The sequence below is a fragment of the Lycium barbarum genome, chromosome 7, assembly GCF_019175385.1.
Source record: "Lycium barbarum isolate Lr01 chromosome 7, ASM1917538v2, whole genome shotgun sequence".
Classification (NCBI taxonomy): Eukaryota; Viridiplantae; Streptophyta; class Magnoliopsida; order Solanales; family Solanaceae; genus Lycium; species Lycium barbarum.
The window spans coordinates 2,512,321-2,656,499 of NC_083343.1; the positions used below are offsets into that span (position 1 = coordinate 2,512,321).

General features: G+C 34.6%; 4 protein-coding genes, 1 long non-coding RNA gene and 1 pseudogene across 5 annotated transcripts; 4 read left to right on the forward strand and 2 right to left on the reverse strand.

Annotated features, from left to right (window-relative positions):
- Positions 1–7,453: 7,453 nt before the first annotated feature.
- On the reverse strand, positions 7,454–14,924 carry LOC132602899 (probable LRR receptor-like serine/threonine-protein kinase At4g30520). Its single transcript, XM_060315704.1, has 11 exons — positions 14,089–14,924; positions 13,849–13,981; positions 13,378–13,449; positions 13,131–13,274; positions 12,325–12,396; positions 11,558–11,617; positions 11,364–11,461; positions 11,141–11,275; positions 10,247–10,591; positions 9,089–9,468; positions 7,454–8,465 (listed from the first exon to the last, which is right to left on the reverse strand). The coding sequence occupies exons 1-11, from the start codon at positions 14,171–14,173 to the stop codon at positions 8,082–8,084; spliced, it is 1,908 nt and encodes a 635-aa protein (XP_060171687.1). The 5' UTR covers positions 14,174–14,924; the 3' UTR covers positions 7,454–8,081.
- A 25,099-nt stretch (positions 14,925–40,023) lies between these two features.
- Positions 40,024–42,921, forward strand: LOC132602900 (S-adenosylmethionine decarboxylase proenzyme-like). Its single transcript, XM_060315705.1, has 3 exons — positions 40,024–40,178; positions 40,952–41,106; positions 41,337–42,921. Exon 3 carries the CDS (start codon positions 41,467–41,469, stop codon positions 42,640–42,642), a length of 1,176 nt encoding a protein of 391 aa, XP_060171688.1. The 5' UTR covers positions 40,024–40,178; positions 40,952–41,106; positions 41,337–41,466; the 3' UTR covers positions 42,643–42,921.
- Positions 42,922–46,068: 3,147 nt separating this feature from the next.
- LOC132602756 (F-box protein CPR1-like) lies at positions 46,069–46,728 on the forward strand (annotated as a pseudogene).
- A 6,869-nt stretch (positions 46,729–53,597) lies between these two features.
- On the forward strand, positions 53,598–65,785 carry LOC132602757 (oxysterol-binding protein-related protein 1B-like; the record flags this gene model as incomplete). Its single annotated transcript, XM_060315531.1, has 10 exons — positions 53,598–54,092; positions 55,996–56,352; positions 58,322–58,421; positions 60,580–61,016; positions 61,647–61,802; positions 63,146–63,313; positions 63,391–63,531; positions 64,267–64,497; positions 64,624–64,737; positions 65,293–65,785. Coding segments are annotated over 10 exons (2,358 nt in total), but the record flags the coding sequence as incomplete, so codon positions are not given.
- Positions 65,786–68,180: 2,395 nt separating this feature from the next.
- On the reverse strand, positions 68,181–71,458 carry LOC132602901 (gamma-glutamyl peptidase 3-like). Its single transcript, XM_060315706.1, has 4 exons — positions 70,879–71,458; positions 69,910–70,074; positions 68,805–68,972; positions 68,181–68,435 (listed from the first exon to the last, which is right to left on the reverse strand). Exons 1-4 carry the CDS (start codon positions 71,203–71,205, stop codon positions 68,313–68,315), a joined length of 783 nt encoding a protein of 260 aa, XP_060171689.1. The 5' UTR covers positions 71,206–71,458; the 3' UTR covers positions 68,181–68,312.
- Positions 71,459–124,092: 52,634 nt separating this feature from the next.
- LOC132602902 (uncharacterized) lies at positions 124,093–130,890 on the forward strand. The gene is made up of 2 exons (XR_009567893.1): positions 124,093–124,421; positions 130,452–130,890. It is a non-coding gene; the product is annotated as an uncharacterized LOC132602902 (long non-coding RNA).
- Positions 130,891–144,179: the final 13,289 nt, after the last annotated feature.

Below are 144,179 nucleotides of genomic sequence, written 5' to 3' on the forward strand. Positions count from 1 at the left end.
AATTTTTTTATCTATAAAATCACTTAACTTTCACAGATTTTTGTAAAAAGACATTTTAGTCATCTTCAGGTGAAAATTGATCGAAAAGTTCTCATTTTAATTTTAAAAGATTATTTTAGAACTTAAAAAAGCTCCGACTCAAATAAACTACACATGACCCTAGCGATCAACCTTTTAATCTCAAAGTTATTCTCAATAGATGGATAAAAGCTACTCCCTCTGTTTCTAAATAAATGATGTTTTAGGCTTTTTATTTTGTTTCAAAATAAGTGGTGCTTTAGAATTTTAAGAAGAAATTAATCTTAATCTTCCAAAAATTACCCTTATTTACATAATCAAGAAACATTAAATAGCTTTTCTTTTTCTATGCATTTAATTAGGGGTAAGTGAGTAAAAACACTCTTAATTTTCTAGGAGTGAACACTTTTTTAAAGGGGTGTGAATAAGCTAAAAAATCACTTATTATGAAACGGAGGGAGTACATAATTACTGGTGATAAGACTGGCCAAGCTTAGTGAGGATTAAGGAAAAGGAAATTTTGGGGGATTTCTAAAATACGGTTTAATTAGTTGATGTCACAAAAGGAAAAGATGTGTGGGCCAAAATTAGTATCATGTGCCATCATTTTAATAGTAAATCTTATTAGCACCCTGTGTTTATGTAGATCAATGAGGTTAAAATATGTGTTTTGCATATAAATGTTTATTGGTAAGTGTAAATTAGTTGGTTGGGTATCAATATCTGATGTAGATAAGCATAATGAGTTGTAGAAAATTATCATGATGTAGATAAGTATGTGTTGTAGAAAATTATCTCTTTTTAGATGTCTAATATTCAAAATCTAATAATTCAACTAATCTGGATTAATACCTTGCAATTGTAGTATAAAATTAACATATATTCACCGATAGTATAACAAAGAGTAATATTAAATCTTTTTCAATAGCAGAGTGACAAATATGACCATTTTCCCTATTTTAAGTAATACTTCATAAAGGCGAATCCCTTCTTGCCAACAATATGGGAATATTTAATTATGTGAAACATGCATTTATAATTGTATTCTTCAACTTTGCAGCTTACCATTGAACTTATCAAATACACATTACATCACAAGACTTGGAGAGAGAATTGATACATTTATGACCATATTTCTTCATTATACTCGTTTTTGTTATTCGAAAGTTCACACTTTGATTGAATAACTGCATATAAAAAATAAAAATGAAAAGGAAATGCAATTTAACTCGCTTAAACTTTAAATGATTTTTGATATTTTCAAGATGAATATATACAGAAAAGAAATCAAATGGACAAATAATCCAATGAGAACTGAAACTGCATTGTATTATAGTCAATACAATAACGCCATCTTTTGGCTACAAGAAAATAGGCATCATATCAGGACCTAATTGAAACTTAGACCTAATTGAGTAGGAGCCCGTTTGGATTGGCTTATAAGTTGCTTATAAGCTGTTTTCAGCTTTTTTGAGTGTTTGACTGGCTAGCTTAAAGTCATTTTGTGCTTAAAATATGCTCAAAAAAATAATTGATCCCATTTGACTTAGCTTATCTAAAGCAGCTTATAAGTTGTTATCTAAAGTAGCTTATAAGCTGAAAACAGCTTATAAGCCAAAAAAAATAAGTTGGACTACCCAACTTATTTTTTTTAGCTTATAAGTTGTTTGCAGCTTATAGGCATAAGCCCATCCAAACATGCTCTAGGACTACAAGTCCATTTATTCCAAAACAGGAGGGTCTGATGAAACTAAAATGAATATATTACACAAACTGCTATGACAACATGCCTCTCATTAGTCCCTAACCATAACTGACAAATTTGGTCGGGTTGTGTTATGACCCAAGCCTATTGTTGAACCCGCCATGCTAGTACGTGACTAGGTCGGTGACTATATATGTTGAACAGAACCAACACATTAGAAGGCTGCCACCACTCCGCCCATCTCCGCCTCCTCCTCCGCCAATTCCTTCCAGCAATGCACCGTCTTCTTAGGGTCGGAATTGGCCACAGTGGGGACCATGCGCCCTTTCTCCACAGTGGTGAAGCATAGGTAGACTATGTACCTGCCACCTGGAAAATCCTGCTTCACCCCATTACGACAGGTGTACCCTTCCACGTCAGCACGTACGTCCTCATGGGACCCACCAAGGCACGTGATGGCAACGCTGAACTCAGCCTACTCAAAACAAATCAGCACCCTCTTGACCAATGGCTCGAGCCCAACGGACCCAAGGTCTAACCCTATGGCTTCATAGTCAGCGTAACTAAACCCATCCTCTAGGGTCATGTGCACTGTAGAGTACGCTCCATCATTGATCCCATTCATAGAATATCCACAAGGCTCAAACTCGAAATTACATATAACATGACTCGGAATAATATCACATATCCCGGACATTTTTGTCATTTGACACCCCTCTGAATAATCGCCTTCAGGTTTTTTGAAAAACACGGCCGCTTTTTACCTGTTCAATCCCGTCATGCACATCTCCAAAGTAACCTCAGCCGTCGAATTATTCAACTTGCATGGGCCCACATGTGCCACATAGACGTGTTAGTTCGTACTCGGCGATTTCAGATCGCCGAGTACATAAGCATTCTGATTCTTAAAGAGGGGGAGGATGATATGATCCTAGATAGCACAAAGGGCACAAAGATGCTTGGAATGACATCAGACGTTTGGATGATGGCTTGGGAAGAGATTGTGGCGACTTCTACACCAAGTGGCTAAAAGCGCAAAGGGTTAAAAGTGCAAATTATGGCTATACGATGCAAATCAAGATAAATTGGGATATAATTGCAAGACAATTGGTGTTTGGAAGATGAAGATTTCCACATGAGGGCTATTTTCGAAATTCCCGAAGAAGACTATCAACTAAACAAGGGTCTTGCCTTATTAATGACATTTTTGTGATAACTTAGTCTTCTTTTAATCTAAGAGTATAAATACTAGACTTAGTTCATTTCATTAGTGAGATTGGATGAATTATGTATTGAGAATACTCTTCGGAGTGAGAGTTTGTTTAGCTAGGTAGCTATAGATAGTTATAGTTCATCATAGGTGGATTCCTTTGTTGGCTATGAATCATTTTCCATTGATTTCATGGAGGGTTGTTCATTTGTGAATTTCAATTGAATTTCCCTTGCCTTGATTTCAAATAGTATAGGTTCTTTGAATTAAATAAAACTGAAAGGGTCTAGATTTTATATATCTATTGTTGCTCATAGGTTCATTATTCATTAGGTCTTGCTTTTATCCTCTTTCCTTGTCTTGATTTCTTGTTTATCATTAACTTCCGCGTTTTTGGAATTTATTTGGTTCTTCCCCAAATCGATTCCTTATAAGGAATGGGACTATGGCCGAGGACAAGTCAACATGGCGGTAACTCTACCTAGAGGACTGGAGGTCCCAAGATCTAGGTTCAAAGAGATCAAACAAAGTTATGATTGACAGTTCATCATTGTCAAACAAATTCTTGGTCCATTCTCATGATGAAGACAATGTTCAGGACCAAGGATAAAGCATTAAGGCTTTTTAATAGTTTCTATGTTTGATACAAGGTATATCAAATAGTGTTTCTAAAGGATTACACGTTTAGGAATCACATATGTAAGTGTGAAGTGTAAGCCACTTCAAGGAAAATTCTGTAAGGCCAATTCTCTACGCACTTACGAAATCGGGCACGGTTCATGGTTGAAACGAACACAACAATGAGAACCAAAGACTGTTAAAGGGTTAATTATGTAACATGTGGTTGTCTAGGTATACACTAAAGTTCGACGGTTCAAAGATATCAAATCTACCAATTGATCGAGTATATCCGACATGTGTTCACTATGAAAAGTTCAAAGGGAAACCTACTTATCCAGATGCGATTAATCCTTGCTTGCAAATTACACAAGCTTTTTCGTGCATGTTTTCATGATATAGCCATTCCCCATTCATGTGGGGATTGTTGGGATTTAAAGTCATTAAGTAGTGAGCTTTAAAGATGAAGTGTGAATTAGAAATGGAGGAAACAAAATTGGAGGGAAGTTGGGGAAAACAAAATTGGAGGGAAGTTGGGGGAAACAAAATTGGAGGGAAGTTGAAATTTGGAAATGAAACTTTTTCAAATGAGCATTCTGATTGTGGAAACTGATATGCATGTGCTTATATATAGAAACACTTCTTCTACCTCTTAAAGAGTTAAGAAGAGAGACTCCCTCGTGCCATCGTCGTGGCTCGGATTCGGCTTCGGATTGGGATTTGATCAAATGATCTGATTGATTGATAATCTTTTTGGACCAAATTTATTTTCTAAATGTCATTATTTATTTTCCTAAATTCTGATATTTTTCGTGATAATTTAAATTTAAAAAAAATGCGGAATTTATTTTTTCTCCCAAACTGTAATATTACCGACACTACCGAACAGACACTACCATTTACGAACAGGCATGTCTTCCCAAATCTGTGGCTATAAATTCCGAGGCTCAGCCTCCATTTTCTTCACTGAATTTTTTTTTTTACAACAACAATTTTGTGTTTTTACTCCCTTCTCTCTTCTGCATAATTTTCCAAACCAAAACCGTAAGTGTCCAGTGTGATTTGCTACCGCCATTTGAGTTCGCTGAAGTTCTGCAATTTGCGTTGGCACTATTGCAGAATAGTTTTCCGTTCTATCCTGGGAGGAATTAATTCATTAGCCTTGGCAACTGTGAAGAGATTAGATTTCTTAAGGACACACAAGAAACTTGTGGGCTCGAAAATTTCTGTTTCATGTACATTATGTTATTAACATTGTTTCTGATTTTTTTTTTGTTTAAACAGAAACTAGTTTTACTAAAATACTGGTTTGAACACTTAAAGATAACAGTGCATACTTTGGTATATATCGAATTATCTTATTAAAATTAGCCGAAAAATTATTCAGATATCGAACACCCAATGAAAAATTAAAAAAACGAACCATACTTATAAATTAAGTGTGGTAGGGATCAATTAGAAGTGCGAAAAAGGAAGGTAGAAAATTTTAGATGAAAATACTCATAGTAAAAGTTTTCTTGCGCCCGATGTTTACATCAATTTCTAATACTCCAAAATAGGCTTGAGAGTGAATTCTAAATTACCTTAAAGGTTTAAAGGCTTGAGAGTTTGATCTTGAACTTGGTAAACTTTGAATGTGATTGAATAGTTTAATCTCGGACGACTTGTTATGTGTCATGAACAATTTAATGATCATAACAAACCAAGATTTGAGACTCAATCTGTTACAAACTGAAGATTTCAAATCTGGCACTTGGAATCTTGGCTTGCACTTCGACTTAGGGATGGCAATGGGGCGGGTGCGGTGCGGGTTTAGCCTTAACCTTCAAAATTGAAACCCGCCCAGCCCCGCCCCGCATAAACCCGCACCCGCCCCGCCCCGCACTGTTTTCTTTTTTAAAATCTAGAAAAGCTAAATCAAAATTTTATACAAAAATTATTTTTGCATTAAAAAATAAACTAAGAATATAGTTTAATAAATCCATCTTTCATTTTCTCTTGCCCCAGGTATACAGAACCAAACCAATAGATTAAGATATTTTTTTTTTATAAGAACTAAATGGAGGTTACAGTAACAAACGAGAATCACTAAATTTTTGAAACCCGCAACCCGCCCCGCCCCGCATTGAATTTTTGGAAAAAATATTCGCCCCGCCCCGTTGCCATCCCTGTCTGTGACTTCGTGGTCAGACTTGATCACGAAAGAAGATCATGAATGTAGAGCATTACTTTTAACTGGTTCATATCTTATGCCATATAGGATAATGGTTCATATCTTATGCCATATAGGATAAAAACCATTTTAATTATGTTAATCCAATGGTGGGGTGGTAAATTTCTTTTCATTATTAATCAAAGGTTTCGGATTAAAGTCATGAGTATTAAAAGTCACCCTCGGCGGGGGGGCTTTAACGCCAAAGTAGGACTCTTGGGCACAATTTTATTCCTTAATCTTTGTGTCCAGTCAAACTAAGACACTAACTTGAGACGGATGGAATACAAAAACCAAGGAATTACACCCAATAACTTTTAAAATGGTAATCTTGAACTTTTGACCTCCGTTTATCCTATTAACGGACCTTTAAGGTCTCAAGTCAAAACTTGTTGATAATTTGATGAACTAATGACAATTTAAGAAATTAACTCTAAATACATATCTCTTTGTAATGACCATCTTTTATAACTACATTTTATTAGAATCAGATCAAATTTTATTTGATTTGTTCGTTTGAGTTATGAACCAATTTCATTTATTTACGCTTGGCGTACATGAATTGATCAATTTACTTGATTTACCATTCCACGTCGTTCGACATATTGCAGGATTCTATTTGCCACTTCATTTTAATTGGCGTCATATAATTTGGCATTGACTTTAATTTGGGCAAGGATGAACTAATAAGTAATAACCATTTGGACTTTGGGGCTAGTGAAATTAAAATTGGTTTTTAATTTGAATCGATGTTGGACTTACAATTAACCTTTATTTGAGTTTAGTATTTCCTTTCTTAAATTCAGGAATTTATTCAAATTTAAATAAGAACTTTAATCTCATAAATTCGTACATCTACAACATTATCTGCAAGAAAAAGATGACTCTTGCATCAAAATGAGACAAAAAGACCAAAGAAACAAAGCAATAAAGTGAGTGAAGAACAGCTAGAACTGTACATTGCCACACTTTTAGTCAAAACTGTCAAAATCTCATTTTTATTTTTACTTTACCCCAAAACCCTTCAAACCCACCCCCCAGCTCCCCGAACTCCCCAAACACACCCTAAAACAAGGATACTATAATATATATACTATGGTAAAAAAAATTACATATCAGTATACTGTAATATGTGACAGCAGATTAGTTACAACCATATTTTTACCAGATCCTTAATTATTTATCAAGAAATAATGTGTACTAAATGACCTGCTTGTTTAAATATTTTTACATCAATCATTGTATAAAACTTAAACTCAAAAGGATAAAAGGTTAAACCATGATCACTTTGTATAGCTGTTGATGTATTAGCACATGTCCCTTTCCTATACAGTAATTTTTCATTCTATCTTACATTCAAAATAAAAAAACTTGAAACATAAAAAAAGATATTATCAAAGAAGTAAAAAAATAAAAAGTACAAATGATAAATTATTTTTTGAAAATTAAATTCTAGAGTTAAATTAACCTTAAGAAACTTCTATAACAGTTAAATTAATAAATAAAACTCATAGGATGCTTGCAGGTATATATTCCTTCCTCCACTCCAATTTTTTATTTTTTTTCAATAAAAATAAAAAAGCCACTTTGCAGAGTAACTATTCCTTGTTCTTTTCCACCTTCTTTTTCACTTTTTACCCATGAATCAAAAGAAAGGAAAAGAATCCACGCAACCAAGCAAAAAAACAAATAAAGATAAAGAATCCACTCAACGCAAAACATGTACACATAAAGATAACCAATTGTTTCAAATGAAACACTTCAATCACATTCCGAGCTTTGCTCTAGTGGTAAGAGTACATCAACATTCCGAGCTTTGCTCTAGTGGTAAGAGTACATCACGAGATATATAGGCACAAGCCACAGGATTTAACCTTGCAACATAGAAAAAACCTAATATATATATTAGGAGAGAAGGTGAAGGGACAGATCCATTATCCACCGAGTTATAAACAGTGCGCCACTAACCATTAAAAAAAAAAAAAAATCTCAAATACAGAAAAATGCAAGCAACATCAGAAAGTTAATAGTCATATAGTGGCAAAAGACTATTTACTCAAAAAGATGGATACTTTTGATGAAGGATATGATATTTACATTAAATTCAAAAACTCCTAAAAGTGTACCTTATCAAACAAGGCAAATCTACAACCTAAAGGGAATACAAGGGAGGGAAAAGTAAAACCCATAAAATAAAAACAACTTTCTTTTTCTTCACCAACATGCTTTAGATATAGTTGAGGGAACTAACTTAAAAATTGAAAAGAATTAAGTACCTATATTTGTTCTATTTTTTTTCCTTTTTGGATATATTGCTATTATCTTGGACCTGAAAGCTCCATGGCATGTGTGTCATAGTCATCATCCATCATCCCAAACATGGTCAAATGATCATGATCATTGTCATCATATCCAGGAGGGACCATAGAGTGTCTAGTCTGAGTTGTGTTACTGTTTTGGTTAAGAGAAAAGTTTGTGGCTGATCCATCATAGTAGTTATGAGAGGCAGCCCATTTTTCAGCAAGCCCGTCGCCTTCAAGCATACGGACCACCTCCGACATTTTGGGCCGGTGGGCCGGTAGGTATTGAGTACAGAGTATAGCCACTTGTAGCATCTCTCCTACATCAATCGTGTCGTAGTTGCTCCCGAGCTCTCTGTCAATGAGAGCTTCGACGTTCTTCTCCTGCTGCATTTTCTTAACCTACAATTAAGTAGTATTTCATGAGAAAATATAAACAAGACCTTGTTAAAACCTACATTGCTCAAACTCTCCAAAAATGTTAAAGGGTAATATACGAAAGGACAAAAAGGCACACATTTAAACTGAAGGCTAATGTGCTTGACCAAAAATCACAAGGATCAAAATCAGAAATCATACATAACTAACGGACCAAAAGTGGAATTATCCCTTTATTTGATTTGTTAGAAGAATGCTTTCCTTGAAAAAACAACTAACAATGTTAATATGACTTCCAAGTACTTAAAACATCAAAAGGCTTCGTCTTATAGTTTACTAAGCTGCAGGTAAAAAAACAACTAACAATGTTAGTATGACTTCCAAGTTACTTCACAAATTTAACGATTTATTATGTTTTAAATCATCTAAATACCGATGTGTTATGTTAAAATTTGTATCATTATTCTATATTTGAGGGTAATGTAGTTCTAAAAAGCCTAAATATCGCATATTACACATTTTAGTTAACTGAAGGTTAAATGTGCTTGGCCAAAATTACAAGGACCAATATCTGAATTTACCAGTAACTAAGGGACCAAAGAACTCAGCACAAGTTTAATAACTGATGGATGAAAAAAGAAACATACCCATTCAAGTACTGCTCCTTTCTGGTTTACTGTTTTTCCCAATTCAAATGCTCTCATCCCAGTTATAAGCTCTAACAAAAGGATACCAAATCCAAACACATCCGTTTTCTCAGACGATTGACCAGTGGAAAGGTACTCGGGAGCAATGTGGCCGACCGTTCCACGAACAGCTGTGGTAACATGAGAGTCAGCGTGATCGAGGAGCTTTGCAAGGCCAAAATCCCCGACAACAGCTTCACAGTAGTCATCTAATAAGACGTTTGCTGCCTTCACATCTCTGTGGATTATCTTCGGATCACATTGTTCGTGGAGATAAAGAAGACCTCTAGCAGCTCCGATTGCAATCCTCTTCCTAGTATTCCAATCCAGTGCCGGTTTTCCTGTCATCGAAAAAAATTAAGAATGCATATAGTCCTTTTTTTTTTTTAGTTTAAGATTGTAAGATTGAATTTGGAAACACCTTTTGTATATAGCGATGATAATAGCATTAAAAACTCTTCACCTTCAATCACGCAGATACCACATGGAACCAAAATCATCGACTTGAAATACTCAAGGGCAGCCCCATGCACTAAGCTCCCGCTATGCGCGGGGTCCGGGGAAGGACCGGACCACAAGGGTCTATTGTACGCAGTCTTAGTATCGACTTGAAATACTAAAAACTATTTTTCATTCTTTGAAAAAAAGTTTTCTTCCTAGTGGAGGTGGTCAAATGGCGATCCTAGTGCTATACACAAGTTTGAGATAACTTTAACAATTTTGGTCAAAATAGTTCCGTCAAATCTAACAGACAGTTCGGTAAATATTTAACGGAGACAAAGTGTAAACTTATGACAAACTTAAAACACCAAAATTGTTCGATGATTACTAAAAGGACTATTATAAACCTACCCTCAAACATAAGGGACCATTTTTGTCATTTTCTCAGATAAAATCATACCAAGAATCTTCCAAGGAGTATATATTAAGAAATTAGGCATGCTGACCAAATTGTAACCAAATAGGTTAGAAGCTAGAAATTGAAATGTTATGGCCCCATAAAACAGTGTGGCAGCAATTATTTTTCAGTGGGTGATGAACTATCTCCTTAGAAGTATTTCATCCACAAATAGAATGTAAGGCATGTAAATTGTCTAAAAGTACACAAGGTAAATTTACCTCTAAGTCTTGATGCCACACTACCATTAGACATGTACGGATATACTAGGAGTCTCTCGTTCGGGGTAGCACAGTAACCGATTAATCTGAGCAAATTTCTATGTACCGCCAAGCTAATTAGCTCCAATTCTGTCCGGAACTGTGATTCTCCAGCCGTTCCACTAATATCTTTCAGTCGCTTCACCGCTACAAACAAGCCATCCCCCAACTTTCCCCGGTAAACATTGCCAAATCCGCCAGCACCAAGAATGTTCTTGGAGCTGAAATTGTTTGTTGCACGTTGAAGCTCTTTAAATGTGAAGCTTCTGAGATTTCCTAGTCTAACAAGATCCTCTTCTTGCATATCTGGAACAAAAATACGAAACATAATTATCACTGACAAAAATGGCCCCTTATATTTAGGAGTAAGTTTAAAATAGTCCTTAAAGTACTTTGAACAATTTTGGTCCTTTAAGTTTGCCTTCATCAAATATTTAGCCAACTTTGTTTGTTACATTTGATGTGAACTATGAAAAAAAGAAAGATTTAATCGAAACAAACAAAGTTGGCTAGAAAAGTCTCATTAGATTCTAGAAACTGCAACACAAAAAACGGTACTCAACACAAAATAATAGACCCAAAATAGCAGATATTACTGAAAAAGCTGCACCAAAGTCTAGAAAGAGACCAAAATTAGTCGAAATGTGAGTTCCCCAACTCTTTTTTTTTTCACAGTTCCCGGCAAATCTATCAGTTTGTTAAATATTTAATGGAGACTAAAAGTGTTAAAACTTTTGGTAAAGTTAAAGGACTAGAGCATACTTTAGGGACTATTTTGAACGTACTCGGATCTACTTTTTTCATTTGCTCTCAAATAGACAAATTTTGTTGGAGGAATCATTGAAAATGACTCACCATTAATGTTTAGAATAGACTGTTTCCTGTTCTGGTTCCTTTTCCAAAAGATGAATCCAAAGCCTACGAGGAAAATAGAGATAAAGCTGATACTAAGTCCCATTGCAATTGCTAGTCTTTTCGAGCTGCGTTTACCTGGTTAGAACGGAAAGAAGTTTAAGAGAATTAGATCGTATTAATGTCTAAGCATTCTTGAATCATGAGAATTTTCACTAAACTTTACCAGTGGAATCAATATCGAACGACAAGGGCATCGGGTTCACTGATCCAAAGCAAGACTCGGTCGAGTGATTTCCACAAATCAGAGGGTTACCCACGACACTACGAAAACATTAGGGATAAAGAAAAATCATAATTAGAACTTAAAAAACGTGATTTAATGTTAACATAATAAGAGTTAGGCAGAGAATTTCATACTTGAAAGTTCTGGCAGGAAATTTAGGAATAGGTCCGGTCAAATTATTGAAGGACAAGTCCCTGAAAGAATAAGATATTCACAAAATCAGAACAAACTATTCATTTCCTTACAAAAACAGAACAGAATATTCAAGAACGACAACAACTACAGCCTCAGTCCCAAACAAGTCGAGGTCAGAAATTTGAGTCCCCACTTTCATTTAAGCTAATAGCATATCATCGTCGTACTAGATAAAATAAAAGTGAAATGGAAGTTAAAGTATAATAATAACCCTAAACAGAACACACTATTCAAGAACAACAACAATAACAACGACGCTTCAACTCCAAACAAGTTGGGGTCGGCAATATGAATCCCCACTTTCATTTAAGCTAACTGCATATCATCATCATACTAAATAAAATAAAAGTGAAAATAACTTAAAATATACTAATAATAACCCTAAAACGAACACACTAACAACGACGCCTCAGTCCGAAACAAGTTGGGGTTGGCAATATGAATCGCACTTTCATTTAAGCTCATTGCACATCATCATCATACTAAATAAAATAAAAGTGAAAATAAGTAAAGTATAAAGTAATAACATCTAAACATAACACACTATTCATTTCCTTTAAAGAGAAAACCTTTAGCCATAAGGCTGATTCAAGAAAGTGACTAGATAATTACAGTGAAGATTGCATGTCTCAATACTCAAGAACATTCAGACAAAAGAATAAAACAAAAGCCATGGATAAAAAAATAAAAATAAAAAGTAACTCACAAGAATGCAAGCTGAGGGACCCTTGCTAAAGAAATAGGAATAGCACCAGACAAGCTGTTGTTGTTCAACCTTCTGCTCCATTACATGACAAACACCATAACAAGACATCAACAAAACATATAGTCAACGAATAAGATAGCAACTTACACAATGATCAACATGAGAAAGCAACAAGTACAGGAAAAAGGGTACTAAGAAAAACCAAGAAAATGACAAAAAGGGTCCTTATTTTTTGGTAGTAGGTTCAAAATAGTCCCTTCAGTATCAACTAAGCAGTTTTTGTCCTTCAAGTTTTGCCAAAAGCGAGTGCTTTTGGTCCCTATCAAATATTTACACAAGCTGATTGTTAAATTTAACCAGAATCGCCAAGCATTTCCGTCAAAATTCCATAAACCGCAACATAAAAAAACTACACGACACGATAAATAGACCAAAAATTGCACCCGACTCTTGAAACAGACCAAAAAATAACATAAAATACAAAACCAGTACTTCCAAATATGAGTTCCTGTAGAATATTTTCTATTTTTCACAATTCCAATTAAATTTAACAATCAAAATCTGATAAATATCGAACATAGACCAAAAGAACTCACTTTTGGCAAACTTACTGGTATAAAACTGCTCAAATGATACTTAAAGGACTATTTTGAAACTACTACCAAAGAGATAAGGGACCATTTTTGTCAATTTTTCTAAGAGAATCAAAAAAAAAGAATCTTCATTAATAGTACCAGTTTCAAAAAAAAAAAAAAGAATCTTGATAATCACACAAAATGAAAATATGGTAACTTTTATACACTTACAGATATTGAAGACTGTTTAACATGCCCAAAGATTCAGGCACATGACCAGAAAATTGGTTATTAGACAGATCCAATGTTTGTAGATTGGGAAGTTTCCCTAATTCCTTTGGAATATGCCCAGAAATATTGTTGTTTTGCAATAAACTACACAAAATAAAAAATAAAAAATCAACATATAAAGAATTTAACCAAATGGGGTCATCAATATTTAAGTTCTTGTACAAAAAAAAAAAATGTTGTCTCTTACACTTGTTTAAGGTTTGTTAGGTTTGATATCATCCCAGATAAAACCCCAGATAAACCTTGACTTGGAGCTCCTCTGCAAAACAAAAAATAACACAAAAAAAGGGATAATTACATCTTTGGACTGCTCAAAAATATACTAACAAGCAAAATGTACAGATTTAGTATATTAGTATAAATATACATACTATATACACAAAATATACTTAAATATACATGATCAGTGCATATTTTGGCTAGCGCCCGTGTTTAATTTCAGCCAACAGGCCAAAAATGAAGACATCCCCAAAAAACTCTACTTCAGTTTGATAAAATAGTGAAAACTCAATCTTTGACAACCAATATTATCATATAGTACCATAAAAAAAAATTAAAATAAGTAAAACATGCAGTGTAGTAACAAAAAAAAAAACATAAGGAAAACATACAGTGTAGTAACAAAAAAAAATTACTAAAAATAACTAGTAAAACATACAGTGTAGTAACAAGATTTTGTTCAGAACAAGTGATCATAGCCCAACTACAAGGATCAACAGAATCTTCATCCCAATTATTTAAAGCTCCATTTGGATCATTTAAACTTCTCCTTATATCAATCAAAGCTTCCACTATAACCAACAAAAACAACAAAAAAATTAGCATAAAAAAAGAGTTAATTTTTTAAAACCAAAAAAGAACAAATGGGGTTCTTTTTTTTTTTTTTTTTTTTGTTTACCTTCATGATTTCTAGCTTCATATGACAAAGAAAGTGTAGTAGAAAACAGTAGCAAACAGAGAAGAAACAAGAAAATGGAAGCCATTATGATAATAATAAATCAAGAAAATGAAATGAAATGAAATGAACCAACAAATATATTAAGCAAACCCCATTAGTTTCTTAAACATGTTTGGCTCAAAAAGAAGATTTTTTTTTTTTTTTTAGTCAAAAATTAAAAAAAAAGAAAGAGAGGAGGAGCGCAAAACATGAGAAGGAAAAAAAGAAAAGAAAGCTTCTTATAAACCAAGAAAGTGAACCAACAAATATATTAAGCAAACCCCATTAATTCAGTGGGCGTTTCGCCATAAAAATTATTCACTTTTTTTTGGAGTTATATTCCGAAATACTAAAAACAAGAAAAACTTATTTTTTAAAAAAATTCAATTTTTTTCATTTGTTTACACTACATTTCACTAAAAACTATAATTTTAAAAACTATGGCCAAACACAACTCCAACTCAACTTCAAAAGTTTCAAAAAAAAATGAAAAAAAAATTGGTATTTATGGCCAAACGGGCCCTTATTAAACTTTTTTTTGGTACATAAAAGAAGATTAAAAATGTTTTTTTTTCAGTCAAAAAACTAAAAAAAAAAGAGAGAAAGAGTGTAGAACATGAGAAGTAAAGAAAAAAGAAAGTCTTTATCAGTGTCTATTTTGCTGGTAATATAAACCAAGGAAGTGAGTCAACAAATACATTAAGCAAACCCCATTAATTTTTTAAACATTTTTTGGTACATAAAAGAAGATTAAGAATGTTTTTTTTTTAATCAAAAACTAAAAAAAAGAGAGAGAAAGAGTGTATAACATGAGAAGGGAAAAAAAAGAAAAGAAAGCTTCTTTATCAGTTCTGTGTCTATTTTGTTGGTATATGTACCAAAGTCTGTTTTCCCTTTTGCTTTATCTGTATAAAAAAAACAAAAAAAAAAAAAACTTGTAAATCTTTTTTTTTTTCTTTTGACTAGCCAGTATTTTTGTACTGTGTTTATGGTGTAAGCGAATCAGGTGGGTTTGATATGAAGAAGTCAGTGACAGAGAGATGACTGAGAGGAGAGGTAATCTTTTGAAGCTCAGAATTTGAGAGTGACAGCAATATGCCTACTGGAAAAAAAAAAAAACACACCCACACACACACAATGCACCTTTCTCTTTTAAAAGGAACATTTTTTCTTTTATTTATAGCCTGATATCTGGTATTTATATTGGGCTCGATTATATTAGTTCTCATTGGCCATAAGTTTTTTTTCACCTTTTTTAAAAAAATATTTTGAAAATATTGTTTAGTTATAAAAAGTGATGGTACAATTTTTGGCAAGTTTTTGAAGATTAATTTTAAAAGTTATAAAATGTGGTTTAGACTAGGTTTTCTAGTTTTTGCAGTTTTCTACTCACAAAACTTTAGCTTATTCGGAAGTAAAATGCATGTCGAAACACAATGTGCAAAAATCATTTTTCATCTCATCTTCAAAACTCTCTTCTTCTTTTTTTCACATTTCAACTAAATATATGTTCAAATGCTAGCTTAAATTCATATTGAAATTCTAGTCATTTTAAGTTATTTTGTAGTAAATTAATAATTTGTACATGTTTAATGAATTTCTTAAGATAAATATAGGGTTTTGACTAAATTTATTAAGTTCGGCGGAACTCGTAACTTGTATTCTAGCTCTACTACTGTCTGTGCCGAGTTTCGACTAAATCTAAATTGATGCGGAAATATCATCGCATTATACACATTCAATGAATTTCTTAAAATAAATATAAGGTAAACTATTGAATTCGACTAAACTTATAATTTTAGCTCTGCCCCTGTTCGTACTGTGATACTAGGGGCCGATTAAATCTGAATAGACTCCGCATTATAAGTAAAGGATTTCTTACCATAAGCAATTTTTTATTCGGAGCTTAAACTCAATTTTTTTTAATTAATGATGAAAGATTATTTAACACTTTATCACGACCTTTTTTAATGGAAAAAGGACAAATCTTTACTTGTTTATAGCAGCAAGAAAAGGGAGAAAAGAATGTGTGAAGGATTTTTGTGTGAGCAAAAAGAGAAAATACACTGTTTTGGTTCTGCAAGTACCACTCTACGACTCTACACATTTTGTTCTTTCTGATAGCCTACTAAGATAAGACTCGACAATAGCATATAATTATTACGGCTATATTTCCTTTTCCGATGAATCATAGTATTAGTAGGCGTTTGGCCAGAAATCAAAAACTTTTTTTTTTTTTTGAATTTTAGAGTTGGAGTTATATTTGGATATAGTTTTTACGAATAGTATTTTATTTTTTTTGAATTAAATTTCAAATACAATTTCAATTATATTTAGAATTTTTATGGACAAATACTAATTTTTAAAAAAAGTGAAAAAAAAATTCGAAAAAAAGTTAATAATTCTTATGGCCAAACGGGTCCTTAATTTCTTCTTCTTTTTTTTTTTTTTTAAGTTTATTTTGAATTTAAATTCTTGGTGAGAATAATAAATGGTAACAACCAGGAGAGTCTATTACTACTGTGCAATTTAGCTTATAGAAAGTTATTACTTATATATAGACAGTAGTAGAAATCACTCCCTTTATCTCATATTACTAAAAATATATGTCCCAAATTACTTGTTTATTTACAAAATCAAAATAAAATTAGTTAAATTTCTTCATTTTATCTTTAGTATTAAATGTTCTTGAAAATAGTCAATATTGTAGAATGAATTTATTATTGAAGAAAGGTAGGGATAAAGTAGTAAAATATATCTTTTATTTATGATTTCTTAAGGGGCGTGCAAAGAAAAAGTGATCAAGTAATATGAGACGAAGGAAGTGTATATATATATATATATATATATATATATATATATATATATACACACATTAAATAACATTATTTATAATTATCTTCTTTACACTGTCAACACCGATATGTGCAATGAAAAATAGGTTAGGGATTCTAAACTTCTAATATGTCGTTGGGTTTTGAGGGAGTATGAATTAGATGAAGCAATTTGATGAGTATTGATAGAGTCTACTTCAATTTAATTGGTGTCTAAGCGGAATTATTGAGCAAGTTAATTACAAGTTTATACTAATAATGCATATGTAGCAAGTTAGTCATACGTTTACTATTTTATTAGGCCATAGTTATCATGGAAATTATCTATAATTACCTTATGATGCATATAATTTAAACACTTTCCTTAATATTCTTGTTTCCGTTGTAGGTGGTGATTCTTCCTTAAAATTGGGAAACACTTTGAAAAGGTTGATGGAATGACACAATGACAAATAAGTATTAGGCTATTAGCTTATCATTAAGGGTTGTGCTGTAATATATATAATTATTTTATTCTTAATTAAAAATGTAGGGTTCATTGATGTGAATGGAAAAAAAAATCTTAGTAAGGAGTGTTTGCTATTATTGATGTAGTCAAAGTGGATACCGAACACAAGTTGATGGAATGACACTGTGACAAATAAGTATTAACTTTCCATTTAGGGTTGTGTTGCGATAAAATTGATCTTTTTATCCTTAATTAGAGGTCTCGAATTCGACTCGTATAAGTGGAAAAAAATCCTGAGAAGGAACGCTTCCTCATGTAATGGATCTTACGTGAAGCAAATCCAAAATAATACCTAGTACTGGATACCAAGTGAGAAATCAAAAAATGCAGTAACCTAGCAAGAATAAAGCTAATCCTTGATTAGCTTAATTACTTAAAGAAGATGCGGTTATGCTAATCAATAAGTTTTGTTATTTTTCTTAGTTGTATTATTTTTGGCTTTTGTTTTGTTTTTCTTTTTTCCTCATTCTCTTTTCATTTTGGACACAAAAAGAGGAAAACACTAGAAAAAGTTGTTGATATGACAGAAATTCATAAGTCAGTCAGAATAAAGTAATTCTCGTTTTAGGTGTTACTTTATTTACATGGATTTAGTTATACATTCGTGATTAGGGCTCATTAGGTATGTTATATACTTTTTCAGTCATATATATGAGTATTACAAAATAAGAAATATTCTCTCTTTTCCAGAAATTTTATCACTTTTTTCCTCTGTGAAGTTGTTATTTGCTCTATGTAATAGTCAGTCAGTATTAGACTATAATTAGTCCATACAGGATATTGTAAAATTAGACATTTTTTTTCAAATTTTCCTATTCGATGTTTGGTATTTATTTTAAAGTATACTGAACTTAAATTCACACTCTGAAAATATTTTTAACGGCAAATCACTCCCTATTAGAAGCGATTTCAATTGTAAAACTCAAAATCATTTAGATAAAGATACATGCATATTTATTACCTCTACCACAAATAGAGCCATTTGGTCTACTAGGAAAGTATGTGCTATGCTTTGTTGAGGGGGGGAAATAATTGATTTGAAGATAAGTTATTTTCAAACTTGATTGAAAGAATAATTATATTTAGAATAATCCAAATATCTAGTGCATTTAATTTGTTGTATGAGATCTTTGGTTTTAGGTTTTGTTTTCTTTTGGCGTTATAAAATTGTACCGGTATTTTTACGATTAAGCCAAACATTATACCACAAAAAGTTGTTTGATTTGTAGAACAAGGGATAATAACTTCAAAATAAAATGCAGAACTATTTCTCCGCTTAGTTGAGTTTTCAATTTCGGGATTGATATAATCCCTGGATTTATATATTTTTAGTTTCAAAATATCATATCTTTTCAATGAAATTGCTCAATTTATTTAGATTGTTGACTAGAATCGGAAGTTTTCTCTGTTACATATGAAAGGTAAAAATGAAAAGAAACAATTAAAAAAAAAAAACGATTAATCCATCACCAGGTTCAGTTCGTGATCAGCTTATCAAATGCAAGTTATAATTGAATAATCACTAGTCATTAATCATTTGTGTTCATCATTTTTGTGTTACTTTTTCTCTTAGGAAAAGTATTTATTTTACAGTAATAAAGAGTGAGAATGAAAGAGAAGTAAATAAATTTACCTAACACTTTTTCATCAATTTAAGAATCATTATGTAATTGAGGAATATGAAATGATTGAGGGAAAACAATAGTAGAATTAATGAAGGAGCAAGTCAACGTCTCAAGACTTTGGAGAATTCTTCCAATAGAAAAAAACTATAAAAGGAAAGTTTTTCCAACAAACAAATATCCTTGTCCTTTTCAAACATCTATTTTTCATTAATTAGTGATGTGAAAAAGTAAATTAGCACGTCCATGTAGAAGTTATTTAAAGTGAATTATATTCTATACAGTGACAACGTAACAAATTTCATGTTATCACGTTAAGTTGTTAGACTTATAACAACATGTTGTAACTCTTTATATCAAAGCCCATATGATAACATACAAAATAAATCAATAACCTTTTATAAAGGGTTTAATCGCATCTGCGGAGTCAGGATTTGAAATATATGACCTCTTAATTACTTGATAGCTAATTCATATCTTGTTTTAGTTACTGAATTCGCAATTAAATATTTATACATAATTAATTTCCTAATGTAAATATACTATTTGTTATTTCTTGTACTTCGATTATCTTATTTATTTGTGTTAGTTACTGATACTTGGCACAAATACCTATATTTTGTATCATTTCCTCCAAATTCTTAGTACTTTAATTGCAACTTTCATGTGAAATTGTTAGATTCGAGCTTATGTTGGTTTGTTTGTGATGATTGGGTATAATTGAGAAGAATGAAGGAATGTTGAGCATTTTGGAGTAGTTTAAAGATGTCGTGACTGAGAGCGGAAGTTCGCGCGAAGAAGTGCCGGAAAGAACTAGAACCCGGAAAAGTTTCACGCACCTGCACTACCCTTCACCCTTGCATCGCAAGGGTGGCGCGAGAGATTCCAGCCTCTGACCGAAGACGCCCCTGCACCGCGAGGGTGGCGCAAGCTTGCTGGATTTTCCTACTTTGCTCGGGAAAAGGATTTAAACGACCTAAGCATTATCCTACCCTATAAATAGGATATTATATCGCCTAAACGGCGGCTGAGACATTTTTTAGAGGGGATACATGTTGTGAATACTTCGGATTACTGGTTTACTTTCTACTTCTAATTTTCTAGTTTAGTTTATGAACTTTATCGTACTCATAATACTTGTTTCGAACATGAGTGGCTAATCTCCCTTGTTCTGAGGTTATGATCAAAGTATGATTGTTATCGTATGAACTTGAATTGACGTTTGCTATATTTATCATATGAGTTATTTGCTTAATCTTGTGTCAACTATTTTACTGTTTCGCGATCAATAGGATATATATTTGATTCTTAGCTTGAACTCATGAGAGGAATACTAAGATAGAACGAAAATTAAGTAAACTAGGATCTTAATCCTTGGGTTGAGAAGCGGATTTACGTCTAGGATAGAGATATACCTAAGTCGCCTTACTTGATTGATATACAAGATTTATAAATGCATTTTGTGTTAAGATCCATGACCATAGAGATACAGGCTTGAAAGTAACATGAATAGGCAACTAGAGGACTCGAGAGATTCGTAGTTGTAGTATCACTCTTGTCAATCATTAACTAGCTAAAGAAGAAAAGTCAATGAAAGTGGATGCACAACATAATTATGAAAGGTGCCATAACCCTGAAATATTCTTCTCTATCTAATAAACTCAAGCTTTAACAAACGTTCATGACAACTTATTAGCACACAAATTAGTCATTTACTTTTTGCAATAGTTACAAAGAAAAACAAATCTTTTTCTCTAATACTTGCATAATTAGTAGTAGTGCATTCTGGTTTAACCGTTTTTGGGTGCGACATCCAATTTCTAAAATTACTATATTACTTGAACGACCAAGTACGCTTGCGTGTGCGCTTGGGAGCAACAATTACTGCTCCTTTTTTCATAATGCTTTATCATGGCTTATTCGCTTTCGTTATTTTCTTTTTTGTACTGCTTTGAATGGCTAGTCTCTGTGCTGAGTGTCTATCGGAAACAACCTCCTATAGGTAGGGGTAATGTCTATGTATACTCTATATACCCTTCTCAGACCTCACCTTGTGGAATTTCTTTGGGTATGTTATTGTTGTTGTTGTTGCCGTATACAAATACAACAGAGAATGATCCAGAGTATACCTTAAAGGTTCACGGAAACCCAATAACTTTTGTCAATACCTTGTACATATATTAAAATATCTGTGAATATTTGACTGTGAACCAAATCATTATTCTTTAATAACTTAAAGTTGTAGAACTTCATAACTTCAAATCCTAGATTTTTCTCTTATCATACAGGATCTAAGTGAAAATTACTAATTCGATCGAACTTGTACTTAATAATGTATTTGTGCCTTAAATAGTACTCCCTCCCTCTCATTTTATATGAAGATATTTGACTTGACATGAAGTTTAAAAAATAAAAGAAATTTTTTGAAACTTATGATCTAAAACAAATCATAGAAATTTGTGTGTTTAGAAATCATTTCATTAAGGGACAATGGTAAATTAAAAGTTGCATGGTTACTAACTATGGAGAGGTGTCACTCGTTTTGGGACTGATTAAAAAAAAAGAGTGTCATTTAAATTGTGATGGAGGAGTATAAAAAAAAATAAAAAATATTAGTGTCAATAAAAACCACTTAAACTCTTTTTGTTGAGTTTGGAGAAATCCAGTGAAGGTATAACAAAAGGTGAACATAGAAATATCTATTTATTGGATCAAAATCCAAAAACCCAAGAACATGCAAATTATTCCAAATTGATAAAATTCCGATTTTTTGGTCCCTTCAAACTTTTTAACACACACACACACACAAAAATAAAAAAATCAAGGAGATTGGAGAAAAGAATGTTTTTCCTCAACTAGAGTTCATAGATTGTGGGGAATATTCCCATCCCTCTTTGCCTAGCACAGCACACTTGTTTCCCTCCACTAGATTATAAAATAATATAATAGATGATAATAACAAAAAATAAAATCTAATAGTTTTGCAATATTTCAAAACGTATTTTGTTAATATTTTCACTTATTTAAGGTAGAACGTACAAAAAAAGTTATTTAAGCTAGAAAACAGTTGGAAACAATCCAAAAAGATATATATATATATATATATATATCAAATCCATAACAAAAATACAACTCCGCCCCTAAATGTCACGACTTGTTCCAGCTGTCGAGTTATTGTCCGCTTTTAACCTCACCCTCTAGGCCACCTTAAAAATTTCTGGCCCTCACGGCATTAGCCTATTCTTTCATTTGGGAGGCCTAAATTCAATAAAAAGACAATTATTTTTATCATTTTCCATCTTTAATTTGACATTTTGGATTCGAACCTGGTTATAGATTATTTTTTTTTTTGATAAAGAGCGTTTTCTTTTTAATGAGTCTTACGTGACACAAATTCAAATTAGTCTGGACCCCAATATGAATACTGATACCGAACTGGAAAAAAAGAATTTTAAGATGTGCTTTTTACCCCCTTCTATACTAGCCAAGTTCATGCAATTTGTGTGTCAGTGTATGAAATTTACGTGAGACTTGTGAAATGTTCATCATTTTGTTATGCAACTAACATTCGTAAAAAAAGAGGAACATTTTTCAATTTCTCCTTTCATATTATTTTTTGTAGTGGATGACAAACCAATTATTTTGAATTTCAGAAAAGATATACGTGGCAAGTAAATTATTCGAACCTATTATAGAGAAATAGGTTCATTTGACATTGATGAGATTTAGAAAAATGATAATCTTTTTTTTTTTTTTTTTGGAAAAGTTCATTGAGAGTACAACTGTTCAAATGTGATAGTGCAGTACAAATCTTTATCGAATAAATTCCTCAAAAGAGAACCACGGTTTTAGAATCTTTACTCTTATTGGAGATTTTATATTTTATTTCATTTGTCAACTATTCTTTATCCACTACACTTCTTTCTGTATCCTTTTATAAAAAATGGTTGTTCTATAATTAATCATAATAAAATTATAAATTCCTTTGAATATATTGTACTTGATGTTCACAATTTCTTGTTTTAGTACAAAAAAACTTTTGAGAGAATCTTGCTGGTACTTTTGTAAAAGTTGCAGCAACATATCTTGCAAGTGCAAGTCTACAGGATTTGATTCTCAAAAAAATAAAATAAAAAATAAAAAGGAGAAAAAGAAAAAGTTGCAAAACCATTTCAAATTTATTAATTTCACCTCTTTATTCTATTTTTGTAATTGGCGTGTCAATTTCCTTCTGTTTAAATGCTATTGTAATAAAAAATAATTAACTCCAAATATATATTTTAAGTATTTTATTGAGCCAAAGAGTGCTAGATTTGTTAAGAAGGATAATTGTTGCTTTAATACCAAGGAGTGTGCTGGAATAGATGGGTTCCTCTACTCTTAATTAGCGACCTCTGGTTTGAATTCCGTGATTAAAAAAATTACATGGCAAGGAGCGTTTCTTCCTTTAATGAGATTTACGTGGCGCGAATCCAAATTAGCTAAGCTAACAGATTTCAAATGCCGGATGCATAAAGAAACAAAACTTGTTGCTTCAAAGTCATGTTATTTGGTATAAAATACTTTTTTGATAAATCTTGTTCCCTTGACAAATTTTAGGATGTCAAATAGAACATTAAATTTTAATTTGCATCTTATATATGTTCTTGTTTATGGTGGTGGGGGAGGGGTGATTCTATTTTAGCGTGCTGATTTTTTTTAGGGTGGAATATTGGAACTTTAGATATTTGACTTGAATATAATAATGTTGCAAAAACTAAATGGACAAATTAAAGTATCTAAAGAAACCAATCAAAATCCAGGAATTGGAGAAGGATAAAACTCATCTCTTTGAAGTCTAAAGTGGTTTTGCCTAAAGATATGTTCTATCGCCATTTGCTTAAAGTTCCTTAATTCCTCAACTAGAACAATTACTAGCTTTTATCTTTTTCTTCCATCTCATACTTCATGTATGTATTTGACTTTTGAGGACTTGTTCCTATATGTAAACAATTTTTCCGATATCCGCTTTGAGACCAAAAATCCCATATAGAAAGAGAAGCACTTCCCATTAAAGGCGACTCTATTTTCACGACTCAAACAATTTTCGGTGAAAGGCATATATATAAAGAAAATTGACTCGTCGAAAGTTTTTTTGACGGGCATTGTGTTGGAAATCCCATATTTCCAACGAACCTCGACCAAAAAATTTCCATCAAAAAATGCCTACGACAGTAGGGGATTTGCCTTCTGGGTCGAGCTCGTCGCACCGGGCTTGCCTAATGCGGGTTACCTCTTCTGTGTAGTTTGCGAGCTATTGCACAGAAGCTGGGTTTACCCTGTGCGCACCCGAAGGATAGCGACTGCGGGTTCCCATGTCATAAAAAAAAAAATCATCAAAAAATCGTGTATTTTTATTAGTGAAATATGATACCTCTAATTAAGAATGAGAAGAGTATTCAACATCCAGTCAAATATCTTTCATGGTGTAACAACAACCTATATCCTCAAGCTTTCGATCTGATCAATACAATCTCTTGTTTATTTATTCTTATTTTTTTGGTTCAATGATAACTTTGGAATTGGAATATTATTTACCACGCCAAACTGATTGATATGTTGATGTTACTAGTGCCAAATTTTCAGTATATTATGTGGAGACAAACAATAAATATGAGTCGTGTCTCTATCCTCAGCCTTTCCTGTTAGACTAAGATCTAAAATGATACTTACTACTTTTATTTTTTTAAGGGAAATTAGTGGAGAACAAGAGGGCCATCAACAATAAAACAACTGGCGACTCATGTATTACTCCCTCCGCTGATAATAAGTGTCACCTTAGTAAAAAATACGTATATTAAGAAACTAATAATGCAATGTAAAATTTACCAAATTACCTCTATATAATAAAAATAAATTATTTTTACCTTTTGATTAGAGCATGCACAAGAAGAAAACCTTTTGACATTGGGAATCTAACAATACCAAGTTACTATGTGGCTTTTCCAATCATCATTTAGATGTTACTTTATTGTCTAAGGATAGAGTTGGAAAAATCTAGTCAATTTATGTCTTGGTTTCCGAAGGTGACACTTATTATGGGATAATTTTTTTTGACTAAGATGACACTTATTATGGGACGGAGGGAGTATTATCAAAGATCTAACTTTATAAAATGCACCCATTCGAATATAGTTTCCTTTAATGAAGTTCAGATTTTCCATGAATTAGCGTTATTTTGTTAGTACTTGTTTCTTCTATCCTTGAACCGGGGATCTATCGAAAACACCCTTTCTATCTGTCAAAACAAACTCCGGACGTATGCTACCACTCTTAGCCATATCTAACAATCGTTGGAATATATTAAAAACAATATAATGAACACCGAGAATTGAAAAGGACCGTCAAAGCTTACAGTGAAATGGATTGGACCCCTTCACTCTTAATCTGAGGTTTAGGTTCAAACTCTTAGAATGAGAAAACTCCTAGTACGGAGCATTTTCTCCTTTTATGAGACTTACTCGACATGAATCAAGATTAATCGAGGCTTCAATCTGAATATTAGAACAGGTGAGAAACCAAAAAAAAAAAAAAAAAGAAGGAAAAAGAAAAAAAACAAGGCATGGACATGAGTGAGTAGCTTTTTTTTCGCATTTCTAAAACCCAAAGCTAGCTTTTACTGAAAGGTGTGTTTTAAAACAATAAATTACAGTAACAAACCGAAAGGGAACCTTGGCGTAATTGGTAAAGTTGCTGCCATGTGACCAGGAGGTCATGGGCTCGAGCCGTACAAACAACCCTTTTGCAGAAATGCAAGGTAAGACTGCGTACAATAGACCCTTGACCCTTGTGATCCGATCTTTTTTCGGACCCCACACATAGCGGGAGCTTAGTGCACTGAGCTGTTTTTTTTTTTTACAGTAACAAACCATGTAAAAAGCACACACAATTAAAATATTTAGGAAATAAATAGTGTTATGGGAATTGCCAAAATCCAAATCTTTGTTGGAATTCGTTTATTCTTCTTCTTATTCTAACCAGGAGAAGCATTGATTCTTCCACGTTGGATGTTTGCTTTATCTAAAGTCTATAAAATGTGAGGGGCCACTTTAAATATTTAAACTATAACAAATTTAGAGGGGCCAAAATATAAAGCCCATAAAGTTAATGGGGAATAGTGTCTGAAAAAGAAAAAGGTGTTCACCCGTGCCTTCACATTTTCAGTCCTTTTGCAGTTTGCCCCCACTTTTTATATCAATTGCTTTTTAGTAACTTAATTTATTTTCATAAAATATTTAATTTTATTTAACCAAACTGCTGCCTTTTTAAATTTCTTTCACTTTTTCCTAGTTTTCGGATAAGAATATATAAAGACACTATGCAAATTGCCTTTTCCTCTTACCTTTGGTAAAAAGAGGAGGTGCCACTCCCCACTCAGAAAAAGAAAAAAAAAAGAAAAAAGGGAAAGGGGGAGGTGGTAGGAAAATTTTAAAGTGCAATATTAAAAAGTTTCTAGTTTTTTATTTTATTTTATATAATAATGTGTTTTACGAAGATTAGGGATCGGGCAAAAGAGTTGGAGTTTTCATTTACTAGTAATTAGTGGTGAAGGTCGAATTTTGTGCAAGTGATGTTGACGTATTGACATAATTCGATTTGCACACAAGTTTAAGTCGGGGACGATGTAGTTCTAGAGCTTTACTTCCATTCCAAATTGATATTTATGTTATATTATTTTTCAAATTATATTGATTTATAATTTTTCAGTAAAGATGTGCATGTGTCGGATGACATAATTTAATCGAAGGTGTCTCAGTCGATGGTTGTGACTTCCACTCCACACCATTTAGGAACAAATTCGAGCCATCGTCCTTCTCTTCATCGTTCACTCAAAGATTTGTCGAGAAAAAGGTGCATCAACATTTTCATTTAAATATAACTAAATTATTTTTTTTTCTTTAAATTAAGGATTGTAGGTAATGAACTTATTAGTCTTATGTTTGGCAAAGCCCAAGTATACCACTTGGCCTAATGACTAATGGTATGAGTTAATCATGTGTTATGATTTCATGTTGTTTCATATGATAAAGCATTACCAACGGCAAAATCCAATTAGTATGTAATAGATTACGTAAATACTGCATGTATTTCTCTTCAATGATGAAAAGTTAGAAAACGAAAGTTGCTAAATTCAAATTTATGATATTGTGCCGTTAGTCACATACTAATCCAACTCTCATGATTGTTTTTATGTAATATTATATTGTCACATCATTAGTTTTTTTCACTATCTATTTGTTTGTTTAATCTAATGTAGTTTTGATTTTAAAAAGTGAATAAAAGAAGAAGAAAAAAAGAGGAAAGAAACCAATAAATCTGGAAATACCGTTTCCTTTGTTCGCACGCAAGTGCTTTGTTAAGCTTTTTATTCAAGTTATTCTTCTTTTTGTGATAATTTCTCATACTCTGGCAAAAAAATTAAGGTCCCAAAGTTCTTCCTACGTGATAGGGTGTCTACTTGTCACAGTACTTTTGCGGTTTCTCCTTTCGATTTACGCGAGCTTATTTAATTGAACACAAAATTTAGGAAAGAAATAAAAAAATTTGAACCTAATTGTGATCATAAATATGTCATAAACATATGCCATAGTATATGTGTGGTTAGAATAACTTGTTTGTTGTAAGTGAGAGGATGGTCGTATATTTGCCCTCGGTTCTTCTTTCAAAATTATCGAACATAATGACTTATCGGCTTGAGCCTTCTTTTCTTTTCAAGCTGAGTAGAAATTTTATAGGAGAAGAAAAATTCGCAATATTATACATTATAGGAGAAGAAAAGCTCGCATAAGATTTTGCAATATTATAATCAGTTCATGAGGTTCTATCACCACAAGGCTCAATTATCATTCTTCCATTAAACAAGTCGTCCAAAGAATAAAAATGGTGCATTTGAAAAGTTTTCTTTTAGTATAACTGATGATATCTTTTTGCGTTCAAATCTCGATTTTAATAGTAAAAAGATTATTTTTCTAATAATGATATTTTTCTTCGTGCATATCTCGATTTTGAGATTGAACTCCCAAAGCCCGTGAAGCTAAACTCTTATTTTCGAGCTTACACTTCCGTAGAAATGGACCGGCCACATACCTGAGCCCAACTAAAAGAGAATATCCCGGCCCATTCACATCGTCTTGCGGTTTGAAATGTTGCATTATTCTTGAGTAAAAAAGGCAGTTCGGTGCACAAAGCATCCCGCATTAGCAGGGTACAAGGAAAGGATCGTGCGATGTACAAAACATCCCACATTAGCAGGGTCCGGAGAAGGGATCGGCCGGTGCACAAAGCATCCTGCATTATCAGGGTTTGGGGAAGGACCGCATCCCAAGGGGTGTGATGTAGACAACCTACCCTAATGCAAGCATAAAACATGAACATGGGCTTGCTCGAACTCGTGACTTGTAGGTCACACGAAGATAACTTTACCGCTGTTCCAAGGCTCCCCTTTAAATCTAGTTCACAAACAATGTGGCACTTTTGTTAAATATATTCGGGTTTATATTTTAAGTAGTTGACTCGTGGAGAAGAAGACAAACGTAAAAAGGAAAACACTTGAAGAATGAGATAACTTCCTTAACGGTTATTTTGTGTCCATGTGTGTGGCTAAAAACTCACGTGTACACCAAATCATACTAATTTTATTATGGTTAATTAATAAATTAAAGTGAGAATGTGTATTAATTAACTATGATAAGTGATAATAATATATTTGAAGACAAATGTTACTGTATTTATTTGATTGGTGTAAATATTGGGAGTGAATAAATTTTCACCCACTAGCCATAACCATTAATTTTTGGCTTTCTATTTGTTTGATTTTTTTTTATTGCCATGTCAAAAGTTAGTTAAAAATGTTGATATGACCGTTTCTTTTCAAGTTATAAGAAAAATCCTGATGGGTAACTATCTTATTTCCTTGTAAAGACTATACCAATTTTATCACAAAAAGTGAAAAAGAGAAGCAATAGCAAAATTTTATCATCATGAAAATGAAATTGAGAAGAGAATATGGTGATTGGAAATGAGTCATTTGCACGATTTCCCTTCAAAGGCACTGGTCTTTAATTTTTGTCCCTCAAATTTTTGTCCTTCGCCTGATATCCTGAGGTTTTGGGTTCGAATCCCGATTCAGTCAAAAAAAAAAAAAATCGCAAGGCAGAGGTTTGTAGCAAAATTAGGCCTATTCGGGCAAAAATTTGCGCAGACTTTTGCCCTGCCTTATAAGGTTCAAACCAAAACTCTGCCTTACGATTTTTTTTAAAAAAAATTTTGGTCAAGCTCCAACGCCCCTTTAGAGTTAGTATTTTCTGTTATCAATGAAACCGAAAGAAAGAAAAAAAAAAAAAAAAACAGTGCCTTTCGTATAGATCGAGCCTGAGCGGGAGTTCGAACCCGGAGCCCATGAATTTTTAGGCGAAGGACAAAAATTAAAGACCAACAATTTGAGAGACAAAAATTAAAGACCATTACTTTGAGGGACACTCCGCGCAAAAAAAATGATTAGAAGTAGAAAGCCAAGGCCCAATAATAAATGCTATCTCGAAATAGAATTTCGGGCTTAATAAGCCCAATAGAATTTCGGGCTTAATAAGCCCAATAGAAGCCCATCTTGTTTTGAGAACGAGTTGTTATCTGGGAATTTCGTAACAATTAGCCCGAGGGGACAATTTTTGGACTACATATTTAATAGGGCGAATTACGTATATATATATATTTATTCAGGAGAAATATTTACGAAACGTGACGATTGTTTTCTATTCATAAAACATAACATTACAAACCCTATAACAAACATACTTTTTTTTTTTTCAAGGCTTAAAAAGTTCGCTCAAAATTTAGTGTATGAAAACGGTATGAAGTGCGTATATCTCGTTCAAGGCTTAAAAAATCACCTCAAAATTGTATGTATGAAAACGGTATGAAATTTGTATCTCGCTCAAGGCTTAGAATTTCGTTCACATTTTCGTGTATAAAGTTCATGTTAGATTTCTCTAAAATTAATACAACTACAACAACATTGTATAAAACTTTGATACAACATTCAAGACTTAAAATAATCGCTTAAATTTTTGTGTATGAAACGTGTATATCTTGCTCAAGGCTTAAAAAAATCGCTCAAATTTTGTGTATGAAAAACGTATGAAATGTGTATATCTCGATCAAGGCTTAAACATTACGCTCAAAATTTTATGTATGAGAATGGTATGAAATGTGTATATCTCGCTCAAGACTTGGAATTTCATTCACATTTTGTGTATGAAAAACTATATTAAAAATTTCGCTTACACATACACATTTCATACAGTTTTCGTACACAAAAATTTGAGGTAATTTTTTAAGCCTTTGAGCCATTTTTTTAAAAAAATATATAAAATTGTTTTTTTAAAGTTTAAAATAATTTTTTTTAAAAAGTTATTTTAAAAAATAATAATTATTTTCTGAAAATAAAATAAAAAAACGAAAATATATATGAAAATTCTTCATGTTTCGTAAAATATAGTTATGTTTTGTAAATAAGGAAAACTATCGTCACGTTTCGTAACTATTTTTCCTTAACATGTATATATACGTAGTTTTCCCTATTTAATATTCAGTTACCGTTTAAAATATAATTGGGAAAATTAACCACTTTTAAGGTGAAACAATATTTGGACAAAATAGACCCAGAGGAGATATGGAACAACTCTAGCAAAATATGCTGGAGTTCGAAAAATTCCTGTAGTTTCAAATGCAATTCAAATTCTAGGAAAAATTCCTGCAACTTTGTATTATCAGTTCAAACTCCAGCATTTTGGGCTTAATAAACCTAACGGGTTGTTTTCTGTGAATTTCGTTCAAATAATTGTACGGTTTGTCCATCGAATAGGCTGGTCTTTAATTTTTTTCCCTTCAAAATTGAACTTATGCCTGGCGAGACATAAGTTCTTTAAGGCCGCGGGACATAACTTATGGGATATTATGATACGAAATTGTAAATATATTCTCCATGAAAAAGTTATTTGTCTTGAGGACAAAAAATTAAAGACCACCACAAATAGGGCTAAAAGTGCAAATGACCCAATTTCGTTCAATATGGATCCCTCATCCCAACCCATCTACAGAGTTTTGGCCCACTTCAAAGTCCAAAGTAATACTCCCTTCGTCCAAAAGATATGATGGAGTTAAAATATCTCATGGTCAGATTATTCTACAATATTTCTTGAAATAAAATATACATAAATTTTGAAGGAAGGTCTGAGAATTTTTTTAATTGATAAGGAAAAATATGAGTAGAGATTGTATCAATGTCTAACATTGAGTGGGTTGCACCCCTCTATGATAACTATACCTGTAATGTATATATAAATTAGATGCAATCCCACCTTTTTGCAAGATTTGGAGTCGAATATACCCTCTTCCAATTGAAAAAATAATGCAAGGAAGTTTAATATTGTTCCATGGATATGATCCTTTTACTTCTGATCAGAAGTCTCGAATTCATGTTATGAAAATGGAAAATGTCCTGACAAAAAGTGTTTTATTTCATAATGGGCCTTATACCATATGAATTCAGATTAATTGGGATTTCAAAATGAATTTCGGACGCCAAATGAAATTCCCCCCCCCCCCCACCCCCCCCCCATGTGGACAAACTAAAAATCACTAATAATTGGAACCTTTTTCCTACCTACATAATTTGGTAACTAACAACCAAAACACTCAAACCCTAAAATGTTCAATAAGACAAATTATTTATGCACTAGTTGCTAGAAGGTGATCACCCAAAATATTCTTTTTGCAACTATAGAAGAAAACTAAAATAAAAGAGAGATGAAGTTCGGATAGTACTTCGATTATTTTTACGGATATCTACTGCTACCCATTGTATCAGTTAATTTTATTCATTAAAATAGTCAACCCTGCTTTTACTCGGCCACCTCATTGAGTGTAAAAATAGTTTACGAATTAAATATTTTTTTTAATAGCAGACAAATTTTTCGAAAATCAGTGAACACGATTCTATGCTCGATTTATAGTGGCTCGTCTGTTCTCTACCTTCTTCACTTAATTGATAGACTTTCATTTAGAGTAATGTTCTAACTTGTGAGGTAAGTCTAACCATACATTATGCGCTACACTTTACCACCAAAATCCTAGAGACTTAGGAACTATAGTAATAATCTAATGAATACTTTCAATATCATAGTACGATTCATGATCATGAATGATAAAGAATAAACACAGAGCATATAGACAAATAAATACTACATAAATTTAAGAAGAATAATCTTTACTGCTCTCTTTTACGTTTTGTCATTTTTTTGTTGTTGCTTATTTCACTTTAATATGTCAACTTTAACGCTCTCAGTGCTTATTCCATTAACCGGTGAAATTAACGTCCACAATTTAGCCTTTCATAAGAAAAAAAACAATTTAATCTTCAATAATTAATTGTTGGACCAATGCCTATAATTCTATCTGGAATTCTAGTAAGCAACACGTCTGAAATTCTTAGTGACTCCTATCCTAATATTTTTGTGAAAATGACCAATTAAAAACCATCATTATTCTCAAATAATTAATTATTATAAGGAAAAAGAATAAAACGTGTGGGGAAACTTTAATTTCTTTAATAACTAGACGGCTTATGCCCGTGCGCCAACACTTTAGATTATAATACATCTATGTGTATGTAATTGTTTTAAATAGTGATTATATATAGAGAGAGAGTATATGTTATGTTTAAAACATGATTAATATAGCATTGTAGTTTGTGCTCCGTATCTAAAATTTTATTATATTAATGTTTGTTACGAATACAAAATCGGCAAATTTATTAATATTTTTTAAAAGAGAAGACTTGTTGTAGAAATTGATTTTCTATCTAAACGAAGAAATACTATTTTTTAATTGTTAGTAAATATTCTCGGTTTAACTCATTTTACTTGTCATGTTGTCTTTTGCATTAAATTCTATCTTATTTTAAAATATAAATATTTTAACTATATTTAGTGAACATAATAATTTGATTTTGTCAATATGAGATACTATGTTCAAAACACGATTAATATAACATTATAGTTTGTGCTCCGTATTTAAAACTTTATTATATTAGTATTTGCTACGAATACGCATGGTGTTTAATATGAGGCCCACATTTTTTTTAACATTGTTTATTTTTTAAATATGAGATTCACTTTTTTTTTTCAATATTGCTTGATTTTGTTAATATGTGATCCACTTTTTTTTTCCCGTGAGTTTGGATGTGGTGGGTTCCACTTTTTTTTTTTAATACTGGATGGTGTTTAATATGGGGCCCACAATGTGGGATTCATTTTGTTTTTTTTATATATTGCTTGATTTTGTCAATGTGAGATACTATGTTCAAAACACGATTAATATAACATTGTAATTTGTGCTATGTATTTAAAACTTTATTATATTAGTGTTTGCTACGAATACGCACGGTGTTTAATATGGGGCCCATAATTTTTTTTTTAATATTGCTTGATTTTGTTAATATGGGATTCACTTTTTTTTTCCCGTGAGTTTGGATGTGGTGGGTTCCACTTTTTTTTTTAATACTGGATGGTGTTTAATATGGGGCCCACATTGTTTTTTAATATTAGTTGTTGTTTAATATATATAGGGCCCACAATTTTTTTAATGGGCCTGTTTAATATGAGGCCCAATATTTTTTTTTTTTTTTTTATATATACTATGTTCAAAACACGATTGATATAACATTGTAATTTGTGCTCCGTATCTAAAACTTTATTATATTAGTGTTTGCTAAGAATACAAAGTCTACACTTTTTTTTTTTTGACATTGTTTATTTTTTTAATAGGGGATTCATTTTTTTTTTATATATATTGCTTGATTTTATCAATATGGGATACTATGTTCAAAACACGATTAATATAACATTGTAGTTTGTGCTCCGTATTTAAAACTTTATTATATTAGTGTTTGCTACGAATACACACGGTATTTAATATGGGGCCCACAATTATTTTTTAACATTGTTTGTTTTTCTAATATGGGATTCACTTTTTTTTTTTTAATATTACTTGATTTTGTTAATATGGGGTTCACTTTTTTTTTTCCCGTGAGTTTGGATGTGGTGGGTTCCACCTTTTTTTTAATACTGGATGGTGTTTAATATGAGGCCCCCATTTTTTAAATATTAGTTGTTGTTTAATATATATGGGGTCCACAATTTTTTTTATGGGCCTGTTTAATATGGGGCCCAATTTTTTATTTTTTTTTATATGTACTATGTTCAAAACACGATTGATATAACATTGTAATTTGTGCTTCGTATCTAAAATTTTATTATATTAGTGTTTGCTACGAATACGCATGGTGTTTAATATGGGGCCCACTTTTTTTTTTTTTTTTTTTTTTTTTTTAACATTGTTTGTTTTTTAAATATGGGATTCACTTTTTTTTTTTATAATACTGGTTGATATTTAATATGGGGCCCACATTTTTAAAAAAAAATATTAGTTGTTGTTTAATATATATGAGATTCACAATTTATTTTTTTACAATTTTTTTTAGGGCCCGCTTAATATAGGGCCCAATTTTTTTTAATGGGGCCCATCAACGGACGACGAAGAGGGACGACCAAACTCCCTCTTCTAAGTAGTAGAAAAAAGAATGAGAAGCATTTATAGAGAGATCTAATTTAGCCATTATAGTGAAATCTTATTATAGAAGATAGCTTTTATAGAGATGTCTAATTTTGTATTCATGTTAATTATTGACTTCGATCCAATATGTATTATTAGAATTAGTTATTAACAAAATTTTGAGATATTTTAGCTTTTCGTGTTAGCCAATTGGGCACCATTCTTTGTGAATTAATTGAATTTTGCACTTGTCAACGTACATGGCACTATATAGAATTGCTCCTTGACTAGTGACTACTTGCTAATAAAAATAATATTTTTTCTCATAGCGAGGATCAAGAATCCAATCAATTGTTGTGACAACTCCATATGTACCACCCAAAATTATGATAGGATAGATAAAAATTTTTCGACCTTGATTAGAAATTTTGATTACAGACCTTAGAGATTATAAAATCCTAGTAGAAAGTCCATTTTCTTTAACAGGCCTAGTGCAGGTCAAAGCTGAATTAGCCGGATCCCCAATATAAACACAGAATATTAGGTAGAAAACCTAAATAAAAAAGACATAATATTAGGTAGAAAACCTAAATAAAAAAGACACATCTTCTTCTTCCTTTGTCTGTTAATGAAATAACGTGAGGATTCACATTATATAGGTTCCATTCAAAGGAGAAACACTCCTTAATTAATAAGCTTTTTTTTTTCTTTTTTTTTTTCCATTTTTGGAACTTCAACATCTGATTAAAAACATAGAAAATTTTAATATTTTATCCGTCCCAACCCATTCCTTGGTGATTTTCACAACAACCATTTAACACATGCATATGCATCACCTAACAAGAAGCTCATAAATCTAGGTTGAAGTTGTAAAATTATTTCGAAGACATGTGATCCAAATTAAATTCAAGATACTTGTTTAGAAACTAAGGGGGACAATCTCACCTACCCCACAAGTTTGGGGACTAAAACTGACCTTTCAACATTAAAAAAAGAGTAACATACCTACTAAATCATGAAGAGGATGGGGGAAAGAAATAGACAACTTTTGCAAGAAACATACAAATTCACCAATCAATCTTAGTGATTTAAAATAGCGGATGCTGAGTCTGTGTCTAAGAGGATGCACAATGGAGAATACGTGAGTGCAAGAAATTATAAAATCATATATAAATCTCCCAAAGGCTTCCGTATTAACACTCTAGACAAATTTCACATCAATAAAATACGGGATAGATAGTGGATATATAAAGAAACACACCTTAAACCTTACTGATACGTTTTAAAGCCATACGGGTCTAACTAAATTAGAGTGGACAATATATCACTAGTAAGTTGGGTCGCCTTTGAGTAAATCGCGAGACAAATCTTAGCATGGACGAATGAGGGTGAAGGATGGTGTATGTAAAACTTTAAGAGTTCTACATCAAAAAAACACGAAGAAAGTATGGAATATAAAAAAAAGTTTTAAATCGTAATGACACATTTTGAAGCTGTGCGAGCCCAGACACTGGGTTGTTATACTCTCACCTAACAAGAATCTCAAACTCTAGGTTGAATCTGTCAAATTATTTCAGAAGACATGTGATTCATGCAAATTAATTCGAGTACTTGTCTAGAAACTAAAGGACAATCTCACCTACCCCAGAAGTTTGGGATTAATTAAACTTGACCTTTCATTATTGAAAGAGAACCATATTTACAAAATAACAAGTGGAAAGGGGAGAGAAATAGACAACTCCAAGAAAAGTACAAATTCACCAATCAATCTAAAATGATTTGAAATAGCGGATGCTTTGTCTGTGCCTAGAAGGATGCACGATGGAGAACATGAGGGCAAAATAATTGTTTTTTTCCCCCTTGTTTCCAATCGGTACATTCGTATCCGGGCCTCATTAAATTTAGATTCGTATCGGATAGAGGCGAAACAAATGACTTTTAGGTTATGGGTTCTGGATTACAATTATTTTTACTTACTTTGTTCGTTATTATTATTTTTACATATTAAATGGATTTTTCAAATTACAAATAAAGAGTTTGAATCAAAATTATTGAATTCTGCCGAAACTGAAGCCACTGTTATGGTCCCGACCCTGGTGTGGAAAAGTCCCACATTGGGGGTAAAGTGCTTCCTACCAAAATTGACTCCACACTCAAAGCTCGAATCCGAGACTTCTGATTAATGATGGACGAGTGCTTACCACTCCAGCACATCGATAGATTCTTACCCGCACTGAATGTTTACACCAAACCAACTCAACTTACGATTGTTAAATGATTAATGTAGTGAAATAATGCATTAATTAATCATGAGTGAGTAACAAAAATGTATGTACAAACACATACTGTCATATATCTATTTGTTTGATGTAGATATGTACATGTAAGTTTATACCTACCACAACCTTGGTACTTAAATTATTTTATAAAGAGATCATATTATTGGAGATCTTATTGAATTTAAAAATATTATAATTGTATAGATCGTGAGGTTAGGTTATTAACTTATTACATAATGGGCCACATTTAGCTACTAGTAATTGACTTCAAACTTCATAGTAATATCAGACAAATTCGTCAACTTAAAATAAGGACTGCATGCTTCGGCAATTAACTAAGGGCAATTCGCAGAATTGCCCTTCTTTTGGGGTGGTCTTTAAATTTTGCCCCTCATATTTGAAATTTTTAAAATTTGCCCTTCGGCTAAAACCCATGGGTTCCAGGTTCGAATCCCCACTCAGTCAAAAATTTTAAAAAAAAATCGCAAGGCAGAGTTTAAATTTCGCTATGCCCCCACCGGCATACACTTGTTAAGGAATTACCAAAGTTATGTCGGACCCGGCATACTTATGCCTTATGGGCAGACTTGGCATAAGTATGCCGGATCCGGCATAACTTTGGTAATTCCTTCACAAGTTTATGCCGGATCCAGCATACTTGTGGGCAAACTTTTAGTTAAGCCTTAACTAAAAGCCTTTTCCTAGTTGTGCCTTATGGGGCAGACTTTTAGTTAAGGCATAACTAAAAGTATGCCCTATAAGGCATAACTTTTCCTTAAGACATAGATTTTGTTCAATTATTCAGATTTCTTTCACTTATATAGTGCCTTGGCAAAGAATTTGGCACTTTGCTTTGTTACAGAATCTTTTGTGTGTGTAAATCTCCCTCCCTTAAAATATCTTACCAACCATAATTCTTGAACGAGAAGTAAGTACAGAGATAAACCTAATGCGAATATATCTTCGTCAAATAAGAAGACAATATAACATAATGATCCATGCGAAATATTTCTTTTTCAAAAGTTACTTTAAATACACATTGAACTTCAAGTATACTGTGTTAGCTCGGCGCTGGAGTTTTCAATGCTTATTGTGTTGTTTGAAAACATTGCCAAAGTTATACCGGACCTGGCATAAATTTGTTAAGGAATTACCAAAGTTATGCCGGACCCGGCATACTCCGGCATAACTTTGGTAATTCCTTAACAAATGTATGCCGGGTCCGGCATACACGCGACCCAAATCTTGACTTGCAATTTTTTTTTTAATTTATGCTTGAGCGGGGGTTCGAACCCAGAACCTCATGATTTTTCCATGAACGCTCAGGGTTGCAACGCAAAGGGCAAAAATTAAAGACCAACAATATGAGGGGCATAATTTAAAGACCACAAATATGAGAGACAAAATTTAAAGACCACTCCAAACTAAGGGCAATCTGCGCAAAAAAATGATTAACTAATTAAGGTTTTTGACATTAATGAGATCCTCATTCCAAGATCTCATTAGACTAATGATTCTTTTGTTTTCTCTTATCCCAATGACTTAAAAAATTAAATGAAAGGTGCTTTCAATTCTCTTAGCTCAATATTGTGTTGGTGAGATTAATAAATAACATATTTTAATTTCTCTCTGTGGATACTCTAAATATTTTGTGTCTAACTTATTTTAATTTGTTTAATATAGTGTAAATGATATTCTCTCGTGATAAAAAAGAGTGCCCACTTACTCTTTTCTTTTTGGTTAAAAAAGAGCGTTCACTTACCAAATCAAGAAACAATTAACCTTATTCTTCCAAAATTGCTCTTATTAAGTGTTAATTGATTAAATTCCAATACCTATTTAATTAGGGATAGTTTAATCATATTATCTATTTTTATCTAGGAGTTAGTATTTTCTTAAGGGGTATGCAAATGTTATGAACACTCTTTTTGATCCGAAGGGAGTACTGCACTCTGTGCAAATACTAGAAATTTGCCCCGCTCCACTCAATTAAATGCAAAATCCATACTGTCTTTTGGAATTTGGACATTTGATTAATCTGTGACATGATTTTTTTTTTTTTTTTTTTTGTAACTAAACTTTGTATTAATCACCAAAACTGATTGCAATGAAAGAACCACAGCATAGAGGAAACACACCTTGCTGTCACAGTATACATCCAACCTAAACTATCTAACTCTCATGCTCCTCCCCTTTCAAGTATATATTTCAAACTCAACCAGATAGAGGGCATTAATCTCTTCTATTTCCTCTTCTACACAGAATAATAACAAAAACAACTAGGAAGTAATAACTACAAAAACAAAAGCTGCTGGAAGGCTCCTGTTGTCCTGGTGGATGCTCTAGCATTTTAATTTTTTAAAATATTAGTTTATGCTATTAATAACTTATCTATAATTGTCTTGTAGTAATCTAATTCTGTAAATACTTCTATTATCAATATATAAAACTTAAAACTCTTCCTTTTTTACTATTTTCCAAAAGTAATCGCACAATAGAGAGAAAGAGAGCGCGCCTGAAAATGCTGAAAAAGTGGTAGAAAATGACTAAAATACTAATTCATACTCGATATTTAATTAAATTAGATAGTGTAATTTTAGCAGTAAAAATCAAGGCGAGAATACATAATGTGAAACACTATTTTTATTTGATGTTTAAACATCAAGTACTTATATGTTTTTATTAGAAAATTAAATAAATATACGTACCATTTCTTTATATCAAATCAAACAATTCGTTTAATCTCAATAGTTAAAATTAAACATAATACGTACACCTAAGTCTAACCATAATTAAGTAATAATTGTATGCAAGATAAATTCTTATTATAATGATGATCTTTCTTAAGAAAGGAGATAATTGTGTGGTAGTTGAGTCATTATATATTGTAGATTGTGAAAATTTAGATTCTTGTTTCTTACCCAAGAAAATAAAAGGCAAAAAGGGGTAGTTGGAGCCCTACATTTTCTCCTCTTCAACTCTATCTATAAATACTCTCTCCCCTTTCACTTCTCTTCATCACTCAAATAATAATTCCTCTTTGTTACTTTTTTAGTTATTTCTCTTTGCCTTCAAAGATATATATACAAAGAAAAAGAAAAAAAAAAAAAGAGAAAAACAAAGAAAGCTTTGTTCTTCATCTTCAATCAGAAAAAATGTAATTTCTCCAACTTTCTCTTTGTTTTTCCCATTATTTGCATGTTCATTTTGTGATCATTTTGGCTTAACATCAATCTTTTTTATTTGATTTTCGCTTATTCCTTATAAAAAAAGTTCTATCATTCTTTGATTTTGAAATTCTGGATTCTTACCAGGCGTTTGAATATAGATTTGGTTGAAACTTGAAAAAAATTAAAGTTTGAAAAATTATATATGGAAGTTTTGGCCAACCAATTTATACATAAAGGATCTATTAACAGGGGCAGAGTTCGACCGAACCCAATAACTTTTGTTCAAATTAATATATTTATGCTAAAAAAATTATTAAATATCGACAAATATTGGATTTAAAATCCGTTTATTATCACTAGAAGTCGTCGTTTAAATCCTGACCCCACCTCTATCCACATTCCTTCTTGTGTTGTTCTTGCTACACTAAGTAATTCCTTTTCAGCTTCGAGTTTGATATCGATGCTAAAATATGCAATAAAATCTACTAGGACTTAACGATTTAATTATCGAAATTGTGTTTGAACAACATTTTACTTGAAAAACCTAGTTAAAGTTACTTTTTCAAACTTTGAAATTCAATCAGTTTAATATATGACTAAATGCTGTTTGAATGGTAGCTAGATTGTTTCCCTTTCTTAGTTTTAACAAAGTTATCCATCAATCCATTATATGCATTCTTGCTTCTTCTTTTTTTTTTCCTCCTGATTTGTGCATATATCTGTTGTATACATAAACTGAGATTGTATAACTTTGTTGCAGTGAAAGAAAGATTTGATGTTGTAATGGAAACCAAAGGTGGTAAGAAAAATTCTTCTTCCAGTAGTATCCAATACGAAGCTCCTCTCGATTACATCATCGAAGACGTTCGTCCTAACGGTGGCATCGAAAAATTCCGATCTGCTGCTTACTCTAACGTAAGTGTATAATGTTTGTATAATATCGTGTTATGGTGTATACCGTGAGTATAAGCACTGTTGCGGGAAAAAAAATAAAAGAAGTTGGTTATGCGAACGTAAACTGAAAAGATGGCTATGTAGGTGTAATATATTACGTTGGGTTGTATATTTTTGTAATTTCTTCAAAATGAACAAAATCTAATCCATTTTCTGTTTCTAATTTTTCTCTCTTTTTTGTTTTATTGCAGTGCGTGAGGAAGCCATCCTGATACTCTTTTTTCTAATTTTCTTGCCTTTTTTTCAATCAAATTCCATAATCCATTTTCTAATAATTCTCATTTTTCAAAATCCTAGTTCATTTTTTTTTTTTTAACTAAAATGGCTGTTTCTGCAATTGGTTTTGAGGGCTATGAAAAAAGGCTAGAAATCACATTTACTGAGCCACCTATGTTCACTGACCCATCCGGTTCGGGTCTACGAGCCTTGACTCGTTCACAACTCGACTTGATCCTCGAACCAGCTTGTTGCACCATTGTTTCACAGCTATCCAACACTGAGGTAGACTCGTACGTGCTCTCCGAATCGAGTTTATTTGTTTATCCTATGAAGATTATTCTGAAGACTTGTGGTACTACAAAGCTTTTGTTATCCATTCCTCGGATTTTGAAACTCGCTGAGTCACTCTCACTCGGAGTTGATTCGGTGAAGTACTCGCGTGGGACGTTTATTTTTCAAAATACCCAACTTGCCCCTCATCGGAGCTTCTCCGAGGAGGTGGCTTTTCTCAACTCGTTCTTTAAGAATGGGAATGCTTATGTACTTGGTGATCTGAAATGGCCGAGTACCAACTGGCATGTCTATGTGGCACATGTGGGCCCATGCAAGTTGGCTAATCCGATGGCTGAGGTTACTTTGGAAATGTGCATGACGGGATTGGACCGTGAAAAAGCGGCTGTGTTTTTCAAAAAATCGGGAGACGATTATTTGGAGGGGTGTGAAATGACGAAAATGTCTAGGATATGTGATATTATTCCGAGTCATGAGATTTGTGATTTTGAGTTTGAGCCTTGTGGATATTCTATGAATGGGATTGATGGTGCAGCGTACTCTACGGTGCACGTGACACCAGAGGATGGGTTCAGCTATGCGAGCTATGAAGCCATGGGGTTAGACCTTGGGTTCGTTGGGCTTGAGCCGCTGGTCAAGAGGGTGCTGACGTGTTTCGAGCCAGCTGAGTTTAGTGTGGCCATCACGTGTCTTGGTGGGTCATATGAGGACGTACGTGTTGATGTGGAAGGGTACACATCTCGCAATGTGGTGAAGCAAGATTTTCCAGGTGGCGGGTACATCATCTATCGGTGCTTCACCATCGCGGAAAAGGTGAGCGGGGTCCACACTACTAGCTCCGACCCTAAGGCAGAGAAAGAACGCGTGGTCCCCACTGCGGCCAACTCCGACCCTAAGAAGATGGTGCATTGCTGGAAGGAATTGGCGGAGGAGGCGGCGGAGATGGGCGGAGTTGCAGCGGCCTTCCGATGCATTGGTTCTGTCTAGCATGGCGGGTTCAATAATAGGCTTGGGTCATAACACAACCTGACCAAATTTGTCAGCTATGGTTGGGGACTAATGACAAGGCATGTGGTCGTTTGTTAATATTTTCATTTTAGTTCAATCAGGCCGGCCCTTGTGTTTTGGAATAAATGGACTTCTAGTCCTACCCAATTAGATCTAAGTGTCAATTAGGTCCTGAAATGAGGCCTATTGTCTTGTAGCCAAAAGATGGCATTATTGTATTGACTATAATGCAATGCAGTTTCAGTTCTCATTGGATTATTTGCCCGTTTGATTTCTATTCATTGTGATAATATCAGAATTCATTTCTATAGATGGCATTTCTTTTTTTTCTTCTGTATGCAGTTATTCAATCAAAGAGTGAACTTATAATGAACAAAATCAAGTTATTTATCCAAATAAAAGATTCTCTAATTAGCCAACTACATAAATCTTCAGCAGGGGAGGAGTAATCAACAAAGTTTAGAAGATCATCCCGAAATATCAAAGTGCTGACGTCTTTCTTAGAGGTCAAATATTACAAGGAGTGTCCACATTATTTGAAGTTTGAGAAAGACGCTATTCTGCCCTCGTTTCATGTTCTATTTCACTCCCCGATGGGGTTCTTTTCACCCTTCCCGATCGTTGTGGTCGGACTCTATTATGAATTTCTGATCCAATTAAAAAATATTTTAAAAAGGACACGTGTTGGATTGACACTACAAATCTAATCCAAATAAAATAGATACAAAAAAGTATAGATGGGAGAATAAATAAAGACTAAGTGGAAAACAAAACTACAATTTACTTAGATTTATTGAATCCGGATAGAGATTTTTGCGGAGAAGAATTAAGGAAATAGAATTGTATTCTCAAAGATTCATTTATGAAATTATTTTTCCTTCATATTTTATTTGTGATTGCAATTAAATTTTCATAACCTGAAATTTATCGCAAACAGATAAATTAACTGTATTTAGTAATCTAGGATGCAATAACTCAAAAGTGTCTTAGCAATACATAACGTAAGATGTATATGACATTTACTACTCTCGGGTTGGACAATATAATATAGGACACAAATGTGAAAACAGAAAATAGCTACTTTAAATAAATTTAAGTATAAAATAAAAGTACTAATGTTCTCTAATATGCATATTTATGAAGGGCCTGTACTATGTAAAACTAATTAATAGGTCATAGCTACATTTAAGGAGAACTCGATGCGGAACCCAAAAATAATTCGCATGGAAGAAAACTCAAAATCAATTCAAAGGAAGTATTAATGATCGAGGTGTTAGGATTATGGAACACTAAGAAAATTAACATCATCAATTCTTCAATATGATGATATTGGATGGAATTATGAAAAGATTGCCTCAAGATGTAGTAATTTCTATACTTTTGAGGTTTCCAATAAAATCTCTTTTACGATTTAAATTCATCTCCAGAAGTTGGTACACTCTGATCATACAATCCTCAACGTTTATCAATATTCATCTCAATCGCACTGTAACAACAACAAATGAATTCATCATTTTCAGCCGTTACATCTGAGAAGAACCAGAGGCGATTTTAATCCTGTTGTACGGTAGAATAACCAAAAATTTGATATGGCATAATTTAAAAATAAATAAATGATCAAACCGTACCATTAACGCTCCTAATTTGAATGATAATATTGGGCCGTGGAAACACATGTTATACTTTTGGGCCACGATGAAGTCGAACCAGTTGTACAATCCAAGTACAACTAGAATAATGTTTGTTTCAAAATCCGTGTCCGTATAGGAATATAGTTGCATTCCTACATAAACCCAATGTTGCACGCCTACATAAACCCAATTTATCTGTTTAGCTTTGCTTTCTTTCTTTCAAGTTTGTGAACTGGATGTAACCAAAGGTGAATTGAAGGAGGTTAAAACTTTGGGAGATTCAACAATTTTTTTGGGCCGTAACGAAGCAGGCTGCATCGACTCTTCTAAATTTACCGGAGTCAAGCCTAATCATATATATTTTACTGATGATTGGTTTGATTTTGATAGAGAACCAGAAGGAGGGGTTGGAAGAGATATGGGGGCTTACAATTTGGAAGATGAAAAAACGGAATGATATATCTTGCATTGTCAATAAGTCGTATTTGCCCACCAGCTTGGATCACACCATGCTTGTGATATTTTTGTTTTTAAGTTTGATGAATTATTTTTTTCCCGCATTATTTTATGCCAGTTTCAATTGTAAACTAAATAATTATTTATATTTAATCTTGTGCATTTCCAAAGTTGTTCAATAAGGATTGAATTTATTTACATATAGTCAGTGTATTATAAAATTTGTTTTGGTGATGCGGTTCTCTATTTAGGATTAAGGAATTGCAAAGTGAAACATTGGCAAATACAAAAGCTACCTTTCTTTTGACTAATCTAGAAATTAATACTCTTCTTCCTTATCAATTCCACTTTACCCTCTTACTGTAACATTTAATTATTTAAGGATTTGAAAACAATACCCCCTCCACATGTTAAATGGGAATAGTTACCTCATACAATGTTTTTCGTAACTTTTTTTTCTTGAATAATTGTTTTTTCTAGAATTAAAATACGAAAATATATAATTATTCATTATTATTAGATATAAGCTGCTTTATTTGCAATCCAACCTTCAATAATTTGAGAACATTTTCTGCAACAGAGTTAGTCAATCAAAGAGTGGATAACTTTCAAATAACAGCACCGAGTATATCATCAATAAACTCAGTTTTAATATAAATTTATCCAAACAAGAGTCTCTCTATTTAGCCAGTTACATAATTCTTCAACAAGAGAAGAGTAGTCCACAAAGTTCTTCTCCGAGATAAACTCGATATATCGAAGTGTTTCCCGACGTTCTTAAAGGTCAGGTCCTTTAGGAGGTCCACATCATTCTAAATTTGAGAAAAACACCTACTTCAATCCTCAAATCACGGAAAACTATTGCGAAAGCTTCTAGGGAATTCATAGAATTGTACTATCAAAAATTCATCAATAAAATTATTTTCTTCATATTTTTATTTGTGATTGCAATTAATATTTCATAACTTGAAATTTGTCACGAACAGGTAGAATACCTGTATTCATTTATCCAAGATGTATTAAAAGTGTCTTAGTAATCTCTCATATTGAACAATATAGGACACAAATGTTAAAATAGCTGCTTTAAAATAAATCTAAGTTTAAAATAAATCTGTAGAACGAATTAATAGGTCATTGCTACCTTATGGAGAACTCTATGCGAAAACCAAAATTAATTTGCATGGAAAGAAACTCAAAATCACAATTCAAAAGAAATATTACTAATCGAGGAGTTAGATAATGGGCGTGTAAGGGTCTGAAAACTGGTTGAGATCAAGTCGAGACCAGACACAAACTTAACATCAAATCATTTGTCAATATGGTGGTGTTGCATGGAGTTGTGAAAAGATTGCCTCAAGATGTGGTACTTTCTAAAACTTCTGAGGTATTCAATAAATGTGTCAATCTTTGTCTCAAAAAGATCGGTGACGATCATGACAATTTAATCCCATTGTATCAGATCTAGATCTGCCATATATGACTTTCAATGACCTTATAGTTAATGATCTAGTCGGCTCTTGCAATGGTTTGATTCTTTTCACGAATTATCCAGATGACATCGTCTTATTTAATCCAGCTACTAAAAATTACATGTTACTCCCACCTAGCCCTTTTGTTTGTCCTAAGGGACTTGTTCGCTTCTTTAGAGGTGTTGGATTTGGTTTCGATTCAATTGGGAATGACAACAAGCTTGTCAGAATTTCCATTTTTTTTTATAGCAAATATGGTTACGATTTTAAAGAGAAAAAAAATAAAGGTTTATGATTTATGCAGGAATTCTTGGAGATATTTGTATCATGTGGATCAGCAGTTGAGTGCTGCAGTTGAGCTTCCAGGTTGCGAGATTCTTTGTAATGGATCATTTCATTGGTATGCACAATTAATATTACATGATTTAGACTTAAGGATGATTCTTTGTTTCGACATAAGTACTGAGATTTTTCGCAATACGAAAATGCCAGATAATTGCGATGCATGATGAAAAATAAATAAACATGGTATCTCAAAAGGAAATATCCAACTTCATCTTTCCTATATTAAATATTCTTTGATATAGTACTAATGTTTTAGCCTCCAAGGATTCTCTAATGCTTTAGCCTCCAAGGATTCTTACTCCATGATTAGTCTTTTAATTCTCCTTATTGTCATTAAATTGCTGCCTCATTATTAGCCTTTTAATCATCTTTAACGCCATTAATAACTTCCATATAACCGTTGGTGGCTTCCCATACGAGAAGAGAGGTTTTTTCTTTAGCTATAAATAATCTAAGTTCTTTTCCTTTTGGAGGCAGTAGAGACAAAACACATATTTTCCTCTTGTGAGTGTTGAATTGTATAGAGACATATATCAATATAAAATCTTCCTTTCACTTTTGTGTGCTGGTTTTTTTTTTTTTTTTTTTAGATAAATCTTTGTCAGATTATGGCTCCTAATTTTGTGCTAGAAGAACTTGTTGAATCCTTGGGGATACACCCATACCGGGTGAGATATCCTTAGGGACAGTGTCTTAATTGACATGCCTCAAGCTTTGAAGAATTCTCTACAAGGGTTCGTGATCAAGTATTTTTCATAAGATTTCCAACAATGCGGCCTTTCAGGTGACGTACTACGGCCTCGTAATCTCTAATGGGTCTTTAACGTTGATTTGTTACCCTTTCAGTGATGGAGATATGATGGATATCTGGATAACGATGACGTACAGTGTACACGAATCCTGGACCAGGAAATACATAATTAGACATGTTCCTATTGAATTTGAATCCCCATTAACAATTCGGAGGGATCACTTATTGCTACTTCAAAGTAAAAGTGGTTTCTTATTTCCTACAATCTTAATTTCAATGAAGTAAAGGAATATTTCAACTTATATGGTCATCGTGAAACTTTGAGAGTTATAATTTAGAAAGAAAGTTTGGTGCCAATTCCAAAAAGAATTTCAAGAGCATGATACACAATTAATATTTAGCAAGGTGTAGTAATTGTATATGAAACCTAATCTTGCATATATTACAATTGTATATGAAACCTAACCTTGCATAGATTTTCTTATTTTCATTTGGTTTGTGTTTCAGGATGTCAAGGAAGAATATTGATGGATGTGATAAATGAGTGCACATGTCAGGCAAAAGTATATGAATATATATGGGTGATTTGTACAAGTATGATTTTCATCCGTTGCTTAAAAGTTGATCTCGTTAAGAAAAGCGGTGAAGAAATAATTGTTTCATCAGAATCTGGAGCAAAATCCTAGCGGGTAGTTCGAATTCTTATTTGATATTGGTAAAACTTATCTCAACAACAATTTATGATGATTGTCAGAATTTCGCCCACAAATCCTGAGAAATTGTCAGAAATTTCAGGCACGAGGCTTGCCTTAACAACAAGTTAATGGTGATAACTAGAATTTTGACCACAAATCCCGACGAATCGCCATAATTTTTTCAACATTATGAATGAAATACTAGTGATTCTTCAGGATTTATGGGGAAAAAGATCCCAACAATCAATACCTTGCGTAGAAATTATATACAAATTGATCAAATAACACCTAGTATTTTAGACACGAAAAGAAGTATTCTTTAATTTCCTTCAATGTTCTACCTCTTCTTGATATTGCTTCTTTTCTTTTCACCACTGTAGTTTTTTTCCAACCTTTTATAAGCATGATCTTATTTGAAAACTGTCAATTAGTTGAAAACTATAAGGTGGTAACAATTATAGCTGGTGTAGACACGTGTGACAAAATGTTTAACACAATATGAGAAGTATATAGTCTCATCCTTCAATATGCATCTCTTTTTATTTCTATTTTTTACGATAAAGTGGGTGGTAAGATTGTTAATTGAGATTGATATCTTTAATTCTTAATTCGAGTTCTGTTCCAATCATCAGAATCTCTCCGGTAACAAAATGTTTCACTTTCTAAGTAGCAATAAAAATAAAAGATACTAATTCAGAATCAGATTAATCGAATTAACTATTATTTCGATTAAATGCGTAAGACAAGTAGTTTTCGGATTGGGCTCTCCATTTCCCTTATCTCCATTTTCCCCAAGTTCTACCTTAGATTAGAAACACATGGCATGGGTTAGAATTAATGACTAAGATTTAATTGACTAAAACAAGGCCCTAACCATAGTTTATATAATTAATAATTTATCCATAAATATATTAAAATATTTTCTCTCTCTTCCTATTTTAATATTTCATTTTTTTTCCAATTATGACAACTCTTTAATGGTGATATTTTCCATAATATAGACAACACTTTCAGAAATATACAATTACCAATTGAATAATGGGGTCTATATTAGGTGAATTAGTAAGCATCATAATGAAAAAATGGAAAATATCACCAATTGAATAATGGGTCTATTAGGGAAAAAAAATTAAGTGGCAAAAAATAATCGGGTAAATCAGAAAAGATATTTTACTGGGTAGGAAAAGTAAAATAGGTAGAGAGAGAAAAATATTCTAATATATTAATGGATAAGTTATTAATTATGTAATCATGGTTAGGGCCTTGTTTTAGTTAGTTAAATCTTGGCCATTAATTCTAATCCATGCCATGTGTCTTTAATCCAAGATAGAACTTGGGGAAAATGAAGAGAAGGAAATGGAAAGGAGCCCAATCTGTACTTTTCTATAAAATAGTTATCCGATGTTAATACCAAATCAAACAATCTGAACTTACTAAATAAAATATGGGTGAAAATAATTTTCAACCCCCAACTTTGCTTTAAAAATCAACCCCCCACTCCACCCCCATCCCCTCAACTTTGAACAAGTCATTCTCCCCTCTTTATCCTAATTGGCTTTTTAAAATTCCTATTTTACCCTTATATTATTATATTGTCTTTTTTTCTTTTACTACTTTAAAATCATGATTTTTTTATCTCTTTAATCTATGTAAAAAATTTCCTACACGAAAATAAATATTATTTTTGAGACGAAAAAGGAAAAGTGAGAAATACTAATTGAGTATGTAACTTAATGCCGTTCTATAATGAAATAAATGAGAAGAACAAGATTTTTTTTAATAATAAAAACTCTGAAATTAACAAGTAACAATAACATGTGATAATAATTTTATAAATATATTTCAATGAAGCTAATTGTCATGACCCAAGCAGCCGTGAGCGGCACCCACTCAAATCCCCTAGTGGGCGAACCATCTACTTAACCAACCATCCAAACGATTACCACATTACTTAGCCAATTTTAAACATTCAAGGATATAACAAATATAAAAATCTCCAAATGTCTAGTCATGCCATAAATAAATAAAATCTGCGGAAGTCTAACTATTACAACCCCAAAATTCGAAAGTCATCTTACAAGGACTCTAAAACATAACTGTCTAAAGAATTAATACCGGTCTAAAATAAACATAAATGTCTGAAATGAAATAGACATCTAAAATAAGAAAGATCTTCAGGCTGTCTGGCATGGATAAGAACTCACCCTCGAATCTGTCGGGAACCGGGCTCACGCTAAATATGAGGTCTCGTAGATGTCTCTGGTTCACAATCTCCACTCAAAAGAATGCAGCAAGGTAATATCAGTACAAACACTATGTACTGGTAGATATCATAGGCTGACTAAGATTAGTATCATGTCTACAGTCACAAAATCAATAAAATAGACAAATAGGCACAACAACACATAATCTCAAGAACTATCAACATAAATCATCTAACACCGAAATATCATCCAACACAGGGATAAGGTAAATCCACATAAGTAGAAATCAATAAGAGTAACTCAACCCATGTAATCACCAAACACAATCGTAAATCACAAATTATCTCCACTCTGTCACATATCCGTACACACATGCTAAATGGTAGTGTTGACCTATTAGCCATGACCTATAGGGGACCCATAGTGGCCATGTACCACTCGCTCCGGAATTGACCTCGGATCACGAGCCTATAACTAGGCCACATCCTCACCCTCTGTCAAATGTGTCTTTTCATAGTTAGAATATCTTTCTCATCACAATGTATTTCCGTTCCACAAACAACAAGGAATGGGAACAATCAATAAATCAATATCAGGGAACACAAGTCACCATGTCACAAGTCATATCATGACTCAACAATCAATAACATGAATAAGGAAATTCTCCAAGTCAACAAGAAGAGTATTTATGAACTCCGTCTTTATCATTTCATATCAGTTCATCACATAATTAATCAATCAATATCAAGCTATAGGAATTATCAACCACACTTTATGTTCGAAGCCCTAATCACACTTCTCCTATCAATTTCGTAACACGTATAATCAACTAATCAAAGTCTAACTCAAGTAGATCGTAACCTACCTCAAAGCAGAACTGAAACAATGTAATCACTCCGCGATAGTTTTCCCCTTTCGCAAAGCTTCCGAACGTTCTAAGTCTAGAAATATAGAGCTACATGAGTATTCAAATCATCTACTCCAACAATACAACAATTTAGGGAAAAGAACCCCACTACTTCTACCCTTTTCAAATGGGTGAACTATCACTAAGCGTGAATTCATCATAATATCAACCATAAATAATCATATTCTATCTGTTCATGGGTTTTCTAATGGTTCCAACCCTTAGTTTTTATGCTAAAGTTATCATCTCTATGAAACCCTAGGTCTCATTCAACAAGTTCCATCATTAATAGACAAGTTCTCACCCTAGGAAGTGATAATCTATCCTCCTAGATGATTAAACAACAATAAAATCCATAACCCATTCATAAATCAAGGGTTTCTTAAGTTCTAGGGTTTTAGCCCTTTCATTCACCATTAACGGACCTTTAACTAATCTTGGAATCTAATATGATGATGGAATTAACAAAGTCAAGGGTTGAGACTTACCTTTCAAGAGTACTCTAGCCCTAACTTTAGAATTTCGCCACAACAGTTCTTGGAAACTATTTTGGGTGTTATGTGCGGAATGAGTTCAGAATAAAGAATAATAAACGCTGATTCTGCCTCGTGTCGACCACTGCAGCGGTCAAATCCTCGCTGCAGCGGTCTCGCTATAGCGAAAAAGCTCTCGCTATGGCGGACCTTATTAAAATCCCGCCTCCCTACTACAGCGACCCTCTACTCGCTACGACGGACTCGCTACAGCGGTCCATCACCCGCTGCAATGGTCCATTTTGACCAGTAGCTTGGGTTTTTTTTGCACCAGTTTCCACCCAAAAATTCCAACACCAATCCGAGGCCCTACAGACGCAAACAAAGCATGCACAGACACATAAAACACGCTACGGACTCACCCGCGGCCTCGGAATTCCCAATGGAGGTCTAGTTGTCTGAGTCGCCCCCCTTAACGACCTAGCGGGTCGTTACACTAATATAAAATAATTAACAAAAATAGAGATATATTCTATAGCAAATTCCTGAAAGATTATCTATTTATATTATAAATGAATATTAAATTATAATTTAAAATATTCCATTATTGACAACCAAAACTCGTTTATATATTGACAATAGAGAATAAGAGAGAAGTGAAACTTAGCTACACACACATGTAAAAATAAACGGTGATGTGTGTGTCCTTAATGCATGTAATATTAAAATATCAATCATAAAAAGTAATATTTGATTTTGTGATAAATTCATAAATGGGTTATTCTACTTATAATATGAATTTAAATAAAAATGTATAAATACAGAGGTTAAAAAATAAATTTTATATAATATAAAAAGGTATTACATAGATGGAGGATTGAAAATGCCAAGGGTGCAATAGACATTCCCTAGGATAAAGGGGGGAGAATGTCTATTGTTCATAGTGAAAGAGGAGTTTGATTTTTTAAGCAAAGTTGGGGGGTGAAAATGATTTTCACCCAATAAAATATAGAGTTAATGATTAAAAAAAAAACACCTAAATTATCTTTTTTATCGTGAGTTTCATACTACAACTATTAGCTGTTTTCTTTTCCTATCCAAACTATCACTATATGTGTATTAAAACACACCTGAATTATCAATTGTTCCCTTTTTCCTACTTGAACCATCATCATCGTTCAAGTAGAAAAAAAGAAAAACTAATAGTTGAGGTGTGTTTTGATATAGATGGTAATAGTTCAGGTAGAAAAAGTAAACAACTAATAGTTGGTGTGTGAAACTCGTGAAAACTTAATAGTTCAGGTGTGTTTTTTACGATTATCCCTAAAATATATATATGCAGAATATATATTTATCTTCATTGATTAACGTAGATAATGGGTACGATTAAGATTACTGCTTTTTTAAAAAAAAGAAGTTAGAGGATGGCACGTAATCCGTTTGGTCCACATAGATTTTCCCTCCGTGACATCAACTGATTAAACCGCGTTTTCGTTAATCCTTTACTAATCCTCTTCTCCTTTTTCTGTTTTCGCATACAAAAATTGAAGAATATGTGTAATTAATAACGTGCTTGGCCAAGTTTCTAAAATCAATTTATTGTGTTTTTCAAAAAAGTATTTTTAGTGACAGACATTTTGTGTTTGACTAATTAAATTGAAAAACACTTCCAAACAATAATCAATGTTTGATCAATTTTTTAAAAGGTGTTTTTAAGTGTATTTTTTAAAATTACTTTTCAAAAAAGTACGTTTGAAGAAAAACTATATTTTTTAACTTTTGAAAAACAGCTTCCGCTGCTCCTTAAAAACACTCATTTTCTCTCAAAAGTTTAACTTATCCGCTCACTATATTAAAAGTAAGACATTTTTGGCCTCCTAAAAACTTTGTCAAACCGGGCTATAAATTAAATTCTCTACATATCCAAAGTGATTTTTGAAACCTCCTATTTTCGCGGGATAACCACCACGATCAAGAAACTTAGATAAAATCAATCATTTTAATTTCTCCTCACAACTACTTCTAAAAAAATTCAAATAAATCTCAACAACAACAACAACAAAAAAAAAATGCATTCTCTTTGTTGTGACACAGACGTGGCTGATCGGAATACTAATAATGTACCATTAGCTAAGTTCCTAGACATGCAACCACCACCATCACGCGCCACACGCGCCACCGTGGAAGCAGAATATTCTGGTGATGAATTATTTCATTCGGCACGTATGAATGATCTTAATAATGCAGGCAATAATGGTATTTCAGGAATATTATATAAATGGGTGAATTATGGTAGAGGATGGAGACCAAGATGGTTTGTATTACATGATGGTGTTCTTTCGTATTATAAAATACATGGAAGGCATAAAATTGTTACAAACTTGGAGACAGAAAAAGGGTCGATGATCGTTGGTGAAAAGTCGTTTCGAAGGATTAATACTTCTCCCATGACATCTTCTAAATCGCGACGAAAACCTTTTGGAGAAATCCATCTCAAGGTATGGTTGTTACGTATTGTTTCATAATGTATCGTATTTTTGTGTTGTGTTGTATTGTATCGTACTTCTTGTTTTGATGAATACAACGTTTAGATAGATCATTTTCCGTCGATACATTAAGAATAAATCTACAAGAAAAGTTGGGTACGGGGTAGAGCTACTATAAAAATGTAGGGTAAAAGATAAAATAGAGTTACTAGATAATAAGTAAAGATAAAATGAGAAAATAATCCTAAGTAAAGATTATTAGGATTATTAGATAATTTTATATGAATGGGTGAATTATGGTAGAGGATGGAGACCAAGATGGTTTGCATTACATGATGGTGTTCTTTCATAATATAAAATACATGGAAGGCATAAAATTGTTACAAACTTGGAGACAGAAAAAGGGTCGATGATCGTTGGTGAAAAGTCGTTTCGACGGATTAATACTTCTCCTATGACATCTTCTAAATCGCGACGAAAACCTTTCGGAGAAATCCATTTCAAGGTGTGGTTGTTACATGTCGTTTCATAATGTATCGTATTATATTGTATGGTGTTGTGTTGTGTTGTATCATACTGTATTGTTTTGATGAATACAACATTTGGATAGATTGTATGTTTTTCGTCGTTACATAATGTTACATATCAACAGTTTGAAGCATAAATCTACAAGAAAAGTAGGGTACAAGGTAGAGCTACTGTAAAAATGTAGGGTAAAGGATAAAATATGATTACTAGTTAATATAAGTAAACATAAAATGAGAAAACAAAGGCAACAACGCGATCACACCAAATCGGCCGTTAAGAGAAAGGTTCTATGATCATTGGAAAAAAGTTGTTTTGCCGGATTAATACTTTGCCGATCACCTCTTCCAAATCTAAGCGACGAAAACCTTTTGGAGAAATCCACCTCAAAGTATCTCATGTAATTGAGTTTGTATTTATTAAATTAAATTAAAAATAAAAAAGAGTAAAATATTTTATCCATCGGAAGTTGGATTTTCTGGCAGTAGTGATTTTTGTGTTATAGTAGGGTGAAAATTTTGTGATTTTTCTGTTAATAAACATAGTTATGTGACTTTTGTGAAAAGAAGTCATAGTTACGTGGTCATATGTGAAGTTTATTCTTATATTTCCTCAAATGGAAGCTTTTCTCTAGAAATATTTTGGTTTAATTAATGGTATGACAAGTTTGATAATTGTTGCTCTATCTGTCTCATTTTATGTGATACTATTTAAACGATAGGGAAACTTTATAAGGAAAATTTGAGTTGTATTTTATGTTAGGAATAGGAAACGGAAATTGCTTAAAATATAAAGGGCAGCCCAGTGCACAAAGCATCCCGCGTTAGCAGGGTCTGTGGCAAAAAGTAGCTGTTCAACTTTCTGCTTTCAGGCATCTGAAAATTGCTTTCACAATTATACAATGACAAATTTTCCTCTGCATTTACCTTAATAGTATGTCCAGATCACACAGGTAAACTAAATTGAACAATGGGAGTGATTGATTATATGTAGTGTGTTGATAGAATCTTCACAATTACTACTGTTTAAAGTTAAATACTTGAAAACTTGAAATGGATTTGAATTTTTTTAAAAATTACATGTATGTAATATTCTCTTTTGGGGACATCGAAATAAAATGTGTCGTATAAACTGAGATAACGTGTGTACATTATGCGCGCAAGGAGCAATGTGCACTAGTGGTTAATAGCGGAATGCCTATTTGTAGAACAATGTACTGTTTCTGAGTTTTTGATCAACATTACTGTTACTATGTTCTTGGGGCTCTTTATTTCTGGATGTTAGTGTGCCGCATAAAATATCAATTTGTAACACGGTTGTTTGTTTTGTTTTGTCCAATTGTTTTGATTTCGGAGTTGGATATTCTACTAACAGATTAGTCTTTTTATAGGTCTCGTCAGTAAGGGAAAGTCGATCAGATGACCGGAGGTTTTCTATAAATACTGGGACAAAGAGGTTGCATTTGAGGGCAGAATCAAGGGAGGATCGAAATACTTGGTTGGAGGCATTGATGGCTGCAAAAAGGTTGTTTCCAACAAGTGATCCTGTTCTTGATGTCCAAATGAATGAGAATGTGTCTGTGTCAACTGAGAAGTTGAGGCAGCGACTCTTGGAGGATGGTATAAGTGAGGCCGTGATTAGGGATAGCGAGCAGATTATGAGAAATGAATTTGTAGCATTGCATAGTCATCTCCAGCTGGTAAAGCGGAAGCAGATGTTGCTGCTTGATAAATTGGGACAGTTGGAGGTACGACTTGCCACGAAATGACATGTTTTTGCTATTTCTTTTGTAACTTCTACTTGCTAACCGTTTCATACGTTTTTACCATTAGAAAATGCTACTAATACTTATGGACTCAAATGGTTCATATGGTTATTGAATGAAGTTCTGCAGTTATCAAAAGGCTTAGGAAGATGTGATATGCTAGGCAGCTCTTATTCACAGTAATGCTTCTCAATAACATCTAATAGCATACAAGGAATGCTGTGGGAAAAAGATCCTAACTATAGCACTCTAGAGTAGACAGTTCATTTGAAGAGTCTAGTCGATGAGAAAAGAATTTCAAACGTACGTTGAAATTCTGTTTTGGGTATACATCAAAATAGAAGACTCCAATTTCGCTTGAAGAGTTGTATAAACACTAGTGCTTAGCTTACAACAAATGATGTTTAGGGAAAAAGTCTGAAATCTTAGCATAAATAATGACTTGAAGAGTCTCGTCAAGCAAAGAAAACTTCAGACGTACCTTGAATTACATTTTTATGTGAAATAAAAAAAAAAAAAAAAAACCTTCAATTTCATAGGAAGAGTGTAGTCGATGAGAGATAATTATACATTTACACTCAATTGAATTGAACTAGTTTTAGGATGTCCTTTCTTGATTCTGCAGCATATTGTAAGAAATTTCTCTGTCTCATACTATTGTTGAATCTCCATTCTAGCTGACTTAGCCCCTTAACTGATGAATGTGGTTCATGGTGATTCTGCCTTAATAGTATAGCTGGTGATCATCAATTATTGGACTTTCGCTGGATTACGATCAGGGCGTGCATTACTTTTACATGCTACATGGGAAGAATTAAATAGACGTTTCTGCAGTCATTTACCAACTTGCAGTGCAACAAGATGGATTCTATGTCATGTCCTATTTAGTATGGATTTCTCATGAGAGTTCGTTTTGGAGTAATATTAGGTAGAGCACTTCGAAGTTACAAGCATTGTCAATTCTGGTTATGACGATGGTGCTATCAGATTATTGCTACGAGGGGAATCTTCTGTTTTCTCCAACTTCAGAAGCTGATTGGAGCACTTAATTGCTAGATCTGTTAATAGAATGGAATAGATAGAAGAAAATAGCATTATGCAGTTCTTTTTTGTCATAATTTGGGGAAAGTAACGGGATGACAGGAGTGAATCTTAGCTTTGAAGTGAAAGAGATTGTAGTGACTGGAACAATAGAGAGAATGAATTAGGAAATATTACGAAATACCAGCTGAAGGAGAGGAGAGGAAACGAAGTGGAAAGTGTATGACTTACTACACTCTCCGGTTCAAAAAGAGTGTCCACTCACTTTGCCTTTTTCTTTTGGTTCAAAAAGAGTGTCCACTTACCAAATCTCAAATTACTAAAGCATGTTACTAAAATTTGAAGCTTGTTTGACTATGTCATTGTGTTGCATGAGAAATCATCTGGTGCCAGATTTGCTTATGTCTGTTCAGAAAAATGTAAATGTTTTTCTCCATCTAACAAACTGAAAACAAAAAGCACGATTTAGAAGTTATTTGGAACATACTGTATCATTTTCATGAGCTCACTAGTTTTGGCTGAATAACATCTGTTTTTGCTGTGTACTACTGCTACTGCAATTTAAGTAAAAAAAGCTTCTATGCATTTCACGTTAAACTAGCATTACTAGACAGCAGATCCCAGATAACCAATATGAGCATATATTTGATTTCTTTATGCCCCCAAATGGTTCTGCTTCTATATTCTTAGTGGTGCCAGTTGAGCTTGTTTTTATTTGATTTCATTGCTCAATCCCTATTTAGGGGGCAATCTGAAAGACATTTTGACTTTTAATGATATTGAATTAAGGTTGTATTAGAGAGACGTACAATTTGTTTGCTGAATTCTGCTTAGTTGAACATCAGTGTCACATATGAGACTCATGTGCTTTATGGTACACTAAAACTGCTTATAATTTGCTCATCCACAGACAGAAAAAGTCGACCTTGAGAACACTCTCATTGATGAGGGTCACAGACAGGCAAAAGATCGCCAAAATTATTCTGAAGCATCCCTGGATAAATTCAGAGGTAGGCATATTTTTATGATTTGTTTCTCATTGTTGCAGTGCAACTTTTTCAACTTCACTTTTAGAATTTTAGTAATTTGTATCTCCTAAAATGATAATGCCATCATTTCTTGTAGAAAGCTTCATCATTTCTTATATTTCCCTCATCATTTTATATCTCAAAATTCAAATTACATCCACTTTCGTATGTCCCAGAATCGAAGTGGTCCATTGGTAAAAGGCGGCACCACCTGCTTTCTAAGGGCTTTTTCTCTTAGCTTCACTGACTGGAAAGATAATTCATGTGCATCAACAAAGGTCTAACAGTTTAGTTGTAGCCTTGTAGGCATCTAATAATCACACCATCACTTCACATTATCTAGATTTAAAGAACCAGACAAGATATGATATATTTGCTACATCTTTGTAGCAAATGAAATGTTTTGCATCAGCAAAAAATGCAGCTTGCATACACTTCGATATCAATCGAGTACCTGCTACTTTCCACCTGCATGGCTTTCGGGTAACTCTGGTTATTAAGGTTTAGGCAGGTAGAAGAAATTCACTTAATGTCAACTCTATGGTCACCAGGATTGTTGCTCAAATTTTTTGGTTGCTAGACCACGTCGTTGGGGCGTGGCTCCACCTTGAAAGTAGAAAATGCTAAACTATGTTACCTACAATAGCAATTGCTACGGTTCATTGAATTGGAGCAACAGGTAACACAATTCACCACCTTGCCTGAAATGTAGTTTGCTAGCACATGCTTCCTTTAGATCCTATCAGTAATAAAGCTTAAAGAACCTCCTATATTATGGGAAATATATCCAAAAACTCATGACAGAATACTTACTAATTTTCAATACTACTGTAACAAGAACAGTTTTGGAAAATTAACCCTGAAATTGACATAAAAGAATTGCTACATTTTTCTCCCAAATCGAATGTCTTGTCTTCACCTTGTTCAACTGTCAAGATGAGAATTTCTTATTCTTGTAATTATTTTTCAAGTGAACTGATAAAAACATGAGGTCTCTACCACCAGGGAGATCTACAAAACCGAACTACCATGTACAATTTTCCTTATGCAGGCAACTCACCTGAAGGGAGAAAAAAATCCAATATCATGTTTATGAATGATCATGTAACAAGGGGATATACTCTCAAACTCACTAACTGATTATGCAGACATTTTTACTTGATTGCATTAAAAAACTGCACCTACCTTAGCCTAATCACATTGAGTCTAGATATTTTAGGCCTTCAACAAAGTTAAGATTGAATAAAACTGAAGTTTGTAGCAATATAATTAAACAGTGTTCCTGTTGATACTCTCATCAGATTTGAAAATGGAGGCTCGGAAAATTGCCAGAGCACAAAAGTTTTCTTAGATGAAGGGTCAATGTCTATAATCAGTTAGACAAATTATAATCATGAAAGAAACACATATATTTGGGTTTTTTTGCACATATTAATCAGTGTTACAGCGTAAAACTTGGCTGCCCTTTTATTTATCTTTCTTCCTAGCTATGGTCAACTGGACAAAAGCACATTCATGATAAGAATCTTGTCCTATACCTCATGAGTTCCCTTTTCTTCTTTCTTTTCTAATGGAATCTTAAATGTTTAAGGTAAAAATGACATGGAAGAAGTGAATTAGTCATTTCTGATTAAGCAATAAAGTTTTTACTCCCTTAAATGGAACATAAACTAATAAGCTTTTATAAAAATTCAAAATAAAATAAAAATAAATTAAAAGCTAGACAAAAAGTATTGTAGTTGGATTTTTTTTTTTTTTAAATTTCTAGATGAAAATATTATACATTTGAAACTCTTAGTTAAAGATTTATCTCGTTGACTTTTAGGGAGCAAAACTGGATTAAAATTTGCATCAGAGGATATTTTACTGATGCAGGTCTTCCTTGTTATACTAAAGCCACTTTCCTTGTCATTGTTACCTCTAATTTAAAAGCAAAGTTGAAAGGTTGAAGATGTAAACTAGGACTGGAACTTGTTTAACAATTTAGAATTGGTTTCCCTGATCTGTTTTGTAAATGGTTCGATCATTGTTTCGTTCTCACATTTTCTGGTACCACTTCTGCTGATGGAACTACACTTGAATAACTTATAAAATGAAGCATTTGGAGAGAGTTTCTGACTAAATTTCTATCTTCTTGTAGTATTTCTTGGTGGAAGTGCAAGTGGATCTGATAACGAAGAGGACGAAAGTGATGATGAAGTAGATGCTGATAACTTGTTTTTTGATGCTAAAGATTTTCTTTCTTCGAGTTCCAAAAGAAGCACCGACTCTGATGATGAAAGATCATCGTTTGATTCTGCGAAAGAGTTTCATCCTTCTGAAGATGGTCTTAATTCTGGTACGACATTTACTACATCTGACTATCCGTATGTGAAGCGAAGGAAGAAATTGCCAGAACCGCTTGAGAAGGAAAAGGGAGTAGGCCTTTGGTCAATGATCAAAGATAACATCGGCAAGGATCTAACTAAAGTTTGTTTACCAGTGTTCTTCAATGAGCCACTCTCTTCTTTGCAGAGATGTTTCGAAGATTTTGAATATTCTTACCTTCTTGACCAAGCATATGAATGGGGGAAAACGGTAATCATTTTCTGGGCTTCATCTCTATATTTCATCTTCATTTGTTTTTTCCATGCATCGATTAGGCATCGTATCCATGACTATTCAGAAAATTGCCAACCAAAGGCATGCAGCTCCAAGACTAATAAAATTTATGAGAAATTTGTTCTGTATGAATGTAATTGAGTTTTTCCCTTTTCCCCGTTGTTTGAGGATCCCTCATCTTTGCTTCAGCCTTCAGTATACTCGTGATAGTCGCTTCTATCTTTCCGTTCTTGCCTTTTTATTTCTGTGTATTTATTTAGGAAGCATCGGAATGCTTTTGATAAAATGTAATGATAGATAACAAATTAACAGTAACCTTTATCTTGTGTTTAAATTTAACTTTTGAACATGTGAGAAGGTTTCACTCGTTGATGCCTGCAATTTTAGGAAGATAAAGGTATTTGACACCTTCATCTTGACTGTATTTCTAATTATTATCATTAGATTGGCAACTCAAGATTTATTAACTCGTTTTCAGAAGTTACTTTAGTAAGCAGTCCTCTGCAAATTCTTTTTCTTTTAGATTTCGGTCATCTGTGAACCATGCCTTACTTTGCCATCTCTGTCGTATGAAAATATACCAACTTTGTTTGCAAAACTTTATAGGGAAATGGCATTATGAGGATTCTTAGCGTTGCAGCATTTGCTGCATCAGGATATGCTTCAACTGATGGAAGAATTTACAAGCCATTTAATCCATTACTAGGCGAGACATATGAAGCCGATTACCCAGACAAGGGATTGCGTTTCATCTCAGAGAAGGTACTCTTTAAAGCACCTGGTTTTAAATGGTTCCCTTTCCTTATTATAGATCATTCTCTTTTTCTTATATTCTTCGAATTAGACTTACTATGCGCATCTAGAAACATGCAAAGGGCCATAAAGGATGTGTTTTCCTGAGGCAAACATCGTCTTCTGAATTGTTTTAATTCGTCAAAACTTTAATGAGAAGAGCTATTGTATTTTCTCAGCTGAAGTGTCACTTTTGCTTTCTCTTTCTTTGTTCTTACATATAATGTCCATGGAAAAAAACAGATCCCGAGTAATCTGTTGGGTCCATCCCCTTATTTTGAGGAAGAAAACACCTTCCTTATTTTAGGGAAGACTTCCCTTGTTTTGAGGAAGAAAACACTTCCCTTGTTTTGAGGAAGAAAACATCTTCCCTGTCTTTGGAAAATTGTCAAGTGCTTGCTTGAGTCACTAATGACATCAATAGGTTCATCTCATACCTATAAATAGGGAAACTTTCTCATTTGCTCGATACACCAAAAATTGAAGAAGACAACACATCCCAAAGAGAGAAAAATCTAAGAGAAATACTCTTAATGAAAGGCCTAAGTAAGAGAAGGTCTTTGAGAGAATTTTTAGAAAACATTCTTGAATGTAATTGGGATTGGGGTTGTGAGGTTGGGTGTTGTAAACACTTGTAATGTTTCTTCTTTAATAAGATCTGCAGCAGTAACGTGGACGTAGCTCTCACATTGAGGGTGAACCACTATAAATCTGTGTGTGCTATTTATTCTTCGCTTACATCACGGCGTAAGTAGGTTCTGTCTAAGGAGGTTGGTATTTAAGTGATCCAGCTGTGACCCTCCAATCTTTCCTGGGAACCTGCTTACAAAGGTCGGATTTGGAATTCAAAATCTAACATAATCTTGTTAGCATCAGACGATATATTAGTTGTGGTTTACACACAAGGATTAGAGGAAGCAAAGAGAAATAACTTGGAAAGTTTTTATGATAAGTCCATGTTGTCTTCATTTTTGGTAAGACAAGGCAAATAGATTGCATGGTGAAAGAGTTCGTCTAAGGGAGCTGCCAAGCCTTGTTTATAGGAATTTCGTCGCACTCCTTGTCTTCTATTTTTTGGCACAGTTCAACTGCTTTTTGGGATACCGAACTATCATTTTGTATAAGGGCAGAACTATCATTTTGTATACAATTATCAAATCTCATTGCTCACTGTTCCTAGAATTAGTAATAACGTCTGTTTATTTTCCCTTTTGCGGCTATCGTTTGATGATTTTCTTGAAATTAAGCACAAGGGAATAAATTGCAATGCTTCCTTTTCTGAATGTTTAATAACGTATTTCCTGTTGACATAGGTTAGTCATCACCCCATGATTCTTGCATGCCACTGTGAGGGTCAAGGTTGGAAATTTTGGGGCGATACGAATTTAAAAAGTAAATTCTGGGGTCGATCAATTCAACTTGATCCTGTTGGTGCCCTTACCTTGGAGTTCGATGATGGAGAAGTTTTTCAGTGGAGCAAGGTATGTGTATTATACTGAAAAGACTGTAACTCCTTCTGGTATGCTTGCTGATGAACTGTTAAACTGAATTATATCAGGTTACAACTTCCATTTACAACATCATTATAGGAAAACTCTATTGTGACCACTATGGTACGATGCATATCCGAGGGAATCGAGAGTACTCCTGCAAGCTAAAATTTAAGGAGCAATCTATTGTGGAAAGAAATCCTCACCAGGTGCAGCATCTCCACCTACTATCAGTGCTTGAAATCTTCCCACTCCCTTTCTCCATTTCTTTTTTCTGTCTTTATTCTGTTCATTTTTTCTAACACCGATACATAACCGCGCTTCAGCCCTATTAGTTATACACTGTATGATGAAATAGTACATAATTTCAAACTGCGCGTCCTCCTTTTCTTTCTAGGCCATCTACAAATAGTCTGGTTTCTCAAAAAAAGAAAGTTTCACCGTACCTTATATAATGCAAGAATTTATATGGCTCTTACCATTCTTTTCCTATTTGCTACAAATTAAGAAGTCACCTAGACACCACAGTTTTACTCGTTAAGCACTAAATATTTCGTCTTCATTTTCATGCCAAGTCAAGCATGAATGTTTGTTTGTGAATGAATAAAGAATTTAACTATTGTCTCTGGCTCTTAGGCATATTATTGCCTTGATTTGAAATGTAATATGCGCGGATAGTCCATAGGTAACTTAGCTCGTTGGTCGCCTTCAAATGGATTATGTTATTCTAATAGGATGGTCAAGACTCCATGAATCATCTCATAATATCATATCAAATTTAAGTTTCTGGCTCTTAGAGTACATTATTGCCATGCTTTAAAATGTAAAATGTGTGGATAGTTCGTATGGAAAATGAGCTGATGGGCTGCCCTCAAATGCATTTCGTTACTCTATAAGGATGGTTAAGGCTCGATGAGTCGTCTCAAATCTAATTTTCTTTGCAGGTACATGGAGTCATACATGACAAGAGTGGAAAAAGAGTGGCAACAATCAGTGGAAAATGGGATGAGAGTTTGCATTACTCTATGGGGGATAGTCTATCAGAATATGTCGAACAAGATTCTGATTCAAAGTCACATTTACTTTGGAAGCGAAGCAAACCATCAAATTTCCAAACAAAGTACAACTTAACGCGTTTTGCTATCACCCTGAATGAGCTCTCTCCTGAGCTTAAGGTAAGGGGAATATAATAGATAAGTCGTTTTGTGTCCGGTTCATCTCTATCTTTCAAACATATTATCATATCAGTACTTTTTTTTTCGGCATGGTTATAACTATGCTACTAATGTCTTTGCAAACAGCAAAAGTTGCCACCAACAGATTCAAGGCTTAGACCTGATCAAAGGTTTCTTGAAAATGGAGAATATGAAATGGCTGATTCAGAAAAATTGCGGTTAGAACAGAGGCAACGCGAGGTGATGCAAATAGTTATCTCTTCATTATTGACATTCTAATAAGCATGGTGTCATCTACGACTTCTCAAGCTTTTGAGTTTTGTCAGATATCCGTTGTAATTACCAGTTTAGCATTTAATATACGTATTAGCTTGATTTATTATGAGGTAACAAGGTAATCAACATGCTTAAACCTGGTTATACGAGGCATCCAAATGAATTAGAAGTTGCTTACTTAATAATTCATGTACAAAATAAGTGTTAGAACATGAAACTTGGAGGTAATTTATTAACTCTTGAACCCGGATGGTTCCTTTTAATGTTTGCTTCACCTAAGTGAGAAAAGCTTCTTTTACCCAAAATTAGTAAAACAACAAACACCTTCATTTGGTTTACAAAAGTGAGTATGAAACAAAGAAGAATTAGTTTTGGATTGTCAATCAAGAGTGTGGTAAGGTATAAATAGCGCGACTAGCTCAGTTAAGATTCATATAACCTAACTTGCTTGGGATTTAGATGTTGTCATTATCATAGTTGTTGTATTGAGAAAAAGTAATCAAGATTTTGTATATGCAGGCATCAAAGATGCAAGAAAGAGGCTGGCAACCAAGGTGGTTTGCAAAACCAAAAGGTAGTGATACATATCAATATAAAGGAGGATATTGGGAAGCTAGACAAACTGGTAAATGGGAATCATGTCCCCATATTTTTGGTGAAATATCTCAACAGATTTGACCCCCAATTTATTACTACTATTTTCATTGTTCTTGGTCCTTATTCTCATTGTTTTATACAAGCAAAATGCAATTGGAACTGGTACATGAAAACTAAAACCACAAAAATTAGATTGATTAAAAGATTGGTATTGAAAGAGGAAGAAGAAAAAAAACTTATTTTCACTTCCCTTGGGTCCTAAATCCATTGAAATATTGTATTTAAGCAGAATAACATATACGATGCCTTCATGGCTGTTGAATTTTTTTATTTTGTCACTGATTGTTTTTTTTTTTTTATGGAATACAAGAGTGTATATAAATTTGTAAGACCTTTTGTTAATAGTCAACTTAAATGTTTGGTGTATGAATTTTTAATTATCTATGTAGTACATTGTTATGTTTTGATCAAGCTCATATATGTGTGAAAAATATTTAGATGGTGCGAATCTGGGGAGTCTCTTGATACCTATAAAAACCTTCCTTCTGATGTTATTACGTAAGAGCGAAGTATTTCAGAATATTATTAGTATACCTTATGTATATCCCCCTCTTCTATCCTCTCTGTGTTTTATATTGTAAAACTCTAAGATATTGTCATGAATTTTCAAATTTAAGTCTTTAGAATTTATAACTCTATAACGGTGACTATTTTTCAAATAGTAAGTCGAAAAGTGATCAATGGAAGCTATAAGCTTGCCTTTGTAGAAGGACTTTGGCATGGTTTATATAGCGATGATGTATATATAGATTCCGTAATTTGGCCAGTAAATTCCGGATACCAAATGGTTAAATCAAAAAATGTGTCGTACTAGAATTTTGGGAAGAGCTTAAGTCATACAACAGACAGTGTAAAATATATTTAAATAATCAGGTCACTTATAGAGTTATAGTGTAATTCAAGGCAAATTATTATGAAGGAGTAACAATATAAATTTAACATAACACATGGTAATTAAATGGTGAAATATTAATACTTCAGAAATTGTGACTATTCATAAGCAAAGGGATCAAAAGTGCACATTTCAAGTAATTAAAAGTTTAAATACGTTTAGTCAAATATCATAAGGACTAAAATTAAAATTTATCAATAACTTAAAGATCCAAAATTGCTATATAACAGTCCAATATAATTTCTCTTATTATTCTAAAGAGACCATTCCCACTTTTGGCCTTAGTGATTAATTCGAACTATGAAAAGGGAAATCAATGGAAAATGAAACAAAGTCAAATTTTTAGTGATATAGTAAGAAGAAGGCAGCCAATAAATTTTTGTAAAGTCAAATAATCCTCTCAAGTCTTCTAGGACTGTTCGTCCATTTTTCATATGTTAAAACAAATTAATGGAATGTCTGGAAAATTTGAGCTGCAAATTTTGACCGCTTCACTTCATAATCAAATACAAAACTATACTTTTTTTTCTTTTCTTTTCTTTTCTTTTCTGACGTACATTTGATTCAACATTGGGATGACAGAAGTCTTGGGCAATTGATTTTTATTTAGTGGAAATTAGTTAGTTGTAATATTCGATTCTATAGACCTAATAATCTAAAAGTCAACTAGGAAATATGTTCTCCCATTATAGCAGAGGTGAAAAATTCCATTTTAGCAGAGGCAGAAATTTTATCGAGGGAACTAAATAAATGCTCTTTTATGTATATACATACAACCTAACAACCAACCGCGGATTTACGTGAACCCAATAATTTATGACCACAGTATGCATGTATATTAATAAAATTTACTCAATATCTATAAAAAAAATTTGTGAACCAACTAATGTAGTATTAACTTGATAGTTATTGTACGAACCTATAAACTTCAAATGCTGATTCAACCTCTGCAACTCCCCCCCCCCCCCCCCCCCCCCCAAAAAAAAAAAACCCCCGGGACACACTTTTATATAGATTTTTGCAATCTACATATAAATATTATAATATTTGCAATGAAATAGTGGAAATAAGATTTTCACCGAGGGAATTAATTAAAAAAAAAACTTTATATATATAATGTAATTTTTCAACAATTAAAAGTTAGATGAACCCTTCCATCCTTCTAAGTCCACCTCTAACTGAACACCTTCAGTAAAAACGTTGCTCCATCACTAATCATGATAATGATATCTCTCCAACAAGAGAAATAGGAAAACGTGCTAAATAATGACTGCATATACAGTATAGTTATTAAATATCTTATGAGTTTAATAAGTTATATACTTTGTTAGTATAATAATTTTAGTCGCATGAAGGGTGTAACGTGTCGACCCCAGCCCGAGCGAGTTATATCTGTGGGGTATTCATTGTTTGAGAAAAGTATTTGGACAAAATTTTATAAATAACTCTGCTTAAAGAGTTAGATTTATCTGGAACGTCAAATAGATTATCTAGTATAACCGATAAATATGACATGATAGTATAAAAATTCTTAACATTACCACTCGACCAACATATATAAGTTAAACTCTTGGGATATTGAGTTTTCACTAAAAATGTTTTGCTCGAACTTACATGTTTATGACATTATTTGGACTAAATTGAATATATATCTTGAGAGTGGATTATGACTTATGAGATGCCATGATGAATTATTTTGTCACATTACTTTATACTTTGATAAGGATGATCATTATGTCTAAACTCCTAAATTAAAAGGAAAAATTAAATAAAAGAAAGAAACTTAAATTTCGTACAAATTTTCCAAGAGTACTGTATATAGTTTCCACTTCACAACATGTAATTGGATCGAAAGGGGACACAAATATATTACTACCTTTCGTTAGGTTTATATTATTAATTTGCGTCAGCATGATACATGGTTATTTCGATCAAAACATAAAAAAGTCGATACATAAACACACAAGCAAGAAAATCCAAGTTCTAAAGATCATATTTTTCGATTGATATATTCCAACTCCCTTTTGAGAAACCTCTTGCATATTCTTTCCAAACATTTCCTGTCTGGTTCAGCTTTATAAAGCTTAGATTTTGCATCTTCTGCAAATCCACTCTGTATTTATAAACACAAAGAGGAAAAAAAAAATTGATGAGAAAGAGAAAATTACATGAAATAATAACAAGACCATGGAATAAATTAAGCACAATTGTAACTATTACTTCCTCTGTCCCAAAATAAGTGTCGCTTTTATCTTTTCGAGAATCAATTTGACTAATTAATATTTTAAAATTAAAATTTAGATACTTAAAAACTATACGAAAAGTATTATAAGTTGCAGTTTTTCTCATGTCAATATGATGAGAAAATTACATTTTAAAATATTCGTCAAATTTCACGTAGTTTAAATTTCGAGATGCAAAAAGCGATAAATAGTTTGGGACATGAGGGAGTAATATTCTTGTTAAGAAAATTTATAATTACCTCAATGGAACCATTGGAAAGGAGACGATCAATGAGATTAGAGAGTATATCTTTGGTATATTCAGGGTGGCCTTGAATCCCTAATATATGATCTCCCATTGTGAACATCTCCACATTTGTCTTTTCTGAAATTGCTACTATTTCTGCTCCCTCTGGCACCTCCCATACCTGTCCATTTTTTCCATTAACGTCACACTAAGTAACAATACACAATATTTCAAATATTAATGAATAGAGGCGAATTCAAAAATTTAATATTATTGGTTCAAATTCCGGATTCTAATATTGCTTATTCAGTTACTGGGTTCAAAATTTATTAATTATTTACTAAATATTAAGTGATTCTTTGAAGCGAAAATTATTGAGTTCAGATGAACCTGTAAGTTATTAGCTAGATCTGCCTCTAATTATGAATTCCACGCCCCTAAAACATTTTGACAAATGGTGAAGTTGAAAAAGAGTATTTGAAGTTGAAGTTGAAAAAAACAGTTTGGAAGGTGATCTCATGCCAATATTTACCGGTGGAGTTTAAGTTATATACATCGTTAGTGTACAAATTTACAGCGTAAAGTTACCTTTACTTGTTGTTACCTATTTTATTTTCAAGATTACAAATCCCACATTTTAAGGATGCTTACCAGTAAATATCCTTTGAGTGACCTAATATAGTGTAAAAGAAATTGTACTCTAATGACGTATATAACTTAAATTCTGGTGTAAACACTTTTCCAAAATAATTCTACTACTATGTCACATTTACTTACTATAATAAGTAACATGTATTATTTTTCAGATTATATATTTTGAGTGACCAGATAGTTTAGAAACTTTTTGTTGATATATAAAAGTTAAATTCAATCTCAATTATTCTTAGAGCAAGAAATTTCACAAATCAATAGTAGCAAGTTAATGCATGGAAAATGTTGATGCTAGGATATACAGTATACTAACATAATAGTGATTATTGACTATGTACTTTGTGCTCTACATTGTATAACAACAACAACAACCCAGTGAGTGCTCTACATTGTATGAGAGAAAAAAAAAAAATCCCAACCTCATCTATATATACGATTTCACAATAGAAAAAATAGAGATATATTACCTCATCTTGGTGACACTCAATGATAGAAAGTGCTGGTGGAATTTCCTCCAAATCACTAAGGAAGCTATGTGTGGAGAAGTCCTTCACAATGGTCAATTTCCTTACTCCAATATCCCAACCATTGTTAGCTTTTCCAACTTTTCCTCCCAAAGCTCTACACAGGACCTATAGATATAAATATTTGAGTTATATATGGTGGATATCCAAAATTCTCTTTTAATTTGGAAAAAAAAAAAAAAGACCACATGTCAAAGCAAAAGTCATCATTAAAGAGCAAGATGCAAGTACTTTGGCAAGTGCAATGTTGTCCTTTGCACTTTGGTTCGTACTTTACCCAACTTGTTGGATGATTTTATTTATTCTTAGAAAATATCTTTTAGGAAGTCATAGAGCAACGTAAAGTTGTCTACATATGATTTATAGATTACGTGTTCTAATAGTAGAATCAACAACCAGTACTTGCGTCAGGATGGACCGCCTCTGTCACACCTATTTGGACTGCAACCTTCGTCGGACCTTGCCTGAAAGCATTAATAATTCGGCACCAACTTACCCTATTTTAGAAAATATCATCCCTATTCCACTACTCTATAAAATTGCTAATTTTCGACAGACGTCCGGTCAGAATTTAGCTTGTCAAACATTATCGATGCGACGAGCCGAATTCAGAGGATTCCATCAGATATTAGCGACTTTTTGGTAGTGTTCATTTTGCATGTGTTGGAGAAGGATTTTTGCTAGCTTTTGATTTAATACACTGACAGTGTAAAAAGTTCTTACCTTGACATTGAATCTTAACGTGTTTGTAGCAGGTTAATTACCTGCCTTAGCTAATTTTTAAGATTACTAATTTTACATTTTACTTATTACAGACATTCAGTTATCTTTCAAGTTACTTGATAGGCGTAAAACTTCTTTTACCCTAGTTTTGCACTCTCAACATATAGTAGTTACACTCTTTTGACATACCTGGTGTCCAAAGCAAATGCCAAGTACTTTCTTTTGCATAAAATACAAAGTTTGCAAAAGTAGACAAAGCTTGAGAATCCAATGCTCATTCCCATAGGCATCAAAAGGGCTTCCACTAACTACAAATCCTTCATAGTTAATAAGTTCATCCATGTCTGGGAATTCATCATCAACCACTCTAAACAAATCCCATTGCTCTCCTATTTCTTCACCAAAAGCTTCAACAAACACATTGAAGTATCCTCCATATACTTTTTTGACATAATCAGAATCTTTTGCAGCTAATAATAAAGCATATCTCTTAATCTTCTCACCTTCAATCTTCATTTTCTTGTGGGGGGTTTTTAGTGTAGAAGAAAAAATAAGAGACGACTTTATCACTATGTATGTGCGTGAGAAAATGAGAGAGAAGAGAATAATGGATTCTTGAAGCTTATGTGTGGAATCAAGACAATTCTATTTGTTGGTTATGTTTGAGAGAGAGTAGATAAATGGTGCATTTATAGAAGGGAAAAAAAATGGAGGAGGATTCCATATATGTGGAAAAAAAAGGAGAAGGATTCCATATATGTGGGAAGAAAAAAAAGAGGAGGAGGAGGAGGAGGAGGAGGATTCCATATATGTTTAGTCTCATGGAATAAATAATTTTCTCAATTTTCAACTAGCAAGAGGAACTAATAATAATTAACAGCTAGAAATAAAAATTCTTGAAAGACATGAAAGTCAAGCAGGCAAACGGCGTATTTATTAATTCCTAGGAACTACTAGAACTAAAATAAGCGATGAAGAACTAGTCATTAGTTTCTCCCTAAAGTTTCTTGTCATTTTTGTTTTGGATCAACTGATTAATTTTACTATTAAAATGCATATACCGCAAAATCCTCTCATTGACTGGGTCATAGTAATTTCCTATACAGTCAAACCTCTCAATAACAGTACCTGCATATAACATCACTTCTCTATAACAGTCAAATTTTTTCGGAACCAATTTTTTATGTTATATTTTACTTCTCTATAACAACATTTCACCTATAACCGCAACAACCAACTTTATAACAGTGCGCTCTTTATAAAATTACCCTCATATAACAGTTATCTTCTTTTTTTGGTAATATAATAATTAAACATCTTTATAAAAATAGAATATCTATGATTACCAATAATAAGTGTATAGATTTTGACCAAATATTTGATCATTTAATACACTATTTATGACAAAAAACGTCATATGAATATATATATTTTCATCATTAAACGAGTTTCCTTCGTTGTACAAAGTGTGATTAAACTTAGAATTTGACAATTAAAAATGAAAAATATATTTATACAACTTTTTTGCCTATAATAGCGAAGTATTATTTAAATGTCAATGCTGTTATAGGTGTATAATAGTCATTCTCTATAACAGCTGAAAAATTTCGGACCCAACGATACTGTTATAGAGAGGTTTGACTGTACAAGTAAAAACACTTAAATCCGGGTAGGAAGCAAGCTCCTGACATGAAAAAATTGTTGTAGGAAGCGCTTCCTTCTTTAATGGGTCTTACGCTGTGCAAATTCGATTAGTCGAAGCCCTAATATAAATATCGAATATCGGGTGAACAATAATAAAAAAATTAAATAATACTTTAGGGAGATATATAACGAAAGAAATTCGACATTGCCTAGATGGAAAACTCAACGTTTTTCTCTAATTTTACAAACCTATGATGTGTTCCGATATCACGGGTTTTGACAAAAATAAATGTGAGATTTAGAAAATCTCTAATGCTACAAACCTATGATGTGTTCAGATATCATAGAGTGGATATAAGTACTCGTGTAGTCAATTCCAATTAATTTGAGAATGAAACGTATTTATTTAGGAGTGAAGCCACAATCGAAGTTACCGGTTCAGTAGAAAATTCAGTAATTTTGGCTCAAACTTAGTATTTGTATTAAGAAATTCAGCTAATACGTATAAATAATTAATGTATCTCAAACTCAATAAACAAAAAAAGAATTATGATTCAGAACCAATAAACTTAAAATTTTGAATTGGTCTCAGTTAGTTTATCTTCTTATCATTTTCCTCTTGAAAGTTAAAAAAAAAATAAAGAATATAAAATAGGTTTTTTTTGTCACATAATTAAGGCGCAACTATCGCAGTTGCCAACGAACGTAAATTAAATTGGTAGTTGATCAGCATAAAATTCCTAATGTTTTTTTAATATAATTCCTGTGCAGTTTTGCTGACCAAATCCTTTTAGATGCTCCATGGAAACTTAATATAATGTCTACGTCTTTCAATAAAAAATTCTTCCTAGTTCCTATGAATTTTGTACTAGATTGGATTTTCTTTAAGTGGTTTTTTACGCTTTTCATTTTATTTCAAAATAAGTGGTGCTTTAGGATTTCAAGAAAAAATTAATTTTATTCTTCTAAAATTATCCTATTTACATAATCAAGAATCATTAACTTTTTCTTTTTCTAGAAATTTAATTAGAGGTAAGTTAGTAAAAATATTCTTAATTTTCTGAGAGTGAGCACTTTCTTAAAAGGTGTGCGGAGGCAGTATGAATTATGAGCTACCCCTACCTAACAAAGTACTACTATGGTCACATTAATTTAGTTTTCTTCCTTGACCACAAATCAATTAGTATTATTTATTTTATATATTGACAGAGTAAATTTCATTATCATGTTACCGGTGGTCGGGGACGGAGCTATAAACCGACGTAGGAATTCAAACAAACTCAATAACTTTAGTTCAAGTTCCGTATTTATATTAAAAAATTCACTAAATACACAATTTAATTTTTAAATGAAAAGGTTTAATTGCGAAAGAACCTGTTGCGCCACCTAGCTTCGTCCATGCACATTACATAAGAGATAATTACAAATAACCGTCTGGAAAAATGAGATCTAAATTAGATTACCTATTGTAATATTTATAATACAAAGATAATGTAAAAATATTTCATACGTGAAAATATTTCATACTTTCGGTAAATAAGTGAAATCCTTTGTTATTTTAGTTTCTTCCTTTACCACTATAGAATTGTATACTTTTTTTTTGTAAAACGTTAAGTTGACCAATATATTCAACTCTGTCACTTTGGACAAAGAGATAAATGCCGGTTGGTTTGGAACATAAACTGAAATAAATTTCTCACTCAAGTCAATTCTTTCTATTTGCCCTTTTTTGTGTTTTGAATGGGTCATCGTGTTCATTTGAAGTATACTATTTTGAGTAATTTCATTAATCGGGCATATAATTTTTATGGTGGAACATTTTTCTCTCTCGTTTGCATTTAATATTTAGTTTCTGTCACTTGATAAAATAGACTTTTGCAATCAAATGATTCAAATGGGTGTTCAAAAGTGTACTGCAGTATTTTTTTTTTTCTTTTAGCTTGGGACTAGGGGTGTTCATGGTTCGGTTAAAAACCGACCCAAACCGAAAATAGAACCAAACCGATACTTTTCTGGATTTATTTGGTTTGGTTTTAAATTTTTAAAAATCGATAATATTTGGGTTGGTTTTGGTTTTATTAAAATAAAACCGAAAAAAACCGAACCGAACCGACAAATTATATACGTATTTTTTATAATTATATATGTACATAATATATTAAATTAGATCGAAATTTCCATGAAATTCAAGAAATCTAGTCACAGTATTTTCTTCCATAAGGGATTAGCCAAACTTTTTTGTGCCGTAGAAAGTTAAAGTTTCAAGAATCTTTAGTTTTTGAGTATTTTAACTTACATAGAATATAGCATAAGACATGTATAGTTAAATAAATTTGAATTCTTCTGAGTATATTTTAACGAAATGGTGTTACATTTACCTAATAAAAATTGTCACTTTATTTGTTTGTTTAATGTGAAGAGATAATATATAGTAGAAAGAAGGAAAGAGTATATATTATATATTTATATATGGTTAAAACCGAATGACCGAACCAAAACCGACAACTACCAAACCAATAAATGTATATTATATTTGGTTTGGTTTTAATATTTAGAAAATTGACTAAGTTGATTTGATTTTGGTTTTGATCAAAAACCGACCCGTGAACACCCCTACTTGGGACCAATATAATTGGCCGGTGAATCAATCTTGAGGGAAGACATTATCAAGTGGGAAGATTAATTATAGGAATATATCCCCCACAAATTCAAGCACCGTAGAATTTGTGCTGAAAGAATAAATTGTTATGAAACTGTAACAAATTTCGTTCACGCAAATAAATTGCGTCATAAGATGATCACATTTAGTTATGAACTTTTCCGTCATACATATTATTCCATCACAAATTTAGAGGTGGCTTTATGCTTCATTTTTTATTCGGTCCACAAATATCACCTCAAGGATTTGTAAAATCGCAATTTTATTATATCTTACAAATACTATTTTAGTTATATGATTCTTTTCGTAAAAGACCAGAAAAAAATAATTTAAAAATTGATAAATAAAACATAAGACACTTTTGTCTAATCATTTTTTCGTTCAATTTTTTTTCTGATCAGTACTAATTTACTATATGTTGTGACGGTCAAAACATTCTATTGAAAGGTTCAATTCGTCATATGCCACTATAATTGAAGCCTTTCGAGTACATCCATTATAGACCCTACCAAATCATTCAATTGACTTAGGATTGACCGAGGAAAAATAGAAGTAATTATTATAATTTTTGTTATGATAAAAAAGACTTTAATTTCGGTTGTTAGTCATTTGTATACGCCTAAATAACCGATCATGACAGGATGTGTTGGGATAGATGTAATTCATCTATTTTTAATTTGAGATTATGTATTCAAATCTTGTAAATAATTTTTTTTCTTAAATGTACCTTATGCGTCAGGATTTTGGATGAATTGAGCAGTGAATATTAGATACTAAAAATTATCAAACAAAAAAGGCCCTAAAAGACCAAGTTTTTGAGCAATTCTTTCTGTTTTTGGGTCAAGTCAAGAATTATTGGTATGTCCTTTCCTTATTTGTCCAACTGTCCTAAGAAATGGCTGGGGAGTGGGGGGTTGGGTTTGCATGGTTTGTGACTAAATATGTCTAGGTTGATTGCACGCTAAGAATGCCATGAACAGAGGGGAAAAAAGGAGTATTAAAAGTAAAAAAATTATTTATATCGGTATATACATCAAATCAATAAATTAATGACATATATTGGCAAATACTATGAACTTAATCATGGTTAATTAGTTATATTAGCATTAAGTTTTTCAACCATAGTAAGTTGAATTGAATTGATGTAAACATAGACTGTTTTTTCTGCTTGTATTGTCTCTTTTCTTTCCTTGAGGCGAGAGTCTACTAGAAACAACCACTTTACCTTTTCAAGGTAGAATAAGGTCAGTGTACACTCTACCTTTTCCAAATCCCACTTGTGAAATTACACTGAATTTGTTGTTGTTCGTATTATTGTATTATCGGGCGAGTAAGTATTTACTAGTATTAAATTAGGAAAAATTGGACTTTGGGGTAGTTTGATTTGCGGACAAGTTACACTAGGATTATAATGTGAAAATTATAATACCAGAATATTTACTTGGTATACTTTCTTTTAGAGATGTTTAGTTCGTTAAAAATTAGATAATAAGAGATATAATATAAAACATATGTTTGGGTTTATACTAGATAGATTAAACTTAAATAAACTTGTATTTCCAATTATAACTTTGACTTTCTTAAAGGACTTTGAATGAAGAGCTTTGAAGAAGACATTTTTGCCTTTCGATTGTCTTAACTCTGGATAGTTAATCCCGAGATTGTTATTACCTAATTATTTATAAATAATCCTGATATAAGAAGGATCTAGAATCTAGCCAGTTTATTTTCTAGTATAATCATTCGGTATACACAACACACTCGCACGATCAATCGAGATGTGCAATGAGTAACTCCCATAAAAGGGAAAAATCGTTCTCTGACAAAAGTTTTTTCTTTGTCAGAGCTTTAATGAAAGACCTCTAATTAAAGATGGTGTGGATGGTCTATCCCGCCATGTATCCTGATAATCGTAGTCATCGATGTAGACACGTGATTTTTGACCCTCCCCGGGGTGTTTTCACCTTCTAGTATCTAAATTTTCGTTTAAATATGGTTTGGACATTTTGTTTAGTAGGTTTTGTTTGAAAAATCGAAAATCACAAAAATAGGTGTTGCCTTTCTTGGATTTAAATGTTTTATTTCATTTTTTAAAGAAAAAGAAAATTTGCAAAAAATGGATTTTTTCTTTTAATTTAAATTTAATTATCCGATATAGTATTTTTTTAGTCTAGAATTAACTATTCAATTAATATTTTCATCCTTTTAGAATTAAAAAAATGACAAAAAGAAAAGGGGAATAAATGGGATTACACCACTTCATCACAAAATGACAAAGTTTGATAACAAACCTTATCACAAAAATGGGAAAAGGGGTGTGACATCTCTGGCGACTCCACTGGGGAGTAACCAGAATTCGAGCTTTGTGATATTGCCTTTTATTATTATTATTATTATTATTATTATTATTATTATTATTATTATTATTATTATTATTATTATTATTATTATTATTATTATTATTATGTATTGTTGAGCCTAATGTGCTAATTGCCGCTCATTTACCGCTTTAATATTGTTGAACTGTATTATAAACTGTCTTCTCGCGCACCCCCTCTGAATCTCTGAAAACACTTCACACACAGTCACGGGAATGCAGTTATGCATCCTACTTCTGTCAAGATAAAGCCGGAGCGTCTTGGCGCCCGGTGAAGGAATTTAGTCACACATGTTAGGCGGGGATGGATAAGCAATGAAGTCGGAATAGCACTGCTACTGACAGTATTGCCCCTCCCCAGCTCGAGTTGTCCGCTCAGGTTAGCCAGTCTAGACACCGTTTTCCATCAGGTTTTAAGCCTAGCAGAACTAAAACGCAGACATGATTATCCCTAGTAGGATCCGCTTATATGCATCACTTGCATTCAACTTAGTGCGACTCGGCACAGAGGTCGGGTCCGTCTAGGACAGGTACCCCTTTTTCTGACCGACCTGTGCATCTCATGTGCTATTTGCAATATTATTTTTAAGGCTTGCTTGATTGTTGATCGGTTTTAGGCTAACTAGTGAAATAGAAGAGAGAGAAGCATTCATCTGACTTTTTACGCACCCATTTTCCTTAAACCTCTAATTTGTCTGGCTCTTGCTAAAAATAAGAAAAGAAGAGTTCAATTCGAGATGAGTTTATTAATTAATTTATTTATTTTTAAAAACAACTTAGCAGTCCAATCTGGACGAACTACGCACACCTGGTTCCCGTTTCTCGGGGCGACGATACGTAGGCAGCCCATATCGGGTTCGGTGATCCTTATTAAAAAAAGTATTTTTATTTTGTATTAGAAAATCCGAAAAAACAAAGGAGATAGTTTTATAACAAAATAATAATAATAATAATAATAATAATAATAATAATAATAATAATAATAATAATAATAATAATAATAAAAGGGGGAGATTCCTTTTAACGCCCTATCCAAAAGAAAAAAAAAACCCAAAAAGATTTTACTTCGAGTAGTAATTTTAGCGGGGTTTCTTTGGAGGAAATTTTACAATCAAAATCCAAAAAAGATTTTTTGTTTTCAAGTTTTTGTAGTTTTTTTTCTCTTCCTAGATTTCAAAAAAAAAAAGAGAAAATTCGAAACAATTTTGTTGATTACTTTTTGCCGAAACTTCCCGAACTACGCAAAGATCTGATTCATGTCCCAGAATGATACGTAGGCAACCCAAGTCGGGTTCGATCAAATTATTTAAAAAAAAAATCCAAAAAGAGTATTGAAAGAGCGGAGAATAAAAAAAAGTGGAAAGAAAAAGAGAGATAATCATAAAAAGAAAAAAAGATGAGTGAACCGAGAGGTGTGGAAAGCAAAAATGAAAGAGAGGAGGGCCAAATCAAGCGAAAATGGGGATGATGCCAAAATGACATTGTTACCCTTAGAATCATTCTAGAACTAATAATCATGCATATGTGACTTGTGCACGGTTCCCTAACTCAATCGTTTTTTTTATTCATGATGTTTGATTTTAGAAGGTGGTTGGTTTGTGGTTTTAAAACTGGCGAATCATCCTTACAACACAAGGTCGAAAACCAAAAAGGCAATGGCGACCAACGAGGACACTGGGTTGGTTGACGTGGATGCTCAAACACAGTTGATTGACCAAAATTCGGGCTTAGCTGAAGAAGTGAGAATGTTAAAACAACACATGGCAAACATGTATCGGGCTTGATGACTGGTCAGGCACCACCTTCACCGCCACCTGGCTTCCTTGACATTTCCCCTAATATGCCGACCTCAACCCGAGCTCCACTCACTGTGCCTGGTGATCCATCTAACAGTGGGCCTTTGTTCAAAACCCCTGATACTCAACCCTATACTCCAGAACCGACTTTAAATGTCTCTAACCCATATGGTTATAACCCTCACCTTGAGCCTCCCGTTAACGGTGAAAAACTTGATAAGACCGTGGATGACGAGGAAATGACTAGAAAGATGAAAAGCTTGGAGCAATCCATAAGATACTTGCAAGGTTAGGAAGGTCATAAGAGTGTTTCATACAAAGACTTGTGCATGTTTCCTAATGTTCACTTGCCCTCTGGTTTTAAGACTCCAAAGTTTGACAAGTATGATGGGCATGGTGATCCTGTGGCCCATTTGAAGAGGTATTGCAATCAATTGAGAGGAGCTGGAGGTAAGGACGAAATGCTTATGGCCTACTTTAACGACAGCTTAATAGGAATAGCCTCGGATTGGTTCACTGATCAGGACGTCATTAAGTGGCATATTTGGGATGACATGGCTCAAGAGTTTGTGCGACAATTTCAGTATAATATAGACATTGCTCCAGATAAAATGTCCATGACCAAGGTGCAGAAGAAATCTACAGAAAGTTTCAGGGAATTCGCCATTAGGTGGAGAGAGCAGGCTGCTAGAGTAAAGCCTCCAATGGTAGAAGGTGAGGTTGTAGATACTTTTCTCCAAGCCCAAACTGAAGAATACTATCAACACATGCTCCCGGCACTGGGCAAACCGTTTATTGAGGTCATTAAGATGGGGGAAATGATAGAAGATGGAATCAAAACAGGGCGTATCATGAGTTTTGCTGACATGGAAGTAAATGCTGAAGTAACTCAAAATGGTTCCGGAAGCCTGAGCGACATGAGGGAAAATGATGATGTAGCCATGATTATACCAGAATCGCGTCGAGGTGTGAGGGGTCGATCTCGCTCATATACCCAGCCACAACCTCAAGTCTATGCCCAAACTCTATACACTCAACCTCAACATTACTTCCCTCCACAAGACCCTCAATATTCTATGCCACCTCTTCAATACTTTTCCTGTGGTGCACAGCCATATGCTCAACCACATCCTTACCAACAATGGTGCGCACCAGCTCCACAAGGTTCTTACCCGACCCCACAAGCATACCGACCTCGTACCAGCTCCAACTTTCGACCTAGGCCGAAATACAAGAAAGATAGACAACAGAGAAGAGAGGCATCTGGGAAACCTCTCGGGCTATCAGTCTCAGTTCCAGAAGTTGATAAGGATGAATTGGTTAAAGGGACCCAGAACTTGTTTGCTGAGAATAATTTGATTGAAAATGATAATGGTTCAAGTAATGCTTATGTGCAACTTAGTGGCTAAGATGACAGCTTTGCAGTTGGGAAGTCACTCCTCTCCCCTCTAGGAAGGAGTCTTGGTAGTTTGTTTTGATGTTCCTTCTGTTATCCAGGTTATTCTAGGGTTGTAATCTAGAAATTTTTTGCTTGTTTTAATGTCCACAACCCTTCTATCATTTTGTTTAATAATAATAAAAAAAAAAGTTTTTGTATTGTCATTTCCTAGTATATTTTCTTTAATTTTTCTTTTGTATAGTTCTTTTCAGGCTGGTTCTACTGACATGACATGCATGCGGATATCTTTAGCCAGATCTTGAAGGCTAGTTTAATTACATAAGAAATGCACCCAAAGGATTAAAAATGGTAAAGAAAAACATGGGAGGAAATAGTAGAGTACTAAAACATTTTGAGAGTAAGCTGAAGTCTGGCTTGAATGAAACTAAGGCGAGTACTTTGGAACCGTGAGAATGGTACTAGCGTATAACAATATGTTCATCCCAAGTGATTTGAAGTGGGTCAATATCAAGAGAAGTCAAAAAGCAAGTGCTCTCCGATTAACTTGAGTCATCCATTGTAAAGATATACCGTATGATTTTCACTTCTCATTCTCGAATCGCATGCTTTGTACTTGACATCTTAAAGGATTGGTATGACGAAGGCATTTCATTCTGCTATCCGAACATTGTGTCACCCTTTGCTAGCCCTTTTGAGCCTTAGTTTTATTTTCTTTCATATCCCTCTTTTGGAATCAAAGTACAGTACAAAAAAAAAAGTCGGAAGAGAAAAGTGAAAAGGTAAGGAGAAAGTCAAAATGAGGAGAAAAGAGTTGAAAGAAAAAAGAAAAAACAAAAAAGCATAAAAAAAACACACATAAAAAACAAAAACAAAAAAGAAAAAAAACGAAGAGAAACACACAAGAAATGAGCTTCCTGAACTACGTTTGACCTGATTCTTGTCTCGGCAGGATACGTAGGCAGCCCTATTCTGGGGTTCGGTCCAACCAAAGAAAATCCAAAATTTCCCGTTTCGAAGAAACTGGGACAGAAGTTATTGTTTTCTTTTGAGTCGATTCCAAACGTTGTAAGTCTCATCCCTTATTACTTTTGTATTGTCTTTGAGCCTCCATACCATCCTTTATTTCTAACCCTATCCAAAAGTGTTATATCCCGTGTTTTCACACGTTTGGAAAAATTCGATAAATAATGGATTCTTGAGATACGAGGTCAAATTTGATATTTTGTTGAACGTAGGAGTTATGCATGAAAGAATAGAGTCATGAAAGTGTGGGACAAGGTTAAGGGTAATTTTGGAATTTTGGAAATTAGTTTCGGGAATTATAAAATACGATCCATAAGTTATTGGGCTCAAAAATTGAATTGTAAGTGAGGCCCAAAAAGGGGTGTATGGCCGGCCACATTAGGCCATGATCCAAGCCCAATTTTAGTTGGTCATGTGCTTGGTCATGTGACCAAGCACTTCAACTACATATACCATAGAAGACTTAAGAAATTAGAGATAAGAACAACAAAGAAAATAGAAGGAGAGAAAGAAGACCATTTCGGGTTTGAGGTGCAAAAATAGCCACCATAAATATTGTTCTAAAAATTCAATTCTTGTTGTTTTCCTACTAAGTCAAGGTTCCTTTGCATCTTGGTATAGTTGGTTTGGAGTGGGAAGCATTAGATTCCTCAAAGTGAACACAAGTTCAAGTGAAGAAGACTTGAAGAAAAGGTAAGAATTTCTACCTTTTTATTGTGTTATGAAGTTTTGATTGTGTTGTAGTATATAGAAATGTGTTGATTGTATGGAAAAATGGAAGTTTGCAATGTGGGTTTGGTATATGGCTTGTAGCCGTGTGTATATATATGTTGTATAGCCAAGTTGTGTTGAATTTATGTTATATTCTAGTTGTAATTGTGATGAAATGCATATGGGAATTGAAAGTTGGATGAATTTAGTTGATATGGAAAAATAAGCATATGGCCGTGTGGTATATTTGGCTTGGGAATGAAATGGATTAAGTTTGTTTAGTGTATTGGAGTGTTGTTGTAATGCTTGGCATGGAAATGAAGTTAGAATGATATAAGTTTGTATTGAATTGGAATGTAAACACTTATGTCGTTTTAGTATGATTTTCCGACATTAAGGAAATGAAGTTGTTTGGTTGTGAATTAAGATGATCATTGATGAATTTGGAAGTTGGAAACTTGTTATGAAGTTGTATGCCAAAGATTTGGTGTTTTGCATAAGTTATGATTTTGGCGGAAAGTTGTATATTATGTATATCGAGTGTATATCTTAAGGAAAATGATATGAAATGTCTCTAAATCTATATTGTGATGATCTTGAGTGATAATGGATGTGAAATCATGATGTTAGTTCGAAAGTTTGGGTTGAATTGAATATTATGTCAACTTGTGAGAAAAATGACTAGTTGAAGGATATTTGTGTTTTTAATGTTTATTGTTGATATTGATGTTGTCGTTTGGGTTGTTGTTGATGAATTATAGCCGATTTGAATTCTCGGGGTGCTATATGTATAGGGGAAGTGCTGCCGAAATTTCGGTAGCCAAATATGCATTAAGTTGGAACTTTGGTATTCATAGCTTACAATTGGTAAACTTGACCAATTGCAGTTTTTTGACGAAACGGGAAGTGAGTTTGGAAAGGCTTAAGGAGCGTGAAAGGTATGTAAAGCAAACCCAATTCTTCCCTTGGCATGCCCCTAGTGTGTTAGGGTCGGATCCGGGCCTCGAAGGACCTCTTGGCCCTCGGAATCCGCAAGACAAAATTTCAGTTTTTCCTTCAGTAGAATTGAACCATTTTGATACGCTTTTTTTGAAATTATGCAATTTTGCTCTAAATGATTCAGAAAGTCATAGAATGTCTGTATAACCTTTTTAGGTGATACTATATGCTTAGAGGGCACAATTTGAGCCCGCCGTCTTGTTTGTCCCAAGGCGGGCCCACTATTTCCGGTTTTGCCCCTAATATGCTAAAGCTTACTTTCTAAGCGATTTTTGAAAGAAATGTTTTGATTACCCTACTAATCGCTTAAAGAATATTATTTTAAATATTCTATTAAATCTTATAAATTATTTTGACACTCGGAATGACTTCAGGAAGGTTATATTTCTGTAAATTATTATGATATCCGAATTGTATTAATTCTGATTTCGTCCGACTCCATTGGATTTGTTTGGCTTTGATACGCTTCATCGAGTCTTTGAAACCATTTATGATATTTTTAAATTGCATTAGTCTCTCACTACTCCATTCGTGGATGTCCCAATGTTTCCCACACTGAGCCCGGGCCAGGATATGTTGTCAAGCGTAATTCTCTGCATTGTTCGCCGCGTCCCGATGTGAGGGGGCAGGTATACGCGTACATGGGTCTGTGGAGTATGATGTGCCATGTCCGCCTATTCTGATCTGATCTGTTATGGCCATTTTGATATGACATTATATGATACGGGGCCACGCCCCTTTTTCTGATTCCTCTGTATAGTGGCACCAGCGTCGGGAGGGTGGCCACATTCTGTCTGCCGAGTCCCGTGGCAGGGACCGGATATGATATGATATGATATGACATATGTTTCTGTACGCATTCTGTCTGTTTTGGAAATATGCATTTGACACTCTGGATTCTGTACTCATTTTCTGTAACCATTATGATTTGACTTCTGTGATTCCGCTTTACATATTCAGTACATATTTCGTACTGACCCCCTTTCTTCGGGGGCTGCGTTTTCATGCCGCGCAGGTACAGACGACAGGTTTGCTGATCCACACGTTTAGGATCCCATTTCTGCTATTTTGGGGCGCTCCCTTCCTCAGAGCCCATCTTTTGGTACAGTCTGTCACTGCTATCTGGATATGTACGTTGTTCTAGGTATGACGGGGCCCTGTCCCGTCTTATGATTATGATATGTTCTGTAGAGGTATGTGGATACATCTGTGTGGGTTCTGTACATATGTTTGGGATGTTTTGTTTTATGATAGCCTTATCGGCTTCTGTGTGCCAAGTCTGCTCTTCTGCTAAATTCTGTAGCATCCACTAATGTTATTACTATATTATTATTCTGATAATATGTTAATTTGGGTATCGGGTACGTATAGGTGCCCAGCTAGGGCACTGGTCGCGGCCCAAGGGGTTGGGTCGTGATAAAAGTGGTATCAGAGCAGTTCGTCCTTGGAATGTCCACAGACCGTGTTTAGTAGAGTCTTGTTTATCGGTGTGTTGTGCACCACGCCTATAAACAGGAGGCTACAGGGCATTTAGGATACTACCCTTCTTTCTGTCTTAGATCGTGCGATAGAGCTGTGTTATCAGGATGACCCCTCCCTAACGAGTGGCTATGTTTGCAGATATGCCTCCAAAAAAGGCAACAGCGGCCCAAAAGGCCAAGTCAGCAGCCTTGGGAGAGACTAGCCAGGTCCAGAGGATTACCAGGGCCCAGGCACATATTACTCCGGAGACTTTGCCCCAGACAGAGGGTTCTTCTACACCGCCACTCGTGGAGGAGATAGGGGCAACCGTAGCTGCAGATCGGGGGGCGGCTCCACCGCCAGCTCTCGCAGTTCCAGTACCTGAGCCTCCAGCTCCACGGCCAGGCACTGAGGATCAGTCTATGAGGGAGGCAGTCCAGTTGCTGACGAGACTTGTGGCAGGGCAGGTTCAGGGGCATGGACTGGGAGGTGACCGGGCAGTCAGGCGTGACAGTTCGAGAGCCCGTGAGTTTTTGACTTGTAGTCCTCCAGAGTTCTTCGGGACAAAGCCCGAGGAGGATCCTGAGGAGTTTATCAGGAAGATGCGACGCACTCTAGATTTGATTAATGCTTCCGAGACAGAGTCAGTCGCGTTAGCTTCGTACCGGTTATATGATGTGGCGGCAAACTGGTACGAGTCATGGGGGCTATCCAGGGGGGACGGCGCTCCTCCAGCAGTTTGGGGCGATTTTTCTCAGGCATTTCTTGGACATTTTCTGCCCCCCAGAGTTGCGACGAGCCAGATCTGATAAATTCTTATTATTGAGGCAGAAGGGCCGCAGTGTCCGGGACTATAGTTTGGAGTTTGATTCCTTGGCCCGATATGCACCTACTGTGGTGGCTACTATGGCGGACCGGATGCACAGATATATTATGGGGCTGGATCGGTATTTTGTTGATAGCTGCTTAGTATTGGCTGCTCAGCCCGGTATGGACATTGCCCGTATTCAGGCCCACGCCCAGGGCATGGAGGATCGGGGCAGAGGGGGACACCAGCCTGACAGGGGCCAGGATCGGAGACAGCCCAAGAGGGCCAGGTCATCTGGTGATTTTCGGGGCAGACAGCCCCAACAGCCGCAGCAGCCTAGCAAATTTTCATCTCAGCCGGCGCAGAGCGCACCTCCCCAGTCTACAGGTCGCAGATTTGATAGCCCAGGGTATTTAGGAGCGGGCCAGAGCTCCAGGGCTTCAGGTTCGCGGACAGATAGGGGTTCTGGTCAGATGAGGCCACCCAGGGTTCAGTGTTCTTTTTGCGGCAGATACCATACGGGAGAGTGCTACAGAGCCACCGGTGCGTGCTTTTCTTGTGGCCGTCAGGGCCATTCTGTGAGAGATTGCCCATATAAGGGTAGTTCAGGTGGTGCAGCGCAGCCTACCGGATCAGCCGCTGGGTCTTCATCTTCGTCAGTGGCTATGCGCCCTACGGGGCAGGGTATTTCGGCACCAGCGGGTCGTGGCAGAGGCCGTGGTGGAGCTTCTGGTATTAGCGGTCCTTCGAACCGCATTTATGCTTTGGCCAGCCGCCAGGATCAGGAGGCATCTCCTAATGTCGTCACAGGTACTTTATTGGTCTTCTCTCGATCTGTGTATGCACTAATTGATCCAGGTTCGACTTTATCATATATTTCACCCCTTGTTGCCGGTAAAATTGGTATTATGTCTGAACCTATAGAGCCATTTGAGGTAGCCACACCGATAGGGGATTTTGTTGTAGCTAAACAGGTTTATAAAGACTGTTCTGTGATTGTTTGTGACCGTGACACTAAGGCAGATCTGGTAGAGTTAGATATGACTGAATTTGATGTTATTATGGGTATGGATTGGCTAGCTTCCTGTTACGCTAATGTTGACTGCCAGAATAAGGTAGTTCGCTTCCAGTTTCCCGGGGAGCCAGTTATAAATTGGGCTGGTAATACAGCATCGCCGAAAGGTAAGTTTATTTCATACCTTAAGGCAAAGAAAATGATCAGAAAGGGTTATATCTATCATCTGGTTCGGGTGCAAGACTTGGACGCCGAGACGCCGACACTTCAGTCAGTCCCCGTGATTAATGAGTTTCCAGATGTTTTCCCCGACGAGCTTCCAGGTCTTCCTCCAGAGCGAGAGATAGACTTCTCTATTGACTTACTCCCAGACACTCAGCCTATCTCTATTCCTCCGTATAGAATGGCGCCTGCAGAATTAAAGGAATTGAAAGAGCAGCTGAAGGATTTGTTAGATAAGGGCTTCATCAGACCCAGTACTTCGCCTTGGGGAGCCCCGGTATTATTTGTGCCTAAAAAGGACGGGTCGCTGCGTATGTGTATTGATTATCGGCAGCTGAATAAGGTAACTATAAAGAATAAATACCCCCTCCCCAGGATTGATGATTTGTTTGATCAGCTGCAGGGCGCTAAGTGTTTTTCGAAGATAGATCTTCGATCCGGCTACCACCAGGTACGAGTACGAGAGGCCGATATCCCTAAGACAGCTTTCCGGACCCGATATGAGCATTATGAGTTCAGGGTTATGTCTTTTGGGCTTACTAATGCCCCCGCAATATTCATGGAATTGATGAACCGGGTATTCAGGCCATTCTTGGATATGTTCGTAATTGTATTCATTGATGATATCCTGGTTTATTCTCGGTCTGAGGCGGAGCACGCAGATCATCTGAGATCGGTATTAGGGGTACTCCAGCATCAGAAATTATATGCCAAATTTTCTAAGTGTGAATTCTGGTTGTCTTCAGTGGCTTTCTTGGGGCATGTTATTGCAGCTGATGGTGTCCGGGTGGACACACAGAAGATTGAGGCCGTGAAGAATTGGCCTAGACCTACGACGCCCACAGAGGTACGCAGTTTCCTGGGGCTAGCAGGTTATTACAGGAGGTTTGTGGAGAAGTTTGCTTCGATTTCATCGCCTTTGACAAGGTTGACTCAGAAGGGAGCTAAGTTCCAGTGGTCTGACGCTTGTGAACGGAGCTTCTAGTTGCTGAAGGAGAAGCTGACTACAGCCCCAGTTCTGACTCTTCCAGAGGGACCGGACGGGTATGTTATTTATTGTGACGCTTCTGGCATGGGGTTAGGCTGTGTATTGATGCAGCACGGCAGAGTTATAGCGTATGCTTCCCGGCAGCTCAAAAAGCATGAGAAGAATTATCCTACCCACGATTTGGAGCTTGCAGCGGTGATTCATGCTCTGAAGATATGGAGACACTATTTATATGGCGTTCATGTGGATATCTATACTGATCATAAGAGTCTCCAGTATATTTTCAGACAGAGAGAGCTTAATTTGCGGCAGCGAAGGTGGCTGGAGCTTCTGAAAGATTATGATGTAGATATTTTGTATCATCCGGGCAAGGCTAATGTTGTTGCAGACGCGCTCAGTCGGAAGTCTATGGGCAGTTTGGCCGATTTACAGCCAGACAGGAGAGAGATAGCCCGTGATGTTCAGCAGTTGGCTAGTCTCGGGGTTCGTCTGGCCGATTCTGGAGATACCCAGATTTCTGTTCGAGGGGTTTCTGAGTCATCCATCAGGGACGATATTAAGCGGCATCAGTTCGAGGATCCTGTCTTAGCTCGGTACAGGGACACAACCTATGATAAGGAGAGAACTCTGTTCGAGTTTTCACCGGACGGCACTATGTTATACAGAGGCAGGTTGTGTGTACCTGATATTGCAGGCCTTCGGCAGCAGGTCATGAGCGAGGCACATTATGCTCGCTATTCGGTCCATCCTGGGTCTACGAAGATGTACCATGATCTTCGATGCTTGTACTGGTGGGACGGTATGAAGCAGGATATTGCAGAGTTCGTCGCCCAGTGTCCTAATTGTCAGCAGGTCAAGATTGAGCATCAGAAGCTGGGTGGACTGTTGCAGGAAATGGAAATCCCGACTTGGAAGTGGGAGGTTATTAATATGGACTTCATTACAGGTTTGCCTCGCACTCTACGGAAGTATGATTCCATCTGGGTCGTTGTGGATAGGCTGACGAAATCAGCCCACTTTCTTCCCGTTAGGACTACTTATTCCGCCGAGGATTATGCCAGGCTCTATATTAGAGAGATTGTGAAGCTTCACGGAGTTCCTCTATCTATTATTTCTGACAGAGGCGCCCAGTTTACGGCGCATTTCTGGAGGTCTTTTCAGGAGGGTCTAGGGACTCAGGTGAGTCTGAGCACAACCTTTCATCCTCAGAGCGACGGACAGGCCGAGCGCACTATACAGACGTTGGAGGATATGTTGCGGGCCTGCGTTATTGATTTCAGAGGCAGCTGGGATGATCACTTGCCGTTGATTGAGTTCTCATATAATAACAGTTACCATTCCAGCATCCAGATGGCTCTGTACGAGGCTTTATATGGCAGGAAGTGCAGATCGCCGATCGGCTGGTTTGATATTGGCGAGACAGAGTTGATTGGCCCAGATATGGTCCAGCAGGCCGTGGACAAGGTGAAACTTATTCGAGAGCGACTGTTGGCAGCCCAGAGTCGACAGAAGTCATACGCGGATAAACGGCGTCGACCGTTGGAGTTTCAGGTAGGCGATTGGGTATTTCTGAAGGTATCGCCTATGAAAGGCGTGATGCGGTTCGGCAAAAAGGGTAAGCTCAGTCCGCGTTATATTGGGCCTTATCAGATTGTTCGGAAGGTTGGAAATGTCGCCTATGAGTTAGATTTTCCATCTGATTTGGAAGCGGTACATCCGGTGTTCCATGTCTCTATGCTCCGCAGATGCATTGGTGACCCTTCCAGAATTTTCCCTGCGGATGATATTCAGGTGTCGGAGCAACTATCGTACGAGGAGCAGCCCGTATCTATTTTGGATCGTCAGGTAAGGAGGCTCCGGAATAAATATGTAGCCTCTGTTAAGGTACTGTGGCGGAACGAGAATAGGGAGAAAATGACATGGGAGGCCGAAGAGGAAATGAAAAAGAAATATCCTCATCTGTTCCCTATACCCACAGGTAACCTTAAATTCCTGCTTAATTCCATTTCAATATCAATCGTATGTCATATGTGTCGTTTATAAGCATGAACTCCCCCAAAGTATTTTCCATCCCTATAAGATTAATTTTACATTCGAGGACGAATGTTCTAAAGGGGGGGGGGGGAGGATGTTAAATCCCGTGTTTTCACACGTTTGAAAAAATTCGATAAATAATGGATTCTTGAGATACGAGGTCAAATTTGATATTTTGTTGAACGTAGGAGTTATGCATGAAAGAATAGAGTCATGAAAGTGTGGGACAAGGTTAAGGGTAATTTTGGAATTTTGGAAATTAGTTTCGGGAATTATAAAATACGATCCATAAGTTATTGGGCTCAAAAATTGAATTGTAAGTGAGGCCCAAAAAGGGGTGTATGGCCGGCCACATTAGGCCATGATCCAAGCCCAATTTTAGTTGGTCATGTGCTTGGTCATGTGACCAAGCACTTCAACTACATATACCATAGAAGACTTAAGAAATTAGAGATAAGAACAACAAAGAAAATAGAAGGAGAGAAAGAAGACCATTTCGGGTTTGAGGTGCAAAAATAGCCACCATAAATATTGTTCTAAAAATTCAATTCTTGTTGTTTTCCTACTAAGTCAAGGTTCCTTTGCATCTTGGTATAGTTGGTTTGGAGTGGGAAGCATTAGATTCCTCAAAGTGAACACAAGTTCAAGTGAAGAAGACTTGAAGAAAAGGTAAGAATTTCTACCTTTTTATTGTGTTATGAAGTTTTGATTGTGTTGTAGTATATAGAAATGTGTTGATTGTATGGAAAAATGGAAGTTTGCAATGTGGGTTTGGTATATGGCTTGTAGCCGTGTGTATATATATGTTGTATAGCCAAGTTGTGTTGAATTTATGTTATATTCTAGTTGTAATTGTGATGAAATGCATATGGGAATTGAAAGTTGGATGAATTTAGTTGATATGGAAAAATAAGCATATGGCCGTGTGGTATATTTGGCTTGGGAATGAAATGGATTAAGTTTGTTTAGTGTATTGGAGTGTTGTTGTAATGCTTGGCATGGAAATGAAGTTAGAATGATATAAGTTTGTATTGAATTGGAATGTAAACACTTATGTCGTTTTAGTATGATTTTCCGACATTAAGGAAATGAAGTTGTTTGGTTGTGAATTAAGATGATCATTGATGAATTTGGAAGTTGGAAACTTGTTATGAAGTTGTATGCCAAAGATTTGGTGTTTTGCATAAGTTATGATTTTGGCGGAAAGTTGTATATTATGTATATCGAGTGTATATCTTAAGGAAAATGATATGAAATGTCTCTAAATCTATATTGTGATGATCTTGAGTGATAATGGATGTGAAATCATGATGTTAGTTCGAAAGTTTGGGTTGAATTGAATATTATGTCAACTTGTGAGAAAAATGACTAGTTGAAGGATATTTGTGTTTTTAATGTTTATTGTTGATATTGATGTTGTCGTTTGGGTTGTTGTTGATGAATTATAGCCGATTTGAATTCTCGGGGTGCTATATGTATAGGGGAAGTGCTGCCGAAATTTCGGTAGCCAAATATGCATTAAGTTGGAACTTTGGTATTCATAGCTTACAATTGGTAAACTTGACCAATTGCAGTTTTTTGACGAAACGGGAAGTGAGTTTGGAAAGGCTTAAGGAGCGTGAAAGGTATGTAAAGCAAACCCAATTCTTCCCTTGGCATGCCCCTAGTGTGTTAGGGTCGGATCCGGGCCTCGAAGGACCTCTTGGCCCTCGGAATCCGCAAGACAAAATTTCAGTTTTTCCTTCAGTAGAATTGAACCATTTTGATACGCTTTTTTTGAAATTATGCAATTTTGCTCTAAATGATTCAGAAAGTCATAGAATGTCTGTATAACCTTTTTAGGTGATACTATATGCTTAGAGGGCACAATTTGAGCCCGCCGTCTTGTTTGTCCCAAGGCGGGCCCACTATTTCCGGTTTTGCCCCTAATATGCTAAAGCTTACTTTCTAAGCGATTTTTGAAAGAAATGTTTTGATTACCCTACTAATCGCTTAAAGAATATTATTTTAAATATTCTATTAAATCTTATAAATTATTTTGACACTCGGAATGACTTCAGGAAGGTTATATTTCTGTAAATTATTATGATATCCGAATTGTATTAATTCTGATTTCGTCCGACTCCATTGGATTTGTTTGGCTTTGATACGCTTCATCGAGTCTTTGAAACCATTTATGATATTTTTAAATTGCATTAGTCTCTCACTACTCCATTCGTGGATGTCCCAATGTTTCCCACACTGAGCCCGGGCCAGGATATGTTGTCAAGCGTAATTCTCTGCATTGTTCGCCGCGTCCCGATGTGAGGGGGCAGGTATACGCGTACATGGGTCTGTGGAGTATGATGTGCCATGTCCGCCTATTCTGATCTGATCTGTTATGGCCATTTTGATATGACATTATATGATACGGGGCCACGCCCCTTTTTCTGATTCCTCTGTATAGTGGCACCAGCGTCGGGAGGGTGGCCACATTCTGTCTGCCGAGTCCCGTGGCAGGTACCGGATATGATATGATATGATATGACATATGTTTCTGTACGCATTCTGTCTGTTTTGGAAATATGCATTTGACACTCTGGATTCTGTACTCATTTTCTGTAACCATTATGATTTGACTTCTGTGATTCCGCTTTACATATTCAGTACATATTTCGTACTGACCCCCTTTCTTCGGGGGCTGCGTTTTCATGCCGCGCAGGTACAGACGACAGGTTTGCTGATCCACACGTTTAGGATCCCATTTCTGCTATTTTGGGGCGCTCCCTTCCTCAGAGCCCATCTTTTGGTACAGTCTGTCACTGCTATCTGGATATGTACGTTGTTCTAGGTATGACGGGGCCCTGTCCCGTCTTATGATTATGATATGTTCTGTAGAGGTATGTGGATACATCTGTGTGGGTTCTGTACATATGTTTGGGATGTTTTGTTTTATGATAGCCTTATCGGCTTCTGTGTGCCAAGTCTGCTCTTCTGCTAAATTCTGTAGCATCCACTAATGTTATTACTATATTATTATTCTGATAATATGCTAATTTGGGTATCGGGTACGTATAGGTGCCCAGCTAGGGCACTGGTCGCGGCCCACGGGGTTGGGTCGTGACAAAAAGCCACATTACAATCAAATAAAAGACCTTCACATCAATCATTAAGAATGTCAAGGCTGAGCAAGCCATGAGTATAAGGCGTTTGCATCATTGGCATCACTTGTGGCATCAGCATAAGGGAAATGGAAGAAAAAAATGAAAATGAGATAGTCGTATTGGTGAAAACCCTCATGGGCACCGTAAGGCAATGGTGAGTTGAGAGAATTGAAAATGAGAGAGTCTTATTGGTGAAAACCCTCACGGGCATCGTAAGGCAATGTGAGCTGAGAGAATTGAAAATGAGTGAGACTTGTTGGTAAAAAACCTTCGGGCGCCACTAGTTGTATGAAAGTCTAGGTTTTGACGCAGTTGTTGGGTGTAGACATTCGGTTTCGAAGTCAAAGGGTTAGTAAGAGTTTATGAATAATTAGGATGGACAAATCAGACTGATTAAGCCAAAATGCATGTCATATCATTGGAGCTGGCTACAACATTCAGATAAGTTTTCCCCGTTCTTTTCTTTCTTGGAGGGGACATCCTTTGTTGACCTCTTTTCATCTTTATCTTTTATTTTTCTTTCATCATTTCGATTTCATGCTTTTTCTTTTGAGTCATTCTGTTGCGAGATAAGTAAGAAAGGATCACAAAACTTGCTACCAGTTTTCCCAATTGCGAAGCAAAACATCTTGGCTAGCACATGATGGTAAGATAATTCAGTCGGCGTAAGGTACTCAACCAGCTGTCGATCGTTAATAGGTTCTGGATTCAGTGAAATACAAGGTTCAATAAAGTTTGAGTTAACGGACATTATGAAACAAGAGATGTATGGTTTGGTGTTGAAGTTACTTCTGAGACATTTTGGCAACAATGTTTGAGTTAGTAATACCGTGGGTCAACGAGATGCGATAACTGTCTAAAAGCGGAGTCAAACAAGATGAGTGCAAAAGCAGTTGCTTTCACAGCCAAGCCACAAACCAACCACCATGCTTTTAAACTCACAAATTTTCTTTGTTTGAAACAAGAATGGGTGCTATCTTCAAATCAGAGGCTTCAGAGCCCGAATATTCGAAGGGCGCATTTCCTCAAATTGCCAACACCAAAGGCGATGGCACAACATAGGTTTGTAAGCAACAAAAATTAATCAATTTTTAAATTATTTATAATGTAACCCCTAGAAGACGCACTTCCTAGCCTGGGTCTTTCACATTTTGCTATTAGGAGACGCACTTCCTAATTTGAACCTTTACGCCTAGGAGACGCACTTCCTAGTCAGAGTCTTTCGATTTTAACCCCTAAGAGACTCACTTCTCAGTTTAGGTCTTTCAGGTTTTTCTTTTAGGAGAGGCACTTCCTAGTTAGAGCGTTTGATTTTACTTACATCATTGAATTATCTTACAAAGAGTTTATGATTCTGCTAACACTCACAAAAATTTTCCTAGTACAAACTGGGGCAGAAAATTTTGTTCGTGTTGTTTGTCTTGGATGTGCAGGACCCGCCTGAAGAATGGGAACAAGTCAGGACCCACCTGAAGAATGGGAAGCAAGTCAGGACCCGCCTGAAAAATGAGAAGCAAGTCAGGACCCGCCTGAAGAATGAGAAGAAAGTCAGGACCCGCCTGAAGAATGGGAACAAGTCAGGACCCGCCTGAAGAATGAGAAACAAGTCAGGACCCGCCTGAAGAATGGGAACAAGTCAGGACCCGCCTGAAAAATGGGAACCAAGTCAGGACCCGCCTGAAGAATGGGAGGAAAGTCAGGACCCGCCTGAAGAATAGGAGGAAAGTCAGGACCCGCCTGAAGAATGGGAAGAAGTCAGGACCCGCCTGAAGAATGGGAAGCAAGTCAGGACCCGCCTGAATAATGGAAAGCAAGTCAGGACCCGCTTGAAGAATGGGAAGCAAGTCAGGACCCGCCTGAAGAATGAGAAGCAAGTCAGGACCCGCCTGAGGAATGGGAAGCAAGTCAGGACCCGCCTGAGGAATGGGAAGAAAGTCAGGACCCGCCTGAAAAATGGGAAGCAAGTCAGGACCCGCCTGAAGAATGGGAAGAAAGTCAGGACCCGCCTGTAGAATGGGAAGAAGTCAGGACCCGCCTGAAGAATGGGAAGCAAGTCAGGACCCGCCTGAAGAATGGGAAGCAAGTCAGGACCCGCCTGAAGAATGGGAAGCAAGTCAGGACCCGTTTGAAGAATGGAAAGCAAGTCAGGACCCGCCTGAAGAATGGGAAGCAAGTCAGGACCTTCCTGAAGAATGGGAGCAAGTCAGGACCCGCCTGAAGAATGGAAAGTAAGTCAGGACCCGCCTGAATAATGGGAGCAAGTCAGGACCCGCTTGAAGAATGGGAAACAAGTCAGGACCCGCCTGAAGAATGAGAAGCAAGTCAGGACCCGCCTGAAGAATTGTAAGAAAGTTAGGACCCGCCTGAAGAATGGGAAGCAAGTCAGGACCCGCCTGAAGAATTGTAAGAAAGTTAGGACCCGCCTGAAGAATGGGAGCAAGTCAGGACCCGCCTGAAGAATGGGATGATCAAGAACCCGCCCGCAGAATAGGGCCATCTTTCAATTTCAAGTTCAGGAACCCCCCTGGATAATAGGGACATCTTTCAATTTCAAGTTCAGGAGCCCGCCTGAAGGATAGGGTGTACTTTCAGTTAGAAATAGCAGGAGCCCGCCTGAACAATAGGGTCAACATTCAACTGCTTTTCAATTTCAAGATTAGGACCCCGCCTGAAGCATGGAGTTTACTTTCAAGTTCAATTCGAGATCGAAGTGTTTATCTCACACTTGGGAAAACATAAAGATTCGGGTCAAGATTCAAGAGAAGCTCCATAGCTAAGATCCTATGCTTGTATTTTCTTTCACTTTTGTCTTTCATTTGATGTAATAATAGGACCGCGGACCGGAGTCTCGACAGGACCTCGCTCGACTATTCACCTCAATATGTTTCATCTCCCTTCTTACTTTTGAACTACACGTGACCTGATTCCCTTATAACCCGGGATATGTAGGATGCCCAAAACTAGGGCTCGGTTGCATCATCTTCTTTGTTTCCCTTCCTTTTAGAACAACGGTAGGGTCAAACTAGTCTCTTTGTCTACTTGTTTGTTTGAAAACTCTTCGTGTTCCCAATCAAATAGGGGCAGCTGTAGACACGTAATTTTTTACCCTCCCCGGGGTATTTTCTCCTTCTAGTATCTAAATTTTCCTTTAAATATGGTTTGGACATTTTGTTTAGTAGGTTTTGTTTGAAAAATCGAAAATCACAAAAATAGGTGTTGCCTTTCTTCGATTTAAATGTTTTAGTTCATTTTTAAAGAAAAAGAAAATTTGCCAAAAATAGATTTTTTCTTTTAATTTAAATTTAGTTATCCGATGTAGTATTTTTTAGTCTAGAATTAACTATTCAATTAATATTTTCATCCTTTTAGAATAAAAAAAATGACAAAAAGAAAAGGGGAATAAATGGGATTACACCACCTCATTACAAAATGACAAAGTTTGATAACAGACCTTATCACAAAAATGGGAAAAGGGGTGTGACAATCGATCCATGTGGTGTTCGTTATGTTATATTTTGTCACTCTATGAGGTGTTATTCCATGACTTTTAGGGCTCGTTTGGTTAGAAAACAAGCTATCCCGGGATAACTAATGCCGGGATTAGTTTTTCCGGGATTGTTATTCCACCCTCAATGTGGGATAAAAAAATACTTTAATCCCGGAATTAGTTATCCCGAGTTTTTATTCCAACCAAACGTGGGATAAGGCGGCACTAAATTTTTATCCCAGGACTATTTTTGCTTATCAATCATACCAAACGAGCCCTTAGAGTGGAAGTCCTATAACTCTAACCGCAAATTACTTTAGTATTAACATTTTTTGATGGACTTTGTTATTTTAGTCTTCTATTTAAAAATATTTCATTAATTAAGTACAAACTATATATTTTGAATTCAGTACACTAAATAATCATAGTAAACTTCCAAGTACGAACACATAAAGTCAAAATTCTGGATCCGACATATTTTCTTTTTTCTTAAATTTATTTTCATTATTTCATTCACTTTTTTAGCCTTAATTGCACGAGAATTCTTAGAGGGCCGGAGACATATTCGTTCTTGTAGATTGCATACAAGATAATTTTGTAGGGTTTTTTGTCCTTTTCGTACCAAATTTGAGTTTTACTTTTCTCTTGAAGGAAATTCGGAATATTACCATAATTGCTTTTACTTTTTCCTGAAAGGAAAATATAATTCTCTTTCATATTGACTATTTCTTGTCTTAAAGGAAAAGTTTTGGACATCTATAAATTGAAGGCCTCCTTCCCATAACTAGAACACAATAACATACACAATGTATTAAAGAGTCTTGTTTAGGGAGAGATAATTCTCTCAATAGGTTTTATGTTTTTTTATATTAGTTTTTCATGTGTAGGTCAATTGACCAAACCCTATTAAAATATTATGTCTTTTTAGTATCCTTTTCTTTGTCATCTTATTTATCGTCGTTCAAGGTTTGCAATTGATAGTTTTCCCTCCTTATTTCATTCCTAACAAATTTTTATTTAGATACGATGATCGAAAATTTCTTTTGAATTTTTCCTTTTCAGACAAATTCTTTTGGAATTATATTCTGAATCATAAGTCAATATTATATGCCTCCCAATTGTTATTGGATCAGCATGCAATATTCATCCACAATTATTCTTCATTCTCCAAGGTGAGCAATCTTATCAAAGATTTATTTACATTAAGAAAATAACAAATCGAAAACTAATATTTATTATCTTCCGAATGAACAAAAAATCTGCATATTGTTACCGTCAATCATAAGTTTCGTTCAAGTTCTGGAAACGAAAAATATCCTGGTAGGACAGATTCCCCACTTTAATGGATCTTACACTCTGCATATACAAATTAATCGGGACATGTACTGGATATTAAGCGGAAAAAAATAATAATTTTAAAGTAAGCATGTGATCGTGAATCGTGATCATGTATAATGTTGTAATCTAGCGATTGATCACACAAAAAGAATGACAAAATGGAAAAAGAAAAGAAAATGTTACAGATGATAGCTCAATTTTACTTTTTTCGTACAAAAAAATTACTGAACTAAATTTTTGCAATAAAAAAGTCACACAACTTTACTTAAAATATTACATAACCCTTTTCATGCAATAGGTTGCATGTTCGAAACTCGCCACCAACACTTCTTTTGTAGGGATCTTAATAGCTCAGTTGATTGACTAACTGAACTTTCACCATGTTGGTGAGGTTTCGAATCCCTACATTGTAATTCCTTTCCCCATTTCCCCTATGTAATAAAAAAAAAATTACAAAAAGTTATTAACCGATTTTTTGTAATCTAGAAGTCACTTATCTTTGAGTATCATTGAAAATGTCTTCTTCTTTTTCGGTATCATTGAAAATGTCTTCTTCTTTTTCGGACCAGTAATAAACTTTTGCTCTAATTAAATAAAGTTGAGTGACTTTTAAATTACAAAATATAATTTTATGACTTTCGTAGTTACTTATATAAAGTTGAGCAGACTTTTTCATACTGTGCCAGTTGTATTCTTCAAATTGGCACAAGAAAAGACAATTCTTTGAAAAACTGATGAGGATTCTACATATTATACACGTTTAAAACATGAGCACATATTTGGGAGAATTTTTTGTCTAATCTTTGTATCACTAAATATGCCTATTAATGGAACAAAGGTTTTCATCAATAGTTGAATCGTACAAAAAAAGGAAAAGAGAATAAATTTCCTGTCTATGATTTTGTATGATTCCAAAATTTTGGGCTGAATTGCAAGTTTATGAAGGAGTTTGGTCTTGGTATAGAAATACTAGGAAGGAGAAAACAACACTATTAGCTTGTTTTAGGGGGTACAAATATGTATCAATTTGGAGGAGACCACCGAGGGAAGTTGTGTGATGGTTGGTATCTCTTCATTTAATATAGGTTTAAGCTTCTTGAAGGATCATCTTATAATTAGTTAAATAAATAAATTCCAGGTACTAGATGATTAAACGTAACTAAAAAATTGGAGTAGAAACTCTGAATGATAAAAGTTAACATTATGTGTGGCACGCCCCGAATCATGGCCTGGGCGTAACACGGCACTCGGTGCCTTACTGCATGTGACTGAACGAATCACATGGCTTGCTGAATCAACATGGTACATGTACTAATGCGGAATATGAGATGAGTCATGAAAGTCTGAATAAGCATGAGATTAAGTAATCATAAGTCTGAAAATAATGTTTTAAACATAAGTGCGGAAATAGTATGAAAAACGTGATGCTGTAACCAGCAAGGCTAAACGCAACTGAATATCTGACATGACATGCTAGACTAGTCTATGAAACATCTGAACATGAGTCTGAATGTTAAACTGTTTACCAGGACAAGGCCCCCGGCATACCTCTATTGCATAACCTGACATAAACATGGAATAAAGATAACACCCCGAATGAAGTGGGACTCACCAATAATTGATACGAGAATCCTATCGAGCAGATCCGTCGTCATGTAAATCAATGTCTGCATCATGAAATGCATGCCCTGGGCAAAGGGACGTAAGTACACTAGAATTGTACTTATATGTAAAGTAACTGAATGAAAGAATAGTAAGTGGGGTGCTCGGGGAATGGGCAACCCAAATCAATAACATGGATACATTAAGTAATACGAAACTGAAACTGGAAGCTGAACATGAATGAATAGCATCTGACATGAATATTTATATTATTTTAAAAACATGAATATAAATATTGATTGACCAAAATAACCTTAAAATATTGACCGACTTTAATACCTTTTATAACCTAATTTGTTCTTTCAAATATATGACTTTCGTTGGATAGAATTATACTACTTTTCTAATAAGTGTTTCAAATCAACTACAATTTTACCTATATAATTCCATGTTGAAATAAATTTGTGGTTTAGCACGTATAGGATAAAGTTGAAGAATAAATGCCACTAATCACAACTTCAATAGAATACAACTATAGAGTGGAAATCCAAGTGTGGAAACAATGATGCTTGATGTTTTCTTGGAAAAGATTAATCAATATCTTAAAAAGATACTCTCTCTGTTTCAATTTGTTTGAACCTATTTCCTTTTTAGTCTGTGTCAAAATGAATGACTTCTTTCTTAATTTGGAAACAAATTCACTTTATGAATGATTTACAGTGACACAAATTTTCAATGCTTATTTTGAATCACAAGTTTCAAAAGTTTTCTCTCTTTCTTAAATGTTGTGCTCAATCAAATGAGTTCACATAAATTGAAACAGATGGAGTATATTTTTTGATATTGACAAAGATATGTTGGAGAATATAAATAACGTAGATTTAGTAAAATAGCACCACTTTTAACATCATCCGTCAGAGATATGGGTATACAGGGACATTAAGCTTTCGGTATACTATACTTTGTATTTTACAATGCTCTTTATAATATGAATATGATTTATTTATTTTAATTTTACAAATACCTCAAAATTAATATTATATCCAGTCCTTATTTTATTCTGATTCAGGTAGACTAGATAACTCAGATAAGTATTTATAAATGGTAACTTTTCCACGTTTTAATTTCTATTTTATAATTAAATTAAACATATTTAGAATATATGCAATAAAAATTCTTGTATAATTATAAATACAACATTGTTTCTGAGGTATTACGTTGGAATTTTGACGGACTTCTAATACAACTAATAATTTTTTTTAAAGTCAACTAATAATATAGTTTTTAAAAATTTATGATGGAATTCAAAGTTCTAATACCATAAAATTCTCACCTATACACAATAACACTAAACAATTTTTTCTGTTTATTTTTAACAAAGGTTGAATATATATTTTATTACGTTGAAAAAAAGTAATTGAAAAAAGTTTAAAAAAAGAAACTGCAACACCAAAAATTGTGTCACAAACTAAGAATAGATAAAAAGTAGTACAAATAGTACCTTAAAATAACTGCACCACACTACAAAAGCAGACAAAAAATCGCAACATAATAAATTGCACAAAAAATAGATGAAAAGTAGTAAAAGTTGTACCTCAAAAGACTTCATCAAATTCAAAAAAATCATTTTAAAGGATTATTATTGGTATGAACTAATAATATTTATCTACCTCATAAGAAAATGATTCTGATTACAAATAACTTAACCTAACATTTTTCTCATGGTTGACAGGGAATAGCGTGCAATAGCACGTTCGTAAAGACTATATATATATAGTATAATCGACAACATGAAATCACCACATGAGTACATGGAGTCTGGTACCTGGCTCGACCGGGAGAGCAATCCCATACCTTGCCGGGGTATGAGACATGAACATGACATGAAATGATCCAATCAATAGTCTGAAGGTATCGTCCTAACTGGGCAAAGCGATCCTTACCCTACGTTAGCATACGTAGTTTTAGGTGGTCTGCACCTAGTCGGTAAACCTATGCTACTCCCAAAACATGAACATGAATATAGGTGGCATCTGAGCCCATGGTATTTTTTATGACATGACTTGTAAGCATGACTTGTAAACATGGCTTGTAAACATGACTTGTAAACATGACTTGTAAGTATAATATTACATGTATATAGATATATAACTTGTATAAAGCATGAAAAGATGTAAGGTTCATGGAGTAGAGTAATATTGGTTCATGACTTGTAATTGAGAACCCATGGAATTCAAAACATGAGTATTCGTGGATTACAGACAGATTCATGGTAACCGAAATGATATTCATGAATACAATTAATGGAAACATGATTGAGCATAATAACATATAAATATTGACATGTATCTAGGGTTTTATCATGAACTGAGACATAATTTTCTAAATCTTAGGAGAAGTCTTGTTTTCATGGACTAAACGTGGCGTGGGGAAGAACAATGATGTTCCCATACGTGGATAGAAGCCCTACATTCCTGTAATCGCTCCAATCTAACGAACTAAACTGCATCTCTGACGAAGAACTCCAAAACGTAACTTTGAATCGCTTGAGAAAGATTTACCTTGAAAATCCTATGTTTTGGTTGAAGAATCATGTTACTAATCATGAATTAATGTTAGAATTGCTTAGGAATTTTTAGAGTGATCTTACCTTGACGTTTGAGGATGAGGAGAGGAGAAAAAAGGATGCTTAGGACTTTAGAACGAAGTTGGAACGTCAAAAATGACATAAAATCGTCTAAGGGTCGCTTTTATAGGAATGGGATGAAGTATCCCTTGGCTCGCTAAGCGATCTCCAAAGCTAGCTCACTCCTCGCTTTGGCAATCCCTCAGCGAGCTCCCAGCTCGGTTTGGGGACTGCCGAGCGTGCTTCGGTAAAACGTGCATAACTTTTTGTACAGAGCTCTGTTTGAGCTTCACCATATATCGTTGGAAAGGTATTTCAAAGGACTTCAAATTTCATGCTTTAAGTTCTCTCAAATTCCCAACGGATTTTCACAAACTGAGGCTGGAAAATAGACCTATCGAAAACTTAGCCAATTCTATCTAATCTTATGCACCTCGCTATTCGTCTTGATTCCGAAACAACTATTTCCACCCAAACTCATCCCGATGGGACTTTATATGGCTAAAATGTCACGTTAACTCTCATTTAACATGTTCACCGCTAGCCCGGATTTACGAAGTATTACAATGTGATGCGACTAAGAGTCCACTAATGCAAGTGTACAAATAGACTTTTACAAGAAATATAAGATAAGCTTGCACAAATAAACTCGATGTGATTCAATCATGCCAAAAGCTATAGCTGGTTGTAAGGACGCAATTATATTTCTTAATTCAAGTCCATCAAGCAAGTGTTATGCTTGTCATGATTTCGACTTGGGCAATCCCAGCCCAGGCCTCGCCTTAGCAGGATATTGGTGTTACTCAAAAGTACCCCTCGCAACACCTTGCACATGCAGCATGTCATTCCTAGGCATCAAACCCATGATATTAGCTCTGATATTACTTATTAGGATCAAACGCTTACCCTCACATACCAAAAGTTATAACTAATGTAAGGGCATAACATTATTTCTTAACTAATCCCATCAAGCGAACTCCATTATAGTAACCATTATTTTTTGGGATAACTACATAACATAACAAACATATAGTGGGTACTGACATTTAGTAGCTATAGTTAACTTAATTACTTCTCATAGCAAACATTTGTATATTAATGACATTTAATAACTATATATATATATACACACAAAGTAAAATACCCATCACACTATTCACTTCCAACCCAACCCTTCCATCTCTCTCTCCCCTCTTCCCCACTGTTCCATCGCCGACCACCACTGCCGAAGCTCTGGCGAAATCGATTTGCTCTATTTGAACAGAGCTAAAGAGAATATTGACGACGCCATGGCTGCATAGCCAGAAAGGAAAGCAAGCGGAGCTCCGGCGAAATAGATTGACGCTGGAGAAGGCACAACAACCACACGTCGCCAACCACCACCTCTGTTGCGCCGTTGTTCTCCCGTCTCCGATCGGAATTTTTTAGATCTGAAGGTGACGGTGATGATGACGAAGAAAAGAAGGTGAAGGAGAAGAAGGTGTACACAGATCTGATCGGAATTTTTGACCGGAAGTTTTTTTTCCAGATCTGTGTATACATACACTGTATACGTATTTTTTGAAAGTTTTCTTTTCAGATCTGTGTATACATATGGTGTATACATACACTGTATATAATATCTTTTGCGTTTTTCAAAAAAAATCTTTTTGTATACAAATGAATAGAGTGAATTAACGCCTGTATACAAATGCATACAATCAATTTTATTTTTTGTATTCAATATTTTGAGTGTATTCATTTTTTTTTTGGTGTACATATGTTGTATACAGTGTTTTTCGCCTGTTTTTTTTAATATTTTTGGTGTATCTATGTTATATACACCTGTATTTGTTTTATACATACGAAAAATATGGTGTTTGTTAATTTTTGGTGTACATATATTTTTATGTATTCATTTTTTACTCGTTGTACTTATGAATACAACAAGCCAATTTATGAATACAGATAGTCCTTTTCATGAATACAATGAAAAAAACAGGGGAAAAATATTTGTTGTATTCATGAATACAGCGAAAATAAAAAATGAATACAGTGAAAGAAAACGTATACAAGCGTTGGTAGCTGGGTTGTTGCTACAAAATGTAAATATTGAAACATTTGCTATGTGACTTGTTTAAAGCCCAAATGTTTGTCATTTATGTAGTTTGCCCTTATTTTTTGGGGAAAATGACCTAATAATACCTGTTTAAGACTCTGTATTACAAACATAAGGATACTTTTTCTTATTTACAAAATATACCAACAAAATTACAAAGTATATCAGATTTGGGCTTAATGGGATACCTACGATTTTAGGCTTTTTTTTAAGGAAGAAAATCTGATTTTAAATGTGGACTTAATTCTAGAATAGTTACTATTCAACTTCTTCTTCTTCTTAAAAATATTTCTCTCTCTCTCCCTCTATGATAGACACCATTTTCATACCTAAAATTCATCTTCTCTCCTAGTATAAATTTTCAAACCAATATTACAAAGTATTTGTGATTACTAACTTGTGTATTAATTGTATATAAAAATTGATTTGTATTGTTTTGAGATATATATGATCATTGTGTTTTGAAAATCTGTATAAATTATATAAACTGTAGTTTTAAAAAATGTTGAAAACTAATATATGTATGAAATGTGTATGTAGTCTGCTATATGTCATTTTTTAGATATATATGGCACAATATGTATGAAATGCGAACAAATTCGATATCAATTAGTCTTAAAAATGTTGAAAACTGATATGTGTATGAAATGTGAATAGAATTTGGTTTGTATCAATCAGAAAACTTATTATACATATATACTTTATCATAATCTATACATATTTTGATCAGATTTTATACATTTTATATGTACTTTATCATAATCACAATATATATATATATATATATATATATATATATTTTATTATGAAAATTCTAAATGCAATTTAAAATTATATTTGAAATTTAAAAAACACCTAAAGCTCATTTTTCACTTTTTTGTTTTTAATATGCAAGAAATAAACTAGGTTCAAAGAGCCCAACCCAAAATCGGGTCAGGCCCAAAATTGAAAAAACAGTAAAAACGAAAAACACCTAAAAATTACATTTGCCCTACTTTTCACATTTACCCTACATTCGCGGTGATTTCTCTCCCTCTCTTCATCCCCTTTTCTCTCTGTATCTTTGCCGTTGGTGGTGTGAAGATGATGAAGAGAACCTAAGGATGTTGCTTTGATGGTTCATTTCTGATTCGCACCTCAAGGTGTGAAGTGTTCTTCAATTTCTCTGGTCAAGAAATCCAGGTAAAGCTTCCAATTCAGAAAGTCTGTTCATTTTGCCCAAGATCTACCTGATATTGTTGTCATTGTTGTTCTTTACAGCGTTCCATTTTATTGTTGATTCGTCTATTCCAGTTGAGTAGTCTCCTGAAGCAGATCTGAAGATGGCTTTGCTCCTCGTCTTCTTTCTTTTTCTGGTAAGTGTTCTGAATCGTTTTGTTCCTTTGTTGTTTGTTGTTCCATTAGTTGCATGCTGTTGAAGCTGACTTAATCCCCCTCTTTCTATGTTGGGTCGTTTGATACGAGTTGAGGATTCGACTTGATTTCTATGCTCCCTGAAACAGCTGTTGAACTTCCGTTAGCTGATGGAGCTGAACTTCATATCCCTGTAAGCTTTGTAGAAACTATTTGTTTCCCTCCTTGATTTGTTCTATGCATTTGTAAAATGTTGTGAATCTCCTTCTAGCCATGGCTTATACTTGTATAGAATTGATTTCTGCCCACTTGAATGAGCATCATAAGATGCTAATACCACAAATAAGGCATCCATCAAATCTGTTTGGTATAGGTCATGACTTAGAACTTGATTGTGTATTCTCCCCCTCTGTTGTATCTGTTGTATGTGAAATGAAAAAAATCTTTGCCTTGTATATATATGCCTGTTCTATGTTGTGACTTTTCTGATTTTTGTGGCGTGTGGATGTTGTTGCATGATATGCCTTCCCTTGACATTGATACCAAAAAAAATAGTGTGTATTCCTTTGAATGAGTACCATTTGGTACTAATACCACAAAGTAGACCCACACCATCTCTATTTGATCCCTGTCTTTTTTGTACCTTTTGTGTTTGTATTGCTGTGCAGTAACTGAAATGTTATTGATAAGATGTAGTCCACAGCAGTTGCCTCCTCCTCTGTATTGTTTTGTCCTGTAAAATAAACCTGTAAAAATAAACAAAACAGTTAGTTAAGAAAACAGCCTCATTCTCCTCCTCCAGGATTTGAAAGACATGTTCTTCTAGTGTCCATTCTCCTTTTTCGTCCATCCCTTTCAGTATCTCCTAATTCTTAGATAGGGAATTTGACTCTTATCACTAGTTAGGATCTTTCTCATCTGCACATTCAACTCCTCAAACAAGTAGCACTGCAAAGGACCTTCATCTAAGGCATAGTTGGCTAAAGCATCAGCCAACTTATTTGCTTCCCTTAAGACATGATTGAATAAGACATTCAAGTCCCTCTTATATTCCTCCACCTCTTCCACCCAACCTGCAATATTCCATGGAGGTTTCCATTCTTCAGACAAAATTCTTTGAATAGTTTTAGAATCTGTCTGAAAAATGATGTTCTGATGCCCCTGTTGCTTACAGTACTTCAAAGCTTCCAACAGAGCCAAAATTTCTGCTTCTATATTTGTGGCATAACCAATTTCCTCAGCTTGTGCATATATTAAATTCCCTTCAGCATCTCTCAAACAAAAACCATAGGCACTCCTCCCTGGGTTACCTCTAGAAGCACCATCTGTGTTGCAAACACACCACCCAAATGGAGGTACCTTCCATCTAACTTGTGTTACCTTCACTCTTGCCTTGCCTCCCTCCAACATTTGAATCAGTTCCTTCCATCCAGCAGGAATATTTCTAATAGAAGGATTCCTGTATAAAACTAGTCTTTGAATAGAGATTAAGACTAGATAGATAACTGAGCTGTTAAGCTTCCTATGCCCATGTTTAATACCATTTCTTCTCTTCCAAAGTTCCCACATTATAATTGATGGCACTGCAGCATATATCTGTTTCAATCTACTAGTTACTGGTGCCTTCCACCAGTTCACAATTAATTGTTGCAGCTGTATTCCTTCCATGTTTATTCCTGCAGCATTGCAGAAAAAGGACCATGTCCTTTTGGCTGTATCTGATGTTAGAAACAAATGATGTATAGTCTCCTCCCTAGGACTTATACAACACCAACACTTAGACACCAAATTGATATTCATCTTCTTTAACACATCATCTGTGGGGATTTTGTATTTCCAGCATCTCCATAGAAAAAATGAAATTTTAAAAGGCAAACCCTTTATCCACATGAATTTGTAAATGTTCAGTTGTGGTCCCCTTAACCTAATAAAATCCCAAATTGATTTAATTGTGAATTCCCCACTTGTGTCTAGTATCCACCATGGTCTATCAACCTCTTTTTCTTCCCTGGATGGTGTTATATTTTCTATTATATGATCAACTATGTCTTCAGAGAGTACTTCCATCAATTTTCCTTTATTCCACCTCCCATGTTCTACCATTTCTTTGACATTCTGAATTCTCCCATCATAGGCATTCCCTGGATTTACATAGTATAGAGCTCCTAATCCAGTCCAATTGTCAAACCAGAACTGTGAATCCCCTTTCCTAACTTGCCACCAAATTTGATGTTCTATTAATTCCCTGGCTTCTAACATTCTTTTCCAAGTCTGTGATCCCTGTTTCCATTGAACCACTATAGCATGATCTTTCCTACAATATTTGTTGGTCATATAGGCACTCCACAAGGTAGGTTTTGTCCTGAAATTCCACCAGAGTTTACAAAACAGTGCCAAAGACACATCATGAAGTGATCTAAAACCTAGGCCCCCCTCTGTAGTTGGAGCACACAAATTATTTCAAGCCACCCAATGTCTGCTCTTACCCCCAATAGTATTGCTCCAAAAAAACTGAGCAAACATCTTGTGAATTTGCCTGATGATCCCAGTAGGAGGGTTAACAGCTGATAACATGTGTATTGGTATGCTTTGCAGCACATGTTTAATAAGAATTGCCCTTCCTCCAAAAGATAACATTTTACCCTTCCATCCTTGTAATCTATTCATGATTTTAATGATCAAAGCATTAAAGAATTCCTTCTTCCTCCTACAATGATAAATAGGGCAGCCCAAATACATAAAAGGGAATTATTTCCTCTTAATGCCTGTTACAATCTCAACTGTGATACTAATGTCCCCTGGGACATTATTATGCATATAAACAGCACTTTTGTCCATATTAATCTTTTGACCAGAAGCCTGCTCATAATTCCTCAAAATTCCCATTATCATTTGCAAAGATACCACATCTGCTGAAGTAAAGATGATCATATCATCAGCATAGGCAAGATGATTTACTTTTGGACTCCATTTAGGTATGCCAAAACCCTTAAACTGAGTATTCTGATGAAGTACATTCAAACTCCTAGATAAGACCTCAGCTGTTATGATAAATAAAGTGCGGGAAAGAGGGTCCCCTTGCTTTACTCCTCTAGTAGATTTAAAGAAACCTTGTTGTTGCCCATTTACTAACACAGAATACTAGTTATTATTAACAATTCTATAGACCATGTCTATCACCTTCTCTGAGAATCCCATCTGCCTAAGCACCTTAGTTAAGAACAACCAAGATACCCTGTCATAGGCCTTTGCCATATCCAATTTTATTATAACATTTGCATTTTTTGTCCTCAGCCTTATATCAGAAACAATTTCTTGAGTCAACAGTATATTCTCCACAATGCTTCTATCTTTAACAAATCCAGACTGATTGAGTGATATAATAGTAGATAGTTTGGAAACCAATCTCTCATGAATCAGTCTAGAAAATATTTTGTTCACAAAGTTGCTCAGACTAATTGGTCTCGTATCAGAGAAGGTGGTAACCATCTCTTTCTTTGGTAATAAGACCAAATTAGTATGAGTAACAAACTTGGGCAGTTCTGCTCCACAAAAGAAAGCCTTCATCATATTAGTAGCATCCTCTCCAATGATTTCCCAGCAAGTTTGATAAAATACACCAGTAAAACCATCAGGTCCTCCTGCACTCTCTCCATTTAGTTGAAAAATTGTTGCCTTCACCTCTTCTTTAGTTGGTTCTACTTCAAACCATAAATTTTCTTCTTCAAAAATCATTCTGGGCAAATGATTTAAAATATCAAAATCTTTAGGATCTTCTTCCTTTGTAAACTGAGCAGTGTAGAATCTGATGGCTTCAGCAATTATTCCCCCTTCTTCTTCTATCCAGCTCCCATCTTCTCCTTGGATTCTTCTTATTTGCATCCTTTTCCTTCTCCCCTGAACATAGGCATGGAAAAATTTTATATTTCTATCCCCATCCTGAAACCACTGCATCCCAGCTTTCTGTTTCCAAAATTCTTCCTCTAGATGTAAATATCTGTTTAATTCTGCCTGTACTTTATGCAATTCCTGTCTGTTAGTAGGAGTTGGAAAATTCTTAAATTGAGTTTCCTTCACCTTAATGATCTCTTCAAGAGCTTCAATTTCTTGAAATTTATTCCCAAAAGTTGCTTTACTCCATTGTGCTAATGCTGCTTTCACCTTCTTCAATTTATGATGAAAAAGTATGAAAGAATTTGCCAGAAAATCAGCTGTCCAATTTTGTTTAATCAACTCTATAAAACCTTCCTGCTTCACCCAAAAATTCAAAAACTTAAAAGGTTTTTTGATGCTTCTATTGTCTCTCCTGTGTAGGAAATTAACATAGGAGCATGATCTGACCCACTCCTGATCAAATGTTTGATACCTACACTAGAATACTTTGCTTGTAGTAGCTGATTACCCAAGCATCTATCCAATCTCTTAAAAATACAATCATCCCCACTTTGGCCATTCCACCAAGTAAATTTACTGCCACTAAATCCCAAATCTGATATTCCACAGTTATGGATACAACCTCTGAAATCCTGAATTTCATTGATAGTTACTGGAAGACCACCAAATTTCTCATCTTCTGAGGTTATTGCATTAAAATCACCCCCAATCATCCAAGGAATATCAATTGAGGTAGATAAATCCTCCAGAGAGTCCCACAACTCCAATCTTTGAGTTTGAGTACATTTTGCATACACTAGTGACACTAGCATATCCTCCTGACTTTCTCTAACCCTTAATTTAATGGTTAAATGCTGCTGATGATCCACCATTATGTAATAGTCAAAAATATCTTTCATAAAAGCCCAAATCTTACCAAATGTATTAACTATTGCATGCTCCATTCCAAGTCTCTTTCTATATTCTTCTATCTTGTCTGAATCTTGAAAAGGTTCCATTAATCCTATAAAACCAAAATGGTATCTTTGATTCAGTTTTATCAATCTTGTAAAAGCTTCCATGGTATTAACAGACCTAATATTCCATATAAGAGCATTCATCATGGTTTATTAAGTCTATTAATCGGCCTTCTAGTATGAACTCCACTCCCAGGTGGAACACTTGTCTCCCTTGATGTCTTTTTTCTAGCTTTTCGTCCTCCTTTTTTAAGATACTTTGGTGAAATATCTCCTGCCCTAACAGCTGCTTCCAAATTATGCTCTAAAGTATGCACATCTAGGTTTTTGCTTCCCCCTTCAATATTGAGATTTGAATTTGGTGTCTCCTCCCAAACTGTTATCTGCCCTGATACTGTTGTTATACCTTGTTCATGCTATACTATGTTAATCTCATGATTTTCCAATTCTTGTAATGCCAAATCTTTGCTTTGACTATCACTCTCCCCTCCCTGCACTATTTGATTTAGATCTGGAGTCTGAAAACTCACCATGTTATCATTTGCATCAGATTTTTCCCCTCTGCTTGTGGCTGTTGTCTTGCTACTGTTCACACTGGATTGATTTGTATTCTTGTTCTTCTACTCATCCTCCTGTCCTTGATGACTTGTTGTTGCAGGTTTTGTTTGAACACTTTTGCTTGGTGTATGCATTTGGGACTCAACAGGTAAAATATCCTCCACATAATCATTCACTATGTGCTGCCCCCTTGATGTTTGTATGTGTTGGTTGTGGTTTTCATCCCCAGATATGATGTTGTCCCCTTGTGGTTGTTCTGTTTCGTTTGTTTTGTTTTGTATGTTCTTTTCCTGACTTTTGTGACTATAGAAGCTCTTCTCAATCCATGTTCTAGTATCTTCATGTGGCACCTGTTCATTATTCACCTTGTCATGGTTGTCTGATACCTCTTCCAGTACTGCAAATGCATTGGTAGTTTCCATGATTCCCTCCTTATTCTTTTGTATTGGACTCATTTCTCCAATTATAATTCCTGATTTATCCTTTTTATATTTGCTTCTTCTTTGCATCCATTCTTGCTTACCAGTATTGTACCATCCCCTTCTCCCTTGTATGCCTTCTTTATTTTGTGTTTCTGTAGAAACAACTTCTGCATTTTCTTTCCTTAATTTTTCTCTGAATTGCTTCGCCAGTTCAGGATTGAGTAAAAGTTGGAGAAAATTAGGTAACAATATCAATTAAATGGGGAGAGAAAAGTGGATGAAATAAGGAAGCAAAAGTTGGAGAAAATCAGGGAACTATATCTCTAAATTTTGAATGGAGAGAGAAAAGTGGATAAAATAAGTAAAACGATTTCTTTACCTTATTTAATGTGTTTTATTTGCTTCTTTTTAATTTACCTAATTCGTATAGATTTTGTAACAAGTCTATTGATATATTTTGTAAACTGAAAAATATCGTCATGTTTTATAAATATATCCTCTTATCATGTACATATATGTTTTTTGCCCTATTTTTTTTCCTTTAAGTTTGGGCTTGAATGTCTGAACCTTCCCATTTTCCTTCCTCAACAAAGCCCAATTTGTTGAGAAATAAGCCAACAAAAACTCCCTTCTTTCCTAAGCCCAAGCCCATTTAAAATTTTAAGGGCTTATTCGAAAAGTTTGTTCTCGTTCCTATGATTTTAGGCCTTTGTACAAGACATCATTCAGAAACGGTCATTTACATTTTTGTCCCTATTTTGTGCTGGTCTTTAATTCTGCCCCTTAAGTCAAATAACTTTTTTCAGGAATATAAGTTTATATTTTTAAATTATAATATCTCATTTTATCCTTTGCCTTAAAGAACTTATGGGCTACGCATAAGTTTGATTTGAAAGGCAAAAATTAAAGGGAAAAGTACACAAAGTACGCCCTCGGCCTAATGTAATTACGTGTCTATGCCCCCACTAAAATAAATTACACTAAATACCCGAGTTGTTTGGAGTTTTAAAAGCAATTATCTGCTAACATCGTTAAGACAATAGGTAGAAGTTGTCTTTGTTGCATCTATTTAAATCATACGAATGTTCAAATTACACTTTTTTCGTTTGCCTTTTTACTTATTAATACATTGCTGCTCTACTCATTGTTTCCACATTAACAACATTTTTTATTTTGTATATGCGAAATATTTAAAGAATAATGTATAAATATAGCTTCCATGGAGGATGTGTTAAAGCTTCATTTTTTAGTCCTTTTCTCTATTTTATTTTATCCTCTTTTTTTTAGTTTTTTGTTTTTTTGTTTCATTAAAATTATTAAATAAAAAGATAAAAAATATTACTAACTATTTTAGACTAATAAAAACATAGAAAAATAAATAATTAAGGAAAATGCTAAAGTCACTAGTATACTGCGACGATATATTAATTAAGGTGTGTTTTAATGAAATTTTTCTATTTTGCAAGTGAAAACAAAACCTATATCTAAATGTGGCTCTATTTTTTTTTTGTAATTCTTTTTATAAAAATTAACTCGCTATGATACTTTGTCAGTTTATGATATATACCATATGTAGGGGTGTTCAAATGAGACCGAAAAACCAATCTAAACCGATAAACTAAGTCAAACCGATTTAATAAACTGAAAATCAGCTTGGTTTGACTTGATTTGGTTTTAAATTTTAAAAAATCGATAACATTTGGTTTGGTTTGGTGTTAAACCAAGAAAACCCGAACCAAACCGATAGATACATGCATATTTAAAATCTATATATATATTCCTCATTATTTGGCTCATTCCAAGTCCAATACATATTCAAATAGTTAGAAAGAAAAGTGTAGCCCATTTAAGTTTAAGGTAAAATAAAAAGAAATTTGCTAAATTACTACTAATAAGCTAGCATTTTATCCGTAACAAATTAAAGGGAAGAAAATGACAATTGGAATTTAAAAAGTTTGGGTAGATGACTTTGTCTTTCTGTTTATCATTTTCTGTTTTAACTTCTGTGCTTTCTTCTCAATGCTTCATAAACACGATGAGTCTAGATAACAAAAATTCCCGAGGGCTGCGTAATATCAAAAGCTATATGTAGGGAGGTAGCTAGAATCATGAAAGGTAGATGCTATGTTTCTATAATTTCTATACCCATAGCCATAGGCCTATACCTAAATAAAGTTAATGAATTAATTAAGAAGATTCTTAGATTTGAATGGATCACGGTCAAAGCCGTATTTAGTTACCATTTGAATCAAAGGTTTTTTGTATTAATACATTCTTAAAATCCGAAAAAAATCGCAAAAACCGAACCAAACCGACAAAATCAAAACCGATAGAATTTATAATATAATGGTTTGGTTTGGTTTGGTTTGAATATTAGAAAAAACCAACTTAATTGGTTTGGTTTGGTTTTAACCAAAAACCGAGTCAAACCGGACCATGAACACCCCTATTTCATATGGTAGCATAAAGGACTGAGGAGTTTTCTTTTTGAAGGAATGAATTAGTCCTTTATGATACCTTGTCAGTATATAATATATACCATGTGGGTATCATAAAGGATTGACAAGTAATTTTTTTTTAAGGGATGAATCAGTCTCTATGATACCATGTCAGTATACGATATATACTATGCGGGTATCATAGATGATTGAGCTCTTTTTTAAAGGAATGAATCAATTATTTATGATATCTTGTGAGTATATGATATATCATGTGGGTAAATCATCCATGATACCATTTGAGTATCATAGAGGATTGAGTTGTGTTTTTCTTGAAAGAATAACCCAGTCCTCTATGATACTCTATCGGTATATAATATATGATATATACCATGTGAGTATCATAGAGAATTGAGGAGTGTTTTTCATGAAGAAATGAATCAGTCCTCTATGATACCATGTCAGTATATGATATATACCATGTGGGCATCATACAGGACTGAGTAGTGTTGAAATGAATCTGCCATCTATAATACCCTGGCATTATATTATATATACCAGATTGGCATCATAGAGGACTAAGTGTTTTTCATGAAGAAATAAACTGCTGCCAGTCCTTTTGATTCAATTGGGTTGTTTCCGCCTCTTTCTCTTTTGATTTTGTTTCCTTTTTTTTTTTTTTTTTTTTTTCTATTCTCCCTTTTTTGGTTGTTTTTCTTCCTTTTTAAAAATAAAAATAAAAACTAATTCTTTTACATTAATACAAATAATTTTTAGATTAATAAGAATATAGAAAAATTAAATAATTAGAATACAATAAGAAATAATTCAAAAGAATACTAAAGTCAATACTTATTTATTAAAATATAAATTAATAGAAAACATGTTCTTTTATTTTTTTCTTTTGCAAATAAAAACAGAACTTATATCTAAAATTAAATATTTTTATAATTTGTTTTACAAAAATTAACTTGCTAAAAATGGTTAAAATTAAGCTTAAACTCTTTTTGTTGGTTTTTTTTTAATAATTTTTTCTTTCGAAAGAATGAACAAGTCATTTGTGATACCCTGTCAGTATATAATATATACTATGTGAGTATCATAAAGGACTGAGGAATTTTTTGAAAGAATGAATCAGTCCTTTATGATACTCTATCAGTATATACTATATGCAATGTTGGTATCATAGCGGATAGAGAGGTTTTTTTTTTTTAAAAAAAAAGAGTTATGTTTTTCTTGACGGAATGAGCTAGTCCTCTATGATACTCTGTCAGTATATGAATACTGAAGAGTTTTTTTCTTAGAGGAATAAACAAGTCATTTATGATACCCTATCAGTATATTATATATACAAGGATGGTATCACAGTGGAATGAGTGTTTTCTGGACGGAATTAACTGTCAGTCCTCTATGATAGATTGTATATCGTATATCAGGTTGTTATCATAGATTGTCTTTCTTGAAAGAATAAACAAATCTTTATGATACCATATTAGTATATGATATATACCATGTGGGTATCATAAACGATTAAGCTTCTTTTTTTTAAAAAAAAAAAAGAAAAGAATGAGTTAGTCCTCTACGATATCTTGTAAGTATATGCTAGATCACGTGGGTCATGATATCTTGTTATTATATGATATATAATATGGGGTATCATAGAGACATTATATGATATATATTATAGGGGTATCATAGAGGACTAAAGAGTGTTTTCTTGAAAAACGAACTAGTCCTCTATGATACTCTGTCAGCATATGATATATCATATGGGTATCATAGAGGAATGAGTAGTATTATTTTGAAGGAATGAATCAATCTTCTATGATACTCTGCCAGTATATAACATATACTGTGTGGGTATCATATATGATATATTGTTATTATATGATATATAATATGGGGGTATCATAGAGACATTATATGATATATCTCCATTTTGCTCACAAAACATTTCCCAACGCTTATTCAAACTTACTCTGAATGCAGAGCTGCGTTGCTCTTTCTCCCTTTTCACCAATCTAGTCCGTCTCAGCCCACGCGACCTCTATAAGGTTTCTAACCACTCCACATACTCTAATTTCCTTTGGGTTACCCCAAATTCCCATTTGTCTCTTATATCTACATTTGTGAAATTTTTTAGCATACTTCCCAGGGAGTCACCCATCCCAAAATTGCTCTGACCCTAGCACGCTTAACCTCGAAACTTTAATGTATTTGGATGCGTTAGTGCCGGTATAATTGCATCCACTACCCCGCACGGCCTTTATCACGTAATTTAAGGCAAGTTGGGGTCTTAACAACTTCCAAGACGTCCTCGTAACGGGTCCCACCCCGATCTAGAGAGGATCCTTTTACTTTTCTGACTATACAATTACCGTGTTACCCTACTAAATCCTCAATATTCACTTCCATCTGTACATATGATTACCTTTTATCCGGGGTTTCTAAATTCCTACTGGTGACGGAGACATTTCAGTCGTCGTTACTCATAAACACTAGGTTATCGGCCCTTTTAATTTCCATTCGCCATCATCAAATGATACTCTACAGAAATTACGTATACATAGGAAGTTCCAACAAAACTCATATACCTGTAACCGATCGATCTCGGGTCTGATCTGGGGAGCTGCCGTGTGAAGTGTGCTCCTCATCATCGTCCGTCTACCATCCATCATTGCTCGCATCCGAATCAGAGGAGTATAGATAACCAGGCAATTCCTGGTTTACTGACGGCCAGGATAAGGGACTGGAATAGTCCGTAACACTCATCGGGGAGGCCTGTCTAACATAGTGCTCTACCACAGGAGCAGCTGGCATGGCCCCAGAAGTCTCCTCCTCCGGTGTCCCGGAAGAATACTATGATGGATCTGTATCATACCTATCCTCCTCGCTAGGGGTAAGAAACTCTGGAGGTATCGTCGCCGGGTCCTCCGAGGAATCTGTATCGTAACTGCCCTCCGCAGGGTCCTCTTCCCTGGGGGTCAAAAACTCTCGAGGAATTGTTGCTGGGTCCTCCGAAGGATCAGTCTCAATCGAATAGCTGAGGCTCCTCTTACTCGGTCCTGGAGACATCCTAGGGGCCTTCTTAGCACCCCCACTATCAGAAGCTGTCCTCTTCATCTTTCGTCAACCTACAATCACCTGCAGGAAGAGGATCAGAAACAATTTCCCAAAATACTGACGCTATCGCTCTTTTTGGAGCCTCGCTGTAGACACAGCAATTCGTTAGAAGGGAACCATCCTAATAAATACAGCTCTACCGCACGATCTAAGAGCCAAAGAAAGGTAACACCCTAAATGTCTTGTAGCCTCCTGTTTATAGATGTGGTGCACAACACACCGATAAACAAGACTCGACTAGACACGGCCTGTAGACATTCCGAGGACAAACCGCTCTGATACCACTTTTTGTCACGACCCAACCTCGTGGGCCGCGACTGGTGCCCTATTTGGACACCCGAACTCATTCGCTTACCAAATCGACATATCGAAGACTTATTCAAATTTAGCATACGTTATTTTGAACAGATACTGAAAACAGATATCATCTTAAGCGGTCACCCGTACAGAAATATCATACCAAAAACCGGTAGGCTGGCGGAATACACATCGCCCGAATACTCATACATATACAAACATATGGGCCGTTTTGGCCATAATAGTAAACGGGGCCGCTTAAGGCACAAATCACAAACATAATCGAACAAACATGACCCATGACCCACATATATGACTACAGGCCTCTACAAACCATAACAGAAACATATGACTGGACAGGGCCCCGCCGTACCCAAATAGCCATATATACAGAACATGTATAACAGCAGATATGTACCAAAAATATGAGCTGCGGATCAAAAAGGAGTACTCCAAACAGCAGAATAAGTATTCTACACTGGCGGGTCACCTGAACGAACGTCTGTACCTGCGGGCATGAAACGCAGCCCCCAAAGAAAAGGGGTCAGTACGAAATAGGTACTGAGTATGTAAAGCATGGAATACAGTAATCCGACTCAGAACTGAAGTGAGAAGTACAAAAAAATGTATACAAAATTAGTATATCAAAACCTGTGCTGAAAATATAAGTAATGCAAATAAAAATCATGCATAGGGCTCAAGAACGTGGTCGCCACTCCGACGCTGGCGCCACAACACATCATACTCCAGAAGGTTTCAAATCTCCGTACAATCCCCGAACATATCATATCATCGAAACACATCACATCATCAGAACACATCATATGCCATATCACATCATAACGCCGTATATAAGCGGTACCCGGCCCTATGGCGAGGTCTCGGGAACCGTAACACATCATACTGCCGAATATAACATAGTGCGCACGATCACAAAACCGGTCCGGGATCCGGCGAACGATATCATAGTAGTATGCACGAGCGAAGTAGTGAGAAAATCATATGCATATAAGTACATAAATAAATTTCAAAACTCGATGGACAAATATATTTACCGACATCTGAAGGCTCAAAAATAAGATTTGGGTCAATCGGAATCATTATACGAAAGTTACGAACTTTTGAAGTACAGAATTTCTAAAAACGTTTCAGAAGCTCTTTTCTTTTGAAAAATCAAGTAACCATCATACTATGGAACTTCCAACTATCGCTATATAGCAAATCAAATGGAGCCTTTTGAATCATATGTACGTATCAAATATATATCCAAGACTTTAGCCATATCAAACATTTTTCGAATAACATTCGGAAACATATCAACTAGAATCTTCGAACATCATAAATGCGTATCAAACCATATGAAATAGCTTATGGAGGTCAAAGACATCGGCCATCCTAGTGGCTCTAAGAATAGAATTTTCTTTAGAAGCATACATATATGTCATTTGTTCATTTCATAAAGGTCATGCCAAAAGAAAGAAGGGTAGGCTTTACATACCTCGATCGCTCGCTAACCAAATCCCGACTCAAGTCTCGGGCTCTCCAATATCTACAATAACGTTATCAATTACCAAACATTAGCTACAAGTACTTCGAAATCCAATTCTAACTAGTACTTGTCTACAGAAATTTCGGCAGCATCTCCCCTGTAAATTCAACATCCCCGAGAATTTAACTCGGCCAAATTCATCAACAACCATACCAACAATACCAACAACCATACCAATAACATCAAGAATCAATTTAAAGCGCATTCTAATATTAGTAGCCTTTTATCTCTACGTAGCTTATCACATTCAATTTAACTACGTATTTTCAAGCCCATATCAACGCTTACATATTCATTACCAATTCAAGATCATTCAAATACAATTCAAAAGCATTTCATACAATTCTACAAAATATTCAACAATCCCACCAATACCATATTCCACTCGAAATCTCCACAAATGCGAGAAGGTCACAACGTCGCATTTTCTTCTTCCAATTTCATCAACAACAACAACAATTCACAATTTAGCAACTCCATTTCCATAATTACATAAAAACTATAATAAAATCACATAATTTCCTACAACAACTTACAACTAATTTTCATGCCAACTTGAACCATTATTCTTCCATTTACATCACAAAGGCCACAATCAACACAATTAACATACTAAATAAAATTTGTTCATCTTCCTCCACCAACAATACCACACGGCCACACACACACATACACATCCACACGGCTACACCCACAACACCCAAATTTCATACTTTTCATTCATTTCCACATACTACAACACATATATAAGTCTTCCATAATATAAAAAGGATAGAATTCTTACCTTTTCTTCAATTTTTCCACTTGCCACAAAAGGTATTTTCTTGCCTCAAAAATTATACCACGTTGAAGAAGGTCTTGAACTTAGTAGGAATACTAGAAAATTAAAAAATTTGGATCAAAGTTGGAAGGCTTGAAATTTTTTTTCTCTCCTTCTCTATGGCCGAATAACCCCCTTCTTTTTGCTCTCAACTTGTGTTTCTTGAATGTTCTTGTACAATGGCCCTTCTTACCTTTTTATTTCATGGTTTTAATTTACATGGGCTTGGGCCCTTTTTATTTCCCATGGCCGGCCACCTCCAAATGTTGGGCCTCTTTTTTTTTTTTTTTTTTTTTTTGATTTTTCCAAGCCCATTTAGTTAGGTTAATATTTTGTGATTCATGAAACAAATTTTCAAAATCCAATTTTGCCCTTAGCCTTCCTCGATATTTCCGCATCAATATTTTTCATGAACAACATATATATTAAATAAGATCAAAATGTTGCCTTATCTCTTATTAGTCACAATTAATTCGATTTATCCAAATATGCGACATTACGGGATATAACAAGTATCATATAGGATTGAGTTGTGTTTTTCTTGAAGGGATGAATCAGTCCTCTATAATACTCTATCAGTATATGATATATACCAGGTTGATATCATAGAGGACTGAGTGTTTTTCTTGAAGGAATGAACTGTCAGTCCTGTATGATACCCTGTTAATATACGATATATACTATGTGAGTATCATAGTATACTGCAACAGTATACTTCAACTGTTATTGATTTGATACTATATGCTAGAATAATTATTTTTGAGATACAGAAAAAAATAAAATGAAAAAGATAATATATCGATTATCCTTTTTATTAATTAAAAAAAATATTCAAAAGGTGTGTAGAATTAGATTATGAAACAGGAAATAGAGAAAAAAATAATTTTAAGAAGTTGAAACTAGAAAAGGAGAAAAAGTAAATGAAAATCATCAGAAATTTAAAATATAAATAGAAAAAAGGTGAATGAAATAAGATTACGGAAATAAAACATAAAAAAAGAAAAGAGATAAATGAAATTAAAAAAAGAATAAGAAATAAAGAAATTAAAAAATAGAAAGAAAAAATAAAAAGAAAGGAGCTAGAATTAAATATGGAATCATATTATGGTGAAGAAGAAAATAAAAAACAGTGTCATTTGGGAAAAAAATTAATGAACAAAAAAGGAGAAGAATAGAATAAAAAAGCAAGATATTAAAAGAAAAGAAGAAAAGAAAGAAAAAGGAATAGAGAAATTAAAAAAAAAAAAAAAAAAAAGAGAGACCAATACCTACAAAAGATACAATGGATAGAAAGGTTAAATAGTAGGTAAACTTACATAAATAACTACCTTATTGTCTCGTTCTTATTATTGTAGCTACTGAATATAAATAAATTAAATGATAGTTATCAATAATTACCTCTTAGAAGTAGCTATGTCAGGTAATTATTCCTAAATAATACTGGGGCCATGGATGGATAATTATTTTGTATTTAGTAGGCATTGGTATTCTTTCCCCCAAATTTCTTCTCCAGAAAATATTAATTTAATTTGAGCCCAATTTATTTAGCTTGGATTTGTAGAAATTTACAAGTAAATCAGTGGGCCTTAGCTACTTTAATGGGCTTCTTGTTACAAAAATGCTAATGTCAAAGCATGGGCCTCCTATAACATGGCAAAAACCGGAGTATTTGCACAAATGGCCCTTTTTACCATTATTTAGATTTTGTCCTCATAGAAAATTTGGCTAAATTTATTTGCACAAAGAAAGTTACATGTAATTACTTTTAAGGAAAACCCTTCATATTTTTTAAATACAAATACAATTGTTAAGTTTTCATCTCAATTAGTTAGTTTTGTTTTTCATAAATCTTTAATAATCATTGGCTCAATTTATTAATACTCAAATAATTATAGAATATCAAGAAATTAAAATATTTTATTAAAAAAAAAAAAGACTGTTGTTCACGTGACCCAAAAGGAAAAGAGAAAGACAACGTGGTCACAACTCTTAATCTTTAACGTGGTCTAATCATATCAAAATCATCTTTATCCACTTATCACTTTAATTTATTTTACTTTTTTGTCTTTTTAATTTTCTATACTTCTTTTTTCTCTTAACGTCAGATACAATGGCTGCTTTTTAAACATTGACTATCCAAGTACAGGTTTTAGTGTGCGGTGGTCTAAACATTGAAATTGAGATTTATATCGCATAAAGCTTGTTTTAAGAAAAAAGTCGTCCATTGAGAAACTTTTTATTTTATAGTTCAAACTCGAGACATTTGATCAATAATGAAGCAATCTAGAAGTAAGCATGGTTGATGAATTTATAAATTTTTGGAAGTCATGTCTTCATTAGCCAGAAGGAATTAGTCTCTATTAGCGTCATTCGAAAATCGAACAAAAAAAAGTTACTTTTAGGTAGAATAAATGGATGTTTTATTGTCTTAGTTCTCTTGCAATCCTGCATTGACTACGTTCCTTTTGAGCTGAGGGTCTATTGAAACAACTTCTCTATCCCATAAAGGTAGAGGTAAGACCTACGTACTTTCTAACCCCCACCCCCCTCCACCCCAACTCCCCACGTAACTTGTGAAATTACACTGGATATCTTCTTGTTGTTGTAGATGGATGTTGCCCAAAGGCTAATTAAGCATCAACTTCTACTGGACTAAACTCTTTTCTCTTTTGGCTCCGAATTATTTTTTATTTTTATTTTATTTTTTAGGAAAATAGTATAATTTATTAGTGGCAACAAATTCTTGGTAATTAGCCAAGGAAAGGAGGATCTCCATTTTTTTTCATTCATTCATACCTGCGTCGAGGCGCAACTCACAATGAACATGTACGCAAAATTATAGCTTCGCCCCTGAATCCAAAGACAAATGCAAGATATAAATGTAATAAATTACTACAACAGCTTCAAATTAATATACAATAGTATATTTAAATATTCAATGATATTTAATAAATTTTTTAACACATATATAATATTTAGACAAAAATTATTAAGTTCACTTGACCTGTACATGTTAGATGTATCCCTAAGGAGATCCCATCTATGGCAGTGTGGTCCAAATATTTTACTGCTACTCATTACTGATAAAGCAACAAAAGATTAGAAGAAAAAATAAAGTGGTTTTATTATGAAAAGTTCTGAAATGGCTTTTTAGGCCAATCTTCTTTCTTTTTCTTTTTTTCTATTTCTTTCTGAGTGAATGGTTTCTCTATTTCCAAGAGATAACTTTTTTTTTTTTTTTTTTTTTTTTATCTCTAAGATTTATAGATTCCATGGTTCATCCAAATTAGGTTTGACTCTTTAATTTGTGGGTTTTGATTTCTACTTTATATGTTGGTTGAGCTTCATCTGCTTTTGCTCTTTGTCTTCTCCTTTCTTTTCTTTTTGGTCAAATATTGAGTAATTGAAAGTACAAACAATCATTTATATTTCATCATTTCATTTGCAATTGAGAATAATTAAATTTTTGATTGAAAGTAGATCAAATTAGTTCATCCTCCAATTTGAAATGAAGCTAATGTTGTTTTCAAATACATGAAAAGTTTTGATAGTAGAAAATGTGAGTTATGTTTACATGTCTGAGCAGCAGAATCTAAAATTTTAATTATTAAATTATTTATATGCCTCCTCACCTACGAGATAGATTTCTTTTTAGTCAAATACATGAAAAGTTTCGATAATTAGTGGTGGCGAGACTCAAACCTGGAACCTCTATCTGCGCCGCTATCGTATTGAAGTGTGTGATCGTCTCATTTAAAAACTTAATCAGTTTGGTAGAAAATATGCTTTTATTTACTTAATTATATCTTTAATAATTTGTAATGCAAATATGCAAATAGGGTAGTCAAACGCTAACTACCGATTGACAATTGTTCTTGGTATATGTTGGTATCGCGAAAGATAAAGTAAATATATAACACGCTAAAATATTATATTGTGTGTATAACTTAACTAAATTTAAAATAGCGGACATTTTTCTTATAATTAATAATAGAACTTTACTATTGTTGATAATTTCTTAGCTTTTGAAAGCACAAAAGGGAGAAAATCAACGAAGAGTATGTGAGACTCATGATTGATATATAAAGCATTATGAATAAATAAAAGTTTGTGAAACTCCTATTAAAGAATTACAAAATCTACTTTTATTGAATTCTCCAAAAAGAAAATTTAAGCTTGATCATTAACATAATGATAGCTCATTATATCATTATAAGATAAGTAACATTAGTTAGAATATTAAGATTTTTTCTTTCTGAATTTATTAAAATGTAGTCAATCTATCATTTTTTTTATTTTTTTTTCTTCTTGTAGTATTTATTTTCTTTGATTTACTCCATATTCTTGTAGTAGTTTCATAAATAATTAATTGATATGCAAATTATTTCTTCTGGAAAAAAAGAAAAAGATAAGTACTTTTGATCTAGTTTGTACAAAATTCTTTTATTTTAAATTAATCTTCCATTTTCTCAACTTTCCTCAGACTACAAAAAGCCTCTAACCCCTAATTGTCAGCTTTATTTCTTTCTTCTCCAGGTTTTTTTAAAGGAAAGTGAAGGGAAACAAAAAAGAAAGGAAAGGAAAATCCCTAGTTTCATAGAATAACAAAAAGAAAAGCTGAAAATGAAGTCTCTCTCAGAAGATAAAAAAGTAAAATAAAATCAATTCTACAGTAAAGTGTAAAAGATATGTAACCCCTTTTGCTTTTTCCAAAGATTATTTCCCCTTCATTTTCTTATCAAATTTTCTTTAAATATATTCCTTTTTCTCTTCATATATCCTTCTTCTAGCTACTAGTACTGTCTCTTTTCTTAGTTTCCAAACACACAATAAGTTCTGTATTAATGGATCCATGCACAAGTTTCTTGCCCCTATTAATGGAAATTTGAAAGGTACCTTTTATTACTTTCTTCTGATTTTTCATTAAAAGTTTTATATACATGTTATGTGTGTGTGTTTGTGTGAAGAAGGTAAAGGATCATTAGACAAGTCCAATATATTTTTTTGGTTTAGCATATGTATTTGGATTCCACTGAACTGATTAATTCAGATTCGTGTCGATGGGGCAGAAGACCTAGTTACGGTTTGATAGAATTCAGTAGCTTTGATCAAATTAAACCTTATATTTGTATTAAGAGATCCACTTAATATATATAAATGATTTATCTAGAATTGCAATAAGCTACTTATTTTAGAATCCAAAATTCATACACTCAAAACTCTGTATCCCTCTTTGCCTTGTATGGTCACTTAAGAAGATATCACTCCCTATCATAAATTTTTTTTATTCTCAGAACTCGAACTCGATATCTGTGGTTAAGGATAGAGGGATCACAATCCATTCCTTATCTATATTTAACTGGTTGAAGGTTTTGACTTTTTTTTTTTTTGAAAGTATAGGTTCTAAACTTAATATTTATAACGTTTTTCCTGTTTTTTCACACATTATATATATTTTTGGTCTATACTAAAAATTACAGGTTAAGTGGAATTCACTCTCAACACTCCATGTTATACATGGCAGTGATAAAAGGGACAGATATATAAATGCAGAAAAGTAGGGTTTGATCTGAGAAAAATCTGTTCTGAAAACGATCGATATCTGTGCATATATAACTTATTTAGTTCTTTTTTTGTCTATATTTATGATATATATTTAATTTTCTCCATATAGAGTACTTTGCTGTATAGTCTTTAGGTTTCTATCATTTCCTTGTGTTCCATTTTGGTGTATAAAAATTGATTTAGCAATCAGTTGCTACATCATACTCTTAGTTCTAAGTTAGCATTTAATTTATTTCCTTTCTCTTTTTAACTTTTAATGTTTTTAGAGCCCGTTTGGATGGGCTTATATGTTGCTTATAAGTTGTTTTCAGTTTTTTTGAGTGTTTGGCTGGCCAGCTTAAAGTCATTTTGTGCTTAAAATAAGCTCAAAAAAATAATTGAGCCCATTTAACTTAGCTTATCTAAAGCAGCTTATAAGCTGAAAATAGCTTATAAGCCAAAAAAAAATAAGTTAGACTACCCCAACTTATTTTTTTTAGCTTATAAGCTGATTTCAGCTTATAGGCATAAGCCCATCCAAACAGGCTCTTATAAATGAAGACCTATAGTTATTTTCCCGACTTTAGTAAGTCCCAACTCTTTGTTTAAAATTTTGCTTATGTTTTTAGTTTTGTTTGGAGGCACACTTAGCTATTATCTACTAATTAATGTGTCATCCTAACGAACTATACTTGATATAAAGTCGTTCGGAGAATTATATTTTTTCCTCCTGCCTCAACTTCATCAATGGAATGAGGGAGAGAGCGTAGCGCACACGCTTTATGCTTTTTAACAGCTTTTCCTCGATCTAGTAAAAGGATTAGCTCGTAGCTTCTCTCGATGTTTAGGAATTTCTAGTAACTAATAAGGCTTGAATAACTTTAATCATTCGGAAGGAAGCTTCTCAGTCTATGCTCATGACACGTATTGTCCATTTTTAACCAACGCGCCTTAGGAATTTGTCTCTCGACCTATGCCATAATCGAGTCTATAAAGCTTTTCACTTTTCCATCTCATTCCGATGTGAAATCCACCTAAGGTGTAACATGCTTCCTCAGAAACTTACATTTCTAAAAGAAGCCATACTTCGACCCGTCTTCATCGGCCCATCTTCCATCATGTGTGTCATAGGAAAGTACTACTCCGTATTGATTGTTTTTTTTTTAGTTTAATTCTATGAATAAATTTGATCACATTTTGGTTTGATTTTAATCTTGTACAATATAGTACTAGTACAATAGCATGCTTGAATTTTCTCTCATAGTGCAGCTTGGACCATTAAATTTTTCACCAATAATTTACCTAGTGAGACAAGTTTTCAATCCTTGAGCAATGGAATAGAAGGCAGAACCCTAATAAATAAAGGATTTTACATCAAAACAAATGTGCCATCAGTTTCTGAAACTGTTCTGGCAGATGTTAGTAATTGAAAATGGGGTAGAAAAACATGAACCTCTTCTTAAATGTTTACCCATCAAATTTTGACTCATATATTTTTAGCCTTGTAATAGGAAAATAGCCACGGAATTTTAAATTTTTATAGCTGAAACTCCATGAGAATATGATTGGGTTCATAGATTAATGTATATTTATATTTTAGTAGTAGCGCCGACCAACCACTTTTCAGCCCTGTAATTGAATAATAGTTACCATAATAGAGTTTTAAATTTTATGGGTGAATCTCCACGACAATGTCGTAGAGTTTAGCCATGACACTGATTATTTTTCAATTACAAAAATTGAAAAGTGGTTATTTTAGAATTTTACCTCAATATATAAAGTTTGACCAAAATTACTGAATTTTGCCCGGCTATATAATAAATAATGTATCCCCCTGCTTGTAGTGTGAATTTTTTCACAATATTTGTGTATTTCAATAAGTACTTTATTGTATCAAGTTGTTTTTCTTAATTTCACAAGCTACTAACGTTACTCTATACATCATGTAAAAGTTTGAATTCTGAAAAAATGAAAAGGTATTTTAGTGGAACCATCATTTTTTAAAGTTGGGGCCCCCAAACACTTATTATATTTGACTAGAAGAGTCAACAAAAACCAAGTTTATTGGGAAAAGCATCTAATTAGCAATCTTGCTTAGCTGCTGTAACACCTTCCCCTATGAGTCCAACAAACGAATGTTAGGCCACAAAAACACTATTCTTGGATTTTGCTTGGGTTATAGTCTCGAGGTAACATAAATAACGAAGTAAAATTGAAACAATAAGTAATTTAAAAAATAAAAATAAAAATAAAATTGATTTTTCTTGATATTGATGCCCTTTTTAGTCAGTAGAGTCAGGTCTTCTCCCATTAAAAAAAACTTGTACTACAGTATATAGTACTCCCTCCGGATAAAAAAAAAAAATTAATTAGCTTTTTCACAACCCTTAAAAAAATACTAAATTTCTAGACAAAAATAGATAATTTAACTAAACTATCCCTAATTAAATAAGCATTGAGATTTGATCATATAACACTTAATAGGGACAAATATGAAAAAACAAGGTTAATTCTTTCTTGATTTACTAAGTGGACTCTTTTTTTATCTAAGAAAAAAAGGCTAAGTGGACTTTTTTTTTTATCCGGAGGGAGTAGTATACACTACTCAAAAGCTGCAAAAAATACAATTTGAATTAGTGTTAACATATTGGAACTTTTTAAGAAAAACTAAAAACAAAAATTTAGTTAGCTTTTGGCCATGAAAATTAAATATTTTTCACTTTATTTAGAATTTTAAAATTTAAATTATGTTTGGTTATAATTTTTACAAAAAATATTTAATAGTCTGAATGTTTTATAAATTTCAAATACAACTTAAATTTTCATAGCGAAACGATAATTTTGAAATAAAGTGAAAATTTCTCACAGCCAAACAGGTTTAAATTTTGAAACTCCCTTTCTTGAACCTGCAATCTGCATCAGCATCTAGGAAGGATAGATAGGGAAATATGTAATTAATGAAGGCTAAATAAAGAATAAAGAAAAGAAAAGAAAATAAGACAGAGATTGCTTGTGCAAATCTAGATAAATTGGGAACTGGGCTTTTGAGGCAATGTAAGGTGTGAAGTGAAAATTGGGTTTCTATCCTCACTCGCTTTTATTTCTTGTTTTGCTTTGGGAAATTGACCCAAGGTTGTTGTCTTGGAGGTGAGGAAGGGTAAAATATCAAATTATAGTAACTAATCATAATTAAATAATTTAATAAGATGTAAATATATTAATTAAATATAGTTGGTGAAATAAATCTTTATTCAAACATATGTCATGTATTTAAAAACTGATACAACTATCTTTGACAGAAAGAAAGTAGGGGTTAAGAGGCAAAAAGAAATTTACTTTCTTTGAGAAATCTTTGTGGGTGGCAATGGGTTATGTAAGTTTTAAGTAAACTTATTACTTTTAACTGAACATATAAAAAAATATAAAAGGTTTAAGTATAATAAGATTATATCATTCTGAATCCATAACTCTAGGTTCTAGATTCATCTCTAAAAAAAAATTCAAGCACAGATCATTTGAGGGGAGGGTTGCATTGGAAAGTCCACATTATGATCCTATATTCAAGCATTTGAATCACTAATAAGCCAACCTTTACTGCCACCTTCAGCCTTCGAACTCGGTTATGGTGGCCTCGCTACTCCTATCTTTCTCCTCTTAAATACTTGGTTTAGTTTGCTTGACATAGAGCTTGACTTGTGACCTAAGCCTCAAATATATTAACCTTTGCCAAGTAAACTAAGTCCCGGGGATTTTATTTGCCTAATCAGAGAAATAGCAAAAATCAAGTGCAATAATTGAGGTACACATAAATTGAATCGAATACATCAATTGTTTGTCCGTATCTAACTTTTCCTATGCCTTTTCATCAATTATTTGCCCGTATCTAACCTTTTCTATGCCTTTTCTTGAGTCGAGAGTCTTCCGAAAACAGCCTCCCTACCTAAAATAGGGATAAGGTTTGCATACATTCTACCTTCCCTAAACCCCACATTGTGGGATTCATTGGGTTTGTTGTTGTACATCAATTATTTGAAAAACACCTATCAGATGAAAGATTTTAGAACTTTTATGGTCCAAAATCTCCAATCTTGTTTGGCTTAGAAACATAGTGAGGGGAACTAAGGAGGTGGTGTTTGGAAATAACATCCAAGACCTTGAAAATTGACGGTCTTGAATTTTTTACCTCAATCTGTTTTATGACAAATCTTTAAGGTCAAAAGTCAAAATTTGTTAAACGTGAAGTTTTGCCTACAGAACAAGTAGGAATAAAAAGTTTAAAACGACCCACCTCCGAAGTCATTCTTGTAAATCACTCATTTTAGCCACAATCAATATCAAGCCCATGCCCAAAAATATAAAATAACAGTACACAAAGCAAACACTATTCTATGCCTTCATTTACTTTGGCTTCATTATGTTGTTATAAGACAGATTGATTGTCACTGTGTTGGGAATAGACACATCTACAAACTCACAAGGCACAAAGGATTTCTATGTCCGAAGCTGTTTCCTTAAGCTTCTCTCTCTCTTCTTTCTCTCATTCTATACCCCTAATTCCTCATAGACTTTATAGTAATAGTAGTAGTAGTACAACAGCTTGAAAGACCTTTTTTTGCCTTCTGATTTTTAAGGATAGGACAATATTGCTCATCAAAGGCTCCTTTTTTTTTAAGAAACCATAAAGAGTGAGAAGATAACAATAAAGAAAAAGAATTTCACCAAAAGGGTGCGGGGTGAAATGATAAAGGTTTCTTCATTCTTGACAGGAGGTCTCGAGTTTGAATCATGAAATGAAGTTTCTTTGATGGGAAGTGCTAAGAGTTTCATCAAGTGGTGTGGTGAAATGAACAATGACAAGAAGTCACGTGTTTGAACCGCAAAATGAAGTTTTCTTTGATAAAAAGTGCGAAAGTTTTTATGAAATGTTGTGGTGGAATGATAAATGTGTTTTTCATTTTTGACGAGAAATCTCGAAATCAAATCGTGAAATGAAGTTTTTTTTGGTAAGGAGCGTTAAAACTCTCGTAATGGACTTCTTATTTAGTAGTTAGTAATAAAGTTTCGAATTTTATACGGCGCGAATCTAAATTAATAAAGCTAGTAAGTTTTGAATACTCAGTGGTTAAAAAACAAAAAAGTTATTTACATGGTACCTTCTCACCATTTTTTCAGCCTCATGTTTTTACTTTTACTTGGTTCAACATCTTTTCATCCATGTGACACAATAAAATGCACAAAAAAGACAAAATCAAACACCCTTTTGAAGATTTCTTGAAAATGGGGTTCTTCAAAAATCTCATCTTTTTTTATTTTTTTGGTCATAAAAATCTCATTTTTTTTCCTTCCTTCTACTAATACTCTATTGGACTCTTACTCAGGTTGGCAAAATATCAAACACCTTGTGTGCAATGAAGGTTCTTGAAGATTTTGGCTATGTAGATTTCAAGAAAATGTTAATTATGCAAATGCAGATAGTTGGTTTTGTTAACAGCTATTTTGGGTGTTCAAAAGTTGAAATTTTTCTACTTGAAATGGATTTTTCCAAATTTTCGTGATTTTCCGGCAGTGGTTGACGGCGGTGAACGGTGGTTCACGGCGGTGGACGGCGGTGGTGGTGATATTGGCGGGGACGGCTCAATCTTTTGTCTCACAAATGGTACTTTTGTATATCATTTTGATTTTTATTTTCACTTTATTTTTCTACAAGGCATTTTGGTTTTTGATGTTATTATTATTGTAGAAAATTTGGAATTAATTGTATTATTACTTATTATCTTTGGTGAATTTTTCGGAAGAAAAATATTCAATTAAATAGGATTTATGCAGCATCAATATTATTACTTACTTGATTGCTAAAAGATACTACTTCTGTGTTATGTTAGATTTAGCCTTTCTATTTTGATTTAGAATAAATATTCACATACCTAATTAAAAAGAAATTAATTTTATTTTTCAGATTTGTTCCTATTTTCTCAAAACAATAAATAAGCAAGAGTCTTATTATAAAAGATAGTTTAGTCAACATTTATTTTTAGGAGTTAGTGTTTTTTCTTAAGGGTGTGAAAAAAGAATAAGTTAGACACTTATTTTGAACAGGAGAGATTATTGATTTTTTTTTTGTATGATCTATGTATAAAAAAGGAATCTAAAACATCAATTTTATGGTAAATAGTTATTGTCTTTTTCCTTTCATTCCCATTTTAAAAAGGAAAATATTCAATTAAATAGTAGTAGTAGGATTTATGCGGCATCAGCAATATTATTATTACTTGATTTAGGTTCTAAAAGATACTACATTCAATTATTTTATCTATGCATAAAAAAGGGATTTGGAACATTAATTTTATGGTAAATGTTTTTTTTTCCTTTCCTTTTCATTTTAAGAAAGAAAATATACAGTTAAATAGGACTCATGCAGCATCAGCAGTATTATTACTTAATTTGTACTATTGAATTATTTGTTATATGCATAAAAGAGGAGTTAAAAGCATCAATCTTTATGCTGAATAGTTATTGTTTTCCCTTTACGTTTCATTTTTTTGTTTCATAAAAAAGGAGTTAAAAACATCACTTTTTATGTGAATAGTTATTGTTTTTCCCTCTTCATTTCATTTTTGTTTTTTGAAAGTTGGATCTTGGATGTGGGGTAGTTGAACAGAGAGATGATGACATAACAAAAGCTAGTAGGTGAAATTACTAGGTTTTCGTTTGCTAGAACTAGAATAGGAGAAAATAGTAGAATTAGCATAGGCTATTTCATTATTTTGTGCATACATATATGATTTTAAACTCGCTTTTTTTAATTTTTATTTGGGGTGATAATGATTTGAGTTCGAATTTTAGGGGTTGTTTGGTGGGAGGGATAAATTATCCCATGTAGATGGGATTGGGTAGAATACCAAATGAGTTATCTCACTAACCAAACATGGAATTAATTTCAATCCCAGTGAGACTACTGATCCAATCTCATCCCATCCCTCCTACCAAACAATCCCTGAAATAGTGAGAATTCATGTAGCCGATCTTTACTTATTTGGACACTTGTTTAATATTGGGACGTAGTTAGTATTATATGTATTAAATTTTTTTACATTATCTGGTTACCTAAAAAATAATCAAAGATAATTGTTCATATAAGTAGAATTTGTATTTTGGAAACAAGGCATCCAATCTATTGTTTCATGCGATAATCTTTCGTATTTATTTTGTGTGGCACATATTAATGCATTACCTGATTAATATCGCAAGTTTAACATCAAAACGGTTGTGGTGGGTTAAAAATGAATCCCTCCCTTAACATGAAGTATTGTGTATGAAAAATAATTTTAGTACGAAACACTTTTTCTTTAAATGGATCTTATACGCGGTGAGTCCAGATTAGTTGGATATCCGGTGCGAATATCGACACCCAATGAGAAATCAAAAGAAATACTCCCTCTGTTTCAATTTGTTTGAACTTATTTTTTTTTAGTCCGTGTCAAAATGAATGACCTCTTTTCTAATTTGAAAACAAATTCACTTTATGAATGATTTACAGCTACATAAATTTTCAAGGCTTATTTTGAATCACAAGTTTCAAAAGTCTTCTCTCTTTCTTAAATGTCGTGCCTAGTCAAATGAGTTCATATAAATTGAAACGGAGGGAGTATTAGGTTTTAGAAAGCTTTATTTCATTTCTTCTTCTTTTAAATTTCGTGTTGAATCAAATTATGTAGCATAAAATCACTGAGGAGGTATACAACAACAACATACCCAATGTATTTCCATATGATGAGGTCTGGATAGGGTAACAGACCTTACCCCTATCATGGGAGGTGGGAAGACTGTTTCCAATAGATTCTTGGCTCAAGAAAAGGTGTCAAAAAAATAATAGTATAAAGAAATTTATAAGAAAATGTTTAATAGTTTCCATGGAAGTGTACTACACTTATGTACACATCATCCATGCATTGCAATTTATTCGGTTATTTTTTTTTTCGGGTTTAATATTTGGCATTTTGTTTTCTTCTATGCAAGTGAATATGGGAGTGATTTGTTGCTGGTTTTTTTTCCTTCTCTTTCTTAGAGGTTTTGCTTTGCCTTCGTGGGGCCTTAAAATTTAGTGCGAATTTTCCATGAAATGGTTCATATCTTGGACCTATTGTGATTTTTCAAAAATTTGTGTGATTGTTGTCTTTTTCTTTTTTGAAACTTACAAACTATATCTTGTGCTTCTAAAATATTTGTACTTTTTGAGTTTTGTTTTTCACTCTCAAACACCCTTTGGTTGTGTTTGATCCATACACTTGTTAGAAAGAGGGGTGAGAGATAAAGACGGATTCAGAATTTGAAGTTTATGAATTTTTATAGCAACCTCAAACTAATACATAAAAATAATTGAATTTATAATCAAATATTTATAAATACATATTGATGCCTTAGAGCAACGTTACAGTTGTGTCATCTGTAGATTAGGGGTTTGAGCTGTGAAATCACTCATTGATGTTTGTATTAGGATGGGCAGCATGAACGCTAGATGCTTCCTAGGACCACTTTTTTTATCGTGAAATTCCTAATACATATATAAATTCGGATGAAACTGTTGAATTCTCGTGAATAAGTAAGTCTGCCCCTAGTGGATGAAGGGATTGAGTTAAAATTAAGCCACATGTCCAACATGTAATCATGGGTACTAATCAGACTAATTTGAGTTTTTTTTTGTTTGTTTGTTATTTTTCAGCAGTAAAAAGTACAAAATCGATGCATACTTTTAGTGCCCGGATTAAACATTTGCAGTCCTTGTTTGTCGGTGAGACATGCCAGAATTTATTTACTGTGGATAAATAAACAAACAATTTTCCACAAGGTAGAACTGTAAATTGTTTTTTAACAAAAAACATAAATAATTGTTCAATGAACTGTCAAATATGCAGACTGAAACCATCAAAGAAAACAGTTCTTTTATCCATTTGTTTTCCTTTTTGGGTCCCATTTTTCTCTAATACATAGCTATATTTGCAGCTTATTTTTTATTTTGAAAATTTTCCATTGCAATTATTATCCAAAAATTGCAGTTCCTTTTGTCAGAAGTACAATACTACTTCACCATGAAACGTTTTATTTGGAAAATAATAGCAATAAAATGTGAAATACTAATAACCATCTGGACCTACACAATGGAATAATTGAAAGCCAAAAGATTATAGAATTGTAAATTCAAAAAATTCAAAATAAACTCAATTTACATCTAAAATAATCATGAACCGGCTGTCATGAAGTTGTGGATTTAGCCATTTTATATTGGTAGTTAACATCACTTATATGATTTTTCTTCCCATTAGTTCAATTCCAACATTTTTAAATAACTCATAACTCCCCGAGGGCCAAATGTCACATGGTATAAAATATACTGGATAATGTACACACTCATCTACCTGTTTTCGCTTAAATACTAGGTTTTCGTCTCCATAGGATTTGAACTGATGACATGCATGTAATCGACACGTAACCTATACATATTCTGTTGTGAGGGAGTGCAATAGAGAACTTGAGATTCGATGCGAACAATTAGTTGAAGAAGGAAAACTTACGGCCTTTTACTTTATATAAACAACACTCACTTTAACGACACATCTTTTGCTCAATGGGTCAACGAGAAATTGGAAACAACAGCTTAATCTCTTATCACTAGACAAATGTTTAAACCTTGCAAATATACGTATCTATTGATTTTTTTTAGCATTTTATCCCAAAGAAAGCTCCAAAATATCGTTCAATTGTTAGTTGATAAGATGCTTCCACAGTAAAATATATTCATAAGGTCATTGAGAACTTACTTTTTTTAGGTCAACGCTTCACCAGATATATGGTTTCTTTGCCAATTAGAGATTAATCATCACCAAGACCTATTCAAGTTTCAATCAACATCTTGCACTAGGCCATACTTACTATTTTTCAGTTTCACATATGTCAAAGTAGTTTCAACACAACCAAATAATTAATGAATGATGAACAAAACATTTCCACTCTTGTATTATATTGTTGTCCAAGTCTTAAGAAACTACTAAAAAAATCACTATTTTTCCGTTGATTTTCCATTGAAATTTTTTTATTGGCTGTTTCCCACTAAATGTCGGTGGGGAAAATCTAAATAGTAATGTTTTCACGAAGTTTTGACCGAAATAAGTCATTATTTAAGTCAATTCACCAAAATAATACGTTTTTTTGAAAGTTTACAGAACTAGAATAAACGTATTTCACATTAACGAATTAGGTATTATTTTATTCAAAAATACCGACAGGAAAAAAAGCTAATGGTTAACAGCGTTAAAAGGTAATTCGTTACTGTAAGTAACGTTTTATGGTTAATACGTAACTGATGGTAACGACTCTTAAAAAAATATTGCTTAGCCTTAAAAAAGATATTGATTAGCCTTACGAAAAAGTACTGATTATCTAAAACAGTACTACTATTGATTAGCCTTACAAAAAAAAGTACTGATTAACTTCATGATTATTTTTACATAAATAAATATGTGTATTAGCAGATTATCTACGTTTGGGATAATCATTTCATGATATCATCTCTTGGGATGATGGGTTAGTCATTTGCTACAAACCTGCATTATACCTATTTACACTATAAAAAAATCTCCATTTTCCCACTGAAAAATATTCAGTGACTATTTTTCACTGAATTTCAATGTGAAAAACTTAAATAATAGTGTTTTCAAACAGAAAAAGTAGAAAGTTTCACAATGTCTCAATGGGACTTGTTTCCCACCACGCGTTTTCTCACTGAGTTGGTTCAGTGAAAATGAGGTGGGAAAATTATATTTTATAGCATAAATTTCTCACTGAATGTCACTAGGAAAAATCTCTACTTCTAGTAATGATAGTCATATCATACTTCTATTGTCAACGTATGAGGAAAGTAGTTTAGCTTTTACAAGAGTTCCAACCAGAGGCGAATCCAGGATTTCAAGAGGATAGGTTCACCATTAGCTCTGGGATTTTTTGATTTCTTTTGCCTTTGATTCGTTTTAGCTTAGCGCCTATGAGGCTTTTTGATTTCTTTTGCCTTTTGGGACTTGGGTAATTAGAAATAAAGAGGAAAAAAATTCATTAGTTGTAATATAAAAAAGAACCACGTTTTTTTACTATTGGGTAATTAGAATTATAAAATAAAAAGGATTTAGGATAATATAAAAAAAAGAAGTTAAAAGACTGCTTTAGAAAATAAAAGCATAGAGCATGCGGGAGCTCGGGTTCGATCCAAGATCTTGAGAAAATAAACAAAGCTGCTAACCAGTGCTCCACTCGGCCTAGTTTGACCATGTGTTCCTTCAGGTAATATTAGATATATTTTCAGAATTATACACATAATATATCGAATTTAGTCGAGTGACCATGTGTTCACGTGACCCAAAATTAATACATAAATACGCCTCTGGTTCCAACGTAATTTCATCTCCTCGCAACTTTCTTTCTGCCTTTATATCGCCAGTAGTATAACTTTATCATAAAATCACCAATAAGATTACTCTGTATTTATGAAGGCTGCACCAGATGCGGTCTTTAGCACTGTTGTGACTTCTTTGAAACCTGAGGATGCATTTGATCCAACTTGTGTTAAAATGTGTGGTTGATAATCATGGTTAGCTAATCAGTACTTTTTTTGTAGGGCTAATCAGCATTTTTTTAAGGCTAAATCAGTACTTTTTTTTAAAGCTAGGCAGTATTTTGTTTTAGAGTTGTTACTGTCAGTTACGTATTAATCATAAACGTTACTCACAGTAACGAATTACCCTTTAACGCCATTAACAATTAGCTTTTTTGTCCGTTAGAATTTTTGAATAAAATAATGCCTAATTCGTTATTGTGAGATACTTTTATTCTTGTTCTGTAAACTTTAAAAAAACAAAACGAATTATTTTGGTGAATTGACTTAAATAATGACTTACTTCAGTCAAAAATTCTGTTTTCACACAAAAAAAAATAGGAAGTTTCCCAGCGTTTTAATGGGAACATGTTTTCCCAGTGAGATTGTTCAGTGGGAATAAGGTGGGAAAATCATGTTTTATATCACAAATGTCACTGAATATCGGTGGGAAAAAAAAACCCTTTTTTTCTAGTAGTGAGAGACGTATATTGTTATAGTTTCTTTTGGAATGGAGTCACTTGAAACACAGTAATTAATATTTATGGTAAATAGTTGTGTTTTCCTTTCCTTTTCATCTTAAGGAAGAAAATATACAATTAAATAGGACTAAGGCAGCATCAGCAATGTTATTATTGTTTACCCCGAATTTGGTAAATCAATTGAATTTATACGCGGGTATAGGATATGTGTTTGAATCTCGATATATTTGATGGATACAAGATTCGTATGGTTAAGATGTGAAGAAAACGATGATGCTTAGAGGACCACTGTGGATTTATACACCTACTAACATATAAATATTATTTGTTTGAACAAGTAATAGAGATGAACACAATGATTCCGGACCAAAATCTAATATTGAGAGAGAGATTTGTATATATCTTCTAGTACAAAAATGTAGATGATCCCAGGGAGCCAGCCCCTACAAAGGAGAGGGATGTGCTCTATTTATAGTGTGATCTCCATGGGTCTCATATGATGTGAGCTAATAAAATAATATCAACAAGGACAGCTCTGCACGGATTTGGTGGGATTAGACTGACGGCGCCGTCTGACACACGCATAGTTGGTAGCCGACCATGATGTGACACCACTGATGCGCTTCAGCAACGGTCATAACGGACCAACGGATACACGGGCAAACGGCTGTCCGGATCAACGGTGATGAACCCTCAGGAAGAGTCTCCGAACCATCGGTGGCATAGAGACCGGGCCAAAACGGACTAACGGCCAGGATTTCCCGGACTAACGGCCACGATTTCCCGGACCAACGGCCACAATCAGTTCGGACCAACGGCCACGATCAATTCGGCTATGGAGGAACCGGACCAGATGACGATATTCCCTCTTTTCCTTCGATCTCTGGTCTTACCAGTTCTAACATATGTCCGATTTTTACCGTATACAGATAGCCCCCACACTTTCCGGACCGTAGTTTTATCGGAGTACGGGAAGTGGATGAATCACGGCTTCATTTCATTCTTCCTCCATTTTATTTTCTTCACTTCACTTTATTCTCTCTTCATTTCGTCACCTCTAATCATCTTCCATCTCAGGTTTGTTGCTGATTTAACCGTTTATCCCCTTTGGTTCATCGCTTGTATTATGAATGGTGGAAGTCTCGGAGGGTCACCCTTGAGCAAGCCGGGCATAGTTTCGCGGATCTTCCGGCCCTGATACTTGAGGCTAAGAGGGTCGAGGAAGAAGCTAAGAGAGTCCTCGAGACTGACTCCCGCGACTCCGAGCGGACAATGTCCGAACACTCCGGATTCATCCATATCGGATAGACCAGGGGCTGTACTTAGCCTTTTGTTTTTTGCTTTTGTAGGGGTTTCCGGTGTAAAGACCTTCGCATAAATGGAACACACATTTTTCTTGATTTTCTTTATTCTTTTGCTTGAATATCTGTTATGACCTTCGCCCGAGTTGTCGGTCCGATTTAAGGGCAAGTAGACTCGGAGTCATTATTCCGCGCTGTGCCTGAATATTGGCTTTTCTCTTCATCCGGTATGTTTTGTCCGGAAATTTGATGGAGTTTTTGCCCGTGGGACTTATCTTATGCTTTGTGAATTCAGACGTCTCCGAATCACGACAGGCATTTTTAGGGCCGGTATGTTTTGGACACCTGAATCTCAGCCTTAACTAAATTTCGATGTAATAGTCCCCGTTTGAGGGGTTAACGATTTTGGCTCGGTTCACTATGACCTTGTTGCCTTTGTCGAATTTCGACTGTAGTGCCCGGAATAGGGTATACGAATGAAGTAATGCCGAAATACGGCGATAATCATCGGGGTAGAGTATTTTAACAAGAAGACACTCGAGATATTGTTATACCAGCTTTTGCGTTTGCAAAATGTTTGTACATATGGGAATTTTAATTCCTTCTGCCTTGTTGTAGTAAATGAAGAATGGGACACGATTCATTATGATCGTTTGGTCCTTACATCGGAGGCTGTGGCCGGTGGCCGGTGGCCGGGCCTTAGTTTTGCCGTAGCAAATGTTGAATGGGACACGATTCGTTATGATCGTTTGGTCCTTACGTCGAAGGCTATGGCCGGTGGCCGGGCCTTAGTTTTGCCGTAGCAAATGTTGAATGGGACACGATTCGTTATGATCGTTTGGTCCTTACGTCGAAGGCTATGGCCGGTGGCCGGGCCTTAGTTTTGCCGTAGCAAATGTTGAATGGGACACGATTCATTATGATCGTTTGGTCCGGTCATGACTTGTTGAGCCCCTCCGTTTTCCACTAACCGGGGTAAACCTCGATGTGGGTATAAGTCCCCTAGTATTTATCCGAGCTGCGAGGTCGGGTGAGTGCTATCAAGCCCCCACTTCGGAGGGTGTGACCTCGAGTTTCCGGGTGCTGGTCCCTTATCTTTGTTGAGTAACACGTTGTACTTGTTGCCTCATTAAAAACCTAGTTGGAAAACCCATTTTGGGACAAAACCGTACTAAGGAAAAGAGTGCAACACGTGTTTTCAGACCTAGATTCTAACTTTATCCAGTACTTGACTTCCTGCAAAAAAAGAAAGAGGTCAATAGAAAAACACGAGGAGTCCATACCTTAGTCCGACCTGAAGCTTGGTTTCTCAGGATGAGAATATGGCCGATACCTCTCCCTTGACGATCTGGCCTCCGGTTCGTAATTCTTCCTTGGTCTCTCCAGACTTTTATTCATATTTACGGGCCCCGGGGGAAGCTCGAGTTGGTCATCCTCCACCCGAATCTTCGACTCGTACCGGTTATGGACATCTGCCCATGTCACAGCCTCGTATTCCACCAAGCTTTCCTTTAATTTGAACGAAGCCGTCGAGCTCCGAACATTGAGCCCCTTTGTGAAAGCTTGTGCTGCCCATTCCTCCGGAACCGGGGGAAGCTCCATTCGTTCCCTTTGGAACCGACTAACAAATTCACGCAGTAACTCATCATTTCTTTGGGCAATACGGAAAATATCCGCCTTCCGAGCCTGCACCTTTTTGGCTCCGGCGTGTGCTTTTATGAAGGCATCGGCGAGCGTTTCGAAAGAAGTGATTGAATGCTCGGGCAGATGATCGTACCAAGTCAATGCTCCTTTTGCCAGAGTTTCCCCGAATTTTTTCAACAACACGGATTCGATTTCATCCTCTTCCATATCATTGCCTTTTATAGCACAGGTATATGAGGTCACGTGTTCGCAAGGGTCCGTTGTGCCGTCATATTTTTGGATTTCCGACATTTTGAACCTCTTCGGGATCAATTTTGGGGCCGCACTCGGAGGAAAAGGCCTTTGAATGTACCTTTTCGAGTTTGGCCCTTTTAGCAAAGGTGGAGCCCCCGGTATTTGATCCACCCGGGAGTTATACGTCTCGACCCTCTTTTCGGTCGAGTCTACCCGTTTCGCCAAAGTTTCGAGCATCTTTAGAACCTCGGTGGAGGAACCGGCTCCGGAACCGTTACTCTCGACCATCCGTGGCTCGTTTCTTCCGATTTCGACAACACCCTTCGTCTTCCCCGGGGTTGCTTCATCTCCTCCGTTTTGCAACCGGGCTATTGCGATTCCCTATTCAGCAATCGTCGCTCTCTGTTCCTGCAACATTTCAAAAATTAAACGCAAGTCAATATTATCATTCGGGGTATCCGGTTCTTTCCGGACTTGTGTCCCGGACAAAGTAATCGAATTGTTAGTATTTAAAGGGTCAGTGAGGTTTGGCAATCCTCGCGGCCCGCTGCTTTCATTTTCGGCCACGATCTCGTTGTTGTTGACGTGACCAGATTGCCCACTGTTAGCCATTTGGTCCGTTTCTTCCGAGACGGACAACAGATGTTTCCGATTTTGATAGGTAAGATAGAGATCAAGATCAAAGACCACTATTATCCTAGCCCCACGGTGGGCGCCAAACTGTTTACCCCGAATTTGGTAAATCAATTGAATTTATACGCGGGTATAGGATATGTGTTTGAATCTCGATATATTTGATGGATACAAGATTCGTATGGTTAAGATGTGAAGAAAACGATGATGCTTAGAGGACCACTGTGGATTTATACACCTACTAACATATAAATATTATTTGTTTGAACAAGTAATAGAGATGAACACAATGATTCCGGACCAAAATCTAATATTGAGAGAGAGATTTGTATATATCTTCTAGTACAAAAATGTAGATGATCCCAGGGAGCCAGCCCCTACAAAGGAGAGGGATGTGCTCTATTTATAGTGTGATCTCCATGGGTCTCATATGATGTGAGCTAATAAAATAATATCAACAAGGACAGCTCTGCACGGATTTGGTGGGATTAGACTGACGGCGCCGTCTGACACACGCATAGTTGGTAGCCGACCATGATGTGACACCACTGATGCGCTTCAGCAACGGTCATAACGGACCAACGGATACACGGGCAAACGGCTGTCCGGATCAACGGTGATGAACCCTCAGGAAGAGTCTCCGAACCATCGGTGGCATAGAGACCGGGCCAAAACGGACTAACGGCCAGGATTTCCCGGACTAACGGCCACGATTTCCCGGACCAACGGCCACAATCAGTTCGGACCAACGGCCACGATCAATTCGGCTATGGAGGAACCGGACCAGATGACGATATTCCCTCTTTTCCTTCGATCTCTGGTCTTACCAGTTCTAACATATGTCCGATTTTTACCGTATACAGATAGCCCCCACACTTTCCGGACCGTAGTTTTATCGGAGTACGGGAAGTGGATGAATCACGGCTTCATTTCATTCTTCCTCCATTTTATTTTCTTCACTTCACTTTATTCTCTCTTCATTTCGTCACCTCTAATCATCTTCCATCTCAGGTTTGTTGCTAATTTAACCGTTTATCCCCTTTGGTTCATCGCTTGTATTATGAATGGTGGAAGTCTCGGAGGGTCACCCTTGAGCAAGCCGGGCATAGTTTCGCGGATCTTCCGGCCCTGATACTTGAGGCTAAGAGGGTCGAGGAAGAAGCTAAGAGAGTCCTCGAGACTGACTCCCGCGACTCCGAGCGAACAATGTCCGAACACTCCGGATTCATCCATATCGGATAGACCAGGGGCTGTACTTAGCCTTTTGTTTTTTGCTTTTGTAGGGGTTTCCGGTGTAAAGACCTTCGCATAAATGGAACACACATTTTTCTTGATTTTCTTTATTCTTTTGCTTGAATATCTGTTATGACCTTCGCCCGAGTTGTCGGTCCGATTTAAGGGCAAGTAGACTCGGAGTCATTATTCCGCGCTGTGCCTGAATATTGGCTTTTCTCTTCATCCGGTATGTTTTGTCCGGAAATTTGATGGAGTTTTTGCCCGTGGGACTTATCTTATGCTTTGTGAATTCAGACGTCTCCGAATCACGACAGGCATTTTTAGGGCCGGTATGTTTTGGACACCTGAATCTCAGCCTTAACTAAATTTCGATGTAATAGTCCCCGTTTGAGGGGTTAACGATTTTGGCTCGGTTCACTATGACCTTGTTGCCTTTGTCGAATTTCGACTGTAGTGCCCGGAATAGGGTATACGAATGAAGTAATGCCGAAATACGGCGATAATCATCGGGGTAGAGTATTTTAACAAGAAGACACTCGAGATATTGTTATACCAGCTTTTGCGTTTGCAAAATGTTTGTACATATGGGAATTTTAATTCCTTCTGCCTTGTTGTAGTAAATGAAGAATGGGACACGATTCATTATGATCGTTTGGTCCTTACATCGGAGGCTGTGGCCGGTGGCCGGTGGCCGGGCCTTAGTTTTTCCGTAGCAAATGTTGAATGGGACACGATTCGTTATGATCGTTTGGTCCTTACGTCGAAGGCTATGGCCGGTGGCCGGGCCTTAGTTTTGCCGTAGCAAATGTTGAATGGGACACGATTCGTTATGATCGTTTGGTCCTTACGTCGAAGGCTATGGCCGGTGGCCGGGCCTTAGTTTTGCCGTAGCAAATGTTGAATGGGACACGATTCATTATGATCGTTTGGTCCGGTCATGACTTGTTGAGCCCCTCCGTTTTCCACTAACCGGGGTAAACCTCGATGTGGGTATAAGTCCCCTAGTATTTATCCGAGCTGCGAGGTCGGGTGAGTGCTATCAAGCCCCCACTTCGGAGGGTGTGACCTCGAGTTTCCGGGTGCTGGTCCCTTATCTTTGTTGAGTAACACGTTGTACTTGTTGCCTCATTAAAAACCTAGTTGGAAAACCCATTTTGGGACAAAACCGTACTAAGGAAAAGAGTGCAACACGTGTTTTCAGACCTAGATTCTAACTTTATCCAGTACTTGACTTCCTGCAAAAAAAGAAAGAGGTCAATAGAAAAACACGAGGAGTCCATACCTTAGTCCGACCTGAAGCTTGGTTTCTCAGGATGAGAATATGGCCGATACCTCTCCCTTGACGATCTGGCCTCCGGTTCGTAATTCTTCCTTGGTCTCTCCAGACTTTTATTCATATTTACGGGCCCCGGGGGAAGCTCGAGTTGGTCATCCTCCACCCGAATCTTCGACTCGTACCGGTTATGGACATCTGCCCATGTCACAGCCTCGTATTCCACCAAGCTTTCCTTTAATTTGAACGAAGCCGTCGAGCTCCGAACATTGAGCCCCTTTGTGAAAGCTTGTGCTGCCCATTCCTCCGGAACCGGGGGAAGCTCCATTCGTTCCCTTTGGAACCGACTAACAAATTCACGCAGTAACTCATCATTTCTTTGGGCAATACGGAAAATATCCGCCTTCCGAGCCTGCACCTTTTTGGCTCCGGCGTGTGCTTTTATGAAGGCATCGGCGAGCGTTTCGAAAGAAGTGATTGAATGCTCGGGCAGATGATCGTACCAAGTCAATGCTCCTTTTGCCAGAGTTTCCCCGAATTTTTTCAACAACACGGATTCGATTTCATCCTCTTCCATATCATTGCCTTTTATAGCACAGGTATATGAGGTCACGTGTTCGCAAGGGTCCGTTGTGCCGTCATATTTTTGGATTTCCGACATTTTG

Coding starts and splice junctions, on each gene's coding strand:
- LOC132602901 (XM_060315706.1), bottom strand. CDS start 71,205: ATGAAGATTGAAGGTGAGAAGATTAAGAGATATGCTTTATTATTAGCT. Junction 68,973..69,909: donor TTGAGTGTCACCAAGATGAG/GTAATATATCTC, acceptor AAAAATGGACAG/GTATGGGAGGTGCCAGAGGG. Junction 68,436..68,804: donor TTTCCAATGGTTCCATTGAG/GTAATTATAAAT, acceptor TTATAAATACAG/AGTGGATTTGCAGAAGATGC.
- LOC132602900 (XM_060315705.1), top strand. CDS start 41,467: ATGGCTGTTTCTGCAATTGGTTTTGAGGGCTATGAAAAAAGGCTAGAA.
- LOC132602899 (XM_060315704.1), bottom strand. CDS start 14,173: ATGGCTTCCATTTTCTTGTTTCTTCTCTGTTTGCTACTGTTTTCTACT. Junction 11,462..11,557: donor TTTCCTGCCAGAACTTTCAA/GTATGAAATTCT, acceptor ATGTTTTCGTAG/TGTCGTGGGTAACCCTCTGA. Junction 10,592..11,140: donor GTCTATTCTAAACATTAATG/GTGAGTCATTTT, acceptor TTTTTGTTCCAG/ATATGCAAGAAGAGGATCTT.